The 139,767-nt window shown below is 38.3% G+C and overlaps 4 protein-coding genes across 4 annotated transcripts; 2 read left to right on the forward strand and 2 right to left on the reverse strand.

Annotated features, from left to right (window-relative positions):
- Positions 1–14,871: 14,871 nt before the first annotated feature.
- On the forward strand, positions 14,872–38,348 carry LOC102222518 (Krueppel-like factor 5). Its single transcript, XM_023342662.1, has 4 exons — positions 14,872–15,141; positions 26,815–27,736; positions 28,829–28,888; positions 37,479–38,348. Exons 1-4 carry the CDS (start codon positions 15,001–15,003, stop codon positions 37,655–37,657), a joined length of 1,302 nt encoding a protein of 433 aa, XP_023198430.1. The 5' UTR covers positions 14,872–15,000; the 3' UTR covers positions 37,658–38,348.
- Positions 38,349–46,448: 8,100 nt separating this feature from the next.
- LOC102218074 (Krueppel-like factor 8) lies at positions 46,449–119,170 on the reverse strand. The gene is made up of 7 exons (XM_023342014.1): positions 118,746–119,170; positions 79,715–80,032; positions 64,425–64,673; positions 64,107–64,341; positions 58,263–58,374; positions 54,492–54,631; positions 46,449–53,154 (listed from the first exon to the last, which is right to left on the reverse strand). The coding sequence occupies exons 1-7, from the start codon at positions 118,770–118,772 to the stop codon at positions 52,973–52,975; spliced, it is 1,263 nt and encodes a 420-aa protein (XP_023197782.1). The 5' UTR covers positions 118,773–119,170; the 3' UTR covers positions 46,449–52,972.
- Positions 119,171–120,633: 1,463 nt separating this feature from the next.
- On the forward strand, positions 120,634–128,647 carry rbm41 (RNA binding motif protein 41). The gene is given in 8 exon segments (XM_023342694.1): positions 120,634–120,686; positions 122,576–122,692; positions 123,591–123,795; positions 123,872–124,076; positions 126,471–126,925; positions 127,023–127,170; positions 128,281–128,434; positions 128,436–128,647. Coding segments are annotated over 8 exon segments (1,320 nt in total). The 5' UTR covers positions 120,634–120,678; the 3' UTR covers positions 128,464–128,647.
- A 2,406-nt stretch (positions 128,648–131,053) lies between these two features.
- LOC102216655 (claudin-9-like) lies at positions 131,054–137,523 on the reverse strand. The gene is made up of 3 exons (XM_023342695.1): positions 137,334–137,523; positions 135,376–135,675; positions 131,054–133,316 (listed from the first exon to the last, which is right to left on the reverse strand). The coding sequence occupies exon 3, from the start codon at positions 133,290–133,292 to the stop codon at positions 132,474–132,476; it is 819 nt and encodes a 272-aa protein (XP_023198463.1). The 5' UTR covers positions 133,293–133,316; positions 135,376–135,675; positions 137,334–137,523; the 3' UTR covers positions 131,054–132,473.
- Between the last annotated feature and the right edge of the window lie 2,244 nt (positions 137,524–139,767).

Raw genomic sequence — 139,767 nt, forward strand, 5'->3', positions numbered from 1 at the left:
TAAGTTTGTCAGGTGGTTTTGTGGGGGTAGTGTCCTTTCCAACAGTCAACCAGGCGTGACACATTAACTCACCCATTATTAATGAACCTAAATTAATCCTGTAACACCCCTGAGGATACTTAGCTTACTGACATTTGTTCCTCTGCCTTGAATTAACTCCGTCTATCCAAATGTGGCATTAAAGAACAATCAATATTGCAAATTTTAGATTTTGGGGTAGAGTTTCATAGATAATGGATTCTTTATTTCTATACCACAAGCCTGAATAGGTAACTTTGTGGTCTTTTGTGCTCCTGTTAGTGGTGCCATGATGAAGTGATGTTACACTGCACTACACAGTGATGTCTAAAATTTACCTATGAAGAGGAACTGATAGGTTTATTTTATGTCCTAACCTGCAAAGAATCAACCAGAGACAACTGTTACTTTTCTGCAGAAGAGGACAGTTAAAAGCAGACGCGAAAAATTGCTGTCATACACTGTCTGGAATCAACTCTGCCAGATCTTTCTTTGCATTCCTCTTTATTGTATAGAAAAAGGAGCTTCTTCACACAGTCAACAGAAAATTGACCAATGATCTTTATGTTCTGGAACCTTCTGTGGACATGCCCTTACAAGGGCATGTGGCTGACCACAACTAATCAGTTTCACATGGAGCTAATAACACATGAATGTTTTAACGTTTTTAGCTTCCAGGCAAACCTCCTAAACAAAGTTAATAATGTACTACAAAAGAGAGAAGTTAAGTAAACATAAAACAGAATAATAATATGAGAATAATAATATAAAAAGAATAATATGAAAACATAACTCGTAAAATAAACTCATAAGTAAATGAACCTGGAGAATAATTTTTCTAACAGGAACTTTGAGTAAAAAATGTTTCTGATGAAATGAGGGGTCTACATGATTGACCAGTTGTTTTATGCACACCAGTTTGACAGGCATCTCATAATTTGGTTAGTTTGGCTTATCATTTTTCACTTCATTGTGTCTACCGTTCTCTAACGCTTGGCCGACTGTGACTCAGTGGGAAGAATTGTTCTTTTGCAATCGAAACGTTGTGGGTTTGATTCCTGCTCACTTCTGTCACCAGGAGTTTAATCACACTCTGCTCACCAATCTGAGTATAAATGTGGGTCTGACTGAGTGAATGTAGTTCTAGTGTGCAGCGCTTTGCGTGACTGGTATGACTTAAAAAGCGTAACATAAGCTCCGGAGGTCAACAGTGTTTTAGGGACAAAACAAGACTACCTTTCCATTCAGTTGAAAAAAATTCTTATCCAGTGAATAATTTTAGACAGACTTAATGTGATTTTGACTCTGCATAATAATGCATATTAAGGTATATTTGAACTATTAAAATAGACAGTTGTAAGAATTTTTAGAGGGGCTCTTTATTTTAGTTATTAGTTATGTCTTAGTAATGTAATTTATATCACCCTGCCAGGAACTGTAGATAAAAATTGGCCTCTCTGGCTAAATCTGGTCTTTATCTGATGAGCTTATGTTAAATAATGTGCATTGTTCATATTTTATATTTTAAAAAAAGTAAAACAAGATAGAATCATCATCATCGTCATCACCCCCAAAAAAATTGTAACTATGGTTTCATGTACTCATAAAATTCAATCCAAATCAATAAAACATCTTAAAGTACATCCAAACATTTCAATATAAGTAGCAAAAGTAAATCCTGTTAAATGCTGAACTTCCTTCTGAGTTTATTGCTATGACCATGTGTAGCGCAATTCCACTGAATCACTGTTCAATGGTAATAAAAGGGATCTTGATTGGTGAATCTTATCATAATTGGATTGCTCAAGAAGATAAATGGGTTTTACAAGAAGCAACAACTCAGGGAAGCAAATAAAGAGACAAAGGTGACATTTTAGATTACTTTAAGGCTTAAAACTCATTTCAGGACATTTTACACTTTTTACACCCCAACAATGAAGAGCTAATAATAGCCCAGAACTCCACTTTCTGTCATTCCAACTAGCTGTTGTCTCTATCAGGCCCTTCCACCCCACAGTCCACCTTTGAAACAGGATGAGGGGTAACCTGATATAGTGAGAACGTTCTTTCCTCATAGGTTAATATCACCAATCACCCACTTAAAGGGTCAAATACCACAGCATAACATTTTGCAATAAATTCAAAAGTGTCAGTGGATGTGATAAAGGGCTTTGGAATGGATGATATATGGGTTTACCAGGCAAATCAGTCACATAATCAGCAGAGTAGAACATGTACGCTAGTTCAGAATTGCAGTGACTGGCAGCTTTCCAGCATCCTGGATCCATCATGGAACGTCCTGCATGGTGATCACTACTTACTCACACTCCACCTGAAGGAATTCCAGGACTTCCTGAAAGCCAAATATGGTCAAGCATCCGAAAGAGCAGTAAAAACATTTCCTGTTGCTACGGGTGAAAAGAACAAACCAGAGTTTATTTAAATGTGTTTACCTTAAGGGAAAATCAAATCTTTCATTTTGTGGTGGTATAGTTAACTTTTAGAGTAAAAAGAAAGTATGTTGTTGTGAACAAGGGCAAGCAATCTTTAAACCTTTAGCCTGTTGTGTAACTTACAACTGAGAATGTGTCTAGTTACACCAATTTCTGGCCATAAACCACTTGAGTTCCTGTCTGTCTTTATCAAAGAGTGCAACTAGTGTTTCTCCAGTAGCAGGTTTACAATTTGTGTGCTTAGAAATCATAAAAACAATGAACAAGAATATAGAAAATTGTCTTTTAGCAGCCAAATCTGACCTTTTCTGTGTAGAAGCCAATACAGAAAACAAAGGGAACTGAATGAGAGAGATTTCAGTCTCTTTGAAGTGTGTCTCTTTGTTGGTCACGTACATCCTTCCAAAGGTTTTTTAGTAATGACTAATGTGCAATTGCACTTTATAGCATTCAGTGTGGAATTTAGCTAGACTGGGTCAAAGCTATAAACAGCATGACTTGTCTAAAAACTGTCACGCAAAAGAGAGATAAGGGCTCTAAAAACAATGGTTTCACATCACAGGAAGTGAGGTTGAAAAGACATTTTATTTTGTTGTTTGATCTACGTAGTAAAAACTATTACATCAATGTTTAAATTAAATGTATTTTTTCTGGTTATTTAAATGAGCAATAAGTTCTGAAGACCAGTGCTGCTCTGATCCACTGTGGTGGCTGACTAAGAGAGGTTAAAAGGGTTATAGAAGCGTGGCTTTGCATTTACAGTTATAAATTCATCTGGGAAATTTGGGAGATGCAGCAAATTATGACGATGGGGAATAAAAATAATACATGAATTTCAGCATTTATCAATGTTCTTTCAAATAAATATCAAAAATGTTTGGTCTTAGACCTGTTACTTCCATAAACAGTGCAGTGCTTTCCTTGTTCTAGTGTGACTGCAGTTGCATTTAATTAGTAGAATGAACAAATATGCAAAAAAAATCAGAATTGAGCATGAAGACCTGCTGTCTGAACGTAGCCCAATTTGGACAAAGTCTGCACTTTGACTAGATCATTCTAACACATAACTATATTTTGATTTTAATCACTCCACTGTATCTGACTGCATGTTTATGGTCAAAGATGGTCCGATTTCTTTCAGAGATGATTTCTAAACTAAAACAGAGTTGGGAAATAAAGCTGACCGATAAACAGTGTTGTATAAAGTACTGAAATCTCAGAGTCAAGTAAAAGTATAGGTACCTCTCCAAAATATGACTTTGGTAAAAGTCCAAGTCACTGACTGAAATGTTACTTGAGTTAAAGTCTTAAAGTATCTGAAACTTCTTGTGCTTAAGTATGGAAATTACTGTAAAAATGGATGTACTCAAGTAATGTAATGAAAAGTACAAGTAAAAAGTGAAACAAGGCAAATGTAGTTTGAATGACTTTTTTTATATTTTGGTAAACTTGTCAAATACACTTAAAATAATGTACACAACCAAGTGCAGGCAAAATTAAACCTGCTAATAAATTATTCCAGTTTTAAAGAGTAGCACATGTTAATGGTTTGTGGTTTTGAACTTGCATGCCTTTCCTATATTCGTTAAATTTAGTCTAAATTGCTATCGCTATGGCTTCTGTCCCCCTTGAACAGAGGAGTCTAGGTAGCCTGCTACAGTCAACATTAAGCCTAAGCTAAATACACCACGTGTGGAACTGAAACAATGCCAAACAAAGTTCATTTATGGTCAACGTTTCACAATACAGTAGTGTCTAGTGACCAAGCTATAGTTACTGAAACAGGAGGATTATAACCATTTCATAAGACGTTACCTCGATGTGTTTCTTCAAGTTGGACGGGGAGTTTTTGTAAGATAGAATTTCCACATCTTCGGGCAGGAATAACATAAACTGCATGCGGTCCGACGAATCTTTAACACCCACGAAAGAGTATATTGTGTTTAAATAAGGCCAGGGGCTCTCATCACCAGCTGGTGGTTCCCCTGGAGCCGTGTCCGACGTAGTTGCAGTCGTTGTGGTCTCCGTCTCCTCCTCCATGTGGCTGCTGCTGATTGCGAGACTTGCTTTGTGTTTAACTGGAGAAACGAAACAGGTGTATCCTATTGGAGGTGATGAACAAGCCCAGGCAAGTAGGCTACCGACTTTGTTGTAGTCAATCAGTAGGTGGGGTCAAAACACTTTGTTTTTCTCTCTCGCTTTTTTGTAACGAGTAACTAAACCACACATTGAAAATGTATCGGAGTAAAAGTACGCAATTAAGTTTGGAAATATAGTGAAGTAAAAGTGAAAGTCATCAAAAATTTTCATACTCGAGGAAAGTATGAAGTACTCCAAAATATACTTAAGTAAAGTAGTGAAGTATTTTTACTTCGTTACTATACAACACTGCCGATAAACACTCATAATTTCATAATTACCACCTTTTTGGACATTTGGGTGGATGAATGCATCAGAGTTATTCCAGAGTTATTTGAAGGACTTTACCATTGACTAGTTGGATCATTTGGGGTTTGTGTGCAAAGACTCATCCTATGTGGAATCTGCTTTTTCTTTCTGAACAGTTGTCTTAGAAGTAAAATGGTGGAATATCGTTATGCAAGTGGATTGGAGCTTCTGCTCAATGGGTTCTGTTGCCACGTGGGTGTGCGCTCTGTCTTTTACCATGCTTAAGTGTGAGTGTCAAAGTAAGATCACATGAATAACAAGTCTGAGTTTCTACTTTCTATGAGAAAGTTGCACTCAATGAGAATTTATCTTCCATAGCCTCCTTTTGTATGAACTTCTCTTCCCACTGACTTGAACTTGAAAAGGTCTGACCTTTGTACACGCTGCTCATAACTGACATAATGAAGCACAGCAGCTCTGAGTTTACTCAGATCAATTCCTGAGCTCTTACCTTAAAGAAAAGCAAACACTCTTCTACTGGAGGCATCCTTTTTCAGAACAATCAGTCACTTGTTCCCAGGTTCCTCCTTCAGTCAATAGGAAGCCTCAAACATCCAATCAGATGCTTTGTTTCATCACACCCTTATTCACTGTGAGGGGTGAGGTAACTACTTACCTCACTGCTATCCCCATCAATGTTCGTCATCGTTGTCATAACAACGGGATTGTTGTTGCTCTTTTTTTCCCATTTTACACTTGAGGAAATGTACTGCTTAATAAAACATTTGCTAAACAATAAAAGAATTCATCAGAACCGGTTCAGAAAAAAAAACAAGTTCATGGTTTGTAATGTTAAAACTTTCGAACACAATTTCCTGACCAAAGTCAACATTAATTTTAACATAATCTAAATGTTTGGCACATGCTCTTGTTCACGTATTTACTCACTCACTAAATCATCTACACTCCAGGACAGGATAGGTGATAAAGTATAGAAGTAAATACGCCTCTAATCTGTGCTGAAGAAAGAAATGGTTTTTCAGTTTTTCAAGGAACCAATGTTGTAATTACAGTTCAGAACAACAAAAAAAAAACTATATGACACAAACAACAATTTCCCTGCCGCAGGGACTTTCCCTCTAACAGAGGTTCCTGGTAGTGCACTACAACCAAGCTGAGATTTTATCTTTAAGAGCACAAAATCTATAAATATTGCCCATCAAATGGTAGAATATATCTTGAATAACTGGTTTTGGAATTAACAAACTAACAAGAGCACAAACTGCTTATATACTGAGATGTCTGAGTAAAAACAAAAATTTTCAAGCTACAGATATTACAGTTAGCATGCTAACATTCACGCTGGAATGATATTAGTATGCTAATTTTAACCAATTACTGCTTTTTATTTGCCTTGGAAGTAGGACCTTGGAGCTGTGGATGACATCACAATCAGCTAAACAGTTTCAGTTAACATCTAAGAAAAGTTGAGATTCTAATATGGCAACACCTAAGCAGCCATTGTTCATAGTACCTCTGACGAGCATTGTTTAAGCTATAGCTACTTTCCATATTCGAACATCATTTTTTTTCCAGTTTAGAATTGTATGCACTACATGTAAAACTGATGTTAGTTACACTATATCCCATGTGTCTTGTAAAATAAACATGTTTTCAGAGTAGCTTAACATTGTTGGAGCTACCATATTGGATCATAAAGTCAGAAAAAAATGTAAAAATCTCAGATTTTCCAAGTGGTAAGTCTGACTTCGAGAGACTTTCAAGTTGATTTTTTCTACTCAGAAGTCAAGTAAGTTCTGACAACAAATAGCATGCAGCATTATTGCAAGGTTAGCCTTTGTATGCTAATATTAGCATTAGCATGCTAACAGAGCTCATGTCATGTTGTATTATATCAGCTTAAGGTTTGAATATTTATATTCCAGCAGTGAAAAACCGCTTTGACATACAACATTTTTATCACACAGCATTTTATGTGTTTCATGCACTGCAGTTAATCAGGTATAACATTATGACCACCTCAGTAATAGTGTGTTGACTGTTGTCAACTTTGAAATCTACTAACTCCATGTAGATTTCAAAGGGATTGAAACTAAACTCATGCAACACCTTTCAAATCCTGAATATCCAGTTTGAACTCCAATCTCACAAGATGGGAATCATAGACTTTTTTTAAAGGAAAACACATTGTATTTATGCATCATTTTAGCAGGTATAATTACACAGCATGAAGAACTGTAGTAATTGGCTCTTTATGTTAATAGTTACCAATTAAGGCATTTCCCTGCTCCAACCCTCAAGCATGGCTTGACTATACTAACCACTGTTTTTATTTTCATCTTAAACCCACTTTTACTGACATGCTTAGAGATACAATCCAGGGTTTTCCAACATGATGTATGACTCTCCCCTCAACTCCCCAGCTCTGTCATAATATATTTGGGATGGCAGTCATGAAGCTTTATGTGTCTACAGCACAATGGATTTATGGCTCAGTTTAAACCCTCTAGAAGGAAATATTCAGCCTATAAAAGCCAAATGTCATAAATTTCAAAAGAGCTCCAATTCAAAAAGTCCCATTTACATTCTTGCTCAAATGTCCAGTAATGCAGCAGGAACTACCAGGGACCTGTCAGTGAATGATGAATAGTAAATGTTTAACGTTGAGTGTGATGAGAGAAGCACTTAAGAGTCTACGAGAAGAAAACTTGAATTTCGCAACAAAGGAGTCGCCTTTTCCTCGAACAGAAAGACCGATCAAACAACAATCTTGTTTCTAGATTTAATTTTTTTTTATCTAGACGCAGTAGAAATGGTCGAATTGCACTACAATAATTGGTATCATGAAGTAAAATCTTTTGGAAAAAAACTTTTCAATTAATGCTTATTTGGTTCCCATTTCTTTACAGCCATCCTAAGTTTAAAACATTACTGAAATTTTTGTCCGTTCTTCATTGCAAAGTAACTCAAGAACAGTCAGATTGGCTGGAGACCATCTGTGAGCCCCAGTTTCCAGATTCTTAACTGAATTTAGATCTGTACTTTGAGTAGGACATTAATACACTAACATTATTTGATTTGAACCATTCCTTTTAGCTCTGGTTGTTTGTTTTGGATTGCTTCCCCGTTGGAAGGCAGACCACTTCCCCAGGTCAAGTCTTTTGGAACCTCACAGTTTTTTCTTCAAGTTTGTTCTATATTAATTTCCATCCTTACTCCCATCCAACTGTAACAAGCATCCGTCTCTCACTGTCCCATAGAATGATACTGCCACCGCCAAATGTCATGATGGGGAGTTTGAGTTTTCTGCCATATTGTGCTTTTCATTTAGGCCAAAAATCTTCATCTGGAGCATTTTCTTTGCACATTTCATTCAGCATTGTCAGAATAATTTGGGCTGAAAAACACACACACACACACACCACACTTTTAAGCTTTTTTTCCATTAGTTAAGAATTTTAAAGACATGCTATTTTCATTTCACTTCGCAATTATGAACTATCTTGTGTCCTTCTATCTTCAACACCACCCCTAAACATGCACACACACACTTAGAAACATTTTGTGAATACTGGTGCAAGGTATGTAGATAAAGAATCAATCTGTGAATTGTAAACTAAAATCCCAGAAAACCTCTCAAAATGGTCTAAAGGTATATCATATTTGTCTTATTTTCAACCTGTTCACTGCCAGAAATCCTGTTTTACTACATTTTAGTATTACGTTACTCCACAGGAAGGACTGGAATAAATCAACCAGAAATGAAAGCAGTGAAGGGTGGATGCCTGAGCTGTTGATTAATAAGTAAAGAAAATTGTGGATGATAATCACTGAGCCGTCAATCACAGAGAACCCATATTTAGATAAAGCTTGCAGAGTTCAACTGGAAGTTTTCAAGTTATGAATTAAGAGCACCGCACCTTTTCTTCCCTCAACCCTGAAAAAAAAAGAAAAAAGATTACGTTGTGTAAGAAGCTTGAGTCGTAGCCAACAGACAGCTGCCCACGCTATAGTTTGCACACAGTTAAGTTACACACAGAATTTCTTTTTAGCTTCCTCAGGTTTCAGCTTCATCTCTACGGGGAGACAGCAGAAAGTGACAGGCCAGCAGTTTCTGTTACTTTCTAAAATGTTTCAAAGCATCTGATTCCAGCGTGATCTAACAGGGAGAGAAATGCCCCCATTCATTTTTCTCTTTTTTTGTCACGAGGAACAACTTCCGTTCTTGTCAGTTAACATCTGAACAGAGCATTGCTGAAATTTTCCAACACTTTGCACAAATTCCTATCAGTCTACCTGCTTAAGCTTTGCTGTTATCCTTTGATAGTTTGGCAACAATTGTTAGTCCTCTTTTCTGAAAGATTTTCATTGTAAGTCATCCAAAACACAACCGACGGCTATATTTGTTGCAACATCTAAAGAAAATGTTTGAAAATGTGCATGAATCTGTTTGTTCAGACAGAGTTAAAGAGGGATGCTCCTGGATGCTCTTGACAGAACAGAAGATCAACAAGATCTCCGCTGGAGATTGAGAGACAAAGACTTTTGACTAAGACATCTAGCATGGAGCTCAACATTTCCCCTGAATCTACAGAGAAGCTTGCCGTGACTTGAAGCTTCTCTGCTTGAAGTTCATAATTGAACTTAAGTGTTAAATTACAGTCTCCCTTTGAAGGTAAATGGGAATTAACCAACAAGTGGATGCCGTGTCCTTTGGTGCCCTTAACCTGCTGCTAAAGACAGAAAAGAAACGAGAAGGAATGCGGCGCGTCCAGTTTCTTATAATTGAAGGAGGTGTCGTTAGCGATTAGGCCGGTGAAGCAACAAGTGAATATGTTTGGCATTAAATCTTTCTTTTTTTAATCCTCAACATGAATGGGTTTTCTCATTTAAAGTAACTGAAAGTAAAACATGACAGATTGATTTCATTTGAACCTTTGTTTAGTTTTTGATCTGCCTATTATTTTGCAGCTGCACAGCTGAATGATTACCCAACCTATCAACCCACTGTTAGCATCAATTCCATTAAAATACAAAGCAGATCTGAATAGTTTATTTTTTTAATGATTTTAAGTTTCAAGTGCATGTTTTACTTTAAAGCGATGCTACTTGCTCGATGTTGTGCAACAGTAAGCTTGGTTTGGCAGTAAATTTGATCATTCAGATCAAAACGACCAAAGAATTGACAAGTCGGTGAACCAACTGATTATTAGGAATTAATAGCCAAAACAGCTTGTCATTTTGCTGTTTTATGTAAACCTGCCTGGTGAGGTGTGGTAATATTGAATAACAAGTTGAACAAAAAGTTCAGTGCTTTTTGTTCCTCCCATTTTATTCTCCTTCTATTGTCTTTTACATTCAAAGAGTGATACAGAAATATAAAATGAATGCATTGAAAGGTTATGTCACAGGATTCATACTAAAAGAGGAATTTGGCAGTTTTTCTTTGGACTTCGGCTGCTAAGCTGTGTGGCTATAAGTTATAACACACACATTAGCACCGTCATGCTTCTCTTAGTCACAAAAGTAATATTTACAGACATTATTTTAGTTAAATCTAAGGGGGAAATAGCAAAGACAACAGCTTGACAGCCTAAGAATCAAAATGTCGTTATTTGCTGTGATAATGACCAACAAACAGTGCGGATTCTTCACCCATTTGAGGACGTGAAGAATCTGGAAACGGTGTGAAATTTCTCACGGGTTGCTGTCACCCAGGTGCCTGTAATTTAAGAGGCAATAAACCTGCACAATAAGATGTTAAAAGCAGTTATGTTATGTTTCGACAGGTAGCGCAAGAGAACATTCTAGTAACATTGCTGTGATGTGTCACAACAGCAGATTAGCTGGCTCATCACTTCTGAGGAACAACAACTTGTTTTATGTTCATTTGTGATGTGATTCAGCCTCAGAGTGTGACGCTTAGCTCCTCCTCTGATAAACTCTCTCTCTACCCAACCTTTAAGGATGGAAATCCATGTCTTTGTAGGTTTGTTGTTGTGAAATACTCTTTCTATTTTAGGATAATGGATTGATCAGAGCTCTGCAAAATGTTCCAAGTTTATTCTCACCCTGCTTTAAACTTCTCCTCAACTTCCTCCCTGACCGGTCTGCTGGGTTCCCTGGTCTTAATGCTGCACATGATGTTCTCTAATGAACCACTGAGGCTTTTGAGAAAACTGTATTGAGATGGACTCTGTTTACCAATTAAGGGACTTCTAAAAGCAAGTGATTGCATTTGATTTTTAAGGGCATCAGTCTACTACTTGTATGCAATTTTGTACAGTTTCTTTGTGTCATTTTTTGTGATTTTTTTTTAAGAGAAGAAGATGAAGATGAAGATGTAATCGGATCTCAGCAAATGCCAACAAGATTATCGTACACTTTACACAATTCATAAAAGCTAAGGATGATTCTTGCTACCCTTGCTAGCTGCCTTTTTTAGTTTGTATTATTTTGCAAACCCAAGAATCTTTTCAGATTTTGCCACTTTACCAAGACCAACTTCTATTTATTTTATTGGGATATTAGGTGATCAACAAAAAGTGATGCATAGAAGTGAAAAATAAAGAAAAAACAAAATAAGGTCAGTCAGATTGGACAGAGAGCATCTGTGATCTCCAATATTCAAGTTTTGCCACAAACTTTCAATTGGATTTAGGTCTGGACTTTGACTAGAAAATTACAAGTAATATAAAAATGTGTTGTTCTGAATTCTTCCATTGTAGTTCCAGCTTTAGTCTCACTCGACTAAAGCTTTTTTCCAGAATTCTGCAATTATTTTCAAAATTGCAAAAATCTGTGATTTTTATTGTAAGATATTTTTTTTCTTACAATAAAATCACAGATTTTGTTATGCTGCTTCTGAAACATTTGCGAGAAAATTTCCTCAGTGAGAAAAAAGAAAGTGAAAATGTGACAAGCAGGGAGATTATGTAAGGAAATTAAACAGATCAATTTCCATACTTGCCCTGCAGATTACAGAATATGACCTGACATCAATGAATGTTGAGGGAGAAGTGTAGCAGTAGTAAGAAACCTGCCACTGCAGGTGGGAGTTAGCAGTCTTAAACACAATATTTTTTTACCATCTGTATGGAAAATTTATAATAAACTTACAACTATGCTGAAATCTGTTGATTTTGCATAAACTTCCACAATCGCAGAATCACAAAACACTGGAGGGATTGTTATGTGTGGCCACTAATTGTAAAGCTACAAAATCTGTATTTGAGAGCGAAAATATGTAGACGCCATAATGACATCCAGGTAATCACAAAAAATGTTTCACATTGTTTTTTATTGCATTTTTTAGTCATGTGTTCTAGTTTAGGAATTTAAATAACTGGCTTAGGGCTGCAAGATATGAGAAAATCCTGCAATGGCGATATTATTGCTATATGTTTTGACGACGATATATAATTTATGATACATGCATATTTTCTTTGCAACATCATTTGTGTCAGGTGTGAACATCTGACACCTGACACAAATATGTCAGATCCTCACACCTGATCAAAAAAAAAAAAAATGCAAGTTTGTAACACTTGGAATATTTTAGCCGACAATTATGAGACTCCAACCAGGTATTTCTAATCGCTCGGCTTTTCCTTTCTCTCCCCTCTACGTCTCAACATTTGAACAAGTGTGAGAAGAAAAAAAAAACATTTTGAATATTGTCTGGTTATCACCGTAAGATTCCCAGGGACCCATGAATCAAAGCATCAACCACTTCAAAGTTCCCTCCGCATTCATGTGAATGCAGCTCTTCTCCGGGAAAACGTTCACTTTTTTCACCTGAGAACGCTGGACAAGTACTTCACATTGTTATCTGAAATAATGTGGCTCTTGAAGCTCCTTCATGTAAAAGAGGTTTTGATTTGATTTACTTTTCTGTGGCTACAGTATTGATTAAACAAGTCATAAAGGCAGAAACACGCCTATAAAGCTGTTGCATTTATGGTTCCCCTTTTGTTCTGCAGTGACGTCAAACCTCTGAAATTCAAGTCAAATCACAAAACTGGATTTTTAGCTTTTTAACTACACTTAAAAAAAAGTACATACATTTCAAGGTGTGACCTTCTATGAGTCAGAGGGTAAACACCAACAAACTGGGATTCTAAAGATGTAATTAAATAGTAAAATATCCAGTTTTGTCACTGTGACTGACGTCAATGCGATTTAAAATGGAAAAACTTAAACAGAAAGTCTTCTTTAGAATGCGCCTCTTTCGACATCTTGCCAAAGAAAATGAATGAGCAAAAATTGCAAAATAATGAAATAAAATTGAGCAAATAAAGATGTTTTGGGATTGGGATAGAAAAGATAGAACATATGAAACCAAATCTTCTCTTGTTTTAATTTTTTTTATGCATTCACACAGACTTAAAACTACTAGTTGCTACAACATGTGTGAAAGGTTGTGTTTGTAAACTGCTAAATGTCTTAGGAAATTTTAGCCTGTTGTAGTTTTTCAAAAGGACATAAAAATAGTTGAAACTGTTATCCGCTTGCTTCTTCTTACATATGACCTAGGATTAGCAATACTTTTAACTATATATCAAAATTAATTAAATATTTTATGATCAGTTTATTGTCCTGATGGAGTAAAAAAAATGTTTCCTTAGTAGTTCAGATAAAATCCAGTCTGCTACTGTCGCACAGTTAGCCCCTGCAAGATGTTTAATATTTTGCATATAATATCTCAAAGTTATATGTGAGATATTATATTATAACTTATTTTAAATAAGTTATATTTATAACTTTTTTTTTTTAGTGAAATAAGTTTTTGTTTATGCCTGTAAAGGACAGAAATTAAAGTAACAATTGAAAATGGATCTCAAGGTAGCTCTAGCGTCCTGCTAGCCGCCACACAGAGTGGTGGCTCGCTTCCTCATTCAGTTTTCATTCAGAAATTATACAACCATGCTAAATCCGGGGTGTCCAAACTTTTTTGTCATGTGCGCCAAAATTGTTAAGTCAAACGTTCTTGCGGGTCAAGAAAATAAAAAAGAAAAATTGAGCAAATAAAGATGTCTGATTTTTATTGCTGCACATGGTTGATCCAAAACCTGAAAGGATTCTGCAGTTTAGCTTTTCTAACAGAAAGACATCTAGTTTTCAAATTCTTTTGGACTTAACTGAATAAATGTATTTCCATTTGTAAAAACGGGATTTGGATCACTTTCTTTCTAAACGCTTCCTATATCCATTGTTAGATACATTTTTATAAAACTGATTTAGGTGCAGCAAAGTTGGCTTAGCAACTGGATAAAGATGGTTCTACTCATTATTACAGCTTTGTTATAAAAACATGAATACTTTGTGAGGTGCTTAAAATTTCATATTGTAAGAAAATGATGTCTGCAATAAATTGACCCTGATTTTAAAACAAAAACTCTCCATTAACATCAACTGCCTGTGCTGGGCAGGTCAAAGTTGTATTATTCTTGAACAGTCAGTCATGCCCTCCAGGTTGGGGAGTCACAGAAAATCAGTACAAGGGCCACAAATGGCCCCTGGGCTGCACTTTTAACTCCCATGGGTTAAATAAATTTTAATTTCTGAGGAAGAAATGTGTGGTTAATAAAGATTTCTTAAAATATTTTTGGCAGTGTGCATCTGCTGATTGCAATTTCCAGCTTAGCCCTGTAAATTTGATCTAGCAGCAAAATTTCACTGCTAGCTGCAATGGAATTTATTCAAAGTAATGATACATTTTGCACAATTTAGAGGAAAACCCCTCTATCAACATATTTATTTGGAAACCTTTATCCAGACAAGTTAAATTAATTTAGGAGACTCTTTCTCTCTCTCTCTCTCTCTCTCTCTTCCTTTCTCTCCATCTCTCTCTTTCTCCCTCCTACAGTGCCTCAGGTGAACCCCACCTTCTTCCGTTAAGCCAGCCCTACTCTGATTGGCTGAAATTTGTGTCAGTCATGCCCTCCAGGTCTATACTTGAGCTCAGGTAAAGGCTACCTGAGACCTCACAATTATCAGGAGGACTGTGGATTACACCGTCTGTCTTCAGCCTCACAGCAGCGCAGTTAAAGCCAGTAATCATAAAGGCCCTGGCGCGTACAAAACCCCAGTTTGTTAATACGAAGAGGTTCCTGTTTTTATGGCAGCGGGAGTAGAACTGGCCATGAATCCGCCGCATTTGACAGAGGAAAGGGCGGTTTTCACGCAGCTGAAGCCCGTGAGGATGTCGGGAGCGGACGGCGCTGAGGACACGTCCGTGTTTGAGGACGTCAAACCGCCGGTGAGAATCTCTGCCGACCCGCTGAACTCCAGTCTCGGCCTTTCTGGGTTTTTAATACCTTCTCCTTATATTCTCGGGTCTTATAAACAGTCGGTGATGCTGTAAGCTGGTTCAAGCTTCGATTCCTGTTAAATTACCTTTTGTTTAACGGGCTGCACAAAACGCGGCTCACCTGTAAAGGCAGGTTAAGTCTTAAAGCTGACACCTGACAGGGTAGAAACGCTCTAATAAACCTCAGCTATACGCAACACGAATTATTTGACAATTCCACTGTTTTGGAGATAGGTAGAGTTCTTTTAAACTTCATTTGCAAAAATGTAGATTACAAAAAAGCCATGCTAAACACCACATGTAAAACAACTCTCAGGACTCATAGAGGACCTTTTATGATAAACAGGGTTTTTAGAAGTGTGATTATGTTAAAGTTGTTTCAACTTAAATATTTTGCAAACTATATACAAAGATTGGTCAGAGAGAAGCTGTTTGCACACCTTCAGGCCTGGTTTCCTCAAGTTCTCCTCACCAGAAGAATCCCTTCATCCAGGAGGATGTTTGAGCTCATCCTGAGAGCAGCTTCAGTTGAGCTACTATTTTTGTCCCGTCCTATAAAGTAATCTCATGCTCTCATGCAGCGTGACATGTGTTCCTGAACATTTCAGGAAGTAAGTCATGGCTTATTGCTCACAGCCCATCACAGTGAGAGTCAGAAGCCCCTTTTGGCCTGCGTCGTAAACACGGACAGCCGGTGACAGCACCAACATGCAGCTGCATTAAAGTTACATGGCTGTACAAAGGCCCTGCGATCGCAACACGGCGCAAACTGAAACCGAACCCCTTTTGTTGTGCTCCAGAGTTTGGTCACCTGCCATTGGTTTTTGGTAAGCAGGTGGCGAATCCGAACACCTAAGGCTAAAAAAACCCAAAAAAAACACTTCCCATGTGGGCAGCAGTACACAACTGGTGGTTGGCGATTACGTTTGCAAAATGTAACATCCAGAGTGCATCTAGTACCTGCCAGGTGTGTAAATCCTCAATTTCACATTATTTCTTTTACTTGCATGCAACACGTTCAGGTCTTAAGTATCATAGGCAGAATGACCTGGATGTTTTTTTTATTGTAAACTGGGAACACGAGAAGCTGAACGCTGTGGTTGTTTATAAAAAGCAAGAGAGGATTTCCTGTCATTTTGTTTTCTGTCACCGATAACCCAACAAACATTTCATCTAAAACACTTGAGTGTCTCTAGGTATGTGGTTGTCTTCTTTAGGACAGCTCTCTATCTTTTTGCAGATTACTGTGGGACTCTATGGGAGCCATAAACATGAACCACTTTACAGCCCTGACCTGTTTGTGTGCTCATAGGATTCCATGAATCATAATGTTCTACTGCTGAATACCTGAACCTTAGTGGGCCAATGCAGCATTTTTCCTGTTAATAATTGACTCAATTATCATAAGACATCATTTTGACTTGAACGGTTTAACAGGTTGTTGGCGCTACACAGCAGGTTGCAGTAAATAGTGTCTTTTGTTCCTTTTGGGGTCACTGTGGAGCGTGTGCTTGGGGTGAAATAGCTTGGATACGTGTTTCTCTTTTCTTGTTTCATTGCTAGAACCTACGACGGGCTTTATGCAAAAACATTACGTCAAGTACTCAGAGGTCTGGCTAGGTGAAATTGTAACCCCTCAGGCAAATTTTTGCAGGCGGCTGCTTTGAAGAGGTTTACCTTATGTGCTCTTTGTTCACCAGAGGTTTATCCGGTTTGTTTCTCAAATTGGTCGCTTTCTGTAAGAGTTTTTTTTTTTTTTAAAAAAAAAAAGCTCTTCCTTCCGTTTGTTTTGCTCATTTGACTCAAACGGTATAACAGTTGAGTTAATGGAGGGGGGCGGGGGAAAAAATGTCAAAATCCCTCCTTTGTCTTGTTTTTCGACTTTCTTTATTCTGTTCTCAGACAGGTCTTTGTGTAATTGTGTCGGTATTTTTTTTAAACAGCGCTTAAGTCGACTGTGTCGTGACAGCCGTATGTTGCTCAACCTGTCTGTGCAGCGCCCGCATCTCCGCCGTCCTCCCTGAGGCCAGAGAGAGCACGAGGCAGGCCGACCTCATGAGAAAGTCACAGCCGTGATGAGACCCTCATGAGTCCAATTCCTGTCACAAACAGCACTTTGATTAGCTGCCAGGGTATCGTCTTCACAACTCCAGTGAAATATTAAGGTCATAGTCGGGGTCCTTTTGCCCAAGTATTTATTATGTTTTGTTTAAATTCTTTATATATTTTTATTTTAGTGTGCAGAAAGGAATCAAAAAATGAACATTTCTAAAAAAACATTTTTTAAAATTGGCCATAATAAACAGTTGATTGAATTTTTTTGCTCAGTGTAGCATTATTCCATGCTGAAAAGCAAGGGAAATCATTAGCATGGTCCAAAGGAAACCCAACTCCTTCCTTTGTGTGACCTCCCTCAATTACTGAAGCAAATATTTAGTTATGGCTAATTAGTGTCCAACATTAGCCAGCAGCTTGTCATCAACCTCAACATCAGAATACCCTCAGATTCACATGCAAACACCAGCAGAACCAGCTGGGAGCAATGGAAAATACAAAATGAAAGAGTTTAGGTTTTGTTCTGGTTCACCGCAACATGTCAGAGCTTGACACAGTTTTGCACCCGACATATATAATTCTTGCTAATCATTGACATCTCGAGCAACCTGTAAAGAAATATGAAGACAAACAAAATTCCAGTTATGATTGAAATATGTCAGATTCTGTCATTTGCTTTAGCTTTGGAGAAGCAAAGAGGGAAGTAAAAAGTTCCAACAGTTTTGTCACATCGCTATGAGCAATTTTGGATTTAGACATAATGGGAGTTGAGGGATTTTGCTGGATGTAAACCCATAAGTTGGCAGGTGTATTGTCAGTATCACTATAAACATATATTTTTACAGCTTTACCACTCTCTTAATTGACTAAACCTGGAAAGAGAGACAAAGTCCAATATTTATGACTCATTCTCCTTTCAATGACTAAAAAAATATGTTTTTTTATATAAGTTTTTCAAGGTTATAAGTGTAACAGTAGCTTTGTCTTGTCTTGTAATTTTGGAGTGTGGCTTGAAATAAAAAAATAACTTGTAATACACACAACTCTTTGTACTAATGTAAATATAAATCTCTTTCTCAAAGAAGCAGATAGCTTCTTTTAAAACATTTGAGGCATTAGAAGAATGCAGAAAGTAAAAGAATAACAACCCACAATGTTCTGTTATTTACATCATTTTTACCTTGAGGCATTGTAAGTAATTTTCTCTCTAGAGAAATATTCTGCTACACCGGTTCTGTTAAGGTCTGCTTGGATTGGTAAGAAATCCACTGTCTGACGCTTGAGAACATCAGAGCATACATTTAAGTCAAACTCGAGAAATCAAGTCAAATTTATTTCGGAAGCATGTTTGAAATGTAAAGTAAACCAGACAACATGATCAAATAAAACAGTTTTGCATAAAAAAAAGAGAAAAACCTGAGGATGAATTAATAAAAATGATTTTCTAAAACATACATCAAACCTTTTTTAAGGACCCTTGATTTGTTGCCACTTAATAGAGGGACGTGTTTGAAACCTCTCAGTCCTTTGTCTTTTATGTGATATATTAGCACATTAGCAAATGTGTTAAGAAACTTTCTGTTTCTACTGTCTACTTAACCAAGCGGATTGTTGTTTTTTTTTCTGTTGAGTCTTAAGTTGTTCAAACTTTGGTTTAACATGATCAAAATGGGGGTGGGTTTAAAGATTGCAGTATTTCTGTTTCTACTTAACAGAAAGTTACATAAACAACAATTGCAATATTAGTTTTTATAAACAGCTAAAAAAATGTCAGGTCTCAAACCCATCAGTATTATATAGTAATTCTGAAACCTGGTCTCCTTTTTTTCCAGCTATTTATGTTCTTTGTACAAATTAGCGTTAGCAACACAAACTGTTCTTGGTCGCTGTGGATGTTTTATTTTTTTATCTCTCTGCAGGTGTAGAAGCAGATTTCTAGGTTGTTTTCTTTTTATCCTTCTACCTCTCCTCTTTTCTTAACTCTTTTCCCTCTTAACCTTTTGCCCCACCGTTCTCCATTCTCTTTTTCTCTTTCTTTTCCATCTCTGTGTCCATTGTATTTGAAATGACCCCAAAGCAATCTCTACTACAGTTTTATGTCAAGTGGGGCATTATAGCGAAAGATTTTCTTACTAGTGAAAGTAAATCTGTTGGGCTTGTCTAAGGCACTCAGACAGCAATTTTGATTGCTACACTGCTGGACGGGATGTAAAAATAAAGAAAAACACAAAACTGAAAAAAAGGTAGCACTTAAAATTTCCATGAGTTGTTGCTTCAAAAATGAATGATATTCTTGTATTGCTAACACAGAGAAGGACAGAGTATAAAAGATATACACCGCTAAAATCAAATCTCTTCCTTTTCTGTTTCATCTGTTCATTTACACACCAGCATTAGCTTTGCAGCTAAGCTAGTTGATAAGAAAAAACAAAAAGTAAAATGTTTTTGGTTTTATTTATCAATAAATCTTTGGATTGTTTGCCTTATAAGTTGAAATCAAATCATTAGTTGCCTCTGCTTTGGATCAAGCAATTGCTAGTGTAGCACAGCTACTGTAGCTTGAACAAGTAGTTTGAAAGTAGCAAATTAAAAAGAGTCATAAACCATGGGTTTCAAAATGTCAGTTTTGTTCTTTGCATATTTAATGATAACCTCATCATATGGATAATTACATTGTTGTCTTTACTCAGAAGTCAGAAACTGGATCTGAGAATGATGTCGTAGCCAGTTTAGCTAGTTGTACGTCGGAAAACTTGAAGGGTTGCTAAGTAAATACTGCTTCTGACTTTGAACTCAGATATTCAAACAAATATAATGGCTTTAATGTTGCCGAAAAACAATATCATCCTAACATAGATAAGGAACTACTGTGTTACTATCATTGAATTAGAACCTAAGTTTCCAAATTATCTGCACTCCACACTGGAAAACTTGTCCTAACACTTTTTCTATTTAAAGTAAAACAAATCCACCATGCACAAATACTTTCATTATATTAGTATAAGACATTGATATGAAAAAGCCAGTAAAGATAAATTGAAAATTCTTTTATATGTTTCTGCACATAATATATAATGGCTGCCTTTTTTCGGAAGAAGGCAATTTTCTGCTTTTGTGTGTGTTTTGTTTTGAAAGGCTGCAAAGATTGCGTTCATGATGAGATTTACACGTTGCAGAAAAAAGTCTGAGTTAAAAGTCACGTCCAAATTACGCCTACCTAGTAGATTTGATGTTTACAGTCATTATCCACTTTCTTCAGAGCGTGGTGCTTTAACCTCCCGTATTAGAAGCTCTTTACAGTCAGATCAGTCCATTATTCTGATCTGGATTATGGGAAATAAGTGAAGGGAATGAAACTTCTTCCTAGATTCTTGTGTCATTATGTCACCTGTGAGTTTCCTGTAAGACTGACTGCAGACGACAGGATAAGTTACAGAGTAACTTCATGGAGCACAGATCAAGAGCGTGCTGCCAGTCACGCCCACTGATTCCTGAAGATCAATACTTCAGATAACATCCAAATGTACTCCAGGGATTTTATTTATTTATTTTTTATTACCCTGGATTTTTACCGGAAGTTTCTTTTGGTTCTGTCCTCCAAGGCCCGTCCGTCTGTGTGTTATCAGACTGAACAGCCTGGTTTTCCACGCGACTTACTGCCAACAGACGTTCTCCATGCAGCCGAGGTTTGACATGGTTGTGGTTTGACTAATGATTTGACTTTCAGGACAACACATGCAGGTGATTTGAATACAAGTGAGAGCCTCTGCCGTGTGCGTGTTGCAGCTCGTTGGTATCCTCGCAGCAGTGGGTGAGGTGGAAGCGTGTCTGAGGAAACATTTGTATTTTTTTTTCAGTCATCTAGGTAGATTTAATTTTTTCCCTTTCCATTTTTACTTGGATATAAGGTCTTTTCTGTAGATCTTGGTATCGTCATGATCATCTCAACCAAACAGCAGACCTGTTTTAAAAATGTGAAATCTTACTTTCATTTCCCAGAAACACAAACGTGAGTTATCTCTAATCCCTTGGCACAGTTTGTTCCCTCCACATGTTTCACTCATGTGATTCATAGTGTGTTCAGTAATCTGTGTCCGTCCTGCCCAGCCACGTCTCCCTCCGTCTTCAAACAGTCATATTTCTGTTTTCTATTGGCTCGTCAAGAAAAGCTGTTGCTCTAAGGGCTGCAAACAAAAGGTGAAATAAGTCTTGAAAGTCTGAACTTGTTATTGTATACGGATCCCTTCAGTTTCCTCAAACAGTAACAACCACTGCCAGCCTAAAGGAAGGGGAACTTAATTATTTTTGTTTTCATTTAGAACAAAAACAGAAGAGACACAATAAAGTATAGTTTAAATATTCAAAAGTGAGTAAATATATGCAATGATGGCAAAAAAGAGGAGTGCTTTCTAGGTACTTGAATGTAATTCCCCAAATAACACAATTAAAAACATTAAATAGAAATTATTTAATAAATAGAAAACACAAAGAAACAAATTATAAAAGGAAAAAGGATTAAATGTTACATTAATTATGACAAGAGAACAAATTGGGATGAAACAAAAATAAAATAATTTGAGGCAGAAATAATGAAAGATGAAGGTAAATCTATAATAATAAAAGGAAGAAAATAATTATCGTCCAAAAATGAGTGCAAATAATGCAATAAAATAATAATAATAATACAATGCTACAATAAGCAGCACTATAGATGCTACACTCAGCATATAAATCTTCCGGCTGTAGGTCAAGACAGTACCATGATAATAAAATGTACCAGATGGCGTTTGCAGGGTCAGCAGGGGTTTGAGTGATCATCAAACGTTTCATGAATCATGATGGTTTATTGTTGCTCTGGTGTGTCAAAGTGGTGGTAGAGCGATGTGCTAACACGGTGCTATCCTGTTAGCATGTGGCTGCATCCTGTTTAAAGAGGGAACAGGAGATGGAAGGATCGTCACGGGAACAGGTTGGTCACACAGAGCTTTATAGTGATTGGAAAAAGAACATAAACTCTCTTCAGTCTCTGTTAACTGTCAGGCTTGTTTTTTTTATGTAGTAAAATTATTTTTACTTTCGTTGAAAGCTAAACAGATTTCTCCTAATTTTCTTTCCTATCAGAAACCATAAACCCACATCACAGCCTCAAAGGTTTGATTTTTAGCTCCAATGACCTCAACAAAGGTTCTCCTCTTAACAGGCCTGCTGGCCCCGGTGCAAATATATATATTTTTTTCTTTTTCTGTTTTTATGACAATCCAAAGGCAAATAACCTTTTGCATTCCTGAAAGCCATAAAGCAGAAGTGGTGTGCAGCCAGTCATTCTGCAGTTTGCTTTACCCGGGGGCGCTTTTGGTAAATGGACAGAAAGTTGATTTTGGAATTTTCAAACGATATCAGGTGCATCCACCGACAGTAAGAAATCCACAACTAAATAAAGAAAAAAAAAAGTATTTTCTGTGATTGGCTATTCAGCAGAAAGCCTTAATGGAGACAGATGTTCTGTCTGCAACAGAGCAAATCTAAAACTTCTGGAATGATCTTTCTGCTGCACTTGGAGCTGAATTCTGCAAAACCTCTTTAAGGATGGAGGTAAAGGTGGGTGGAAGTGGGAAACTCCCACTCCGTCCCATAAAGCAGCTGATAAGAGACTGTTGTTATCAGGCTGAAAGATTCATAGCGCGGCTGTTATACATTTCTCTAATTATTAACTGACTCACCGCCTAAAAATATTCTCCATGTTTAACGCATGAAACAATAGAGACACATTCTGAGCTGAAGTCCATCGACTAGTCCTGCTTCAGGCGTTCCTTTAGCTTAATGAATCGAAGACTTAAACCAAACAGCATGACCTCGGCTTGCAGCAGAGAAATCTGGAGAAGTTTGTTAGCTTTGGGAAAAGTTATAGCGATCAAAAACTAACCAAGACCAAGGTCACCTTAGGGTCACCGCTGCCAGCATCCACTGTAACAGAACCTGGTTCTGTCCAGTTCTGAGAAGGACACAAGCTCTCTCTCTTTTTGGAAAGAAACAAAGCGACTGTTTTTGTTTTCCACTTTTTTCCCACTCAGAAAATACAGAAGTCTTTTCTTCTCGGCGGCTTTCTCAGATTGCACTGATCACACAGCGGAGGGAGTTCAGCTGTGACTAATGATGGACATCTGACCTGACCCTGCAGGGAAAAGGCTGCAGGATTCATGCATAGATGCATGTAAAAACAAGAAAACATGCAAACGGCAACGTGTAGAGAAGAGTTCAGGATGGGTGGATTTCTTTATTTGGGAAAACCAAGAACTTTCCATGATTTAGCAGCTTTTAGGGTAAATCTGACATTGTTCTGGAAAGATGCTTTAGTTCGTTTCCAGAGTTTAATTTCTGCATTTAAGTTGGGTTAAGCTCTGGACTTTGACTAGGTCATTTGCAATACATTGAGTGCGTTCTTTTTCAGCCATTTTTATGGCTGTTGTAGCTTTGAGACTGATTGTTCTGTTGGTAAACTAGTTTGGGCGTAGATTCAGCAGCTTTCACATTTGACTTGGTAAATAGTTTGGAACCAAGACGTCCAGGTCCTCTGGCTGCAGAACAAGCCCACATCATGACTTCTCCACCACTGTGCTTGACTGTTGTTCTTCATTTCATCTGTCCTGTTTGACCGTTTTGCTGCATTCAGATGCAACTTTGCAAGCCATTGCCAAAAATCATGCAACCATTTTGTTTTAGAGAGAACCAGTGGTCATACTTTTCAAACAAGCCAGACTTTGTCTGTTATTGTCTCCTGTCACAAACTTTAATATTTAGTGTGCGACCTGAGGACTGAAGAGTCTGATGTTGTTCTCTGCCGGGCCGTTGATCCTGGGGAAAATTGCCAACTTTCTTAAATGTTTCCACTGCAAATAGCTTTTCTTTTTGCAGAGTGTCAGATCTATGTGGTTTACACATGGCTTTACAACCCTTCTCAGATTGATGGGTGGCATCTGTTGCTCCTCTGCTGCTTGCTGATCTCTCTCCACCCCAGTCCGTTATACTCTTTCAGTTGGAATAAATGTAAATAGGACTTGGTAAAGATTATATTGTCTTTTTATATCCTGAAACTTCAGAGTGATGATCAACTGAAGTGTTTAATTTTCTTTAACGTCTCTTTAGACAGATAAGTACGACAGTGTATTAGGGCTATTATTGTTAGAAAGTTTCCCCTCTATTTTTTTCTGCCAAAAAACAAACTTTTGACTTTTCAAGCTCAGAAATGTCCAACAGACAGTCGAGTGCTTGTGCGTTTAGTGCAGATGTTTTCCTTGACCTCCATCAGCGTCTCATTACCGTCATTTGCTCCAGACGGCTCTTGTACAAATGAAAGACGAGTTCATTAAGTTGATTTTCTCACTGATCAACGTTCTGCTTTGCAGAACTCAAATATGTGAAGTAATTGCGTATCCAAGAGCAACAGTTAGTTTGCGGTTTAAAGCTCTAATCTTCATATTTCTAATCAGCGGGTTTCTCCCATCACTTTCAGTTTATGCTGATGTCCCTGGCAGATTAGTTGTCCTCCTTTGTGCATCACACATTTCTCTTGCTTATTTTAGCTCTCTGGTTCTGTCCGTTGTGTGTCTCACTGGCGTGTTTTTGCATGCTGAGCCCAGTCGTCCTCCTCCCCTCGTCTTCTGTAAGGATCGGATTTGTCTGGCAGGTTTATTTTTACCCCTCAGTGTTTAGGTTTTGCACCGTCTTTCTCATGCGTTCAGCCTTTGTTTTGGTTTGTCTGAGAGCTTTTTTTTTTTCTTTCTTTTACTGATTGTCTCCTTCATGCATCAACCCCCAGGCCACGCCCAGGGAGGGATCTCACTGAGGGATCTCACCCGTCTGAGTGTGCAGGTGTAACGCGTGTGAACAGTCAGGACCTCTTAGAATCTGTGCATATTTTTAAACTTTGTGCACATGGGTGCGTGCACGTGTGTGTGTGGTCTGTGCTGCAAAGACTCTTTACTCAACAGCTCGTGCACTGCCTGCTTCATGGACTCTGAATGATACACACCAGTTAATTAGGGATGAAGATCAGATAATGGCTCCCAGTCAAACACAGGAAAATACCTGTCGTTTATTTTACTCAGCGCTGAGCATGTCCAGTCCTGCTGCGCAGAAAAATGCCTCTGTGTTCGCCACAGATCCTCCAGCTTTAAGGCTGAAAGAAGAGACAAATAGACAAAAGCAACGTTTTGCAAAAGTCGTATAAAAAGCACAAATGTCAGTGTAGTTAATGTGGTGGGCATTCTTCCGCTAATGCATTGCACTAATAGCAGAGCTAGTTTTTCATTTAGCGCTGTAGGAATTTTGCTTACTTTGAAAACATTTACTGCACTCAGCTGGATGAATTTTTTAGATAAATTCTAAAGCTCTAATTTTACTCGCCTGTTTTGTAAACTTCCTGTGGAATAATGTTTGACATCTGTGTTAAAGTTGTTGACTGTTAGGAATTCAAGTAGTTATACGTTTATATCCATGCACTTATTTTGAAGTTCACCCAGCATTTCTGTTTCCCCAATGACTTGATTTCAAACAAGAAACACAGGAACAAAATAAAACACAGACAGTGGAGGACATGATAATAAACCTAAAAATAATATGACATAAAGGTTGTAATCATTCAAGGGTAGATATTGGAATTGAAGCTTTTTCTAAATACGGTGTTTGTATAGCTCTTTAGCATTTCACCACTAGCTACCATGGTGATATAGCACTTTAGCAAAACTTACATTTATGATTTGTGCTTTATGGTTAGCGCAGCTAACTTTCTAGGTAACGGTGCCCACCACTGTTAAGCTAACACAATGTTTTTAATGATTGTGAAGATTAAATGTATGAATAAAAGTACTAATGAAATCCATAGCAACCATTTACCATTAGAGGAACCTTAGTTAGCAGCAACCTGAAGACCAAGGAGCACAGCCAGGCAGTTCAGGGAGGAAGTAGTGGAGAAGTGTAAAGCAGAGTTAGGTTAAAAAACAATATGTCATGTGTTAGAATGGTGTAGTCAAAGTCCAGACATAAATCCAATTAAGAGTTTGTGACAAAACCTGAAAATTGCTGCTCACAGATTTCTCTGTCCAATCTGACTGACCTTATTCAATTTTATCTTTATTTTTCACAATGCAACCTAATCACAGCATACGGCTTCACCTAATATCCCAATAAAATACTGAAGTTTGTGTTGCTAAGGTGACAAAATGCAGAAAGGTTCTTGGGTTAAGGCAACAGTAATTTTCCTTAGTGTTTATAAGTCGTTTCATAAAGTGTATGATAATCTATTTGGCACTTGTTGTCGACTGATTGCATCTTTGTTTTCTTATCTTTAAAGAAACTGAATCTTAAAACATGTCACCTCCTGCCCTCCTGTGATTTATTTTTATTTTTTTCTGTTGTCCAAGGAAGCACAGTGAACATGCACAGGAAAATACTTGCAGATGCTAAGAGTGTTGCATCTCTTACAAAACAGAACACCTCCTGTTACAAAGCAATGATTTAAAAAGCTGAAAGTTGCTCCCTAAAGTTTAACTTCTGCTATTTTCATTTCAGATTCAGCTAGAACTGGATAAGTACCTTCCCCAGATCAACAGCCCCCTGCTGACCACCTCCACAGACATGGAAAAGAAGTACAGACGAGAGAGCGCGTCCGTGGTCGATGAGTACTTCTCAGAGGACAAAACTCCCACCCCTTATAGCCTCAACATCAACCTCATCCTCCCCAGCACCACCCACCTCCGCACAGGCCTCTACAGGCCCAGTAACCCCAAAACGCTGACGCCGCAGCAGATCAAGACAGAACCGGGCCTGGAGGTTCCCTGCTCCCTCCCTGCCACCACCCAGGCGCTGCCAGACTTCACCTCAGTCTTCAGCGTGCCGCCGGTGGTCAACAACGTTTTCATCAAGCCGGATATGAGCTCCACCGGTGGGGTGACGGTGTCCACTGCAGCTCAGCAGCAGCAGCAGCCGCATTTAGACGCAGAGCTGCAGATCGGGCCGCCGCCGCCGCAGCCGCAGGTCTACCACATGCCCATCGCCGGCTCAGACCTCAGCCTGCCACACAGCGGCGCGGCGGCGCAGGGCTCCGGCGGCGGCAGAACCATGCTGAACCTCGGCGCCGCCGCTTTGCCAACAAACAACGGCGGCTACATGATGCACGCCGAGCACCAGCTGCAGCAGCAGCAGCATCACGGCTACTACCAGGCATCAACCCAGCCCACGGCGCCCCACAGCCTGCCGCCCTCACCACCGAACTCACAGCCAGGCAGTCCGGACGGCCAGCCAGAGCTGCTCACCCTGGGGACGCAGCCGCCACCTCCGTACCAGCAGCGCCTGGGGGGCCTGAAGGTGACGGGACTCTCTGCCCACGCACTTCTAATGACGCACGGCCAGGGCGTTCTGACGGGGCCCAAATACAACCGACGGAACAATCCAGAACTGGAGAAGAGGCGAATCCACTTCTGTGACTATCAAGGTGTGTGTGTGTGTGTGTGTGTGTGTGCGTGTGTGTGTGTGTGTGTGTGTGTGTGTGTGTGTGTGTGTGTGTGTGTGTGTGTGGGCTAAACATAGACACAGCTGCATGATTGTGAAGTAGAATATCATCCATGATTTTTCTTTTATTTTTATTCTGGGCTCAATGGAAAAAAAACAACAAAATAAACAGATTTTGTCAATTCCCAGCAATAAAACCATTACCCAGGTCAGTGTTCGATTGAAACCACCTGCTGTATTTAGCCAAGTTTTAATGCAACAATTAAAAGCAGATTTGGATGAATCAAGGTGTAAATTAGAGTATAAGTCAATGAGTGTAGATGTGATTCTGTTTACCATGGAAAGCTGAAAGCTTTGTGTTGCATCTAACTTTTTACTATTAGATTTTAACTTAAAAGTCTTAGTTATTTTCTCATTCGTTTCATTTGTGTTTGCATTCTGGTCACAAAGCTGCTTGCAGGGCAGTTCTCCAGTCAGCATCCTGCATGCAACCAGATTTAACAGCTTGATAAACAAATTGTTAGCAACTGCAAGTTTCAGCACAACCACTCCAACAAGTTTGTCCGATTTGCAACCAGAGTCGCTGTTGTGTAAACAAACTGAAATCCAAAAGCAAAAGCGCACAAACACGCAAGATGGTTCAGGAAGGATTTTCCCATCGCCAGCATCCTATTAATAACGCAACAGAAAAAGGAAGCATGCACGCCAGCAGATTAGGGCTGATTTTAACTCAATAAGAAAAGTTTCCAGGCAGATTTGAAGACTTTAGTCTTGTTTGTCTGCACACATTTTTGCAACACTGTTTATTAGGGATCATATGGAACAATAAGTTTAAAATATACGGCAGCTTGTTTAACCTCCTGAACAGATTTTATCTTTTTGTTTTTCGCCTCATAAGAAACTGATAAAAATGAAGTTTCGCTGCAAGATTTTAGTTTTTCTGGATGTGGATCTTCTACTGTTTAAGCTTAGCGGATGCTGCAGTTCTTCAGGAATACTTGTTGTTGTGTGACGTTTGTTGAGGACGTCTCTGCTTCCTGCCTTGCTCATCAGCTTCTCCATCGTCTTTTCACAGGTTGTACCAAAGTTTACACAAAGAGTTCCCATCTGAAGGCTCACCAAAGGACACACACAGGTGAGAAAACTCTTCCCAACTGGCAGAGTTCGACTGACATGGCAGGAAATGGGTGTATTTGTTTGCCATTACTTCCTCATTTTCTGTCTGGTCACCGTCTGTTTATAGAGGAACCTTTCATTTGTTTATTTATTAATCCAGAGTTCTCACACAATCTGGAAAATTTTCGTTCCATCTTTACTTCCTTTCCTTCTCCTTTTGTTTCATTTTATCCTTTCTTCTCATCTTCTTTCCTGCCTTCTGTCCTTCTTCCCTCCATTTGTCCCTTCTTACTTGCCTTCTTTCCTTCTATCCTTCCTACCTCCTGTCTCCCCGTTCAGTTTCTTCTTCATCACTCTGTCTGCTTGCTATTCTCCTTCCTGCTTTCTGTGTTTCCTATTCAAACTATTTCTCCTTTTTTCATCAGTCTGTTTCAGTTTTTCATGGTTAAAATATCTTTGATGATGATTATAATAATAATACTTTGTATTTACTCTTAAATACCAAAAACTGACCAATAACCAAAAAAGAAAGAATGTATTTTGGTGATGAGAAATTTATAGGAACACTGAAAGTCACTTTAAAAATGTTATAAGAATGATTTGAGCAACTTCTCCATAAAGTGATATTTGATTGTATCTTACTAATCTTATCAGTGCAAATCCATGACTACACTGATGGCTGCTGTCCATCGCCATCTTCTTTCCTCATCAAAAGGTTTAGAATAAAATAAGTTTGGTTTGCATCCTTGTCTTTGTGCACCTTCTGACCATTTTTACAATGAATTCAACTAAGTAAAAGTCAAGCTAGCAACTGTTTGATTTTTGACAAGCTCTACAGGAGCTAACACGTGTTTAGCTTTTTAGGTTTTCTTGATGTCCATCATGGCGACTGGGCTGTTTTCTAAAGGCGCGTCATGTGCTGAGGGTCAACAGCGGAAGGGAAGTTTTAGGAGATGATAGGAAAACCTGCTGTGGTTTACAATTTGGAGATGGCAGCTCTGACACCAAGACCACTTTAAAAAAAATCCAAGAACCTCTGGCTGCTTGGAAATGGAACCATGAAGCCTGGTTCAGGAGTGATTTATGGGCTCAGCGGCTGCAGATCACTGGATTTTCTGGTTTTATCAGTCACAAGATGTCTCTCAAAGCTGCAAAACAACTTGAAGATGCGCTCCATGATAACGTTTTGAGACTCAACAATCTTGTTTTTGCATTATGCGTCAACTTTAAGCATGCAATGTCAGCTTTTTGTAGACCTGCTTGTTCTTCTGTCCCAACTTTTTCATGTCTAATTGCAAAACGGCAAACACCCACTCAGTCATACTGGAGCTATTGTCCTTCTGATGGAGCCACTTTAAGCTTATTTATTCAAATGTTGCACGTTTGTCCCTTCGCCAGTTTCGATACGCCCTCAAACAATAATAGAGGTGAAGAACAGGAGCGTAATTAAAATGAAAATGACGTTCAGGCGATTTTAGTGTTTGTTTTTTTGTTTTCGTTTTGTTTTTTGTCTTCAGCACATGTGTTCATGCTCATACTTGTCCGCTAAATTTCCCGAGAGAGGGAGAACAAAGAAGGGAGGGAGGAGATCAAAATGAAGAAAAGAGAATAAAAAAAGAGGGAAGACGTGCGATTAAATGAAGACCAAACCAGTTTGTCCTGCTTTTCGGCTCCTTTTCAGCGTAAGCAGATGTAGGAAGGTAAAAGGGGCTTTGCCTGCAGAATGGGGGCAGGCTGGTTTCGACGTTTCCTCTTGGTAAGGCGAAACCTGCCGATTCCCAGCGGCCTCGGCTCAACCTGTGTTTTAGAGATTTACTCATGCGATTAAAAAGCTGCGCGGCTCCTTCAGCGCAGAGGTTTGAACCCGCAGCGAATGCGGCGAGCAAACAGAAACAGACCATAAACGGATAAGATGAGACTTTATGGATGAGAGCGGGGAAGTTTGGCTGTTAAAGCAGCAGGACACGGCAGCACAGTGCAAACAGACTATATGTAATATAGTGATATGTAATGAGAATAGTAAACAAATAACAGACACATGTATAAAAAGATTGACCACTGTGTAGTTCAGGCGTCTGTAGCCTTTACAACCTAAATGAGACGTTTAGAGCCGCAAATGTTCGGAGCTTTTGAAATAAAAAAAGATGACTTACGATTGAAATTGGGATGTTGAAATTTATTTTAAAAATTAATATTTCCAACTTGATGGCAAACGTTATCACTGGTATTTTTAGTGTCATTCTCTCATGGAGGAATAACGTATTACATGGGAAAAAATGCTTGACCACCATTTGTTAATGGATTTATATCTTAAACAGTAGTTGATTCTTTATAGTTTAATGTCAGAGTTATTACAAACCTTTGCTGAAGGTCCAAAGAGCCACTTGTGGCTCTGAAGTTGCAGAACTGTGGCAGAGATAACAACAGAAATTATAGCTCCAATTTTGGTCAAAATATATGAAAATGTACTGAAAATGCCCTGTCTCTAGCAGCACTATTTCCATTTTTCTGACTTTTATCAAAATCTATAAAGTGACCTTAATCCACACTTATCCAGGTGTTTTGGATTATATGATCCAGCACCAGACTGTTTCACCTCTGACCTGTGAATTATTCACACATAAAAAGGCTTCTAAACTAAAACAATCCATTACTAAAATAAAAGCATAAATCATGTGTTTATGAATAATGTTGCTTTGTTTGTTTGTTGCTACCACTGATGATAATCAGTAATATCATCATTATTACTGATGATAATCCAGTACAATGATATGATGAATTAATATTTATGACCCCCGGTATTTACGCCCGTGGATCTTCTCATTACGTTTACATCTCATGTATTTCAGCTCTGATTCATCGTTCTTCCCCAGCCATAGTTGTTGTTTCAACTTTTTATCTCCAGATATTTTAACAAGATTTTTCTAGTTTTCCATACCTGTTTATGGTTCGTGGTCAAATATCGATCCACTTCCTGATGGGATCAGTTCTACTCTAAATGAGTTACTTGGAGTATAAAACTTGTGTGACGTTTACGACGATGCTTTGCGATTTTTCTTGGTACTTAATTGCGGCGATCAGCAACTTTCACATCTGACCCGTTTTCTAATCAGATTAGAAGATGATCTGATTCTTTTTATTGCAGCTCTTTTAAGTCTGTTTCAGATTCCTGGAAGAAAAAGTTGATTCTTCCTTCCAGAGTTGATTTTGTGAAGTGGTGTGCTTGTGCATGTGTGTTTATATGAAAACAATATTTTAATTTTCTTTCTCAAGTGCAATCCATTGCTTTCATGCTTGCTTGAGATTCTACAAACAAACCAGGCTGCATCACCTGCAGGTTACCAGCCTGTGGAGGACAGGAGCAGATTATCTTTGCTTGATATTTGTCTCGTTTTAGTCGTCGAGTAGATAAAGGCTCGTTGCTAAGGTTCACACCTGATGTAAGGCTACAGAGTGAAACTTCTTGATCTAGGCTTTTGTTAGAAGCTGAAAATCCTTTTTGTACTTTGTTTAGAAACTTCAGTGTATTATGTTGGATTGATTGAGATTAAAAACAGCGTTCAGCACTGAAAGTCGCCCCGTATTCAGTTGCTGTATTAATGATAGTAAGGTGGCCTGCATTAAAAATCCAGAAATCTGTCCGTTTGTTTTACATTTCTTTACCTCTAGAATTGAATATCATGCCACGTTATATCCTGTTACAAAGCTAGCAACTGCTAACCAATCACAGGGAAGAAGCAGAATTCATGGTGGTGAATGCAAGAAATGGTGATCTTATCATTATGCCTGAAAGAACATTTTAGATTTTTTTTTCTGCTAGAAATAACAAGAAAAGAAGTCAGTTGAGGTGATTCAGAGATCAGATCGGGATTCCTGCTGGACGTCTCTCTCAGAAGTCTTTTTACCCAGCATGCAACTGCTATGAAATATTTGTGTCTCTCTCCTCTCCTTAAGTAATAAACTGGTCCAGGTTTAAAAACACTTTGTTTTTAATGCTTTTGTTTTGACAGAATCATAGTTAATAATTACACCAGCAGCCATTTCACTCATGAGTTAACAGAATGTTAATCATATCTGCCGTCAAGCATCGGACTCAACAGTAAAAGTCTGTTTCTGTGGAAGTGAATCACCATCTACACCTTTATCGGAGAAATCGGCCCCTCCCAGGAGCTCCGAGAAGGGAGGGGGGGTTAAAGGGCCAACCTTGGCCATGGCCGCCTCAACTCTTCACTTTGACTTTAAGTTGTGTGTCGATACCTAAAGAATGCAATCAGCCCGATTAGGTAACCCTCCAGCCCTCTTCACAAACACTAACCAAGCTGATAAAACTTGAGTTTATGGGCGTCCTGAAGAGCCTGAAAGTGTTTGCTCTTTGACTCCGTTAAAAAAAAAACAAAAAAAAAACAGGCAGAGACGTTGTAAAAATAAATGATTATACTTCATTCATATTACACCAGTGTGTACAAGTCTTGTACGGCAAAAAACTGAAAGCCTGTAATCTTAAATTCAGCTACTGACGCATTGAAAAGCTGACGAAGTGCAAGGAATGGTAAAAATTTCATAATAGAAACATTGACAATAATTATTTCTAAATCTAAATGTAACTTTAGGCTTGAAATGTTTACAAAAACTCAAAGTTGTAGAATTTTTCAAAAGCTCTATGTTCTTCCTAAAGTCATTTCTGTAAAGTGCGTGACATTTGTGCGGAAATGTGTAACATTTTTAACTCCTAGTCTTGTTGTCATGGTAATCCATAAGGTCTAAGCTGGCCAGTTTGAAAACTGTTCAGCCGCTCATTTCAAATTTTCGCTTTCCCTGCCGACAATTTTCGTCCAATCAGAGATTTTGTGCAAGACATTGAGGATCACAAGCAGGTTTTTTTTTATTTTGCTACAGTTAAAAATGTGGGAAATAGTTTAAAAACTAATGAATGTCTCCTCTTTCTTAAAATTCTGCTCATTTTTTTTATATTTTCATCGGTGGGACCTTCATGTGGTAATTCCCTGACTGAGGTTGTAGCTCTGATATAGTAAGTGGTACTGCTTTAACAGTCTCACTGCCTCAGAGGACACATTTCTCTTTGGTTTGCTGTATAAGTTGTACACAAAGTCTGAGAAAGAAGACTTTATTTAGAAAGGTTTGGGTATGGTGAGAACTGGTTCACAACTTCAGGGAGGGACGAAAGCCCACAGACTTCTGTACTAAAATTGGTAAATTGCAGAAAAAAAAATACCTAAAACATAAACTGTGATTTTTAGTTCATAGTGCACAGCAAAACATATTTCTCACTTATTAATCTGGCTCTTATTAAAAAGCCGCAAACAATCATAAACTTTTATGTTGAAGCAGGTTTGGTGCCTCCGCCTGGTGAATAAAACCTCAAACACTTTAGAAGAAGAAGCGACCGATGTCCTGTTGTTGTTGCTTCTTAGCTTCTAGCCCAGAGTGACTTAACAAAAATCAACCTTAAAAACTACAAACTACAGTACATGCCTGTATTATAATAACACATTCATGAAAGATCTTTTTTATATTCTGAATCTACAGCTCAGAATAAATTTAAGCAAAGAAAATTCACACAATTATTGTTGTTTTGATCAAATCTTACATGTTTTGTTTACTATTTAGTAATAAATGATAAAAGTACAAGAGATGTATTTAAATAAAAAAAATGAGAAGAGCATTGTTTCTAATCCAAGTGCTTTCAACTAGTTTGGTTTAAAAAGAAAAGAGAGAAACGGAATCGCACGAATGGGAATTCACCTGACATATAAAGAGGAAGAAGCTGAGATATTCGTTCCCTTTTAAGATGTGAGACTTGAAGTTTCTCAGAGAGGAAATGTGTATCTTCCATATAAAGTCCCCGTCAGGCTGAATAAAAGCCTTTCTTTGTTCGGATTGATTGATGCACTCTCGCCGCTCGCGGTGTGTTTTGTTGTGATGGCGTGGGTGAGACTGTGCGTTCATCCATCATGGCTTATGATGTGGTCAGAGTTCGTGAACCCATTAACACACGCGTAAGCAATACTGTAGTTTGACCGTTTTTCTAATCGGCCACCTGATCAAACAGCTGCTGGCTTCCATTTACCAACGTCTGCAAAGGCCTTTTAAGAGCTGATTCCCTTTGTCTTTATCGCCAATTTTTATTTATTTATTTAATTTTTTTAGCTTGATGCAGTTTTCAGCTTTGAAACGTCGTATAAATTGTGTTGCTAATCTGCAGGATTTTTCTTGGGGTTGAAGACGAATGCAGGCGGCTGTAGATGGATGACTTTTCACCTGCCCTTTTGGCAGCTTGTTGAGGAACACATAGCAGTCAAGTATGTTTGTTCTGCGCTCCTATGTGTCGTATTTCACCGGCTCTCAGGGATAATAGTCTTAGAGAGCCGACTGTGCTTCTTTTGACCTCAACAGCACAGCGAAAGAGCAAAACCAAACACACCTGTGGCATTGAGGGGCCTGAGCTTTTCATATTTGTACTTAAAACTCCTCTTACATACACAGAGAGTTACAATGTTCTCCATATAAGGAAACCCTAGAGCCGTTCGAGAGTTTTGATGATATATTTTAGGGGATTTTGGGAAAAGACCAACATTGGTAAAACATGATTACACCAAAATTTTTAAAACCTTCTTTTGTTTTCCTCGCCGCCCACTGTTTGCTCTTTGGACTCATAATGGCTGCCACTACGTTATTGATGGAGGCTATCTAATCAGAGCTAACAGAGTCCATGCTAATAACGAGAACATAAGCGACCCACCAGACAAAACAGAGTCAACTCTTCACATTTTTTGATAGAATAGGAAAAGTCAGTTTTTGTAGAAACATTTAAAATGTTTTGCCTTCAGTAGACTTTTTGGGTTTGGTCATTTTAACTATGTTCTCTCTGATTTATTCCCAGACATTATTTTGCACCTCAGCTATGAACTGTTGCATTTTTTCCTCTCTGTCATGTACATACCAGCTTTTTTTTCTTCTTCTTCTCTTTGTTGATGATTAGCTCAGGTGTTTGGCTTTGGCACGTCGCGGCACAGCGGAGAAATGTCAGCCTTTGGGTGGGGTGGGATAACTGTCGAGTTAGATTTACTCGGCTTGTTTTTCCGCTCTGCTTTGAACCCATTTTTCACAGGTTCTTTGTCATCAAACCTCCTTACACATATTGGCCCTTTTATTGTAAAACCAGTGGAACGTGTCTTGTTTCATAGGATCAAGATTAAAGGTACAAAAAGATGTTGCAACAGTCGGATAAATATTGTTTCAAAGGATCTCTGTGCTGCACACTACACGTGATTTTTATTTTTATTTTTTCTTAAACGATTAGAAACTGTTTGCGGGATATTATTTATTATTTGCTGGATATTTGACCGTCTCTTGTGAAATTGCAGATTTTGTCAATTTTAAACAGGCTGAGGTTAATGTTAGCCTGCTTTATTTTCTTTAAACCCAGTTTGGATGTTATTGTCGTCATTTCTGGAAACTTCATTGAGTTTTTTTGGCCAAATTGACAAGAAGTATTTTGATAAAGAGTCGAGCTAAAACCATCAAGATGAAAATGTTACAGGTGTGTTGCACTAATTGTTCAATCTCACCTCACATAGATGGATAGGTGGAATTTAGACTCTACTTCAGGAAGCTGATCTCAAACACAAACCATAACGGTTTGCTTTTTTATGAATAAAACATTTTAAAATTGTGGATTGGTTTCAAGAACCCCAAACTCAAATAAAAAAATCTTTCAAATACGAACTACTTGGATATCTAAGTTTAAATGGGTTTTTTTTGGATAAAGAATAAAGTATACTCACAGTTTTACCAGCATTAAACACTGTGTTTTACTCTGGTAATTGCATTAAAACTGTGGATTTAATGTAAATAAATCTTGGTTTTCTAAATATCATTTCACTTATTCAAATACTAACATGAACAAGTGCTTTCTGTAATGATAAAATATGTAAGTGTAAATAAAGGAGTGACTACAACTTTACCCTTTAAAAACAAAAGTAAACTGTGCTTGCTCAAAAACACACATTCATTTTCAAGAAACCTAAATTCAAACTGAAAGACAACATTTATTTGGCTCATGTTTGTGTTATTTATTTTTATAAATACTTCAGCAGCATGTGATTAATGTGATCTCCTGATATTTGATTATCAAGCATCTCAGATTTTGAATATATTGATATAATCTAAAGGCATATTGCAGGTTATTGCTTACATACTGAAATTTTGTTCGTGAGAAAAACTATGGAGGGCAAAAAGACGATTTTTTACTTGCCATCCACAGCCATGCTGTGGAGAACAATTCTGTTAACCAAATGAAGGCAGGTGATGTTGGTGTGACTCATTTAGTGCAGTGTGCCACAGCAAAGGGAAATTGATGCAGTAAAACCATTAAATAAGACTCAAAACCACTCGTATTTTTCTTTTATCTCGCTCTCTGTGTCGGCTTTATGCAACACGAATGCCCGTGGGAATGGTCCGATATGGATATGGATATGAACTTTGGTTTATTTGTAGGTCTATCACTGGTCTGTACGAGGTGTAATCATGATGTCGAAGCATCCTGCAGTGTGCTAATGACAACGCGTTGTCCTTTTTTTCACTTCCAGGCGAGAAACCGTACCGCTGCACGTGGGAGAACTGCGACTGGCGCTTTGCCCGATCGGACGAGCTCACCCGGCACTACCGGAAGCACACCGGCGCCAAACCCTTCAAGTGCGTGGCCTGCAGCCGCTGCTTCTCCCGCTCGGACCACCTGGCTCTGCACATGAAACGCCACCAGAACTAGAACCTAGCTGCCTGTGGATCCAAACCAAAACAGTCAAATAAAGAGAGCAGTATCCACATATCGCAGCCACTTGTCTGGACTCTGGTACCTCTTGACTCAAACACTCCAAAGAAAACCTAGGGGTGCACTAAAGGACCTGATTTTAACATACAGGTTAATCATTTTGTAGATTGATCTTTCCTGAAGATCGCTTCCAGGTTTCAAGAATGGACTCCAAAACTCCTGATTGTCTTGGGAATCTTATTTTTCTTTCCCCTACAAAATGACTGTTTTTATCTTCCAGCTCTCTGAGGTATGAACTTTCAACGAGACATGTCCTGCCTGTGTACATACATGTGCATATGTCTGTGTGCGTGCGTGTGTCTGTGTTTTTGAGAATACAGCGAATGTATTGAGCATTATACTTGATGACTTTTCTTTTTCACTGAACGCGATCCTGAGTAATATTCTGTGTTTTGTGACTTCCTTGTGATAAAAATAAAAACCTCCAGCTGAGGGCCTGAATGGGGAAAAGAGGCAAAAAAAGAGAAAGAAAGAACCAGCAGATGAGATGACGCAGCCCTCCATGGAGGGGTTAATCATAAGCTCGTTAGGCCTGTTGCAGCTCAGGTAATTCCTGTCGAACCCACTGTTTGTATCCTTCATCCCTGTTGTCACGGCGACTGGAATATCACCAGATTTTCTTTTGCAATGTTTTTCTTTTTCTTTTTGCGCTGCAGTCTATTTATTTTTGTGTGTTTTGCTTCAATTCTCCTCATATTTGTTTAACGCTTTAGCTCTGAAAAGGCAGACGCGGGTGGGCAGAGCTTTTATGCAATCAGGTTTGTCCTCCTGGTTGTTTTAATGCATCACGTGGCAGAAAAATGACTCTCAGGCAGGTTAGCATTCACTGCGTTGTGTAAGTGACTGACTGATGAGGCCTGTGCAGCGTCAGGGCCACACTTCCTACGTGGCAGATTTGACTTTAGACTTCCGATGCTGTCTGGAGAAATATGGGAAAACCCGATTCCCCTAAGAGAAAAGTACTCAAAAGAAAAAAAATGTATACTATTCATTTCAAATTCAGTTGAAAAGTACTTAATTTATCCCAAATGAAAATTTGATGTTGCAGCTTATGTCTTCAAGTATCTCCAAAGACTTGTTTTGGGTTGTGAAGGATCTCCAGTAGCAGTCAGTCTTACAATGAATCTGAAGATGTCTCTGACTGAAGACTGGTGCTGTACGATGGCCTCATGACTGTCATTACAGCTCAACATCCGGGCAGCAGAGACAGTTTTCCACTGTAAGACGTCCTGGATGACATTTTGGCAAGCGCTGCTAATCCACTTCATTTGCTTTTGCCACACCTCTTTAAATCTCCGTCTGGTTGTTTGGTTAGAATTCGACCAGAGAGACGTTGGACTTAATCCTTGCCCGTTACACTGCAAAACCACAAAATCTTAACAAGTATTTCTGGTGTTTTTAATGCAAATATCTTAGAATACCTGAAGTAAGTCAAACTAACTTACAAGTAACTTTTCAGCAAGACATAGGAGCTTGTTTTAAATCCTTAGTTGATATTGATGAGAAAGTACTCATTCCATTGGTATATTATTACACTTCTAACCTTTTTCCCTTGTTTTAAGTGAAATAATCTTACTTGAGAACCAGTACTTTTGATTAATGTTAAGGAATTATTGACTCGAAACAAGATTTATATCTTGCTGAAAGTTACTCGTAAGTTCTGTCTTATTTCAAGTGTAGTAAAATATTTAAGATAAAAACACCTTCTCATAGTTTGTGTATGTAGTGCGTGATTGGTGGACGAGATCATTGTATCTCCATCCTTTTCTCTCTTGCTGTTTGGCTTCTGATCTTGGCCCAATTTAAATTAGTGGCTCAAAACCTGAGTAGTTCTAGAAATGTTTGCGATTGCCCTGACTGATCCCAATGAAAGATTTCACTCCATGGAGGCTGGCTGTCTGATTAATTGATTTAAGTGAAAACCTTCCTGTTATTTCAACAGTATGATTGTTCTACTTGTACTTGTTTTTTCTTATTTTGTCACCAAGGAAGAAAGTTCTCCTGTCTCTCTCTTTTAAAGAGACCAACCCACTGTGTACATAACTGCAGTCTTAACCAAAGTCTCTGTAAATATTTGTTTTATTTACTATTATAATATTAATATTTTTTTGTTTCCTTTTTTTTTTTAAAACTAATGGGATTTTAGATTGGTTGTTTGTGAGAGTTTGTTTAATTTTGTTTTGATACCTAATGTGTGTAAGAGAATTATCAAATTGTTGATGTACAAATTCTAAAGAACAATGGTTTGTGTGTCTTTCTGTTTGTGCAGCAGTGATGTTGCAACAGAATAATAAAAGATTTTTGGAAACTATTTCAAATTCTTAGTGTTGCTTATTTTGAACTGTGTTCAAAGGTTGATTGGTGGAGTAAAGTGAAAAAAAAAAAAAAAAAAAATTAAAATGTCCTCCCTGCCTCATGCACACACTCATACCTGAGTGCAGATTAGCGAGACTAGCTAACCGGACAGTCATGTCTTTAGGGATGAGATGGAGATTTCTGAGATGGCTGATTTTGTGTACTTTGAACCATTTCTGTATTGACTTGCCGACATGTTTTGAATCATCAGAAATCTAAAAATTCCATTGATGACCCGTTTCTTTTTTTTTAATAATTGCATTTTTATTTTACTTTCCACATCGTGTCAACCACATTGTCTTCACAGGAAGATGTAAGTTTGATTGTGAGTTAATTGCTCCGTTGTGTCAACTCCTCTGCTCCATTCCGGCTCTTCAAGTCGCAGAGACTTTTTTTTTTTTTTGCAACTCATGAAAGTTGATGCCGCTAGCAAAGCGGCGGTGCAAGATACAGAGGTGCATGATGTTCTGACGGAACAATTAAATACAAAGAGTAATTCAGTGCATGAAGACCCAAATGTACTCTGTCATTAGGTTTGTGCCAAGATGATTTCAGTCTGGAGCCTCAGAGACCAGACATCCAGATCATTTGGAATGTGTTCCTTATGCAGAGGAAACATATATTTACACACATGGAATAAAAAGACACAAGCTGATTTTTTTCTCACTGTCTGAAGTTAAATCACACCAAACGTTTCTAGTTTTAACTTTGTTAGAATTACTTAAAATTGTTCTACTTGGTAAATTAGAAAAACATTTTTCTGAAATTTTCTTTGAACTCAAAATTGACTTGTGACTCCAATTAACTCAAATATATCACTTAATCTGTCAGACCCAAACGTTTTGACCCAAGTCATGCATTTTAAAAAATCAGTCTTCCTTGATACTGGCTGACTGCATGTACGATTTGGAATTTGAGAAAGGTACAACGAAATGTCTAAAAATTGTTCTCGCCAATTTTTTGGACATTTTCCGAAATATAAATAATTTTGGTAATTCTAGCTGATCTAAAACAAGAAAAGTTTGGTACAATTTAACTTCAGACATTGAGGAAAACATTGTTTGTGTCCTTTTATTCAGTGTATGTAAATATCTGGTTTCAACTTTATATGTACAAGACAAAATGGAGGGAAACCAGAACTATATTCTGTATTTTTAAACCATAACTTTCATCCTGAGACTTCCTCAATCCTGCCTGCATTTGAATCTCCATCAAAAACCAAACATTCTTTCAACTCTTACTGTGGAAGGTAATTCTATTAACTCAGGGGGCGGCTGAACACAAATACACATCACACTTTTCAGATTTTCAGTGAAACATTAAAAAACAACATGTCTTTTATAGTCTGTAGACTTCCCTTACTTTGTGTTGGTCTGTGGTTTGCATCCAAAGTGCACAAAGGAGTGTCATCATAGATCCTTCCTCCTATAAACTGTCAGACTCCAAGAAACTCTTCAAGTGTTTTCATCCCTGCTGGTATTTCCACACTTTACTCATTTTAAATAATATTTATTGCTGGTATTTGCACATCTCGGTTTGCACAGTTCTACTGTCACTTATTGTCAATAGTCTGTTGTTTTTAAAACACAAATATGCACATTTTGTAAAAAAATTTATTTATCCTATTCAGTTGCACATTTCCTTGGAGCAGCTATTTTTTAATAACTGTGTGTTTTATGTTGTAATTTTGCTCTTGATGTACAATAGTATGCTATTGTTAATTCTATTTTAGATATTTTACTCGACAGGCTTTGACTGTTTGTCATTTTGTGGCTGTTGCACTGGAATTGCTCCACTGTGGGACACCAAAAGGCTTTTATCTTATTTCTTCCAAAGTATGATCAAATTTAAGGTTTATGAAGACTTTTTCAAACCATTGTACAGTTTTGACAGTGCTATCATTTAGTGTCATTAAATATTCTAGTTTCAGTAAATGTTGATTTTTTTGGTTTTGTTTTTTTTTTACTTTTTATTGCATATTTGCAAACCAGCAGATTGTTGTCGAGGACAGGCACCAGCAGAGCTTCGGCTACAGTCACACGGATGACTCACCTGTTTATCTACAACCATCAGTCGCTCTTCCATTTTCTGCTCAGCTACTTTTTTATTTTTATTTTTTTGTGGTGAAGCTGACAGCAGAGCACATGGCTCATTCCACAACAGGTTCCTGTTAAAACTTGTTCAACTGCTTGAACTTAACTGTCTCTCAGAGGAACAGAAAGTACAGAAAGGCTATAAATACATTTTTAAAAACATGTAGGATATTTCCCACAGGCATTCACTACCGCCATCAGTCTTTCATGTTGTTGCTTTGGTAATTTATTATTACTATATTTATTATTATTACTAAGATTTATTAAACTTGTCTATGTTATTTTGAAACATTATTTCTTCGGGTTTAATTAGTAGTGACAGACACACTAAATAGATAGGCTACTTAACAATCTATCTATCTGTAGCTAGCTGGTAGCTAGCAATTTGTTGAGCTATTTAGTGCTGTAAGGTTTTTACCAACTTCCCCCTAAAATTGATCTTAATTATTTTGTAAACATTCAGAAGTAAGTTGAAGTTTTGGTTATCGACTGTTAAGAACTCCTCAAGTACTTAGACGTTTATATTTAAGTTAGCAGTTTAGTATAGATTTGCTAAATACCCCATTAGTGTAGTGCTTAAACATTGGCTTAAGCAATGTTTGTGAGCAGTGCTTTAGGTTAGCTGCACTGCTAGCTCTCTTACAGTCAAGGTTCAGAAGTTTCCATCCATCCATCCATCCATCCATCCATCCATCCATCCATCCATCCATTTTCTAACACCCTTGTCCCTAGAGGGGTCAGGAGGGATGCTGGTGTCTATCTCCAACTAACGTTCCGGGCGAGAGGCAGGGTCACCCTGGACAGGTCGCCAGTCTGTCGCAGGGCAACACAGAAACAGACAGAACACACAACCATGCGCACATGGGCCTTGGAAAAAAGCCAGAGTACTTAATATTAAGTACTTAATACTTAATATTTGTTTCTTATTTTGATCAGCAATAAACAAAGAATCTCTTTCAAGTTCATAAGTTAATTTGACTTAATTATGTCCTAAAATGTAATGCAGTGGAAGTGTAGAACTGACAGGAGGTTTGATTAAACTTTTCCTCTCAGATTTTTTGCCACAATAATTGACAAAACACATCCGCTCAACAGTCCCTGACGCGAGTGACTTGTTCCAACAAAAGCCAGCACTCATCACTCAGGATGTTCACGGTGAAATTCCCTGAAATGCTTTATCAGAAATCTGAGAGACGCTTCTCCTCTCTTCTCAGAACACTTGAAATGTCAGAGATGCTGAAGTGGGACAACCCGGCAGGTGTCCCTGCCTGCCAAACCTTCAGGGTAGAGGATGCCTGAACGGCCTGAGCCTCTGTTGCACACAGGGACACAGCTCCTGCTTCTGCATGCCGCTGTTTGTTTTAAACACTCTGACACTGTTTCGTTTGGAAACTGCTCTCCGAGCCATGCCTGGATGACATGTGCGATGGTGGAAATAGGGAAGGCAGCCAAAAAAAAAAAAAAAAATATGTCAAAACAGCCCTCAGCGCCTGCAGACTGTGACTTCTCGCTCTGACACGCAGGGCTCAGCTGCATTGTTTGCCTAAATCCACCGTTTGGCAAAGAGCTGCCTTAACAAAAGATCCACCAAATCCACAGAGCGTTACGTGATGTAACGGACGACTAACTGGTCTGTTTGGCTGCGTTGCACCGACATGTTGCAGGACACCATCTATACGTTGGTTATGCTGCTGAGACAACAATCCATTCTCAGAAAGCTTCAGGAATCAGTTTGGACTGGTGGCCCATCGTGACAATGAGCTGTGGAAAAGCTGCTTCCAAGAAACCCTGTGATGCTCTGCTGTGGATGTAAGTTTTCAGGCCTGAGGGTGGCTGCAAGCAAAACGCCTGCTGCAGGAATATCTCTATCAGATATGGAAAACAGAAGGCCTATGAATAGCATCTTCTCATTAAGTTTGCTCTTATTTTGCTCAGGAAAGCATTCATCAGAGGATCCTAACCCGAACGTTTTCAGAAACATTAAAGTCCAATAGTCTCCAACACAGCTTCATTGTCTTCCAAAGGGACAGAAAGAGTCACAAAAAAAACTAAAAATCTGCTAAAACAATAAATAAATGTGTTACAAAAAGCATTTTACGCCTTGTTCAGGACTTATTGTTGAGGAGGTGTGATGCTGTGGGGTCCGAGGTACTTGTTATCTCATGAGCTCATTTTGGCACCAGGAGATTTGATTTTATTTATTCATTGATATTTTTTGTTGGAACTTTTTTGTTGGTTTACACAATTCAAAAGAAAACATAACCAGAGACAAGATTGAACACAAAATAAACTAACAAAGCAAAACAAAACAAAAAAACATGTTCTTCTCTTGGAGCCTCTTTCCAAAACGTTTTGGAAATACTTTCAAAATAAAGTATTTTTAAAGTATTTAAAAAGACTTTAAATGTTTTAAGTATTTTTTAAAATTTAAAAATACTTATACTTCAACTTAAACTAAAGTTGATAGTTTAAGTATCAACTGGATACTTAAACTATCCAGTTGATTTGTTTTTCTATCACATAAACCTGTTTTAGTCTGATCTAAATAATAAAAACCTGATGTACTTATTTTTTTCTGTTCTAATGTGGGAGTTTTGTTTTTTGATTAAAAGTGCTCCTCAGTCAGAGACACACTGGAGTGACCTGACATCGGAATGCATGTCAACAAGCCATCAAGCAGCAAAGATTTTTTTTTTATTGCATTTATATGGCCCATAAATGTCTCCATCTGCAAAAATCCAGTGAATGCCAGGGTGTGTGTGTGTGTGTGTGTGTGGGTGTGTGTGTGTGTGTGTGTGTGTGTGTGTGTGTGTGTGTGTGTGTGTGTGTGTGTGTGTGTGTGCGTGTGTGCGTGTGTGCGTGTGTGTGTGTGTGTTAATGATTGACCCGATCAGGACTGATTGGAGCCAATAAACTTGTTTGGGTTAAAAAGTAAAGTGAGGAGCCTCTTCACTTCTTTTAGACAACTTTCTGTTGTTGACATCCAGCATGTCTTTCTGAGAGTTTTCTATGAATTAGATTGGTGTGCTGGATATACTGTTTGTCCTGCTGCAAATGAACTAAATATATTGGTTTTCAATTCTTTAAGTAAAGGTCAGGATGTTTTTGAAAACACACATTATTTTTGTTGAACATCAATAACAAATCACAACAAATGAAAGATTTGAAGACAGACAAGTGTTTGGTTCTTGGCTTTTCCACTCTTATGTTTATACGTGGCGCCCTCTTGTGGACGCAATCTCAACATCTGATTATTTTTGTGTCTTTCATATTAAATGATCTCACATAACTAATGGTCTCGCACGCTAACATGGCAGGAATAACTGTCCTGCCAAATGCCAAATTTAAAATAAAATGAAATAAAATTCTGGGACTATGTACGAATTTAAATAACCCCAAATCTGATGCTTTTATTTGTTGGACTTTTTATACGTTGTCACATTTACATGTCACCTGGATACATTGTTCTGTACAAATACAAATCTGAAAAATGTTGTATTTTTATAACAAATTTGTAATAATATGAGCATAAAGTAGCAATAATACAAGAATAACATCATTATCAGGTGAGAATAAAGTCGCCATATTAGGTGAATCAATTAATGAAAAAAATAACTCCTACATTAAAAATAATGTAGGAGTTTGGGCATCTTGTCAAGTAATAATTTAGTATTGTTTTTTACAAATCAGAAAATACTTAATCCTTTATAATAAATCTGTATCAAATTTTGATCAGCAGGCAGAACCTGAAGCAATTGTGCAAACGATTGTGTTCATTACAAAGAAAGAACTGCATAGACCAGCCAATCTGGTCACATCAGACCTAAATATATCAAAGCTTTTTTTCAGTTATTTTCCCTCTTCTAGTAATGTTGCATCTTAATTCTGATAAAATTATGACTTTATTCTTGTAATATATTTAAGATATCCTCTTTGTCTGGCCCTAATGATTTGTTGTGGAATTGTATATTAGCAAGAAGTGCTTTTCTATTTCTTCAAAGTACCATACTGTACATTTAGAAATGTGGAGGAATAAATTAACACTGTGCAATCTTAAAATAACTTTAAAATTGTGCTTAGTAACAGTTCAAGGAAAACTTACTTCATGCATTGCCAGTACAACCTGAAGTACCAGTAACTGGTGTTACCCTCTCAGTTGCTGGTTTCGATAAAAATCCAGTAACTTAGGTAGTTGTTGTTTTGTTTTTCCACTTGATTTTGACTCGATTGTTTCTCACTGTGAATTTGCAATATGAGAAACAACACAGAGACAGCAGGCGTGAAATCGCACCAAAAAACATTTTTTTATTCTATAAAAGAAGAAGAAAGGGAAGAAAGGGGGTCAAAATAATCACAACTGTACAGGGAGAAAGCGACTTTTAAACACCATGAGTCACAGTATCAAAAAGCTCACGTTTTCCGCACTGATCTTTACACTTTTGTTCTGTACAAATAAAAATAGAAATCAAGAGAAACTAAGAGATAATTGTATTATTATGATAACTGCATTGCACTGAGTAAATACACTACTGGCCCATAAGTTACTGCATTCAAATAGAAAATACCTAAAAGTTCTGGGTTTTGCGGGAGAAATGATTCACGGTGGGTCGAGGCACACAGACGGACACGGGCGGTGACGTCTCAGCAGGGGTCAAACTCTAAAAATATGTTTCACAGATGAACATCCCCGGTTGTGTACATTAAAAAAAAAAAAGACAAAAACACCTCTGAAGGAATATTGACTAACAAAAGATTTGATAAAGAAAAAACAACCAGAACAGAAAAATGAAAAAGTATTTGCTCTCTTACATATTTATGTTGGTTTAGCTTTAAAGGTTTTATATCATTAAATGCATTTTAATATCCTGAAAGAAGTTGTTCCATACTTTTTGTAGCAAGATGATCAGTATTTTTTGGAAAGGTCCATTTAAATTTTGAATTTGATGTGATCAAATCAGACCTGGAGAATCAAGGAATTACCTCCAAAGAACCCGTCAGACAGCATGAAGTAGGCTAAACATTTTCAATAAGCAACACATCATGCTCTGAGTTATACTTAAAAGGACCACAATTCTTCCAAAGTCTCATAAAAGGCTCATTGCCAAGTACTGCAAATAATATAGAGACAATAATTTGACTTGGGGAGCAACTCCTTTTTCATACTGTGCCTATCTCAAATTAAATCATCTAAAAACAGCGTTTTATATTTTCTGTGGTCATTTTTGTCTGATAATTAAACTTGTTTGCTGATGTGAAATATTTAGTTTGCCAAAACCCGACAAAATTTGTGAGGAAGCAAATACTTTTTCACATTGTTTCACTCTGGACATTTAACCCTCCAAATCCCACAGTAACACATTTTGTCCGAGTCGTCATGACCAGGTGTTTACTGACTCTCCTCAGTGTGACTCTATAGGTGTAAAGTGTTTTTGCTCACAAAAGCTTCTGTGATTTCTTGTGCTTGTTAAGTATTTTCCCTAAAGTGCTACTCTCTAAAATGAAGGGACTTAAGATCTGGGGTGAAGGATAAAAACACAGCTTGCTTGTTTTCTAACAGAATTCAGTTCTAGTTTGCCATAAAGTTTTGTTTTATCCGACTCTGATACGTTTGCCTTAGCCAAAACATATTTGATTTAAAATGTTTCTACAAACATTTAATCTGGATGCTCCACGATACTGCTGAAATAATAATCACAATAGTTTCAAGTATTCATTTTGGGTGACTTTACTGAGTAATAAACCAGATTCGGTGGGGTCACAGCAGTGTAAAACACGTTGCTTCTTAGTGAAGAGTGTCTCTCACATTTAGATAATGGAATTTATATCTCCAACTGTAGCTAATAAATTGAAAAACTTCCAATAAAAAAGAAAATTAACATTTGATTTCTTACTCCATCATAAATGCTAGTAAATGCTTTAGTGAACTAAAGTTAGACAGCATGTGTGTAAACTAGCTTGCAGATAGATTTATTGGTCAGGGATTGTAATAGTTCTCCGACTTAAAACATAATTTATAATTTTAGAGCATTTGTATAGCTTAGCTTTAAAAAATTATGAATTGGTAAAGTACTGGAAATGTCAGCTTTTGTGCCTCTTTCTTCAATATTGAGCTTCTTTAGTTTGATTTTTCATTTTTTTATGCATTTCAGCATTGGGATCAACAACTGCATGAAGTTTGAGAAACACCTATTAAGCAAGAAAATTTGAATTTTTTTCTGGTCCACCTTTGATATTACCAACTAGTGTTGCATTTGAGTGAATTAGCTACCTATTTAGAGTTAGTAGAAGACGACTTGTAATCTCTTCAACGTCTCTAGATAAAACTATATGTTCAATGGTATTTTTAAACTAAAAGAAAACTAAAATGTAAAAAATGTGAAATTAAAAGCTGAAATGTTACAAGAATCACAAACTAGTATTGCTTCATTTGCCTCAACAGAATATTTAGCCATGTTATAATTGATATTTCTCGGAAGAATTTTGTCTTTTGATTGAGTTTTATGGCGACATTAATATCTAAAACTAGATTGAAAAAACATGTTCTAAAGAAAAATAGTTCACAATTGTTACTTCAACCCTCCTTAAACGCTAGTGAGCTAAGTTTATGTAGCATCTAAGTTAAAGATCATTTTGCTTCTATGGCTGAAATCTTTTTGTGGTAATGTATTTTGTTTGTATAACAACAATCTTTTATGTACTATTTGGGAACTTTTCAAACTTTCTACAGAAGTAAAACATGTGAAGCTAGCTTCTGATTTAACCCCCAGTAAGTCTGTTTCTTTTGACCACACCTGACCTCACCGACAACATCTGAGTGCTTTTTGTGTGACAGAATTCAAATCAGGTCCACTGATAAAATATTAAGCTCTCTTACTATTTAAAAATAAAAACCCTGTTCGTCTTTTTAAATAAAAAATCCTCACCCTGCCCAAACTGTCTCACACGCACTTACATGCTCACCAACGTCACTATAAGAAAAAACAAATCTATTCTCCATGCAACACAAGTGTGCACAACACAAGTGGGACCACTTTTTAAGAAACTACGAAACAAATGTATTAGATTTTGGGGGGACAACACACATGATGAAACACTGTCATCAAACCAACAAAGGAAGAAAAAGAAAAACTTTTTTTTTTTTCACATTATCTAGTCAGTGTTAAAAATAGAAATTCACCCATTACATTTACTCTGCACTTTCTGATTATATACAGTTATGTACATGGATTTCTTTTAATTATTTGTCCTTAATGTCTTATCAACAGTTTACAAAAGAAAGAAAATTGCAATCAAATGCATAAACTCTTCTAAAAAGATGTGCTTAGTAACTTTTTCTTTTTTTACTTGAAGCAAGGGGGGATAATAAGAAAACTGGGACTATTGTGTTGGTCTGCTCAAGTAAAAAGAACAATGTCCCTCCAAACCAGTGACTGAACTGAGTTAGGATTTTAAACATTTGTTTTTATGTGAAGAATTTTTCAGATTTCTTTTAACTGGCTTCCACTGATTTACAGCAAAACACGTTAAAATCCAGAATCAGATCCAGTGACTGTATTTGGATTGCTCTTCTTTTGCAGTTTGCAGATCAAGCAACAACCTGCCCTCGTCCCAGCATGCACTCAGCTCACAGGAAACCTGCATGTCCATTTCATTCACTAACTTTGCATTCTCACATTCGAATATTTTAAATGATGACAAAAATCTGTATGGTCTATAAACAGAATATCTTTTTCTTTTCTTTTTTTTTGCACATGAACAGACCAGAACTATAAAAGAGGTTTTTTTCAATCGCCAACGAAGCCTCCATAAAAACTTTGAATCTGTTGGCTTTGCTCAACAACACGGGCTCCTATCCTGACGTTCCCCCATTTTTAAGGTTCTTGTGAGTTCAAACTACCAAGCTAGTGCTCTACTTACTGAGTTGAACAGAACAGCGCATGGAGCGAGGTCTGCGTTTTGTTGCATAATCAAGTTCAGCCCAGGTCAGGGGTTGGAAACCAGCCTGTTTAAGACATGTACACAGGATCAGTTCTGCTCCAAAACACCAACAGTTTGATTTGTGTGCTGAACAGCACTGAAAAACAAAAACAAACAAACAAAAAACCCATTAAATCCAGATTTGCTCAGTATTTTGTGGAGCGTACTGTATATTTACTGAGAGGATTGACCTCCTTTGGGGTAGAAATGCTAGTGAGGAGAGCACTTTAGTTTCCCCGTGGTCTGAACCCAAAGGCGTGATGGACCCTGACAGCCCGGCACAGTGCCTGTAATTTCATTCAGAACCTCTGACAGACGACCTACAGCCAAAACCTGACGTACGCCACTGGATGTTTCAACAAATATGAACATGAGGCGCAAAATGGAGCGATTTCTGGTGCTACACATTCACAAAATGAATTTTGAAACTAATCTAGTGGAGATCCTCACATTTTCTTCCCTGTCTTTAAGGTCTTGAACACACGTAGCCGAGTCTTTATAAAAACAAGTATTTCTGCCACATCATTTGAAAAAAATAACATTGTGTCCACAGTATGTGTTTAAGAAAGGTCTTCATCAACACGAACCTGCTGAATTACACCACTCACCGTTGTTTCAAACATGCCAAACCCATAGGGGGCAGTGTAGGGCAAAGCTGAAATCTATGTCAGCCAATTACATCCTTCAAAACAACCACGACTTCCTGTAAGGAATAAAACATGGCATTAGGATTTGTGTGGACAGAGCGGTTGAGCTGCTTTAAGGATTAATAAACGAAAATAAATGTAACTTTATCTCATAAGCAGAGCCCTTTTTTATATTCTTTATTTTCATTGTAACAGACCCTTTATATGTATTTGATTTCTCTTGCACATTTAAGAAAATAGTAGTATTTGAACAAACTAAAAGGTGCACATTATTTCATTTTACTCATTTATGTATATATTGAACTTTTTTTTTGCTTAATTTATTTTATATGGTATATTTCTAGACATCAACAGCAATATTGCCGATGATTGTGGTTAATTTATATTATTTATACGTCATAATTCGTCTTTATTGTGTTGAAAATCTTTCGATGTAATGTATTTGGTTGGAATTAAAAATATTTTTTGAAAAAAAAAAAGAAAACAAAGGTTGAGCTACTTTTAGTAACCGTGCTAGAATACAGGGTCAATGAAACACAAATCGATTTTAATGATATTAAACTGAGTTTACGTGTGGATGACATCCGGCTACGTGTGGACCAGGCCTAAGAAAACCTCCTAAAGCTGCTGGATTTATGATTTATTTGATTTATTACGTCACGGTTTGGACTGCAAACTTCGTCTCAGTGGTTCTGGTTTCGCCCTTACAGATTGACTTCAGTTATTAAGGCTCAACGGGCAAGAGGTAAAAGAACGTTGACAAATGCCCGCAATAAACACTCGTAAAAATGTTCATTTCTGATTATTTCTAGTTTTTTTTTGTTTTTTTTTTCTCAAAACTCACCCACAGTCACACAAACGCAGGCAACTAACACACAATCTGAAAAGTCCCCCCTATTATATTTCCCTGCATGAAGAGTTTGTCTTATTAAACAACTTGTGTTGCTCCGTCTTTTTCACAGCCTCAGAAAATCAACAAAAAGGATCTGACTTATTTATTTTTTTTGTTGCCGTTACTGTTCAGATTGGCAAACCTGGAGGAAGAAGAAAACAAAGTGTTCACCGAAGATCTAGCTTTCCTTCTTTCTTTTTTTTGTGTAAAACACCAATAAGAATGCATATAAAGCAAATACTGTTGCCGAAGAAGGATTGGAAAAGTGTGTGTGCACGCCCGAGGGAGAGGTGAAGGGAGAACAAAAACAACGTGACTGATACACTGGAAAAAAGCAAAAAACAAATCAGTCTTTAAAAAGTTCACAGTCTTGCAGCTCCATGTACCGAGGAGAGGCGGGAAGGTGGGTTGGTTTGAGGACCAGGATGCCAGAGATGTCACTTCAGCTGCTGCAGGTGGGTTTGCAACATGGAGTCAGCAAAGTACTTTATCCATAAATATTTGAGGCTGCGTTTGCAAGGAACCCCAGGAGGTCAGTTAAATTTCCTCCTTTCATTAAAAATCTGGAGTAAACATTTACTATGATGTGACTTAAAAGATGAGATAAACCAGATCCACCAATGAAGGCGAGCTAAAGGTCATTTATAAACCACCTTCTGGTCGCCTATGTGCCACGCTGCATCGATGCAGTAATCCATGCAAAACGACTCCCGACCAACAACTCTATAGTGCGTACTTTTCAATACGTCAACATTCCTGAAAAGGTTCCTGGACTCTTTGAGGAGCGACTGAACAACTCTTCACCAACTCCAGACTTAAACTGAATTCAGAATGAAAAAAGAAAGAAAGAAAAGAGCAACTGAAGTGACATCCAAGTTACATTAGGTTTTAAAAAAACACTGAACAACCTCTTTGTATCCCCTACTCTTCCTCCTCTCCCTTGGATGGACTAATGGATGGATGGATGAATGAGTGAGTTTCAGTCCCGTCTTCTTTTTCCAATTCTTTCAAAAACTGAGTTCTGGATTGTAGAGATAGGACTGAACTGGGGTGCACAATGAAGATAATTAATAAATCCACCATGCATAAACACATATGCACAGACACTCTCCCAGTTGTCCTGTAATTTCAACATGGAGAGAAGGAGGAAGTGTTCTTGCTCCCCCTCTGCAAATTGTGTTTAGAAATCCTGGACGCAAAACGTGGAACAACGTGGAGGCTCTTGTCTAGACTCTGGGAACCCGAGAGGGTCAGAGGTCGGTTCAATGGGCTGGTTTTGGAGGGGAGTTCACATCATCACGTGGCGGCGGCGGTGAAGGGACAAATGGTCAGACCGGGAGAAAGAGCGGTCGCATTCCGTGCAGCGGAAAGGTTTGATTCCTGTGTGCTTGCGGAAGTGTCGGGTGAGCTCGTCGGAGCGGGCGAAGCGCCAGGTGCAGCCCTCCCAAGTACAGTGGTACGGCTTCTCTCCTAGAAATAAACACAAAAATCATTGTTACATAAGCAGGAGCATCAGGCATCTAAACTATATATAGTTCATACATGGACATCACACCCAAGAGGAATGTGGATGTCTTAGCACCTTCACTTTTCCTCCAGTTTTGCTCAAAAACCGACTCTGGGTGTGCAGTGAGACTGATGTGAGCACATACTGTGTATCTAACAATAATTAATGATGTGTGTGTTTAAATCACACAAACTCGACACGTATTCTGTCACAACTCTGATAAATCCTGGCTCCCTTGCTCCTCATGTATGGAAATCCAGGAGGGCCAAAAGACATGCAGCATTTTTAGTCTTTCACATGCAAAGTACGTTTTTTAACGTGCACAACTTAAAGGCAATAACAGACAGTTTTTGTCTAATAAGTGTATTTGTTTGATGGAAAAAAAAGAAATCACTACCAACAAATAAAAAAAAAAATACGCAGCAATTTTGTGGAATATGTACAGTGGCCGACAGGTGCAAATGCGCAGCAAAAGAGAAACATGCAAACAAAACAAAAAAAAACACGCACAAATTAAATGCGGCAAGCAAAAAGCGAATAAAATGCAGCAAACAAAAAGAGAGACGCAAACAAAAAAGAAGACACCCCCGAATGAAATGCAGCAAACAAAAAGTGAGACACAAACAAAAAAGAAGACACCCCCGAATGAAATGCAGCAAACAAAAAGTGTTAGGGGGGGAGTCAAAGAAAATAGTATTCATTTCTATGGGACCAGATGCAAGATTCAGAGAGATACCTTTACTTTCTTTCAAATTTCTTTCTCTGAATCTTGCATCTGGTCCCATAGAAATGAATACTATTTTCTTTGACTCCCCCTAGTGGTCTGGAGCACTTCCGTTTTCAACACTTTTTGTTTGCTGCATTTCATTCGGGGGTGTCTTCTTTTTTGTTTGCGTCTCACTTTTTGTTTGCTGCATTTCATTCGGGGGTGTCTTCTTTTTTGTTTGCTGCATTTTATTCGCTTTTTGCTTGCCGCATTTAATTTGTGCGCGTGTTTTTTTTTTGTTTGCATGTTTTCTCTTTTGCTGCACATTTGCACCTGTCGGCCACCGTAAATATGTGTTTAAGCATACAAATATGTTTACTTTTTGCATTTCCGGTAGTATTTCAACAAGTTACTATGTAACATATGAAAATATTTAATAGTTTTACATTTGATTTTTTTTTCAGATAAATCCAATCAAAGTAGCTCAACAACTTTTTCAGTCATTCACTTGCTTTAAATTGTTCACACAGAAGTCTGATTGTGTCGCATTTAATTATAAGTGAGAACGAGCATGCAAAAAAAAAAAAAATTTACCTGTGTGTATCCTCCTGTGGGCTTTGAGGTGAGAGCTCTTGGTATAAACTTTTTTACAACCTTCATAGTCACACATATGGATCCGCCGCCGCTTTAGGTCTAGTGTATCAGGATCAACAGGTTCCAAGTCTATAACTGACCTGGACAGAAAGATGCAAGTAGGAGTTAGTGATGCTGGACGGTGAAAATACAATACCATTTTTTTATTTCATGTCAGTTTGTGTAACCTGTTTTTAAAATAAAAAATCATATCAATGTATTAGAGAAGTCCTGGGTTTATGGAAGTCAAAACATCCCATAAACCCAGTCTTCTACCTTAGCAACACCACCACTTAGTGATTTTCTTCAAGTGAAGAAGAAAGCTAATCAAAACCGTCTGTGACTGGTTGACTTTGATAATGCCAGAAAGTGTATGGGAGGTAGGATATATTATTATTGTATTGGATTTTAGACCACAAATGAAAGGGAAAATCAATTTTAGCTCATTTCCAACCTTCATCTGTCTCTCACTGGAAAATGGCCAGGGTATCCTTGGCTCAGCATTTCCTTTGTGAGAGACTTATCAGTTTAAACATGTAGCTTATTCACTGGAAGAATGTTGGAGTACCAGCACACTGGGACCAGATGGCACAACAGAACAGGAAAGATTGAGTTTGTTTATGCTAACATCTATATTTATGTGCAAACACCACTGTATTTTATATATAAAGTTGCCTGTTGTGTTTTTCTCAGTTACACTTGCAGTGCTATTTCTGAAACAGTAAAGTTCTTCAGTGACAGCAGGTTCCAAAGTTAAAACTAGTTACAGTAATGGTTATAGAAGAAACTACTGCTACAGCTTTGCCTGTGAAACTATAACATGAGCTGGAGCATCATTAAACATGAACCTCTTCTGCTAATTGTGTAAGTAAGGGTCCTTTAAATAATGATAGCATATAAACTGTTGTTAGCATAAGAGATTTGGCTGGCATAAGCTAACACGTTAGTGTTAGCCAACATGTTAATGTTAGAGTGTTAGTTAATGGTAGCACGTGAACTGATTTGAACTTAACTAAATGTTAGCAACCATAATAGAGCTGCTCATTTTAGCATTTCAGCTAATTATAACATATAAGCTGCTGTTAGCATGGTAAACAGTTAGCTAACAGGCATTCAGTTCAATTCAAAAATATTCTAATAATCCAAAAATGAAATTGTATGTTGTTGTAACTCATATTATCCGAAGTTAAGCATAGGAAGCTGAGTTAAGCTGTCAAATATATAGTTTGACAACTAATCAATGTAGAGCAGGAAAGACTAAGGTAGACTAAGGTACATCTAGGCATAAGTGCATGAAAGTAATGAATTTATTAACTGTTAAAGGCCTGTGAGCACAAGGGGCCTAAGAACAGTGAAAGTACTACCCTTTGAATATCAATGGATTTCACTTTGACTTCATTCAGTTTTTCAGCCATCAGCTCTCATGTTAGTCTGCTGATCAGGTTCAGATATCAACTTCTTCAACAATTTTTGGCTTTAGCTCATGCTTTGATTGTTCAGTATATTTCTACGTATCTGTGAAGGTTTTTCTTTGAATATTTATGGTAGTTTTGTTTTCTAACAAAGCTACCATAAATGGATCTCCAAGTCCATTTTACACAGAGGTGTGATGGCAAACTGCATTACGTAACCCTTGAAGTTCTTTCTTCAGCTGAGGTCATCAGTTTGGCTTAGAGAACTCCCTTTGAGCTTTCTCCAAAAATGCTGATTTTTCTAGTTAAGAGGAAAGTCCTGAGAAGATTTTTGTTGTTGTTTTTCTAAAATATAACCAGGCATCAGTTCTGTGAATATGAATAATGTTGTAGTTTCATCTCTGCCCAGCAGGTGGCGTCACACATTCACTCTCCAACAGCTTCTCAAGACAACCTACTGTATTTTACCATTAACCTGTCTCTCTTCGTCATGTATTCAAATCATTCCGTTTATTCTTTTCTGTCTTCCTCAAATGAACAAGGCCGGTGCTGAAACAGAAACCATCTCTTCTTAATTTCACTCTGATCTACTTTTCTCTTTTCTGCTGAAGTATCTAATTTATAAAGCTTTCAGCCATTTAAAATGTCTCAGAAGATTTTTTGGGGGCGGTTAATGAATCACTGATCTCCAAGTCCATTTTACAAAAAGGTGCAACGGCAAACTGCTTACATAACCCTTGTTTACACCCCGGTTCTGGGACAGCCCTGCCCAGCAACACACAGTCGCACAAGCAATCCCTTTTTTTCCCTCTCACACAGACACACAAACGCACAACTGTCCAAATAATCTTCCTTATAAATATAAAATACCCCACAAATGTGCTGAGTTTCTACAAGGCAGTCTCTCCGTCATGCACACACATGTAGATTACAGAACTGAACAAACCATCAGCCACACCCTGGAAACACAGTTAAGTAACAGTGCCGCGCCCATGCGGGTGTGGCAGAAACCCTGTGCTGATCTTCTAATGAACCCACTGGACACTAACACACACACACACACACACACACACACACACACACACACACGCACACACACACACACGCACACACACACACACCCCAAGAAGTGTTTCTGCAACATCTCAGACTTCTTTGTATGAAGCATACAGACTGCACCTCCAGTCTCTCTGCACACTTTGTCTTCCTGTGTTGCAGCCTGGGCGTCTCCAGTGTGTTCAGCTGTATGGTGGGTTATATAAGGTTATATAAGCATCCAGTCATGGCTTCGCTGCAGTAATCTAATTAGTCAGGAGCCTGCAGGCGAAGGAGGTGACCCACGCAAAGACCGAATTTCTCATAAACCCTGCTGCACATTGCACTCTCTTTCTGACCCTGCTGACTTGTAGTATGGCTTCTAGAGTCAGCTGACGTCGCATTAATGGCATATCAACAGCTTCAGCGACTTACAAAGACATACTGCACCTTGCAGAGTTAATCATGTTTTAATGGTTAGCTTCCTCGCTGATAATTGGGGGAAAAAAATCATTAGTTGGTTAAGGTGTGCAGAAAAACTTACATTTGACCATTTGGTGTTTATTTCAGCAGAGAGAATCAGGTTTGTTAAAGAAGTTATTTTGAAAATCAAGATGAAAGCAAAAAAATAAAATGGGCTTAAAGATCCTTTTGAGATTGACTTGCAAAAAGACAGTATTGTGAAAACTTCCACTTCTCATTAATGTTGCGAAAAGGCATCATGAATATGTTAAGTGCAAAGTTAACCAGCAGGGAGCGACTCCAGTGGCTGCAAACATATGCTAATTAATAGACTTGGACTTTCTTTTTTTTTTTTTGTCTAAATCCTAATTAAACACATCCGTCAAGTGGGATGATCTGACATTTTTATCAGTATATGATGGTCAACAGTAGAGCTTATGGTAGGCCTATAGCATGACCCCTCCACCACCATTCTTGACAGAACGACATGTTTCTGCTGATGTGCTTTGTGTGTGTTTCTTCAGACAAGGAGCAGTACATTATGACCAGACATTTATGCTATGGGCTTATTTAGAAATGGAACTGGACACTGTTCCATAAGCCTCTTGTTTCATTTAAATGCAACTTTGCAAATCTTTTCAAACAATATAAAAACAGAGTTCTACCATCTTCTATTAATTGTAATGAACTTTAACATTTAACAGGACCTGTAGAGAGAGAGCTGTTGTTTTGCTTGCTATGTCTGATACTGAGGTAAATTTGTTGAGGGAGGGAGGGAGGGATGGACGGAGGGACGGACGGACGCGCTTACGGATGCCCTTACCCTGCGTCGATGCTCTGGGCGCTGAGGGAGGCCGATCCAGACTCTGTACCGCTCTCTGCGTCGCTGTCACTCTGATACTCCACTGGAGACGTCGAACCTGGCTTGATGCGAACTGCAGGAGAGGAGAGGATGACAGAAAACATAAATCAGTTGTTTAAACAGGTGAATGGAACCGTGGAGACGGTGGAAGGTGGAAAAGCGGTGGGGATGGGTGGAAAGCAGAGAATAGAACAGCAGGGGGTTAATTGGAGAATTACAATGTCAGGATTTAGGCAACTTGGCAAGACAAAGACTGTCTGAGTGTGTATCAGAGGGTGTGGTCTGCTAAGCTGTAGCATTAATGCAAAACCTCATATTGGGATTCCCTGTATCTTTATCCCTACATTTTACAGTTTATTTTCAAATGCATTAGAGTTAAAGGAAACTCTTCCTGAAGCATCCTCTTTACTCCCAGAAGCTAATTAGTAATTGAGTGAAAGATAAATCTCTGTGTTGGGTTTCCTGGAGCCTTGGCAAACTGCTAAACTCCTCACAGATGCCTGTTTATTGTGAAGTCAGGAGGCTGTTAGTTTTTCAGCTGTGATCTCCTGATAGTCCAGAGGCATGGCGAGACTTGTTCAGCTTCTCTGCATTCACAGAGATGAAAATTATGTCAGAATTGGTTCTTCTGCGTGAAAATAATGGCCTCTCATTTCTTAGGTTTTAAAGTCGCAGGTGATTTTTAAGAAAATAAGAAAGAAGTAAGAGGCTCCAACTGGTGATGAACCCACAGAACAGGGCTGCAAAGATTTGTAGATCTGAGCCAGATCTTTAAACTGACTTGCAGCTAGTCAGCTTGTTTCAGCTAAAGCTCTGTAAAACCACAGTATGCTGCTTGTTCAAAACCAAACAACATGAATGAGCAAATTATTTCATATTTAAATCTGAAATTTAGATTCCTAAGCTAACAAATGTACAGCTAGACCAGCCACAACCCATCATCACAATATGGCTGTAGTTATCCGTGTTGTGCACTCTTTTCTTCCACACTTTTTCCTTCCACTCAGCTTTCCATTTACATGCCTGGATACAGGAATCTATAATCAGCCAACGTCTTTAGCAACATCTAATGGGTGGGGCACAAAAATGTTAGTTCTGAATGTTAGTTCATAAACATTAGTTCTGCTAAAACTAGATAACTACAGCAATACTGTATTCATTGGAAGCAATGCTAAACTGCTAACTTCTATTTACTATAATTTGATCATATATTTACATCTTTTATAATACCCAAAGACACTTTATTTACATTTATGTCTTGATCTCTACTGTCCATGATTTCTTTTTTTTCCCTGTGTTTCTTGTTTTGAGAAAAAAAAGAGCGAGAACGCTGCGTAAACAGTCTTCACACACTTCAAAATAAGAGTGTGTGAAGAAATCTTAACAGTTGAAAAACACAGATGTTGAACTTCAATCGGCTGAAAGTTCACAAACAGCGAAGTAAATCAGTGCATTAGAATATATCTGAGAAATCTAATGTAGGCGACACTAACTGTGCTAAACATTTTCAACATTAGCAAAAGGGCTAAACAAAAAAATAGCTTGATAATTTAGCCACTAGAAATATTCTTTTGTGGCTTATTGACCTCGAAACAAATGTCCGTGATTGTCTGCTGGAAAACTTTCAAGTCAGCAGCCTTCATCATAATTGCGTAGGTTATAATTACTGTTTTAAAAATGCATTTTTGTAGTGTTTTTTGCAATATTAAAATTTTTTTAGTTTCCAAGTTTCACTTTTGAACACTGACAATAAATACTTTATGATATTTAATATGTATATATACGATAATATTGCCATTTACTGAGACATTCTTGTTTGTGGGTCAGGCGTTTTGTATGAGACTCCTTTCGAGGATCTAAAAACACCCAATCATCAGAAACAGTTGGACACATTGTTTGCAGGTTTCTGTCCAATCGCAATCAGTTCAAATTAAATAAAACATCTAGTACCCATTTAGGTCCCATTACTGCCCAGATTTGTCCTGAAATAATTATTTTTGAAATTACGCAACACAGAGACAATCCTATCTGGCACCCATATGTAAATGTTGGCTGGCTTCTTATCCATCACACAATACCTTCGTGTAGATGTCTTATATGACCATTTAGGAATGTGTTGGGTTTTTTTTACTTTTATGGATCTTGTTGTGCAGAATTATCTGATGTATTTAGCAGTTTTAAGAGCTGCATTGCTTTGCTTTGAATTATTTGTTTTATTCAGTCTTAATACTTTTGAAAAGATCAAGCAGCAATACCAGGAGTGAAGAAAGTAAACACTTTTTTTTTATACAAGATTGCCACTTTATAGTAATACAGTGAATGGAGACAGAAGTGACCTCCCCCTCGTCTGCTATCTGCAGGAATGTGGAACCCAACAGTTCAAATTCTACCAGCCTGAAGAGAGCAGTAAGGGGTGAGGAGGTCTGAGGGGTGATGCAAGGAATTTGGGTGGAGTATATGCATACGTGGGGAGGGTATGCATATACACACCAAGCAAAGACTTGCTTTTTGTCTCTTGAGATCATCAACCCCCCCAGTCCTCTGGTTGCTGCAGCTTTTCTTTTTCAAAGGCAGAGAAAGAAACAACCCATCTTGTCTCCTGTCCAGCCCCCTGAGCCGCTCCCCTCTCCTTCACATCCTTCCTGCCGGACCCTCCCAACTCATAGAGTCATGGAGCCCGCTTTCTCTCTGCGCCCTTCCAGCCGGCTTTAAATCTCGTTTGCCTCCCACACACCACCGCGGCGCACGAAGCGTCATCTGCCTCCAGCTTGCTCGCCTTGCAGTCACACAAGGCTGAACAAAACGTCAAAAAGTTTTATCTGTGCGCTGCACATTTTACTTCCAGTGCTGCCAGAAAATGTGGACAGAAATCTAAATATGCAACACAAGGTCTTCAGAATCCACCTGGCCTGATGAACCACACCGACACTGGAAAAATAAATAAATAAGTGGGGGACTTTCAAAATTCTTAAAATCTACCTAAATGTAGACATTCAATGACATGGAAAATTATAAAAAATGTATCTTGTGTTTGTCCTTACAGCAAAAACTGTAATTTTGAATAATGCTGCAAGTATCTGGAAAGGTGCTTTTGTAGAGCATTATCAGGTTTTCAAGCTGCTAATCTGATTTAATCTGGCACAAAGGGGATGAAGTAGACGTGAAAACAATATATACAATTTATGAAATTAAATGAAACACTACCCCACGGATGTTTATGCTGCCATCCATCCCTGGTAGATAGCATGTCCTAGGTGCTACCGTGCTAGCTCTGTAATTTTTGTTCAATGACTAACCTTTAGCACTTTCAATTTGAACCAGAGTGCATTGAAATAGAAGGCAAAGCAGAAATGACAAGAGGAAATGAAGATGAGGAGAATCAAATGGTTGACGAGGAGAGAGTTGGCTGAAAAAGCTGCTGTTTGTGCAGCTGCTGTTTGGAAATGTCAGCCGGAAAAAAGAGCATATGATTTAAAGAGCTCCAATTTCTAACTCAAACTGTTTACAGTTAGCATCGGGATGAAAACATTTCGTTCAATATATTAAAATGGTGTGTTACAATGGCTTTAAGATGCTTTATTGTCACTTATTGACTTATGTTACAGTTTGTTTTGGTTTTGCCTTAGCTTCCACTAATCGTGTTAGCTCCTGCTACTGGTGTTAGCTTCTACTGATGGTGTTAGCTCTAGCTAATATAGTAGTAGATCAAGCCGATAACGTTCATTAATTTCAACAGATTTCAGGTGTATAAAAGTTTATAGAGCGTAGTCTTCCAAAGCATGCCCACCTCATCATCACGGCATGCATTGCTCAGATGAAAACATCTCAATCTCCACAGGCAAAAATATAATAAAGTTGTACAGTTTTTGGGGGAGGTTTTTTAGAGTAACTATGAGTTTTTACATTTCACAAACAACTTTTAGCTGTTTAGTCTAATAGAAAAAGGACAACATGTTTAAGCCAATAAGTTCACATTGGCTTAAATATGGCTCTCATTAAAGACACCGTTTCCCCCTATCAGTCAACCTGATTGTCTTCACTCTGAAATGTTTCTTCTTCTTCTTTTTTTTAGCAGGTTAATTGATTAATTGTCAGAATTATAATAATTGATTACTAAAATAATCATTAGTTACAGCCTTACTTTTATATGAATGGTTCTGTATTAACAAGATTGCCTTCCCATATAAACAGTAAAGCTTCAAACAGAAGCTCTACTTTTCTCACAAGTGAAAAACAGTTTTAACCCCTTGAGAAATCCTGACCTGACATTTTTAAAAGTCGCTGCTGGGAACTGGGTGGAAGTAAGAGGGCTAGTTTGAGACATGGATGTAAAAAAAAAAAAATAGGAAGAAGGAAAAAAGATGATAAATTAGAACGCTGCAGCTACTGGCATGCACTGAACGTCACAGGCTGCTGAGGACAAACAGTCTGAGAGCATCTTCAGACCGGTCAGAGCGCCACAGAGTCTTGTGGAAATTTTCCAGAGTTACTGCCTCCGTCGTTTACATTCCTGAGTCGAGGCCATGCTGGTTTGAATTAGAAACCAAGGTGAAGCAAACAGGGACTTTAAAAAGTTAGTCAAAGAGGTGAAGGCAGGTCTACGCCCAGAGTTTACCCAAGGATGGGCGACACTTCATTCAACCTCATCCTCGCTCCAGTTTGATGAGATCAGCGGCACATCAGCAGTGTGCACACGTGACATCATTACAGTCTGACTCCTTTGAAAGTGGTTATATCTTGAATTTCAGGCAACAAAAGATTTGCAAAAAAAAAAAAACAACATAATATCCAAGATGTTTTCCTAAAACTATTAGTCTTCTGTTACCAACGAAGATCTTAACACCAGCTTTCAGGACAAGTAAGGGAGGGTGAAGAACTGTCTCTATATGCTTCATACAGCCAAAGACGTATTTAGTCGTTCATGCAACTTCTTCTGGTATCTCATTAAAACAACTTAAAGCATTGGAAAGGTAACAACACAACATTTTCAGCCCATAGCTAGTAAGCATTACTCCATCTTTGCAGCAGTAGTCCAGTCTTTAGGCACCTGGAGCAAGCACCTGTCTACTATCAAGGGGTGCATTCACACCAGTCATGTTTAATCTAGTCTAACTAAACTCTCATTCGTTTGCCTAGAAAGTCTGGTTCGTTTGGGGAGGTGTGAATGAGCAATCAAACTCTGATACGGACTAAAAACGCAAACTCTGGTCCACTGCCAGACCTAGGTCTCAGCTCGGTTGAATTGAACTCTGCTGTGGTTGGAATGCATATGAGAATACCAATTGCATCAGAGACCTTTCCAAAAGCAGGAAGTGGACCATAGCGCAGGGCATTCTGTAGTGCTAGTGGTAGAAATGGGCGTTTTTGCCAAAGGCAAAAGAGAAATCCTACAACCTCTAAAATCTGACACCATTCCATTTTTGTTTACGTTTCATGAAGAAGTGCCTTCTTCAGAGGTTTTTGTGTCGTTTCCTTCAGTGGTTTTCGGTGCAGTGCCACCACAGGCAGGAGGGGAACATGTTTTCAAAAAGTTTAGTTTGTTTGCAGTTTTGGTCCGCAATCAATTTGAGTCAATCAGGTGTGAAAACATCCTAAGTGCAAACAGCGTTTTATCAGCAGTTGCTAACAGTGTTTCATGCAGCCTTAGAAGAGTGAGATGAAGTCAAAACATCCCAGCTATTGCTACAAACCAGGACTCTGTAATGTATTTATCTTCATGGATTTGTGCGGTTTAACCCAACCTTAAGACCAAATTAAAACTTTGAGATTCGGGAGGATTCTCTAACAGTTCAACAACCCGCTCACCTGATCCTTCTGAGCGCCCGTCGCTGCCTATCAGTGGCACTGTGATGGCTGCCGTTGCGACGCCGTCTGTGGGCATGGTGGTGTAAACTACAGGAAGCGACTGCACCACCACAGGGATGGTCTGCAGTTGGCCCACCTTGCTCGGCATGCTGACCGACGGGATTGTATGGATGACGTGGAGAATCTGCTGTCCTCCGGCTCCTTGTGTTGCTAGGATAGAACCTGGAGAGAGGACCTGGCAGGAGAACATGATGGAGTCAGAAACCATGCTGTGTGTCTTATTATGAATAAACGGAGGAGGCAGGAGTTTGTGTTTACCATCGAGCCTATGGATTGTACCGTGGAGGGAACGGGCGTGGCTGAAAGGCCGGGCTGGGACATGATGCTGCTGGGCGCCGGGTTGACCGTGGAGCTCGTTGTGGAAGCAGAGCGAGGCTTGTTGAGCGACAGGTCGACGGGTTCGGTCTGGTCCTCAGCGGGACTCGAGTGAGGCGAAGACGGCTCCGCCTTGAACTCTGACTTCATCTTCAGGTCTGTGGGTTGGGAGCAGTCATCACCTACGTCCGCCTGTCAGGGGGAAAAAGGAGAGGAAGAGCTACGTTAGACTAAAACAAGACGTTGTTTACACATTAGACATATCATATGGCATACAGCATTAAATAATAGATTATATTACTAATGTGAATCACGACAAATCAATAATGACGACAGAAGTTTTCAAACAATCTTTTGTAGCTTTTTTCCCAAGAAAATGTGGGCTTTCTCTTACTATAAAAGGTTTATGTTCTTCTTTGTTTTAAAACCAGAAATGCTGAGAAACTAAAGCCTAGTTCTTAAATTTCCCATGAAATAATGACGTTTTGTACGGTAGGCATTTACCAAACATAAGTTTGTTAATCAGTGTCAAGTTCTGTCTTGATAAAAAGGCCTTTTACCTTAGAAAGTAATCTTAACAGAAAAAAGAAAGTCAAGTTTCAAGGTGCTTTATGTGATAAAAACATATCACATTGAACAAATAAACAAAACAAACAGTACAGTGGCAAAATAAGACAACTACATTTATAGTTCAGACTAGAATGTATATATTTTCCAATTATTAAAAATAAAAAAAATTCTAAACAATTTGGTTTTTAGTCTTGATTTATAGAACTCACTGTTTCAGCAGTTTTGCAGTTTTCTGAAAAGTTTGTTCCAGATTTGTGAAGCATAGAAGCTGAATGCTGCTTTTCAATGTCTGGGTCTGGTTCTGGGGATGCAGAGCAGAACCAGAACCAGAAGACCTGGGAGGTCTGGAAGGTTGATACAACAGCAGACTATTTCCACTGGCAGAGTATTTCACTCATAGCAAGACATTTCCCCCTGTTATCGTGAAAAATCTGCCAGGAGAGCTTGTACTTTTTATCAATATCCAATAATTATTTTGATGAAAAGTTTCTTGTTTTGTATCATTTCATTGCATAGATATTTAGACTAGACAAAAATATTTGGTAAGATTTTGTGTTTTTGCAGTGAAACAGAATGAGATTCAAAATAAAGGGAATTTTAGTAAGGCAGACTATTTAAACTGGAAAACGGTGCAGAAATGATGCCATCAGACAAGCGATATGCCTCTATAAACGTGTCATTTCATATTCAGTCTTTTTTCCCAAGCAGTGGAAGCGGGAATGCCGGCGTTGGGGATCCAATAAGCCCTCGTTCTCTGAGCCTCCTTAGAGGAATGGAGCACCGATTCTCCTCTCCAACCACCCAGGGCTCAGCTGCCATGCAGCCCCAAAGTACAGCGAACAATGGCTGCTGTGTGGAACGCTGGGAAGAGGGGGAGGTGGATGAGAAAGTGAGACGGACAGAGACAGAAGGCTGCATGGGTATGGAGAGAGACTGGTACAGGCTGAAAGAGAGAGAGCGAGAGAGAGAGAGAGAGAGAGGAGAAGTGGAAGAGGGAACAGCAGTGAGCCTCCAGTCCAGGAATTGGCCTCCATCCAATTGAGCTGAGCATAGTTTGGCTCTGGGCGAGGAGGAGAGGGTGGAGGCTCTGCTACACCCTTTTATCAGGTCATGCATTCAGCTGGAAGCTGGGTTTATAAAGGTGAACGGATTAACAAACATATAAACATCAGATATCCACCTGGATGTCTATGCAAATAACAAGATTGTAATAAGGAAACTATTTGTTCTGCATGTTTGGTTGAATTTGTTACAGATTAACTTCTTTTAAAGGGATGAGTCTGTCTTCTCTTCCAGCTCCAAAACTAAATTTGCGAACGGAGGTTTAAAAGTGTTAATGACTTGCTCTTTGTGTCGGATGTATTATCTGTTTTCTCTGCGGATGAACTGAGCAGGAGAGAACAAAAATGAACAGAGAAGAGGAAAGAAAAAGGAGCTCACAAGACAAGAGGAAGAGAAAAATAGACGTAAAAGAGGAAAGGAAAGGAAAGGAAAGGAAAGCAGAGGCCAACAGGTATATCTGAAGTGAATTCAAAATCTAAAATTGTTCAAAACTTGGCAAAGGTCTCCTGAACAGAATGGAGAAAAAGAAGAAAATAAGAAAAGGCCAAAGAAAAAGAAAAGCCGTAACGCGATTATAGTGAGACGGTCAAAGGGAAGGAAGAACGGAAACAAAATCCTGAAAAGAAAATCAAGTGTGAAAGAAGTGAGCGAGGCAGGGAAGAGAGAACGAAACAAGAGAAAGAAAGACAGAAAGGAAGGAAGGAAGACGGAGTGGGTGGGAAAGGCCCTGCCGTTTCCATGGAAACTGAGAGCCATCAGCTGACTCCATGTTTTCCGCTCGTTCCACCCACCACCAACTCCCTTCCTTCTCCCTCCCAGCCCGTTCACCTTTCCATCCTTCATCCCTCCATCTCACCCCCCCCTTCACTCTCTCTCTTTCAGGACCACACCTCTGACATCTTTCTCTCCCACACCTCCGCCTCTCCCTCCTCAGCATCCCTCACTCTTTACACCAACCACACCCTCGGTGCCTCACCCTCTCATCCCCACGGCAGCTTTCCTTTCTACCCACTTGCTCATGTACTTTTTTTCCTGTTTTTCCCCTCTCCTCACGGCTGCTCAGACGATTCTGAGCAAAAATCCACAAACAAAGACTCCGAAAGGATCCGTCTCGAACAAAGAGTAGAGGATCTTTTCTGGACTCGAGACGAGATAAAAATTAGAAAAAGAAAAAGATTTTGTAGCTTTTACACAGGTTAGTTCACGGAAATCATATGTGGAGATATAAACTGAGTTTGTGCAATTCAAATAAATTACATTGCCTTGAGAAAATATTTAAACAACTTAAACTTTTTCATATTTTGTTATTCAATTCAGTTCAAATTTTTTTTTTTTATCCTAAGATGGAAAGTAAACATAACTAATATCACCCAAGCATCTTCAAAGAGTTCCTGCTGTGGGCAGGAAGAATGTCCTGGAGCAGTCAGTCTTGCAACAATTCTGAAGAAGCCTCTGACTGAAGACTGTTTCTATGACAATATAGTTTGATTTCCAGAGACAATATTCCACAGAAAGCATGTTGCTGCTCCCTCCTGTGTTTATGCTGGCAGAAGCTGGAGCGTATTACTGACAGACATTCTTCTCTCAGCGCATCTATAAGCCGTTAGGTATGTTGCAAAAAGCGATAAGTCAATTAATTGCATGATAAATTTCTACCAAAAACTGGATGACGAATGTGTTCATTCTGGTGCTTTGGCCAATTTTGTGTACAGAGACTTCATAATTCATTTTATTTATTGTTTCATTTATTTATTTTGGATATTTCAAATGTCTTCCAGTTCCAGTGTTAAATGCTCATTAGAATTTAAAGTTTATTGATCTTTGAGAATGTGTTCTTGCCATTACCATTAGATCACTTGAATATTATTGTTTACTGCAATAACGTCTGGGACAATTTATTGTCCAGCAAAATGTGTTATTGCGAGAGGTCGATAAGTCATAAAGAAATGGAATTCTACCAGACAGCCTTTGGGCTTTTGACGGCAATTAAATAAACAAATTCAACTTTTGCTAAGAACTTTCCAAAGTCAAAGAGACTCGCATCAAACTGACTTTAAGTCACAATAAACTTCCCACATCGGGATGCTCTGAGCTGAAACCCTTGACTGAGTGTGATGTGTTGCTCCTCTTCATCCGCCTGCATTCCTCAGTTCAACAGCTCCGCCGTAAAATGGGTCACCCGGTCCTCATCTTGCAATTAATTCATGCGATCCCGAACTCTGCCTGATGCGGCCGGCAGCTGTGACTGCGGCGGCGGAAGAACGCGCTCCCTCGGCGTCCGCAGGACTTTAATCATCTTGTACTTTGGGCCACACGTTTGGTACCGGTAATGAGTGATTTACGGGTGGGCAATAAAGCTCAGCTGTCAGCTGGCCCACAGAGGACGGCTGACACATGTAAGACGTACGACTGCGTTTAATGCATGTGAACAAGGATGAGGTATTCAGAGCTGGCAGTGGCTTTAAATGACGTTTTAACCGTGTGTGTGTGTGTGTGTGTGTGTGTGTGTGTGTGTTTGGTATTAGTGATGGGACTGTAAGCATTTAACAGAGAGAAACTGGTCAGGTTAGAGGAGGTCAACTAAAGGATGGTGAACGGTTTGTGTAGCTTACTGGTATACGTGGGATTTTTAAGTGTCATCTTAAGGTAACAAATGAATACATGGTTATGTAATTTTGGAGCACTTGGGGAAATAGAAATAATTATTGAACCAACTGACCACAGAATGAATCCCACAAACCAGATGAAGGCAGCTTGATTATTTATACAACTAAACTTCTGATGCTGCTGTTGTTGTTGTGCTCTTTGTTAGACGACATGGAATCAAGATGATGGTCCAGCAGAGACACATTCATAATTACATCCATCCAAACAGGCCGGGTCAAGCGTCTATCCATCAATCAATCAATTTATCCATCTCTCCATCCGGCTGTCGCCCATTTTTCTAAGATCGTGTCTAGCAGGTAAACACCAGTGAGATCCCAACATCCTACTGTCCCAGTGAGACAGGGCAGAAAAACCTCAAACGGAGGCACTAAGGAGGAATCCTTAAGACAGATTCCTCCTGAATGCCTCCATTTGAAGGTGCACTGGTTTCTCTGCTGCTTTTACGTTTGATCATAAGGGCAGAGATGGACAGCACAATACAGACATGAAGAAGGAGAGAAAAGAAACGACAGCTGACAACACTCACACGGACGTAGCTCCATCCACTCCAACACCAATTAGCTACAACCAGTGTTTAGGTGAGAGCATTGTGCTCTCATTTCCTGCCCTGCTGGATCCACCTGTTCGCAGACTGATCCCAGCCACCAGGCCAGACTTTTTCCTGTTGCTCACTACACACCAAAACGCACCAAAAATGGAGGTTCGCTTCGGTCTGGAGTGATTTGACAGGAAAACTCTGGCAGTGGGCAGGAAAAGCTCGCTGCCAACGAATGGATTTTTAGACAGTTAACATAGTGTGGTAGACTCTGTTTGACTGGGAACCAAGATTACAACATTTGTTATATTTTCAGCCGCTGCGGTTCGCTGTACTGTGTCAAACAAACCAAACCCTTTGAAAAACCTGCTCCCCTCCTCACCTGTGGGGGCGCTGCACCAAGAACTACTGAAGAAACCGACATAAACATCCCAGAAGGAGACACTGAGCGCAAATTTCTTCTTCAGGAAATGTAAACAGAAATGGAGCGGGAGTGGTCTACATCAGAACTCCATTCACACCTGCCCAAATGAATCGGACTTTCTAGGCAAACTAATAGTTTGATGAAAGGGGAGTAAACCGGGCTGTGTGAAAATGTTTCAATAGAACAGTCTACTCAAAAGGCAGCAAAATGATGAACGTTTGCTGTTCGATGAGTCATTTTTTAATTTCTTAACATTTGCATAACTATATATAATTAGCATTGTGTAAAAGTTGTTCCTGAATTGTTCGAACAAGCTTGCCACACTATGACGGTGAAGAGGTCAGCAGTGAGGCCTCGCTCATCACTCGTCACTCCACTCCGTGTTTCACACCTCAGTGACAGTCAAAGTGTCACCAGAGGGTTTTTCAAGTTATAACTCACAGTCACAGCATACCCTCTTCTAAAACTGCAAATATATTCCCGTTCCCTTTCTTCCTTGTTCCGAGGTAACGACTTACAGGAAAGACGAGTTCTGGGAGACACGTAACATCCACCTACAGTAACAGACAGCAGAGCCACAGCAATCTGAGTTCAAACAGCAAACATGTAGATTCTGCACAGCTGGGGAAGCAGAAACTTGTCTTTTCACTCTGATAAAACCAAAAACAACACTGCAACAAGCGCTTTCACCCGTCTCCTGCGACGTATTCATCCCTTTCATAATTAAAATATCTTGATTGAATCATGGTGCACGGTAAATCTTTCAGCACTTCATTAGAGGAAGAGCTGGCAGAGACGAGTCCTCCGTTTAACCAGAGGAAACAGACTGTTTCTGTTGGATCACCACTGGTAGGTATTGTTCTCCTTCAGTTTATAGGCAAATATAGAAACAATAAAACTATAATCCTGGTTTTATGGCTGATCCTTGATGAAGACTCCACATCAGAGCAGCTTTTGTCCATCGCAGTACATCCCACTATAGATATATCTACAAAATAAACGCCTTATTAAAACATTAAGCCAAAAAGTGTGCCATGATTGTTTGTTGTGTTTGAGCTTAAAAAACATTTTTTGTTCCATGTTTCCAGAAACACTTTATGGGTCTATATATTTGCCTTCAAACTGTAGCTCAATTTAACTAAAGCAGAAAACTTTTCAAAATTAGTTCAATTTGGTAAATAGAGGAAAATACATATACGATTATAATATAATCATATTATATTATGATGTACTGTAGATTTCATTATTTAAATTTATCATACATTTTTTATTAAAAAAATACACACATTTTATAAATTTGTGCTGTTAATAGTTGAAATTATTTATTTTGTAATTTCTAGAAAAATTTATTAATCTACAATTTAATATTTTGTGTTGTTATAACAGAAAAGAAGAAAAAAATATCTTTCTTACGTCATTCATTTTCCTATTGTTCTTACTGTTTTTAATACTCAAAATATATTTTACAAACTTAAAATGACATATATTCAGCATGATGTTAACTTTTTTTACAAAATATTTTATACTGAAGGACATTTTTAAAAATCCTCCTAATTGTGCATTTTTGCCAATTTATTTGTTAAAAAATATATATATTTATATTAAATTATTGAATAAATAAATAAAACAAATATTTAAAGATAAATTCATTTAAATTTGTGCTCCTTAACAATACAAATAGATTAAAATTTTTTGATCAAAAATAAACATATTCTCCAGAAATCTCAGATTTTAAATTATATAGGTTCTTAGCAAAACAAAAATCTGCTAAAAATATTAAAATAAGCAGCAGAAATTGGTCTTTCTGTGCAAAAATGATATTAATAATTCATATTATAAAACTTTCAGTATAGAACATCTACATTTTCCCAACAGTTTAGGTAATAATTTCACCTTTTTTTTCTTATGTTCTGGATTTTACAAGCAATGCAAATACATGTAGCTTGAGTGGTTTGGTGCAACAAGCCCCACATTTATTGCGAGAGATATAAACCATTTTTGCCTCAAATTGCTTGAATTTCCTCAGCAGATGACAGTTGAAGCCGGCAGCTCAGTTCCCCACAGCTGTCTGCCGGGGCAATTAAAGCAGCAGGGTGTGTGTTTGTCGCTGCTGCCAAGGATCAAAGGCGAGCCGAGCATTTCTCAGCCTCTCCAGTTGTTCTGCACCGAAACCCTCGCATTTCAGAAACCAAAACAACACGTACAGTGCGCAAACTGCTTCCTGTCTCAATCAGGGCTGCTGCTTCTACTTCCTGGAAGCCTCGCGGGGTAGGAAAAGCGAGCTGCCAGCAATGACATCATCATCACCATCATCATCCTCATCATCCTGCAGCAGCAGCAGGAGAAAAGCTGCATCCATCCAGTATCTGCACTGCAAAGCCCCAACTCCCCTGAAACGTCGCTGCTCTATCAGAGTCTGGATGTGAAATCCTCTGAATGGGGTGAAAGCTCGGAAACAAACACACACTAACTAACTCATACAGGGTAAACGCTCAGCAAATAGACCTCGAAGCTCTCACACATGCAAACACACCCCCACACACACGCAGGCCTTCGCTGTTTACTTGTGTGTATTTGTGCTTATGAGAACCACAGATTAGATCCATTCACTGTTTGGCTGGCAGGTATTCACTGTGACTGTGTTTGAAAAAGAGAGAGAAAAGGTGGAGGAGGAAGAGGAGGAGTGATGGGGTGGGTTTGGGGGTGGGGATGTTGGTGGGATGAGGAGGGCTTGGGGGGGTCGGGCTATACAGTCTTTTGGCAACTCCCGCCAGAGCTGTGGTTGCCATGGTGACTGGGCGAGCGGAAGCAGAGCCTCCCCCGACATATCCTATTAGGGTGAGGTAGCGAGGCCGACCAAGAGAGAGAGAGGAGGAAAAAAAGGGGGGGGGAGAAGAGGAGGATTTATGTGAGAAAGTTTGTGAGAGAAAGTAGAACAAGAAGAAGAAGAAGAAGAAGAATGATGGAGGGAAAGGTGAAGGTGAGATAAAGGTGTGTCCAGATCATTTTCTCCCAAACTTTTCTTTTGCTGCTGCAGTACCACAGCTGATGAGCTGAACGACCCTTGACCCCGTTCCTTCGCACTGACGAACACTGATTAACCTGCATGAAGCAGACATGTTGTTTAATCATCAACGCTTTCTCTGCTGGTGACCCAACGTCACAATGTTTGTTTCATCAGCATATCAACCAGAAACACCTGTTATCAATTTATTATCTCTCCATCCATCCATTTGTGAATCCATCATTCATCCATCCCTCCCTCTATGAATCATCAACAAATCCACCTATCCCCTTTCCCTAAATACATTTTTCTAAAATTCTAAAGCGCTGACTTACTTGACTGAATGTAAACTTGCAGTTGAACAAAGTTTAGCATCTAACATTATTTCAAACAAGCAACACAGAGGAACAAAATAAAACAGGGACAGCAGGGAACCAGATAGAATCATCTACTAGTATTTCAAGTACAGATATAACTTCCATTAAAGTTAGCATTTTAGCATTAGCCTCAGCTAAATACCATGTTGGTGTAGTGCTTTAGCATTAGCGGAACAAATGTTTATAATTAGTGTTCTAGAGGTAGCACAGCACAGTTAGCTTTTTTCTTAGCAATGTCTACCGCTGCCTAATGCTGACCTGTGTTCAGATCTCTCCCATACAGCTACTAGTTGAGCCTCGCCTGAGCTAACAATGCTAATAGGTCGATCAGATGCCAAGTTTAGTGACATATTTTACTTAATTTCCTGATCATTTTTAAATAAAAGTTTGAAATTACTTGGAAAAAGTAACTGAGACATTCCCTTCATATATTTGAGAAATTTCTGCTGAATAAAGTTGACAATGTGTCAAAGCAGTCATTAAAACAGTTCAAAGTTCACCACAGCCAAGATGTTTTAGCTCTAATTTAGCTGCAAAATAAATATAAGCAGATAACAGTAGGTCCGCTGGATGCATGGCGGTTCTGGACGGCATTGTCTTTGAGTTAATGAATGTTGTTTTTATAACTTTATGGCATTTATAAATAAAATAATTAACCCAGTATTTTTTGTATAGTTGAATGGAGCTAATCATTAATCATTTTACAGCTTTTTGCCATTTCTCCGGTGAGATCAGGACCCAGAGAGGAGCTCTCAACGTCTCCTGCTGAGAAGCAAAGTGGGACGCTTATTGTTTGCATGCCTCTAACATGTGGGAAGCCACTGGTGCATGTAGCAGCTGTATGGTGGTGTTACTCATTTTTAAGCAGTTACACAAGGGCACAGACTTTCAGAGTAAACATATAACAGCGATAATAATGATGGTTCTGATGGTTTTGAGGTATTAAGTAGGATGTTTTAGGTTCTGAACTCCAGGAGGGTCCACTTCCTGGAGACTTTATCTGCGGACAGGAAAGTCCACTCCCCTGTGTTAGAGTCAGCCGCAGAGGTGTGGTCAACACACACACACACACACACACACACACACGCACTCTGCTTAATGATCCCTTACGCAATACTACTCCACCCAGCCCCCACCCATCACTAACCCAAACCACACCACAACACAAGGGGCTCCACCAGAACCCTCCCCCATTCCCCAACACTTTCAGCCTCATGTGAACAGAAATTGCTCAAAGTTTTTCTGATCAGAAATTTGCTTCCGATCCATCGGACCTTCTGTCGTTTCCGAATGTTGTTCTCGGTGGCCAGAAGATAACAGTTTGATCGAAAATTCATGTGGTCAAATTCTAAGTTTGGATGCAACTATTTTAAGTCCATCTGCAGCTACAGTAGAATTACAGAGTTCATGAATGAAGAACTCTGGTACTGTCGGCATGAACGTGGCATTTCATTGCTTGAAATCAGAGGATTTTGTGATAAACCGTCATGGTCTCAGTGTCTAGATATTAGGGTAACCCTACTAATACTAATAACAGGTTTGTTTAGGACACAAGTTACATAAAGTGGTGTGATTTTTATCATTAAACTGCAACTGGATTTACTAAAAATGTAGAATTTTATTGAAGTAGAGCGGAGAAAATATTAAAAGTAACAATTATGAGAAAAATCTGTATTTAGAGGGTTTTTAGACATCATTAATTCAAATTCTTATTATAATTATAGATTTTTCACAAGAAAAAATGAGACAATAAAAGTACAGGATGGGCTAGATCTCAGTCCAAGCTTGTTTTGCACCAACATTACTAGAAGACATCACAATCTCAAGGAGGAGCAGATTTATGACCTTCGTTTCGAACAGATCCTTGTCTATGATTAAGGGAAAACTGTCATAAATGCTGAGAACTCTGACCTATGATGCAGCTGATCCAGGTGTGACGTTGCTTTATGTTTCATCAAAATTACAGTGGTCAGTATCTGGTAACACATAAGAAAGCAACACCAGCACAAAATAATGTGGAATTAGAAAAAATCTATGTCTTTCAGACTAACATACACAAACTATCCCGAAATATTGAAATGCAAACTGTTGCAAATTTAATCCCCCTTTATTGCATTTGTTTTTTTGTTTTTTTAATAAAATGGCTGCTAAAACAAATCCTTTAAAAACCCCAGCTTTGCATCAGATGGAACATGCTGAAGGCATTTAAATACTTGAAATTTTCTGCATTTAGCAAATGTGCAGCACAAGGTCTCTATGTGTCGGCTTGAGTCTGGTCAGTTAATACATTCATGTTTTTTCAGCTCAGGCTAAACGAAGACCAGCCATGACATTTACAGGAGCAGTGTAACCAAACAGGAAATGATGCGTCCCTGAAACTTTTTAGTAATTTGTTTATTTTATGGTTAGTTTATTTTAGGGTTAGTTTATTTTAGGGTTAGTTAAAGCTCATTCACCTCCAAAATTTGCGATTTTTGAACAAAGCTGCTAGATTTATACACATAATTTTAAGGGTCATCCTGCAGACCATTACAACGGCAAGACCGAAAGACAAACACCAATGTACTCTAGAGTCAAACAATCATCTCAAACAAAGCAGCACATCTGCAACAGAATTTCCCAGGAAGAAAAGAGAACCGTCTTTCCATAATGCTGGAAAAAAACTGGAAGAAGCTTCAAAAACAGAAAAGCTGAGCAACTTTTTATCAATAGGAACTTTTAAAGACGCTGTCTGAAACGTGCACATGCTTCAATTAAGATATATAATGTCATTTTTATCCTGTGTCTTTGTCTCAGTATTGTTTATACTGTTTTATGACCTCAACTACAGTATGTTGTTAATGTTTGTTGTTTACTGGAAAAATGTGCAGTTTGATCTTCCAACATGTTCTTCCCTCCCTGCCAGGTGGTTAGTGTAAATAAGAATTTGTTCTTAATCACTCAACTGGTTTAAAAAAAAAGTTAAATAAGTGGAAAAAAATGACTGGTGTAGTCAAAGTCCAGACTTTCTTAAACTACTGAGTTATTGACACATACACTGCCTCAACATTCAGGCTTTATTTTGATTAACAAAAGTAACAAAAGTGTTACTTATTACTACAGTAGGTCAATATGACAAGGTTTTCCAAAAATTATTGCGATATTTTCAACAAATATAACAGTAATAGTGACATACCAATGAAAGTATGCAAACTCAAAGATTGATTAAAAAAATATTAATCATTTAGATTAGACAGAGAGACAAAGGCAAATGTGAAAGTTAGTGCAAACCAAAAATGTTTGCAGCATTTTTCAATGATATTCAAGGGGAACATCTCTTTAATGATTATTGTCCAATGGGAAATTATCAAGCTCATTTTAATTTATCATGCAGTAAACTGATTTATATTATATATTGTGCATTATACAACAGTAAGCATCTCTGGTGGATTCTCTTTTAAAAACAAAGCGTCTTCATCTTGCAACATGGAGGACAAAATGGACAGCAGTCTGCTCTTATCTGACTGTCCACACCCTCTCCACCTCCACCCTATCCCCTCCCTCCATCTGAAACCTATCCCTGTCTGCCTCCTACTGCTCTTTTCCACTTCCTCCAACATATTCTGCGCTCATCCAGCCTTTCTCTGGACGGCGGGGCTGAGGTAATGGCTGCTGTTGCGTGCCTGCGACCGACAAACATCGCCTTATCATTAATCCTCACGCCCTGCATCATATATGCTCTGATAATAACAGGTTATGGTCCTAAAGCCTATCAACTTCAATATGCAGTTAGAAACGTTAATGTGCAGCGACTTGCCTGCGCCAGCTAAAAAGCGTTCTCATGCAGGGTGATGTACAGACAGTACTTATGATTATATTTAATTAGCACACATCAATAATGAGGGTGCAAGATGTTAACAGGCGAGCAGATAGAATGATAACAAGAAGGGGGAATTTTAAGATGGTGTAAGAAATAAAGTGTTTATGAGCTATCCACTTTGATTCCTTTGGTACAACTCAAATGTCTTTTAAAGGTGACGTATTTTGCTTCCTTCAACAGGGAGGGTAGGTCTCGGGGCTACACAAAACATTGTTGGTTACATTTTTTTGCGCAAAATCAATCTTAGCTGATGAGATTTTAGTCTGATCAGTTCTGCCGATTCTGACCTCCTTTCAGATCGAGCTGTTTTAGGGCCTCTTGTCACTTTAAATCCAAATAAGCTGCAGCTGGCCAACTCAACATTTACACTCGCACGTCAAAACGGATGCAAACAGATGCACAATTATACAACCGTACAAGTTTGAAAAGGAGAAGTAGAGCCTCCTGCACAACGAAGAAGAATGCAGAAAGTAGTTTCTGGATGGTAAGTGAACAACAAAACACTTGTCTTTTTCAGCAGCCATTGTACAGCGCATACAGCAGTAAAACTAGCTGATTAAACACGCTGGAGTTCAGCTTGGGTTGCTAAGTAACGGGTTGGGCATCACTGCTAATTTGTGAAGTTCTTTTCCTTAAGTTTTTGAAATGGTTCATTTTCCAGACACCAAAAAAAAACTTATTTCCAAAAAATGTTTAAGTGTTTTTTTAAGAACTTGTGCTGGTTTTAGAAGCAGTAGAATCCAAATAGAAGTACAAATTAAAATGCAAAATCAAACAGTTTGTTTTATGTTTTCTTGTTTTCAATGTTCTGATCGAGGCTGAATGTTCCAGGTGGTTCAAACTCAAGCTAAAGGGGGAAAAACAGGTTGCCAGGGTGTTTTAAAACTTGTTGTGACCTTAATAAGCTCATGAACGTATTTGGGTCAATTTCTTTAGAGGTTTTGTAGGGTTTTAAGTGGGACTTTACAGAACATCTTCACCTTGTTTGCCTCTCTGAGGGCAGAAAGCAGTTTGAAACTCAGCATAGTCTGTAGAGCTCTCACCACAGTTTACAGTGTTGAACTCTATCAAGTGTCTACTTAAAGTAAAAAAAAAATTGACTCAAATTTTAAACTTTGCAAACAAATGATGTGGTTAGGGTGTGTTTCTTTCACATATGGCTCCTGGCCAAAGCCAAAATGTTTTTAAACTATAACGATCTTGTAAAGGCTGTCCACACTTTTATAACTTTGAGACTGGGCTTAACACAATACCCTTTATTTTGGCATACACTAGTCTCTACTAAGTCACCTCCAAAACATACAGAATGCTGCTAACAAACTCTAAGAAGCACAATCAGTTTAGGATTGATGTTAAACTTTAGACTCTGGAATAAACTTCCGCTAGAAATAAGAATGACCTCTGACCTAGAACTCTTCAAGACTCTGACATTTTTTATTATTCGACTGTCACTTCTGTTTTATTTTATTGTACTCATTGCAAAGCAGTGTTTAACTTAGTGGTTATTGTAAAGAGCAATACAAATCAAAGCAATATTATTATTATTATTATTATTGTTGTTATGCATAAAATAGCAGCATCTCTATGACTTAGTTGCGATTCAGTATTTGCAGATATTTCTGTGGACGGTATCTCCAGATAATTTGTGAGAAATTTGCCTGTTCACAGATTTTCTTTAAATTGAGTATATATAAAATATTCAAAAGGAAAAAAATCCTTCACTACTGTGAATACTAAATGTCTACTGTATTGATTTTTCGAGTTCATTTTTATCCTAAAATAGCATCTCAATGCTAAACATGATGCACCAGCACAGACGTCCTCAATGCTAAAAATGATCAGGGGTTCCTGAAACACAGGAAAGCTGAATGGGCATAATAGGAGTTTGCACCAATCTGATAGAGGAATAACCTAAATAACATTAAAAGCAATAAATATCTTTGATGTTGAGCTCATTTGTCTATTTATTCAATAATTTAGCAGCAAAATGGGTTTTTAAATTGAAATTGTTGCTCATTCTGTCAAAAAATTAATTACAGACTCAGCAATTAACTCGATTTAGAATCTTAATGCCATCCCACCACTAATAATTATCACACCAAACGTATGCCCTACCATCATCTTGATAATGACACCCTTCAGTGCGGAAGTATGTAGTGCAGCAAGCAGACTCAAAAGAAGCAGATGTAAGAGTAAAACTCTAAAAGCTTCGACAGAACAGAATAAAGGAGAATCTGGTCCATGATGAGAACTCACTATGTTGAATTTATGAATAAATGGTTGAAAATCAACTGGGAGAAAATGGGGTACTGTCTCTCTGAACCTTCTGGTTTCGTATAAAAGCTATTCATGGAATAAACTTTCTGAATGTTTTGCTAATTTAAATTTAGACAAAAAAGTAAACCTAACTGCTTTCACTCAGAGTCTTGTAGATCTGATGGATCTGTACACCTTCTGTTTGGATTTTTTTTTTTTTGACTGATTTCTAAAGTCAGGAACTTCCAAAGATATATTTTAAAAAAATCACAAAATATTGTTAAACTGAGAGCAATAAACCAGAATCTTATCTGAAATCCTGTGAGGACTCAACAGGTTCCAACGCGTCAGAACCTGCAGCCACACCCGCTGACGCCTACCTACACCCAACTGATTCCCCTCCATCACTTCTTCTATCCACCAATCATCTCCATCCAAAACCCCACCTCTCCTTCCTCCCTCCTCCTCCTCTTCCTCACCGTGCACTCCATCTCCTCTGGCTCTGGTTTGATCTGTACTGAGGGCATGTCTCTCCGGCCTTGGGCCTCCTTCTCCTCTTCCGTTTCCTCCTGCTTCACCCTGACGGTGAGCGTCCCCACCTCCTTCGGCTTCTCCTCTTCCTCGTGTGGCGGCCGAGGCCCAGTCGCCAGCTCCTCCTCCTCCTCCTGCTCTCGTCGGGCGGCGGGGGGCGGAGGTGAGGACGGCGGCTGCCGGGTCACGGCGCTCTGCTTGGCCGGGCTCCTCTGCTTCTTTCGGGCACCAGCGGCACTCTTCTTCTGCTTTGGAGTCGACTGGCACTGAGGAAGAGGAGGAGAGGCAGACAATTAGTTAGGAAGATACAAATCATGCAGAAGATGCAGAGGACAGGAAGGTGGAGAGAGGAGAGGAGAGGGGAGGAGGTGATAAGGAGGAGAGGAAGGGGGGAGGGGTCGGAAGAAGGTAAAGAAAAAAGTTTGAAGCCAGAGAAAGGGGGTGAAAAATGGGAGAAAACCAAGAAAAAAGGAAAAGGTAGAAAGGAATCTGTAAGCTGGAGTTTAAAGGCAAAAGAGCTGATAACAAGCTTTACCTCCTCTCTAAAAATCAGCCAGAAGAGGGCTCACACACACACACAGTTTAAAAAGAGAGGGGAAATTTAAAGCTAGAGTAAGAGAAGAGAGCAGAGAAGAAGAGGCAGAGAAACAAAGGCCTAAATCCTGAGGCTGACACTGAGGGAATGAGAACGAAAGAGAAATAACAGACAGAGCAGGGAGGAGTAGCCGTGAACTGACCCCTCCCTCCCTTTCAGTGGCAGGCAGGCAGACACACCCTTTTCTGGAAGCCGAGCTGCAACACACACACACACACACACACCCCTTCAGAGAGCGACTGGGGAGTGCCAAGGCAAAGGGACGCAAGCACACACACACACATTCAGGAGGAGAAGCAACACACCCCAGCTCCTCTAGCTTACTCTGCTGTCCATTTGCTCTTCCTTTATAAATTAAACTACCAGAAAATCATCAGCTCTCCCACAAATTATCAGGGAACAGAAACTTTTGACGAGTAAAGCCCAAAAAGATCAACTTCAAGGGTTTTGAGATGAATATGTCTACAGGTTTAGGAAATAGTTGGAGTTTAAACAGTTTGCTTTTACTTCTACTTCAACAAAGCAAGGTTTCCACTTTTATTCTGTATTTCTCAACTATATCACATGAATACAGGAAGAGATACAGATAGTTAAAGTTTCTCCTGAGCAGGCTGGGAAAAACGCAGCACAGAAAGGGGAAAAGGAAAGAACAAAAAAACATGAGCAATCTTTTAACATCAGAAGACAATTTATGCCAAAAAAAACTGTGTCCTGAAAGAGTATTCATACCCTTTAAACTTTCTATAATACATCTAAAATCTTGTTGAAAGAAAGTCATAGGAAGTCCTGTTTGCCACAAGCTACAAAGGAGGAACAGCAAAATTGTTAAAGGAGGACTTTTGATCAGATAAGAACAGAATGAAGCTTTTTGGGGGTCTACAAAATGCAGGCAAACTAACATTTCATCTGCTTTAATCTAACTCCAGTTCATTTGTCTAGGAAGTCTGATTCGTTTGGGGAGGTGCGAATTCGTAATTGAACTCTGATGAGGACCAAAAAAGCGAAAGCAAGTCTTGATTCAGTTAAAGTGAACTCTAGTGCGGTTTGAATCAAAATGTGAACTCCAGGTGGACTGGAGAGCGCTCCAAAAACAGGAAAAGGACTAAAGCACAGGGCATTCTGGGTAAATAAAACCACAACAAACACACAAATTTGGCACTAACAGAAGAAATGGCGTTATACTAGAAACTATTTATTATAACCAATAAATTCTGACGCTACTCCACTTTTCTTTACATTTCGTGAAGGAGGAAGTTTTTATGTCGTCTCCTTGAGTGATTCTTGGTACAGCGCTTGGTACAGGGCGGAACAGGTTTCTCAAAGGGTTTGGTTCGTTTGACACAGTGTAGTGTGAAAGCAGCAGCCAAAAATATAACAAATGTTGCAATTTTGGTCCCCAATCGTACACTGGACATCATCACAGAAAAACACAATGCCGGCAGCATCATGCTGTGGGGATGCTTTAGAGGGGCTGCAAAAGACTTGAAACCCTAAACATACAGCTGGAGATCTAAAGTGATGTCTCTACAGCAAAAGGCGATTCTATAAATTATTGACTCAGGTGAGCGAAATACAAAAGCACACCACACTTTTCAGAATTGTAATCATTTAACAAATATAAACCAAATCAATCTTTTCCTTCCATTTCACAGATACTTTGTGCTGATTAATCAAATAAAAAGTCCAAGCAGTGTGAATACTAAACATACTGTAACAACATCCCCTAGAATTGCTCACAGATTTAATCAGTATAGTAAAAACATTGCGCCATTTTAGTTGGTGCTGCAGGTCACGACCCCTGCTTGGACTTTTAAAACATGCTGACTTGCCTACTTTCTGTTTCCCTTCCCTATAATTTCAGCTGATGCTGGTGTGAATACAGGCCTGGTTTCTGAGCATTAAATGAATAATCTAATATTGTAAGGTCAGCACGTTCACACACATACGCTTTATACAAAAAACATTGCGTTGGTGCAATCAGACCATCTGTACTATAAAGCATCTTATGTTTAAGCACAATCATCTAAAGCAAAAATGTTCAATCTGAGTGATTTGTAAAAGCCTCCTTACTGTATATATAGATGCTTATTTGTCAACTAACTTTTCTGGTTGACCAGTTTGCTGTGTTTTGTCTTGTTCCTGTGAGCCTGAACCATGGTGCTGAGTTTTATGCTGGTATGCTACCCAGCCCCAGCAGATTCCACAGTGGGGTGGGGCCTTAAGTTAATCAGGTCGGGTGTGGCTGTAAGCACCGCCCCTCTCACTCTCATGCAGAGGACACACACACAAGTACCCCTCCCCAGGTCCATTGTGGCCAGACAGAGCCCCCTCTGTGTCTCTAAACAAAGGTAAATGCAGCTTGATGCATTTACCTTCCCCCCAAACCAACAACACAACCCACAAACTGACTATGTCTGATATTTCACTGGACTCCCATAGATGAAAGCATATTTTTGGTGTGAAAAACAAATGACTTCTGGGGCAAAATGTGTTGGCATTTTGTCCTACAATTAAATGTGACACAGAAAAAGTTATTTCTAAGGTAGTAAAGCATGCTTCTACAGTAACACAGCCATAATGTACATATCACTGCACCACAATGACATGACTTCATCTATACTGGTATGTGTTTCAGTTCTGCTTCCAGGAAGTTTGAACACGAAGGCAAAAAAGGCTTCGACTATTTGTGATCACCTTTTTTTTTACCCTTTGCAATTTGTTTGGAGCGTTTGAACCAATATTTTCTCAAAAATGACAAGACTTCCATTGTAATTTTTTAGTGACTCGTGACATCTCATCTACCACTCATCGTGCTCCAGTATGTCCAGTCCTACCAATGGCAGATGACAAGATAAAGCTCTAGCTAGATAATCAAACTAGGCTCTATGAGAGAAGATCATTTGCAGGTTGAAAAGTAAACTGTCTACTGCATTAAAACTACAGTAGACACTACAGTAAAAAAACACTAAAACTACAGTATGTGAACTCTTTCCAGGCTAAACTGGATTTTTTTTAAGCAGAAAATGCATTTTAAAAAACTCTTCAATGTACTTTTAGTAAAGCAGCACCAGTTACCTGTAAAGGCTCAGTATTTAGGTAAATATGACTTTTGTTTTAAGAGAGGATAAAACTTGTATCAGCAATTTTACGCTATCTACTTTTAATGTTAAAATCTCATTATATTACCCTCATTTCATCCCGGTGAACTTATGGACTGTAGAATCCAGCAGGATTGTTTCTTCAGCTGTAACTCCATAAACTAAAAGTATTTATCTCATGCTAATGCCTCCTGTCTAAACTAATGTTAAACTGCTAATGCTATAATATAGCATTAGCTAATATAGCATTAGCTAATATAGCTAATTCCAATTAGCTATATTAGCTATATTAGCTAGCTAGCTATATTAGCACTAACTATATTAGACATTAAAGTAGAAGACATTAAAGCTAATGTCTTCTACTGACCACTGCCAATAACTGTTAGACAAATGCTAATATGATCTGCTATTGTTCCAACTCTAGCTAAATTGTCTATCCAGTAAAAGCTAATACCATCTGTGTGACTAAAACTAATATCTAACTAAAGGTAATGCTAATCCTATACGTTTACCGAATCTAATAGTATCCAACTTGCTAAAGCTAATGCTGTTTTTTCCAACTAATGCTAATGCTAACTGAATCTTATGTGATCTTGCTAACTAAAAATAATGCTGTGTTAAGATATCCATACTGCTAAAGACAATACTATTTTTCTAATTTTTGACAATGCTATATGTCTAACTTACATTCATTTTATTCATAAAATTGAAGCTAATAACAGTCTTGCTAAACGTAGAATACAGCTATCTGTGTAGCTAAAGCTTAAACTATCTGTGAAACTAGAGCCATTATCTTTTGAACTAATGCTAAGGGTATGTATTTAATGCTATCCCTTAAAATGATGCAAAAATGATCTGCCTGACATCAAAAATTGAAGAAAATATTGTAACTTGTCGAGTTTATTTTTGGATTCAAAAGGTTAGATTAGACATATTGAAGTCATTACTGGTTATATCACTTGCTGTGAAAGCTGTGTTGGTGAATATTAATCTACAAGAGGCCATTGCTCTATTTGGTGCTGTTTTGTTACATTTAATTTCAATATGATTAAAAACATACTCTATAAAAATTAAATAGTGAAGTAGCAATTTTACAAAACATAAAAAAGCACACAAAGTAATGGAAGAGTAGAATGTGTGTATTTTGATTTTCATCACACTGTCAGTTTGCTTTGTTAACAAGCAAATCTGTTTATTTGTTTTGTTCCCCCTCCTCTCCATCCACCCTCACACACACACACACACACACACGCACACACACACGCACACACACACACACACACACACACACACACACACACCTGCACACAACTGAGCCTGCTTTGGCAAATAAAATTTAAAGACAGTCTGGAGACTTGGATTGAGGTTTATCTGCTGTCATTTACAAGACACTGAGGGCGACATACAAGTGTCACTACTCATGTGTAATGAAAACAGTTTAGAGCTGATCAGGGCAACCCATACACAATAAAAAGGAACAATTGAAAAGAAGCAAGAGCACCTCTGAATATTAGTCCCTTCAAAAATGTTTTGGATTTAAAATCTGCATAGTGTAAACATAACACTAATTTGCTAATAATAGCAAATAATTCTTGAGTGTTTAACTTAAGTCTGTCTGGCTTTCTAGATGGATGGGGTTAAGTGTTTAATGTGAACATTAAAAGAAGAGATTTCAAGTCAGCTGGATGGCGTTTCAGCTTGCAGATCACACGCATGTTCTCACTGCAAACAGATCGAAGCAAACACTGGGAATCTTCAGCAAATCCAACTTGATCCACATCTGCCCTCCGACAAGGCAGTAGAGGGGAAGGAGCGCACCGAGGGGGGCCAAGAGCTAGATGGGTGTGTGTGTGGGTGTGTGCGCGTGTGTGTGTGAAGAGCAGCACTAACGAGTAGCGATAGTGAGAGTCTGTAGTAAGCCTATGCGCATGTTGTGTGCATAAATGAGAACTGACAAGATGCTTGTGTGTGAAACCCCCACCCAGGAGAAGGGGGTCCCACTGTGGAGTTCCAGGAATAAAAAAGGGTGGGGTGGGTGTGACCCTGTCAGCCTCTGATCCCACCACAGGAAGTTGGGGTGGGGGTAGCTGGGATGAGGAGGATTGCAAGAGAAAAATAGAGAAGGCTGCAGAGTTTCTTCACTTCTTTATCGGCCACTTCTTGGGTAAAAAGGTTTTTGCCCACTTACAACTATCTTCTCGCTGCATGAAAAGAGGGATTTTCGACAGCTATTGACACCTAGAGCTGCCATGCGCTTAGAGATTGAGGGCTATCGGCAAGAGTTTTTTTTTTTTTTTTGTCAGAATGGGAAATTGTAGGGAACTGCAAAGAATTGTCAAAAACTGTGTGCGTCTGTGTTGCCCTATCACCCCCTCCACTTGGGTCTAGGTGAGGCTTTCATATTCAAAAGAAGTTGCTGGGACCAATGCAAATGCCAATCAACTTTTGAGCACCTGCCTTTCTGACTGCAGTTTCTGTTGTAGTTCACCCATTTTACCTTCTGTGCACCACCCAGGTGTGTTTATCAGTATCAGTTCCAGGATCCGGAACTGTTTAATAAAACCCCTCAGTGTTATTACCTTGAGAAATAATGAGATTTGTTTAAATATAAAACAGGCATTAATGCCGAAAATGTTCTAATGTTACAAGTCATATAAATGAAACAAATACAGAGTGACATTCACCAGCGCTTGGCCACACTTAGCTCACTTTAGGGATGTAACCAAGTGTGCATCGCTAAGTACAATTTTCAGGGTAAATCTGATTATGCATTGTCAACATTGCATGTCTGCCAAGCTCATCCAAGATTGTGTGGTGGAATGCAGACAGAGCCACCAGTGTACACATTTCCAAGAGAAGTGTTTCTGCCGACGTGACAAGATTTCGGCCTTGTTTCGAATAAAAGAATGCTTTTAATCGCAAAGTAACGACTCTCCTCCACATGAACACAAGCGTCTTATTTGTTTCTTACAGAAAGCGGTCTGCCTTCTCCATAATGCCAAAACATGTGTAGGATGAGATTTCTTATTATATTTTTATTACATCTGATGTTATAAACTATTAAAAATACTCGCATCTTCTTTTATTTTTTCAGACGTGAAAAATGGCCCAGCCTTAACAGCCAGGCCTCAGACCTCGCTGCCGAGGCACTCTTCCGGAGTCCACCAGGACGAAGTGAAATCCTGTGAATTATGATTTCACGTTTAGTGGTGAGCACTCAGACATTTGTAAGTAAAACTGATCTCCCGGTTATTATCTTGTGTCTTCTGTTAGAACCCAGTACAGCAAGCCAGAGTGTGGTAAACACAAGAAATCGACAACATGGCGGACGTGATCTTCAATATGAGGACGGAGGGACGAGATGAAGTCGGTATGCATTATGTTCATTCACTGCGTTTATTCCCGATTGCTCAATGGCTGGTTATCTTATGCACTGAGTGAAAGAGAATAACTTGAATGTATTTATTTGTATATATTTTTTATTTTTAATTAATTTATTTATCTCCACAGACACTTCACAGTATGGGGGTCACATGGCTGTTGATCAGAACTCTTCAGGCACGTTCTGATGTCTGTGATGAGGACAGAGATGTAACTGTGTGTGAGTATCTAATATTTTCAAATGTTTGTGATATTTATTGCTTCAATATTGTTTATGTAAATATTTTGATTTTCCTATTTATTTATAATGCACAAAAATGTTTTCCAGCTGCGTCCAGGACCTGCTGCCCGTCACCCAGATGTTGGTCAAGAAAGAAGCAGGTAAAATTTATTACTAATCTAGAGATGTCACAATTCCCTGAATGATTCAAGTACCGTAAATACAAGTAAAATTTTATTGAGGCAAATTATCTGCCTCAAAGCTTCATTGAATTATGTTTTACTATTTATAGCACTATGTTTCAGATGGGTGATTATTTATTTTGCATAATGTTCTCAATTCCGTATACGAGTTGATGACAAATGCTAAGATTAGCAGCATAACCTCCAATTTTCAAATTCGGTCCGGGGCGTCCGGGTAGATTTCATTGCTTGATGTCTGGGTTTTTATTGTTTTTCGGGTTGTTATGTCTGGTGCGATGCCTGGAATACAACAGCTCTTCTCCTGCTGGAGCTGCTGCCTTGTGGCTGGATCAGACAGAACACAGTGGGCTGCGAGTTAGCGTAGCTAGACAAACTGGAAATAAATTTCCTATCATTCTTGTCACCACAAACAGGTGGTGTTGCGCATCATGGCAGTACATATGTGTTTCTGTCTGTGACGAAGGAGCCACATCCTGTCACTAACTTGGGACACAAAAGTTAAAAATAGCCGGACAAAGTGAGAGTTCATCTATTAGAGTGACTGAAGATGAATACATAAACTAAAACAGGAGTATAGACATTCTTTTTATAAGCGTCTTTGTAGACCCACTGCTTTATTATTAAATTGAATATAATTTCAGATTTATTTTTTTTTTTTTCCAGGTTGATGTAAAAAGTGAGCTATTATTGTTACTGGTTAGTCACAAGTACAGAAAAGTAAATGTTAGGGAAGCACAAATTTGAAAATTTGGGCCGATATTAATATATAGTATTAATACTTCTGTATTAACCAATATTTTGTCAATTTAATAAAGCAAGACACTTATAAAACAATTCCATAGTCCTGTTTTAAATTAATATTGTCTTATTCAGTCAACTTAACAGATCAACTCTCACTTTGCCCAGCCCTTCGTAACTTTTTTGTCCATGTGAGCGACAGGATTTGGCTCCTACTTCATACATAGAAACACATCTGCCAGCCATGTACAGTACATGCCGGTCTGTTGTGAGCAGAATGGTAGTAAATTTATTTTCCAGATTATCCATAAAGTTACCTTTACGCACAGCAGTCCGCTGTGCTCTGTCTATCCGCTCCACCTGTGTAAGTACAGATGGAGCCACGCACTTTGCCGCTATTTGCTCAGTAGCTCAGGGAGGAAAACGTTGTCGTGCTCTTTGCATCGCACATTTTTTAATCATTCATTTTAATAATGCCTATTGGTCCCCTTGGAAATAATAAAAAGTTGGACATCAATCAATAAAATCACCCCGGATATTTTTCTTCTGAGGATTTTTTAAAATACCAAGTAATTTTAATTAATTTTTTTTTCTGTTTCTGAGTGTTTTCTATTTTTTTCCATTAAAGTTGTTTTATGTTCTGTAAGAATGCATTAATAGGATGTTTTTTGTAGCTTTCAATGTTTTGTGTGTGCAGTCTAAGCTGGAAGTTGCCACAAATGTTTTTTGTGGCAGTGTTTTTTTTAATTTGTCATTAAATTTTTTTTTTTTAATGACAACAAAGATGCTTGCAGCTCATAATGGTTGTTCTGTGTTCACAGGTGATGGAGGAAGGCAGAGAGTACTGGCAGCAGAGGAGGTGGCATTCTGGGATGATGGCACCTATGAGGGGAGGTCAGGATGGACTGTGGTGAGGTGGAGACCCCAAGTTCCCCCAGCCAGGAGCTCAGTGACCTCAGGTCTACACTACAGGAGAGACATCAGGCCTTTCCTGAACGCAGCACAATGTTGGACATGTTTGGACAAAAAAAACACCACCAGATGGTCCAGAAGTGGACAAGCATTTATGTCTTATTTTGTGTGGAAACAGTGAAAAAAGTAAATGAAATAAAAATGTGTCTCATTGATGTTCCTCATATATGAACACATTGCATATAATATATTATTTCAAATGAATTAAGATATTTGCACGAGAAACTAGACCAAACATTTGGTACAATTGTGCATTTTTGCAAGGAAGAAATTAATTAAAGAGCAATTAAAGATTTAAATGAATTAATAATTTAGTTCACAATATTCTCACTAAACAAATATACGGCATTATACCCACAAGTGTGTGGGTATAGGTTTTTATGCCACCTATTGTGACATAAAAACAATCCAGGTGCAGTTTGCTCGTAGTAAAACTGTTTCTAATGGGATAAATTGTTGAATATGGCCACAGAGTTTTAGATTACAGTATCTCAAAAGCAAGTCAGAGACGGTTAATAACAAAAACATGTTCATTTAGTATTAAACATTTGCAGATGTCAACTAGATCCTGCATCTTGGATATGTCAAGAGACAAGCCTAATCCAGAGAGGCTCCTCACCGCGGACTTAAAGAGTCCTGACAACGTCCTGGTGCCAGACACCACAGGACTTCCCCCGAGGTCCCAACTCCATGCCCCAATGCATCAGGGCTGATTTGGCAGCACAACGGGGGCACATATGTTAAAGACAATGCATGTTGACTCTGATCTTTGCAGGCTCAAGCAAATGCTGCTTTCTCATCCAGTTTTATGAATGGAGACTGATGCAAGAAAGGCAAAAGCCAAAAACAAAATAACCACTCAAAACTTTGGGGATTGAATTTTGTCCATGAAGTGGGGAATATAAACGGTTTAAAACCCTCCTGGTTTGATAATATAACACTACAACTCACACAGACAGGTTGTTATTAACCAGTACCAGTCCAGGGAGCTTTATTTCCCTTTAAGGAAAGTAAATGCTCTGTCAGAGCTGTGGTCTGTGGCTCAGTGACTGCTTGCTCAACGGTAACATTAAGTACGAACAGAGAAAACCAACAGCTGGCCACTTTTTTTCATTTGCTATCGAGAATCGTTAGAGAATCTACATGTAATGAGACTCAAGTCTCAGACCTCAAGTAGAAATTAAGTCTGGAGTCTTTAGAGTGTAAGGCAACTACAAAGTCTTTGTGACTTAAGTGTGTCTCAAGTTTACAACTAACGGTAGATTGGCAAAGCAGATTGAATGTGTGAGTAACATACAGACATTTTTGGTATGTGATACATTTTTCACATCAGTCTGAACGGCCAACTTCTAAACTTTTCACTCACCCATAATTCTGATTTCCCATATGTGGTGCTAAACCAAATACATATCCAATAGTTTGTAAAGGTCATGTCACATCCAACGTTTTTGTTATTGACATGAGACATGTTTCGTAATTCTGCTCCGCAAGAACCCAGACGCAGTAAACTGGGAAGTAAACAATGGCTGAACATTATAATTAGGAAAATTATGAAAGAAGCCTGTGTCAATGAAGCGAATCACATCACAATCCCACCACTCTTGGTTCCGACTACGCATCCAAACAGACTTCTCTACAGAACTTGCATTATTAGCTTCGTTTGTCTTGTCATCATCTTGTGACAATAATGTTGACTCCTTTCCTGAACAGCTTTAAAAATCAATCCACAGTCGGCGGCATCCATTGTTACTTCTGAAAGCAATGCACTGCTGTGTGGCGTCTACGGAATTAAGCATTAAGACTTGTTGTGTGAACCTTAGACTGAGTCCCAAACTCTGGTCTTGCATACATTTTTTCGGATAAATAACTTCCTCTCATGGACAGTGTAAATATCACATATTGTATGGGGGATGAGTGTTTTAGTGCTTTCAGGTTGACATTAAACCTTTAAGTCCTAAAAGGTGTGCTGGCAATCCAGCCAAATTAGCAGCACCGTAATTCCGCTATCTGAAAATTTCATAGTTTTTGAAAAGGGAGACGTTGTGCTTTCCAGTCAATATCGGGTTATCACGGTAATTTCACCCCTGGCGAAAGGCGTAGCAGGGAGTGAAATTAATCTGAGGGGCATTCTTTTAATAGATGGTAAATTGCAAAAATAATTTGCAAGATATTGAAAGTTCCAGTTGTTACGGACAAATGGGCAAATACATTTACTCACAGGACAATTAAAGAACGGCATACAATTAAAACAAGCAAAAATATAAAATTTACGACATAAAGGGTTAAATTAGCATGTTTAATATGAATGAAAACTGCAAAAAACATTTTTTCTAGAAATAGCTCCTCCTGGTGGAAACCAAAATCACTACAACTTTTACATTTTAAGTCAACTCATATTTATTTAAAGGTATTCATCTGTTTTTCTTTTTTTTTCTGTAGTAACAAAATCAAACTTAATAGGGAGGAAGTTACACTGACCCAGCAACTGCAATAGCACAACCAAAATGGGCAAAACTAGCAGTTGTAAAATAAACTACATGCAATAATCATAGCAAATAATGAAGTGATTATAATAAACTACTCTTTAGCAACTAATTTTAGCTGTCACAAATCAACGAAAGTCGACAGTGTGTCAAAAATAACATGCAGAACTGGCTGTGTCTGGGCTTCATAACAGGCCAATCTCCACATTTTTTAAAACCTATTTTTATCCTCTGAAGGCTGGCTGAGCGTGAACTGAACGCTCTGCTTCATCCTCATACGATCCCACACATTCACACCCGCTCAGAACAACCAGTCTGTTGCTGCAAAGCTGCAAAGATCTGATGAGAGCCCAGAGTCATGCTGTAAGTTTGTGACAGAAGTTTTTTCCATTTCCGCTCTGTGCTCTATAGTCTGGGTTTCAACCCCTTGTTCAACTCTGTTCTCGTGAATAATTTTTGGCATCATGCAGAGCAGTTGGTATTGAAATTAACTGAATGTTTAGGCCTCATTTGATGAATTTTGCAGATGAAGAGGAAGGATACTAGTGCAAAAAGACTTTTTTTTTTTTTTTGCAGTGCGCGAGCCAGAGAGGGTGGGACTGTGAGACTATCTGGGTCAGCTCTCCCTTCGTGTCGCTGCTGCCTCTCCACAAACCCCCTCTGGCTTTGTGTGTGTGTGAGTGCATGCACGTGTGGGTTGGGAGGGGGGAGGGTGGGACTACCCCAGTCAGCCGCTGCGTTCATGCCCTCACTTCGTTCCCATGCATGCTCGCATATGCGCACATCTTTCACTTGTGGTCATGGGTTTCTTGAAAAAGTTCTCAAGAAGAAACACATTCACAGGCACCTGGACACAACATCTGCACAGAAAATAATTAGGTTTCCATTTTTCTTCCCGTGTTCAACTGCTGCTGGGGATTCCTGTCATTTTACGATACTAAAAGAGGAAAATGAATAACCAAACGAGGTGAAAAGATTTGCCCACCTAATAACGGCTTTTTTTCATTCCACTGGCGGTTCAATCTAAGTTCACAGCACTGCTAAACATCCTGCAATACAAAATGCAATTCACAGATGAAACAATGCCACAGTTTATCATCAACCTAAACGTTTATGCAGCCAAATCTCATAGTCGGTTAGATTTTATCATCCTCGGGTTTGCTTATCTACAAATCAAAAGAGGCAGAAGTGAACAGGTGCAACTAGAGTTCCAGGTTGATTATTCATTGACTAGTAATGGGGAGTGTTGGCGTAAAAAGTGCTTCTCTTTCACAAACACCGTTTGCTGTTTTGGTTGGCTTATATTTTTGTTCACGGTGCTCCAAGATAGCGTGACTTTAATTTGAATGAAAAGCTTCAAAGCTTCAGCACCTCTCGGTTTAAGAACCAAATTCAAACTGGAGACGTTGAAGCTGGCAATGTTGAAAGAGATGCTGGATTTCTTCAAGCTATTGGAGGTATGTTTGCTAGAAAATAATAAATAGGTCAGGTCTGGGCTATGACGACAAGAAATTAAGTAAAAACTTGCAAAAACATAACAAAAAACTATAGCGTGCTCGAATCCAGCTATTGACTATCCAGTCTGCAATTTTGTGGTGTTTATTAAAATTTCATTCTTCAAAAACTGTCCTGTGGTACAACAGGTCATTGTATCTGTAACTTTAACATTACAATAACACCAACATAAAAAAAAAAAAAAATCAGACTGAGATTTTTGGAACAACATTACTGCAACTACGTTCTTGAACTCAGAGCCAATCGACATGTTTCAGTTAAAATCCAATCATTTTATGCTAATTGTTATTTTCTCCCCACACTTGTTAAAAAACTGCAGCAGGTGTTCTCCCGGCATCTCAGTTGTTAGAAAACAATTTTTGGATACATTAATGTTGGCATCCTAGAGCTAACTTCAGTTTTAGTAACGCTAAAGTTAGCATGCTAACAGCAACAAAATGTTGTTGTTGCTAACACTGAAAGACCTAGCAACAACAATTTCATATTTCGTACAGTCCAAACTTCCATAAAAAATATAACCAGTCAGGTCTCATATCAGTCATAACTCATAAACAGTCAAAAACACCTTCAGGTGGTGATAATTGTATTCTAGGTAGTCCACATGTCAAACTGAACCAGATTTGTTCAGAATTTCCGATAAAAGTGATTGTCTGGAAACAACATGGCCCTCCAGATATTTGGGACTAAATACTAATATGTTGTTTGAACCTTATTTAAATTAAATAAAGTGTCGCATTTAAAGGATTGTTTCATTTGTTTATTCTTTAAAGTCACTATATAATTGTTGAGCTGTAACAACAAGGTTCAGTTTTCTGAACGGGCCGTACTTTGGATAGAAGAGGACGTGCACCAGATTAGTCTGCTGGGAGGACAGGGAGGTCAGTTTCCATTGGTTTCCAGCTGAGGGTCCAAACATTGCACAACTCCTGTAACTGGAGTCCCTAACACCCACACACACACACACACACACACACCCAAATCACACACATCCATGCCCCTCCCTGCGTGGCCTCAGCCCTGAGACGCAAAAGGACAAACTTCTTCATACAAGACCAAGGGTGTGAAGAAAAATCTAGCGAAACTCACAGCCTGTGCTAGCTATCATGGTCATAAGGTTTTGGCTTGAGAGTCCTTCAACTCAAAAAGTTAACATACAAATTTACAGAAGGTCATTACTTTAGCTCAGCAAATCCTTCCCCTCCCCGTCTCAATTTTCTTCCTCCTCTCGCCCTCCCTCACTTTGTGCTGTGTGTGTGTTTGCAAGGGTGGGGTTTGGTTAATAAGTGACATGGATGAGATGGGCAGATGGGTGGTGGCTGGTTGGCTGCAAGAGTACAAAAAATACCAAAACCTCAATGTAGTCCCAAATATTTAATCTTTTTGGAAGTTAAGTCTCTTGGAATTTCCAAAAGGTCCTGAAGACTTCATCTAGATTTATGTTGTTCTGTCAGGTATTCAAGGAAAAATCGCAAGCATTTCGGCCTCTAACTCACACACTGAAGGTTGTTCATTACATGTGAGACGACTGGATACAGCAATCAAAGTAAATGAAGAATATAACCTGTAGGTAAAATATGCTCAGGAATTATATGCTTAAGGAATATGCAAGGACTAAAAAATTATTTTTGCAACATTAACATTAACCAGTGCTTCCCCAGCCAGCTTTGTCTCCATGTGCAGTAGTTCCTCTTTTGGTACAAGCCACACCTATCCAGGTATTGCACACAAGGGATTTGACTTGACAACAGACTGCATTCGTCAATTGGCAGATAGACTGTATGAGCGAAGGCAATACTTTTAAACTCCTCAAAAACATCTCAACCACCATTTTCAACCCAGATGAGGACATAGTATGAGATGCAAATAGATTAATTCCACAGTTAACTTTTAATTTATCAATTGTGGCAGAAGAGAGCATGCAGCATCAACTGGATGGGGCAGCCCGCATCCAACAAGAGAAACTGGCTGCTGAAGGGGACACGCAAAATTACATCATCGGAGAATCAACCACAGTTCCTGCACGCTCATGGTCCACCCAAGGTCCCACATTCCCACCAACATAGTGAGGAACACACTGCCAACAGAGACACACCCTACTCAGCTACAACCAAACCAGACATTAACCGGCTAGAGTGAGACGTGACAATGGAGAAGGGGCTTTGAAAAGTATGTGTATGCCGACCTCACAAGAGTTTGTTGGGGTTGAAATCGGAACAATAGGCAGGTTGGGCATGGAATTGGTGTAGGTTTTTTTTAGAAAAGCTTTAAAAAAAAAAAAAAGAACTACAGGCACATTGTTCTATCCTGTCCTCTCCCAAACTCTGGAGGTAGTCTCTTTTGAACCCTGCTTGGTGTTCAAAACGATGGTGAGCATCGTCATCCTCCAAGATAGAGATTGGTCCCGAGTGGAGGGATGGAATTTCCACTGGTTGTTGGAGCTAATCTTGATTGGCCGATAGAGGACGTTGTGAATTTTTCATGCTGCTACTCAACACAAAAATACATTTTCCTTATGAATGCCCACAAACCATCACTGTATAATTGCAGGGTTGCAGAGGGTACTGGTCCCTATCTCCAGCGATCATTGGGCAAGAGACGAGGTACACCATGGACAGATTGCCAGGGTGTCTATGTGTTGTAACAGGACAACACAAAGACACAAACAAGACAAACAACCGGACACACACTCATACATAAGTGAATGTAGAGACTAGTTAACTTAATCAAGTTTTTAGCTGTGGGAGGAAGCCAGAATACCTGGAGAGAACCCAAGCGCGCACATGGGGAACAAACAAACTATATGCCGTACAAATGTGACATCATTTAAAGTTTCTAAGTAGATGCTAATGCCACGCCCAAAAAAGCTGGTTGAAGAATGGGATGAAGAGTGTGTGACCAGGCAAAGGAAAGAAGAAGCCAGGCTGTTGAACCTGTGGACAGTACTCCACCTTTTGAGGACCCTGTTTGTTGAATGAATTAACTGTTGAATCACCAAAATATGTTGTTTCTCCAATCATAAAAATCCAATCCAATAAACAAGATAAAACAAGAGTCAATAGTGAAATAAGTTGCGGTAAAGGCACATTGCAACTGAAAAATGCGTCCTTATGGTCTTTCACACTGGTTACGTTTTGATGCTGCTATCGTCAAAACACCAAAATATGGGATAGGTCATATGCCAGTTGGCTTTCACTTTCAGAATTTTAATAATGTGAAGCAGCAAGAATGTCTACAGAAACTACAACCAGTTTTGGTTTTCTTTTCAAGTGAAGTTTGCTTTCAGACACACACCTACAATAATCCAGAGATGAACAGGAAGGAAGTGGTTCCTTAACAATGCTTTATATCTAAGAAAGGCTTCAGACCAAACTATTGTCTTGTATTTTTATGCTCTTAATCTAATGCATATTCCACATTTCTGTTGTAGAAAACTCTTATTGACAAGTTCTGAACAACATTGCTTCTATATTTTTTTTTAATATGATTTCTATTTTCATGTGGGTATCAGATCTTTCTGTATTTTTGCACAGAATACAGAAATAAAAAATAAACATGCCTAAGTAAGTATTGTTCTGTTTATTAAACATTTATTCTTACATTTTATTTATTATGCATTTCTACTCGCACATTGCTTTGCTTCTTATACTCAGAAACTTCACTCCAAAGGGACAAATAAATGAATATTATATTTAATTCTGATCTGAACACATCATGATTAATCTTTTTTTCATAAGATTCTTGCAATTATGAAGTATTTTTAAAGTATAAGATTTTTGTGCTAGGTTTATTTATTTACCGTACTTATTTATTCATATCACCAAAGGATTTAAAATTTAGAAAAATAGAGTTAAGAGATGTTGTTTGTCTTGTAATTGAGCACTCTTAATTTAAGTCAACGCTGGTGTGAGACTAACAAATTCTGTAAATCTTTTGAACTTGATCTGCTATAAATGGGCTAGTTGTTATGCATGATGAATGTGAATTGATTTGGATTCCATTTCTTCAGTAGCACACATGATTTTTATTTGGGGGCACCTGCTACTGAAACTTTATCAATGTCTCTACTGCTGGAGTATAAATGGAAAAACCTCTATGCAACTTTTTTGATTATGATATTTTCTGCATAACTTCATACTTCATTCAGATGATAAACAATTTCTAACATCAGCTCCTGCAATTCGCAACAGAAAAAAGGTGAGCAGACACTCAATCCGGTTACATCACATCAGCCTTGTGGCTGATAAAGTCCCAAATAGCACAGGAACTACAACAGGGCTACTTCTGCTTCACATCGAGCCACACAGAACCAACTTATCTCGGTTCTTCAGCCACTCCCTGACAATTTTACTCCCTCCACCCCTGCATCAGCTGAGAACAGCGTGACAACGCCCCTTAAAGGGCCACGGCCCCCTTTGGAGAGGGCTTTCCCAGGAAGTGGAAAGTTTGAGGTGAGCCAATGGTCTGAGAGGAAACAAGATACTTCTCTGTACCATGAGCATAAGGTGTTGAAACATCAAGAAAATTTCCTTCATGGATTCACATGCAGCAGTACTTTGAGGTTAAAACTGTGTAAATAAGTGAGATTTGCATCTGGCATAATTAAAAAGATGTCAGAAAGCGTGTGTATTTATTTTTGCCTTCAAAGTAGTCAGCTGTTCTTGTAATTCTTTAAATCATCTTAGTCAAAAATTCTCCAAGCTTTCTGAATGTTTTTCAGTGTTTTTCATTTGGATTTCAGCTGTGGTTTGTTTTGCTACCAAACTCTGACAACAAACTATTTGTCAGACAGAAAATGGTATTTTAGCAACAACAAAGTGTCACACCTTTAGAGACACTTTTTTAATCCCTGTTTCCTACAATGACTTTAAAGTACTCTCTGTCAGCTTAAGGGTGTTTTTTTTTTGTCATAAGAGATGTTTCTTCCTTTGTTTGCCATATGTCCCATTTTCTCTTTTCTAATCAAAGTCTATTGTGAGAATATTCTATCATGGTCAGGAACACAGACTCACAATAAGACAAGTAAAGGTTGATAGATAAATGACTGCCTTGAAGGAAAATCTCTATAAATAAGGAGTAGCTTAAGACTTACACAGTCAGGTAAAACACAAGCTTTTAACTAACAGAATAAAAATGAAGACAGATTGATGGCTAACTAAATATGTATAGGTAGCTAGCTGCATATTGCTAACTAGCTAGCTGAATGTATGTAGCTACCTAGAAAGCTAGATAGAGAGCATTATTATTTAATGTTTCCTCTCTGAGACTAACATAATAAAAATTGTTGGAAAACACAGCAACATCCTAGAGCTAGAACCACTCTGTCAGGAGGAAATTTCTTAAAGTTCAAAGACCGACCAGTATGGTGGTGAGAGTTTCATGCTCTTAGTAGAAAAATCTAGTTGGGATGTTTATCATATAAAGCTTAAGAAAAAATATTCAATCTGTAAATGTTGAGGAAAAGGCTCAAAATATATATATTTTTAAATATGTTCATTAAAACATTATCTTTTTATTTTGGGACTATCTATATAATTTATAAATTTCCTTCTAGCGTTGAACATAATGAAGTGCTCATTTGCAGCGGAAACCAAATCACCAGCTGTCAGGCATTCACAGATCTATCCGCTGATTACATGATACCTCTGACTAAGATGTGTTTGACATTCCTCGGCAAGAACTGTCATGCATGTTCCTCGACGTCCTATAGGACAAAGAAAACATGCTTCAAGGGAAATTTCTCTGCAGTTGGGAATCTGACGAAAACAAGGTCAGAGTCACCAAGGAATCTTCACATGCAGACATGTAGGAACTGACAGCGACATTTAACCGGAAAGGACGCAGAGATAACATCACTAAATGCAAACAAGAGGGCACAGGGGCGTCACTTATTTTAGGTGTTTTTTGAATTAGTGGCCAGAGGCAGTCTGAAATAGAGTATTTGTCTCCCTGTAATGTGCAGCCCAAGTTTTATTGAAGGTTAATTGAAACAACTTAAAGATTTCCGTCTGTTTATATATATATATGTGTGTGTGTGTGTGTGTGTGTGTGTGTGTGTGTGTAAACAGATTCCATATATATATAAAAATGTGTGGAAACGTTTAGAAAAATATGGAACTTAAATTTTTTTCAATCTTTCCTTCCATTAACCTATCAGTCCATTTATCTGTCCATTTCCTTCTTTCCATACATCCAACTATCACCTTCTATCAATCTATCCATCCATCCATCCATTACCTTCTGTCTATCTACGTATCCATCCATTTCTATCCAGCCATCATTACTATCCATCCAACCAATACCTTCTTTCCATCTGTTTGTCTGTCCATCAATACATCCATACATACATACATCAAAATTAATATCAAGATATTTTAAAGAGGAACATAATCACAGCTGAAGTCGTACAGATGATAGTCATGTGTTACCTTGTTTGATCTGACTCTGTAAAAAACAAAAAAAAGACAATAAAACACCAGATTGCAGCTTGTAAATGATCTAAGGGACAACGAAATTTTACAGCATGTTATTTGTTCAATATCATAAGCTAGAAAAACTCCACCCTATGGCTTAGCAACTTGTAAAACCACCTTCAGTAGTGGTTGTCTGCATGACTATCTGTCTAGCACATCACTGTCGAAAGCTTTTGGCCCTCTCTTTTTCTACAACATTGCTTCAGTTGACTGAGATTTTGCAATGCCTTGGAGAACTGCAGGGGTTCACCTCAAGATGAACCTGCTGAGACATCGACACCTGGGAGGAATTCTCTCTGTAAATTTACAGACTTGCAACACTTCTCTGTTTGACAAGAAGCAACTGTTGCTTCCATAGGATCATTTCCTAATGACTTGTCTACTCGCAGGCGATCAGTTCATCAATACACTTGATCAGCACCTACTGCTACTTACCCTCTTAATTCTCCTCCATCAGTAAGGATGTGTTTTGATTTTCACGCACAGTGCTGATGACTTTGTCCTCAGTCTTTCTTAAAAAGACTGCTTGGTGTGTTTTTCTCCCTGAGACATACATCCGTTCTACATTTAATACTAGGCTTAAAGTGACTGTGGCTTAGCTGCTATAGGCATAGTCTGCTTAAAGACTAATAACCTAATACTACCACTTTCCCATTTTTACCATAATCTCAATTTACGCATTATTTGCAATCATTGTAGGGACAAAATAAATAGTGTTGTATTCTGCTGAGGTTTCTATTGTTTAAGGTGAGTAGATCCTTTCTACTCTCACCAAATGCTTGCTCAGAACGAGGGTTTGGTTCAATCCCTCGTTCATATTTCATATGAAATTTTTCATATTTTGCAATAAATTGTCAACTGAATTTCCTCAATTTAATTTAAAGTTGAAATTAATTTGGCTCAGAATCTGACTGATGACTGGTCTGTACTGCTAAAAATTACAGCTAAATATTCAATTGATTTCAACTGAATTTAATTCCTGGATATGCATCCAATGATCATTAAGATATTTCTGTTATTGAAGCTCAGATTATTTGGTCTCTTACGGATTTTTTGCTTCACTGATTGCTTTTATTTTTTTTTATGATCAACAGATGCTGTAAACTGGAATTGAGCCAAACACGGCCCGTCTCCAGGGACCTCTCATCCTTTAAGTTTGTTTCTACAATTCAGTCGCCAGAAAAACAAAAGCTGCGCCACAGAGTAACATATTCTTGCCTTGCGGTCGCCTGAATGTTGGGTCAGACATAATAATAAAAAACAACAGCAGAACCACAAACACAGACGGTGAATGTGAGGAGCTAAACTGGGTGTGTCTCCATCTGGCAGGCAAAAAGCTCTCAGAGAGAGAGAGAGAGAGAAGCTGTCTGTTATCACACCACACCCTGCTGACGCAAAGCCGGCCACCAGTTCCCTACACACCCTCTTCCCTTTACACACTCACACACACACATATAGTCAACAAAAAGTTAGTTCACATTTTTCCTGTCCAAGCGTCAAGGCTGTGTGGTCAAAGCACCTCTCCAAATCTCACACCTAATTCAGAAAGACCAGCGGACACAACTCAGTGTGTTCTCACAAACATACTTATTCCAATCCGTAAAACACTATCTACATTTGTAGCGCATGTTTCAATTCAAACACAAAGTGATTTACGTCTCCTGAAACCAGGAGACAATGGGAGGAGAAAAAGAGAGGAAAAGAAGTAAAACTAAATACTAATCAATAACTATTGATATCGACTGAAATGAAACACTTATATCGTGACACATCTTTCAGCCATATTGTCCAGTTTTTGCAGTCATTATACCCAGACCTCTTGACCATAGATGAGAGTAGGAACGATAGCTTAACCAGCAAATTGAGAACTTCGCCTTTTGACTCAGCTCTCTCCTCACTACAACAGATTGGTACAGCGCCCGCATCACTGCGGACGCACCACCAGTCTACCTATTAATCTCCCACTCCACTTGTCCCTCCTTTGTGAGGAAGACTCCAAGTTGCTTAAACTCCTCCACTTGGGCAGGAGAAGGTACAAGACTCTTTTTTGGTTCAGGACCATGGTGTCAGATTTAGAGGCATTTAAAGGAAGAAAAAGAACACAAGAATGGATTTGGTTTTCTATAGCCAGAGAGCCAGATTGGAGTCATCTCAATATGTCGCTAAAAACGATGTCATCAAGTAAATATTTAATCGTCCCCATGTTGTATTCTGATTTTCTGTTGAGGATTATGTGTGCATTACATATACAGTAATCATACATTGGGATATCTGATCTTTTTGTTCATCTTACATAAACACTGATGCAGATAGGAGTTTTCTATTCCATTTCAACCTGATTTATAAGGGTAAGACCGCACAGTTAAAACCATATATTAGTTCAGCTGTTTTGGTGCACTGACGTAGACTTAAAGGGAAGCTTTAAACATCTTCATCTAGCAATGGTCTCCAAGATGCCCAAATGTTGGTGCAAAGGTTTAGCACAGAAACCAATACCTTGGGAAACCCTCACTAATCATTGTGGTTGAAGTATTCCAAAACAATAAATAAAGAAATTGCTTCTGATGAGCTTCTACATAAACAAAAGCAATGTCAAAAAGCCAATATTTACAGTTTAAAATTAGTTGTATCACCTGCAATAGATTGGAAAACCACAGCCCCAGGTGTGAACATGCTAAACATTGTGATAAGGCTACGCTACAGTAGAAATGAGAAAAAAGGAAAGCTTGTTGCATGTAAGGTATGTGTCTCTGCAGGTACGTAACTTTTATGCCCTTTGGTAACTTAGATTATACCAGCTAGTTCTTGAGGCCATTAGTTCACCCATCTTATCTAGCATTGTCATCTCAGTGAGGCTAAAAAGGGAAAGGTGGCATTTTTTTAGAATAGCCCAGCAGGTGACACGTCTTCCTCTTTTTGCTTTTCACTAACCTACTTCTCAGGTAGTAGAAGTACTTCTACCTGAGTACTTTGAAAGGTGGCAGTATGTGTGTATGAGAAACATTTCAATTTCTTATTTCAACAGCTGATTTCCCCCCAGCAGGTACACAATGTGGTAAATTAATCATGGTTCAGTTTCACATTTGAAGTGCTCCATTAGGTTGATGCAAACCTCTCTTTCCTGATACTTTGCTTGTAGTTGTGACACACATTGAGAGCTCTACATCTGTTCTTTGACAGTCACTGAAGGAAAAATTGTCAATAAAGTCTAATTCAGTTTCACACCAACAGCTTGTTTGCCTTCTCCCAGTGCTCCCAGAGCAACCTAGGAGGCAGATCTTAGTGCTGTCAACCAACCTCCATGTGGAACTGCTCCTTCCTCCCTCCCCTTTTCTCTGCTATGCTCAAGCATAGCCTGTTGTGAATGCTAGGCTAGTTAGCATTGCCACCAATGATGACAGATAAACAGTTTTCCTGTAAGGGTAAGTTGCAACAGACTGGAAAACCACAACCTCAGGTGTGAACATGAAGATGATTGACAGCGCTAAGACACTCCTCCTGACTCTGATTGGATGTTTTTGGTCAGGAACGGTGCGTTTCTTCAGACGACAGTAGTAGCTCAGGGAGAAGGTGGAGGAGATCAATCTTTTCACAGATTTTCTGTCTCAAATTACACTGTCATAACGTAGTGGCAGTTTAACAAATATGTTAAAAAAAACATTTTTTTTATGAGTGACCATGCAGATTTAAAGTATTCATTTTTCACATTTCTTTTTGAAGTACTCTTGATAAATAGTCATCAAGGCTTTCCAAAGGTATTCAAAGAGCTTTTCTATAGACTTTCGATGCTCTTTTTTCTCATAGGGATCAAAACCGCGTGAAAAGATTACAAGAAAGTGTCTGCTTGGGATGAAGAAATGCTTCATCTTAAAACTCTCACCGTTCTCCGTTCAAATCCAAGCTGTTGTCAGTGAGGGAGAGAGAGAGTGTGCTCCTGTTTTATGAATCTTTTACTTACAGGAATCCAACAGTGAAACAGACTTCAGAGTTTTATCAAGTCAAGTGGAGTAACGGTTTCAGACAACCACCAGCTGAGACTCCAGTTCAAAAGCCCGACCTCACAACGATGAAGTCACAGGGAAAAGGGTGAGGGAAAACCATGGAGAACAGATGACCTCAGTCTTATTTGGTTTCATTTCTATTTTCAGCTGAAGCCCTTATCATTTTTATGAGAAACCCTGCAAGTGTGTAGCCTTTACCCTGAAAAAGAAAAAAAAGAAACAGATTATCTTCCTCCTCTCTCGGAACTGACACACCCACCACCCTCTCTCCTCTTCCTCTCGCCCCTTTCTTTCCCCTCTTTTCACTTTTGCTTTGTGGCCGCCTTGGCAGCGCCGCCGCGGTTGCCACAGAGACGGGATTCTTCACCCCCCCGGTGAATGACTGTGCCGCGGTTGGTGGGCACGGGGGGAGTCGCTCTGCTCCACCACCAACATCATCACCATCACCAGCCCCGCATCCAGGCTTAATCTAAGGTGACACGGCCACTGTCCTCACGCAAACACACGAGGCACAGCACGCCCACACACACACACACACACACACACACACACACACACACGAGCGTGTCAACACCGGCATGCAGCAAACACTCGCAGCGAGAGGAAAGTGTGTCCCGTACACTTAACAAACCCCTTCTGTCCGCCACTACCGCACGCTCATTCACGTAATTTACATCACACGTCTCCACTGGACGCGCACATTCAGACCTACTCAGGCCTCCGTAGTGAACACGCCTACACACTTCCTTTCCTTTGAACATCCAGTGCCAACGTGTCTCCGCTCCCTTTTCAAAATCAAACTTAAAAGTCAGAGCTCGAAATCCTTGTTCTCTTCAACTGTAAATCAGAAGTTATGTTTACTGATAGGCTCATCATTTCATTAAATAAAATTAAAGAAGACAGTTAGGTCATTAGAGGGGAAAAAAAAGAGATTAGGTAAAGAAGCAAAATTGTTTAGAACAAAGACCTTAGTGTGAAACCTGTAGTCTTAACAATTTAATCAGAATTTATTTTTATTATTTCATTCATTTGAGGATTGGCTGCTGTGTTTTGGATCACTACTCTGCTGTGAATCAGTTCAGGCCAAGTTTCATGCATCAGATTCGATAGAGGAGTCAACTAACAGAGCTGCCATCGATGTTTTTAATGTGCATTTTGAAGAATCACATTAGAAAAGGTTGATGGAAGACAAAACATTTGAAATAAATTATTTAATTTTGTAAAAAAATAAATAAATAAATAAATTTTAAAAAAGGCTTTGGCTCTCACTTGAGGTAGTTTTGGACTTGTTAATCATTTTCTGGTCTGGTCATGACCTTAAGAAGTTACCATGAAAACCGAAAGCTGTAGAGTCTGAGACGGAGCCCTTGTTTTGTTTTAAGGTAAATTTCCTGGGAAGTCCACTTTTGAGAATAGACAGTTTTTTAAAAATATTTTTGACCTGCAAGAAAGCAACTTAGTTTTCACACATAGTTTTTGCTTTGTTTTTCTTTAATACATAATTATGTTTTGAAATATTTAGTGGTCAATTTAAGATTTCATGGAATGCTAAGTGTTGTACTGCAACCAAAATCTAGACATCTACATTTAGAGCAGCTTCATTACAAATAAGCAAATTAAAAGTCAAATCTTCTTTTATGATATTTTTGAACATAACACTGATTGGATTTTACGGCCACACATTTTGAGACAGCCTCATTCCCACAGAATGATTTCCAACTCATCTTTACGCTGATATCATCTCCAGAGTCAGGATGTGAACGTATGTGTGTTTACACACAAGTAACTGCCTCTGAGTCCTCTGGAAGTACAACATGCTGGTAGTAAACCTCCAGCTTACTGGCATGCTTTCACTTGCACTAAGTGGCATTTATGATGAAAATATCCTGTGTTTAGAGTTTATGATTTCAACTGGAAGGCAAAACAGAACAAGATGTAATCAAAGAAGAAAACGATGTGCTGCAATATTTTTAGCCAGACATTATACACTAAAGGATATAAATCACTAAAATACTTGAATGATGGCTTATTAATTTGACCCCCAATGACACAGTGAACAGCAGCAAATAAAACGATGGATAAAAAACTCATAAAAAAAAAACAAGATAAGCGCGGAAAATAAAAAGTAGACCAATTCAAACATGAATAGGTGTGTTATTACAGCCACAGCCCTGACAAAGCTGAGCGCTCAGGAGCAGAAGCCCACATGACAAATCCTGTTGACCTTTCATGAACTTCACATGAACTTCAACTCTGCTTCCTGCGATTTGCTGACATCAGAAGAGACTGGGCGTGTTTTCCAAACGGCCACCACCACGCCTGCGTACACGAACAACGCTGACAGATGCCTCCATCAGGCACATGGGAAAAGTTTTCCAAGAGGTGCTGTGGGCAAATTCAGATCTGATCTTCTCTCTAAATAGACCTGGTGTAAAAACATCCTTACACAAAGCCTGTAGCTAGCCAAGTAGAAAGCTATTGTCGTACTTCTTCATGTGCTTGACATGCTGTAGCATTTTTATTACTGTGGTTATTAGAAAAATTCAAGTTACAGCATAGATTTTACAACCTGCATACAGAAGACAAACACACAAACTACAACAGTTATCTCTCTAAATGATTGGTAAATGGCAAAAAAATGTCCATGTTTGAAGATTCACTTCATGGCAGTTTGAACTCGTGCATTTCAAACTTCCTGTACTGCAATGCAAACACTGGTTTGGACATGAACAGGAACATTAGAGATTTGGCTTCAACTATTATTGTTATTCCTTCTTTATAACAAAAAAAGCCAAATGGATCCAAAAGGATCTCAAAAATAAATAAAAATTTTTTAAAAAGAACGGTTTCTACAAGTTTTGAACTGTTACTTTTTGAAATTCTTGTAGTAGCGCTGTAGTCCTAACGTTATAGCTTGGTAGCATGTCTTTTTGGAGGTGTCTTCTTTATTACTGAAAAAAGACATAGATCATTAAGTAATGTTTGGGAAATAACTCATTGGAGCTTTAAACTAATGCTGTTGTAACTTTGAGTAGCAGGAGTGCTTACATTAGCTTTGAAATAAAACAAGAGATTTAGTTTCAAATGAGATTGATGTTATTTGGGGCTTTCATTAATAGCAAAAAATCAACAAATGAATAATTATATAACTTTTTAAATAATGCCTTACCAAAGCTTTGAACTGATACTTGTCTGCGTATAGCAGCTAGCTACGCTGCAGTGCTAATGTTGACTTGTTCAAAAATAAATTTGGTTAGTTTGGACATTTTGGACATCTGTGATTCTCTATTACGGCACTTTAAAAGCTGAGGCTTTTGTTCACAAGATACAATAATCACTATACCAATAATCAATGGCAAGTTAGTAAGCTAACGACAAAAAAGATCTCCTACAAAATTTCTACATTTTGTAAAGAGGAACTTCACGAGAGTGAAAACTCTGTCTTTTTCCATCGCCAGAGCTTAAAGAGAAAAGAACTTTTCACCGTTTTTAAATGTCAGAAAGTCCAATAATCTTCACTTAAGCTCTTAATGTAGGCAAAACAGAAGACAGAGTTTAATCAAATCCTGTAAAAGATTTTTTTCTTTTCAAACCACTACAAAAGATTTTATAAAATAAGGATTTAAATGACAGTTAAAGGAAAACTTGAAGTGTCATTTTGTCCACATCATCTCATGAGACAATGAACAATAACCTAGATAGACTTTCTGTCATCTCATCGTCTGGCTAATACTTCTTTCACAACCACAATTGCTTTGTTTTTTTTTTTTTATTGCTACCAGCATGGATGTCAGTAACTTTAATTAAATATCATTGTCTGCTTCTATTTTGTCTAAAAGAGCTTTTTCAAAATAAAACGTAACAGCTGTTTGTCGTTTAACAGTCTGTGTCAAACCAGTGTAGACATTAACAACATGCAGTATATGAAATAATATTTACCAAAGCCAGTCTATATTTTAGAAATATTATTTGATATTCAAAAGACAGAGGGTCAGAGGTCAGTCTCGGATAACTTTTCAGCTCCAGTTAGGCTGCAACGATGAAGCTTTTGAAAGCCATACTTTTACATTTTGATTAGAGAGGGGAAAGAAACAATTGCATTTCCTTTTTGTTTTCATGTTCAAGACTAACTCCTTCTAAAGTCTGATTTCCTGCACAACATACAACAATAATCACTTCTTTAAAGCACATAAATGTTCATATTTTAAACTAATGTCATCTTTTGAACATAACGAATTAAAGGAAGCTGAGAACAGGACTGGACTGATGGTTTCCATTATGACTACTGTAAACCAAGACCCTCTAAAATTTTCAGACTGAAGCTTTTAATGATTGTTTGACCTTTTTTGGCTGTTTTAAATCATTGTATGTTTTATCAAAGCATTATAACTGATTTACAGATATAACTGTTGACATTTTGTATTTATATGCACGCTCGTATTGATTTTTTGAAACCTCATAAACGTAACTTTTTATTTCTGTGTTTAACATGCATAGGACGGATGGAATGGCACATAGTTCAGATTGTTTCGCAATATTTGCCCTCAGGATATAAAGCTGCTGCAACGCAACCAATTCCAGGGAATAAATTGTCTCGGTAGTTTCTGCAGAAGCCTGTTAAAAGCCTATAAAAGTTTAAACTAAGTGCTGGTTTTACTGCCAGGTACCACAACAAAAAAAAAAAAAACGTATATTCATGATGAAACCAATTTTTATGTGATATGATTTATAGTGCGACTCTAGTGGAGTCTTAAGATCTTGTTTGCGTTTTTGTTTTGTTTTTTTCCTGCTGGATGAAGAGTGGCTTTGTGGACTACTCATTCCCACCAGAAACCCAGAAATGGAGGGAATCGCTATAGCAACCACTAATGCAACATCTTTTACGTCTGTAGCTTGTACGAAGCCCGCTTGGTATTTGTTTCTTACACTAAACTGTCATCAGGTAAGTTCTAACTTCTTTAAAAGGGCGAACTGAAGGAATATCCAAAATGTTTTTCCAAATAACACTTTAAAAATGTGACACCACCTATTATTTTCTATGCATTTTTTATGTAAATACACATTATAAGACTATCGCTCCACTGGGAAGTTTGCATCTTTTCTTTAGAATCAACAGACTGTAAATGTTATGATGCCAAAATCATAAAATATACAAGGATGATTAGCACATCAAGGCAGACTGAGTTAAACTGTCACTTAAACATGCAGTCAACACAGATGGCCACTGGGCAGGCCAAGCTGTTCCCAGGGAAATTGGTTAGGTGTGTGTTAGTCTGTGTATGGGTCCTTACACACACACTCTTCACTCTCATTTCTATTCCTCCAATTCTCCAGATTTCTACCATCTACTACTTCTTGAATTGTTTATTGTGGACAGAGCAGTTAAAGATGAACAAAAGAAAGGAAAGTTTTTGACTCAACATCTGTGAAAATTTATCACCAAGATAGAACAGACTTATTATAGAGATGAAATCGGAGGATGTTGGGGGGTTTTCAGCTAATGGCCATTTTTAGAGTTTGTAACTATTAGTCGATTACTAAATTAGCTGATGAGTATTTTCAATCTAATCATCACGATTAATCATTTCAGCCCTAATCACAAGAATCTATAATTTCCACAAACTCAGATAAGACGGATGGCTGAAGGTTTACTCACACTTTGGTTTAATTATGTACAGATCATATGAGATTTTATATGATCGTATAATCAAACTATTTTGTCTTGTAAAGTACTTTGGAAGTACCTTTAAATCAAATGGGGGGTGTCATGCTTTGACCTGACAATGAAGACTTCAAGAAGTCATTTTCTACCATTACTTGCCAAGGTCACTTTGACAATTACGTAACAGATTTATTCCAAAGTCAGAGTGATACAAAAATGAACCGAGTGTTAAATCAGCCATTCTGCAACAACTACCTAACTACTCCAACACCTAAGATGTTTTTTTTGTTTTTTTCTCTGCAGGATATTTTGGCTAACATTGTATTCTTTTGTACCTTGATTAATGATTAGTCAACCAATGAAAGCACGCTTGCATTTAGTGGAAATTCGATTCATCTCAGTGTCACCTCCAGATGGTGTGAATGTGTAGAATGTACTAGTGGTAGAAAACATGGAGGAGGAGGAGGAGGAGGAGGAAGAGGTGAAGGAAGAACAAGAGGAGGAATGACAGAGCTGCAGTAAGCTCCTCATCCTTGTACTGCGGCAGCCTGAGCTTCCTGTATCAGAGTCAGATCACGACATAAAGGGGAGTCCCTGATCCATTCATAACTGGTTACAAGTCCAACCAGTGTGAAACCAGTTTCTCTCCCAGATCATAACTTTAAATCTACCTTTAAGTCTCCCTTCCACTCTCCATCCCAGGCTCAAACTACTTTAAGTTGGTAAAGAGTTTGGGAATCTCTGCAGATCAGCAGCTGTGTGTGATTCTTGGATCTACAGCAGCTCTGCTGGTGTCTCAAACATTTCAATTCTGAGCCTGGATCTGGTGGGTGAGCTTCAATTTTTGGTATCATGACGAGAGAATTGGCCTCCTCTGCTCTGCTCTGCCTTCGTCATATAAACAGAGATGTGTCTCTATAAATAGAGCTAAAGCCCCGAAGCAGTCCGGCCCGAGCAAGACAACCCAGTGAACAGAGGGGAAAAAAAGCAATAGAGAGAAACCAACAACTCTACTTCCTTTACCGACTGAGTCTAAGGCAAAAAAAGGTAAAGTTTCTACTTGAGTTCTGCATGTTTTGACATTTTTTTCTTTATCATATAGAGAAACCCCTTCTACCTTTCTCAGGAACTCACACAAGAAACCACAATCACACCAGTCTGTTCCTAATCCGAAGGCCACCAAATCGGATCCCCTCAACACCTTGGCTGCGCCTAGAAATTCGGTCCATGAAAGTGATGAACAGAATCGGTGACAAACGGCAGCCCTGGCGGAGTTCAACTCTCACCTGAAATAAGCCCGACTTACTGCCGGCAATGCGGACCAGACTCTGACACCGGTCATACAGGGACCTGACAGCCCGTATCAAAGGGCCCGGTACCCCATACTCCACCCATCAATAGCTACTATTCTTCATTTTTTAAATGCATTCTTGCTCTAACACACCTGAATTACCTCTTCAGCATGCCATCAAACTCTGCAGAGGCTTCGTAATGAGCCATTCATTTAATTCAGGTGTGTTGGAGAAGGAATGCATCCAACTCTACTTTCAGACATCTGATCTTGATGCTCAATTACAATTTTCAGTCTTTTTTGATTTAAAGTAGTGACATGTTGGGTAATGAGGGATTTTAATGCATCTCCATCCAGTTTCGTTTATCCCTGCTGACATTTCCTGTATTTCCTCCTCAGACCTGCTCTGCATCATTTCTGTGATTCAGCCACCAAACGGCAAAAACAACAACATCTACCGAGGCGATTGCTCAGATGCAAACACTCTGCTTCCCACATCATTTTTCTCGTTTTTTAACCCACTCTCATTTATCTCTTCTGACTCCCAAACACAACCAGACAAGCAGCCAGCTGGCCAACAGACCAGTCATCCACTCACTCAGCTGGGTTGGTTCACCATCAGATGTGATTCAAGCAAGGAAACAAGTCTGTGCACGAGGACGCTGAGCAGGAACCGGAGAGAACTTGAAGCACATTCCTGCGAACTGCTGCTGATGCTGATGATCGAGGAACTGAAGCTGGCTGTACACGACAGCACGACTGGAAATAGAAAAATCCAACAAGCCCAAATATTTCCTCACCACCTGGAGAACATATCAGTTTTTTTTTAGGGAACTCCGACATCCTGCATTCATTCAGATTAAAATGTGAATCATCAAGCGTCACTTCAAGTAACGCCACCTTTAAAAGTACTTAAAAATTCACTAACCAAACCAGTTAAGCATGCCAGTTTGGCTGCAATTTGATCCAAATGCAGACCAGCAGTGGCTCCATCCAGGATTTGATCAATTACATCAAAGACCTGGCATGCCTAGAGTAGCTGCAGCATCTGACAGGCAGTCAAAACAAGACACAGAAAAAAATATCAGCAGATTTATAAGCACCACCAGCAACAGTGTTTAAAAGCTGAAAATAGCAACTTTGAACACAGCCATGAGCTACATTTGCTACATGATGAGCAGAAACAACAAAACCTTAGTAAAAATAATTTAAAAAAAAGTTAGTGATAACCTTTATATTAATTGAAAACTCTTTTGAAAAAGCATTTTGCCGTATATTGAGGAGAATAAAAGCAAAATCATGCAAGGTTTTCCTCCCATTTTGGCCAAAAGTATTTCTTCCCTCTCCCAAGCAAAGAGGTGGCACCAAAATGAACATTTTGTTTTGAAGCGCGATCTTTGACAGTTTAACCAGAAACAACAGAGTTCCTATCTGACTCCAGATGGAGGCGCTTGCACTGCAGACGTCGCTGCAATGTTTGGAAACAGCAGACAAGTTTATGGATTTGAAGTTAAAATACATTAAAACTAACTCAATCTGTGTATGAGGGACAAAAGTTTTGATATCTCAGAGATCAATTTTTGCTCAGCAGGTTAGTGAATCATTACCTACTGTGCAGCATCGCTTCCCTCCCATTCGCACATAGCTGGACTTTGCACCACTGCGACCTTTGCTGTGGATGTCCTGCTGATGTCGTACGACTGACCCCGTTTGCGCATCAACGTCTCAGCTGATCCACTGAATGTAAGACCATGCTTAGATAGGCCTTACTGGCAGATGGACTGAACTTATATAGCACTTTTCCAATCATTTTGACCACTCAAAGCACTTTACACTACAGTCGCATTTTTACACTACAGGATTACTAGAGGAAACTGGAATCGAACCTACAACCTTCTGATCACAGGACGACTACTCTACCACAGAGCCACAGTCACCTCACTGGTGCTAAAACACAGCTATGTTATCAGTTACCTGCTGTGGTGGGCACTCTTCCCCTAATCTAATTTTTTTGATTAGCGCTTTTGCTAACTTTCAAAGACCTTAGCATACTCAGCTCTGTGTTGCCCTGCGACAGACTGGCGACCTCTCCAGGGCGTTCTCCGCCTCTCGCCCGGAACATTAGCTGGAGAATGGTACCAGCACCCCTCCTGACCCCAGTAGGGACAAGAGTGTTAGAAAATGGAGGGATGGATAGCATACTTAGCTTCCCTTAAGTTAATTTTTACGGATAAATTCTAAATTGCTAATTTACTTGGCTATTTTGTAATCAGATGCTGAATAAAGTTTGACATCTGTGTAGAAGTTTTAATTATCGACTGTTAAGAATTCTTCAATAACAAATTTGACCCTGTTGAAGAAATGGTAGATATTAACATGGTTGTATTTAGCGCTTTAGCATTAGCTGTTACTAAATACAATGTTGGGATAGTGCTTCAGCATTAGCTCCCACTAACTCATGTTGGCTTAGCTCTTTAGCGTCAACAGAATGACTGATAATTACTAGTGCTTTATGGTTAGCACAGCTAGCTTTTCAGTTAACGGTGCCCGTCCAAAGTTATCGGCACCAAAAGTGTCAAAAACTGTCATCAAGGTAGATAGCGGTGGAAACGTGAAGAGACGGTAAGAGTGAAGTTAGAGCTGAGGTCCACATTATTATTTTGATTTAGTTGTATCCCCTCTAAGTGCAAAACAAGAATTTGGAAGACAATATTTCATCATAAAGAAATGTTTGAAGTGGGTTTTCTCTAAAATTAAATAAAAAGACTCAACAAAACCATTCTTACAAACCAAACTGGCATTTCTGACAAACTATTTTCACTGAGTGGTTGTGACAGAGCAGCCATTAGGGACACAGGAAAGAATATATGAGGCCTACTTTTGTCCAAAAGCTACTGGTATGATTGTCACTGTTAATTAGGCGCCACTGATACCAAAATGTAAAAACTTTGTGTAAAAAAACTTAAGACACACTTGCTGCTTCCCTGGGCAGGTGCTGCTGATCAGATGCACTTGATTAATTGATCATCAATGTGGCCACCTCCATGAAAGCAGGAGTTTTCATAGTCTGATGCTCTGCAGCATACATGCCAAGACAGAAAGACATCAGCCGTAATCGATGTGGTAGAGAAGCTACAGTTGCTGCACCTCAATCTGGAAAAAGCAAACATTCTGAAGAGAATGATAAAATCGTACAGAAATGGCTCCTAAAAGTTATTGCATGTTCGAGAAACAATGAGTGATCTGATGCCCTTCTGCAAAGTTAATTTAGAAAATCTGGCAAAAAACAGATCATTTTCGTTTGTCCCAACATATAAAACCAGGGCACAGGAATCAAAAGTTGATGCAATTTCACTTGCATATTTCAACCAACAACTATGTAAACAAGTGGCTGCGTTGCTGCTAAGTGACAGGTGTCTTCCAGTGCAACTACAGTTCACAACAGCCTGAACCGCAGCAGCTGTACTTCTGCAGCGCTCAATAAGAGGAAACCATCTGCCACGCAGGATGTGGGGCATTATTTATTTTTTGCGGTTTGTTCAGAAAAAAAAAGTGACAAGCCTACAATAAGCATTCTGTCAGACCAAGAAGACCTTTGTGTTACAAAGCAACAAAAGGGGTAACGTCATAGGGCACATGAGTAAAACAGCTGCAGTTACGCTGCATTTTTACTCTCAGTGGACAATTTAAAAATGCACAAAAAAAGCTGCTGATGCAGGTTCAACAGCAGTTATTGTAAATAAAGCAGATTTACAATATTTGCATGCATGTCCACAGGCTGAGCTTATGTGCAAATAATAAAAGTCGGGTTAATTTCTATAAAGCAGAATTAACTTTGGTTTTCGCAGGTTCAGTTTCAGCCTTGTGATCTTCAATCACCAGGCTGCAGGCAGATCTATCGGTTTCCACTTTGTGCTACAAAACTTTCATTCACCGAAGCAGTCTCATGTTTACCCCGGAGTCCAGAGCTTCTTTGACAATTCACACAGATTTTACATAAAAGAAACTCGAGCCACATTTAATCTGACACAGAGAATGCTAAAACGTTCAAAAGCAGTCATTTGTCATGGAAAAAAAAATTACTTTAACAAGAGTCTGGATGAGAAGAAATAAGAAATTTATTAAAACCTTGCAAGGTGAGAACAGAAATACAGAGTCAAAGGAGTCTGTCAAGTCTGCTCTGACCAACAGTGGATTCTGGCTTCCTTTTATATGTGCTGGTCAGCAGATCATATAGCAGGAGGGTGTCACCGTCTCTGGGTGTTTCCCAACAGAGAGAAGAGAGACCTGATTGGATTATAGGTGTGAATCCTTGATTGTTATGCACCAAGGATTCTGTGGAGCCCAACACCAATGGTCTTGCTAAGGAAAGGATGGTTTTGCTATTGTTAAGGAAAGGGGGGTTGTTACTTAATGCATAAAATGCAGCCTAAGTTCTGGGTTGGAGAAGTAACACCTAGATAGTCTCCTGGATCACAGACATCCCCTGCTGTTATATGACACTGTAGAAATCTATAGGAGAGCAGCTTAAACCAATCTCTTTTTAAGATCATGCAGACACAATCTAAAGCACAAGAGGGGTGAGGGGCACATTGTAAAATTTTCCATTACATATTGCTTAAAAAAAAGTTGATATTTTATCATTGAAAAGTGTTGCTATTTAAAGAAATGTGGCAGACACTGAAACTTCCTTTCTCTCCCCCCCACCACTTATGTTTTCAGCCAACAGAGAGCAACACTGCTGGGAATATTTCAACTCTGACTCGCAGAAATGTTTGTAAAACTACACTTCCCCCTAGCTGCCTCATCCCTCTCAGCCCAGCAGCTTTTTTTACAGGCTTCAGCCCAGCAGATGAAAGGTCTGAGAGATCAGAATATCAGTCAGATCAATGACATTATGACCAATATGCAGTCATGGGATGGTACTTGAACTGTGCTGAGGAAGTTAAATGGGAATTTGACATGAAGTAACAGCGATTCTACCTAATGTGCAGGTTTGATTTTAAAATAATTAACTTAAATGAAAAAAAAATTAAGACTATGCTCCATAATGCATGATTTAAATAATTTTGCAAAGATAATTTGTAAAATGTGTCATACACTTATGTTGCCCTGATAACCCGAAATTAAATCCAGTGCAACTGTGTGCATTCATGAACCCACCTGTGGGTAATTTTACCTCATCATGAACGCAGCTGTTCCATAAAAGCATCAGAAGTTTGTTAGAGAGCAATAGTGAACAAACAGCATCCCGGTGACCACAGCGGAGAGGTCAGAAGGAAAAACGAGAAGTTTATCAAACAACGCGCCAAGCTTTGAACGCTCACAGAGCCATCCGTCATCTGAAAGTGGAAAGACGTTGAAGCTTAGTCTGCAAATTATTCCAGGAGTAAAGTGCCCAAAAACTACAATGAACCGGATATGAAGTAAAACTGTAAAAGATTATTTTAGTTATCGATTTTTCTGAAGAGTAATCAATTTGAATACAAAAATTGGGATGTTCTGTTCAGCTTACTTTATACAATATTAACAATATGTAAAAAAAAAAAAAAAAAAAAAATTTCACTGCCTAAAAGTCAAAAACAGAATTATTTTAGAGCACGCTTGATCATTGGTGGCAAAGTCTGAAAAAACTCTAAATAAATGCTTAAATAAGCACTTTCTCCACTACACATCAATACAGTGTCAGGCTGATCTGTTGACTCTTTCAATTAATAATTGGGTAGGAAAAGTGCTTAGAAATTAAAGGGGGGTTGTTGGTTTGTTTACAGAATTCGAACCAGGTGATCCTAAATCCGTAATACTTGAGTTCTGGGTTGAACAAATTCATAGACAAAAAAGTTTTTTGTTTTTTTTTTTATCTTAATGTATATATTGTGGTATAGTTTTGGTTTAGTCACTGCTCTGACTGTATTGTTTTTTTCTGAAAGTTGTATGTTTTACTTTGTATACTTCAGTTAATTATTAATCAGTCACTAAATTAGTTGGCGATTATTTCAATAATCGATTTGTCGTAATGATCCGATTAAATGTTTCAACCCAGTATGAATAAAAAAATAAATCAATTAATTAAAAAAAGACAAAAGGCCTGTATGGGAACTCAGAGAGCCACAATCAGGTGGAGAGAATCTGCTGTGAGGACATCCACTTGTCTTGCACTACACTAATCTGGCTTTTATAACAAAACAAATAGCAAGAAGAAGACTAAGAAAGAAAAAAGTCCTGAGGAGACAGGTTTGTAACTTCACACAAGCCACATTGACAACACTGGAAGCATGTAGAAGAACGTCCTCTACTCAGATGACTACAAAACAGACTTTTTTGGCCTACATGCAAAAACATCACCAAAAAAACACCATCTTTAAAGTAAAAATCAGTGGCAGCATCATGCAGTGGGGCAGTTTTCTACAGCGGGATATCTAAAAGCAATTTAGAGAGACCAACTAACCCAGGGGTGGGCAATCCTGGTCCTCGAGGGCCGGTGTCCTGCAACTCTTAGACGTCTCCCTGATCCAACACACTTGAATCCAATAGTTGAATCACCTCCTAAGTGCAGTCAAGTTCTCCAGAGTCCTGCTAATGACCTCATTATTTGACTCAGGTGTGTTGAAGTAGAGACACATCTAAAAGTTGCAGGAGACCGGCCCTCCAGGCCTGGAGTTGCCCACCCCTGAACTAACCTAACATGACAACAATACTGCTTCACCGTGCAGCCTTCTCGCTGGTCTAATGCATGTAAATCAAACAAACAACTCATTAGCAGTATACTAATTCAACCATCTGAATCAGCTGTGTTGGAGGAAAAAAAAATTATCTGTAAACATAAGTGTCTACTCCACTCCTCGAACTACAGTGTCCTAAAATCTTAGATGCTTTATAGAGTCTCTGCTTCAACACAAAATCAAAGCATATTTACATTTTAGAACGGCCCAGTCAACGTGCAGAGCCAAATCCAGTTGCGGTGAGGTCGGAAAGCTGATGTTACCCATCCAATCTGACTGAGATAGAGTTATGTTGCAAAGGAGAACGGACAAAAAAGTGCAATAATGCACTAATTTCTGACATACATTCCTAATATTACCCTTTCAGAAAATTTTATCAAGAAATCAATTAACTGAGTTTTTGGCTATTGATAACTTAATTTTTTGGAAAATCTGGATTTTCTTTTTCACCAATGTTTTCATAGAGCGATGTCAGCGCCCGAGAGCGGCCATCTTGTTTGATAAGCGTGTTTTGCAGCTTCTATTTATCTGGACTTTAAATGTTAAGACCAGGTTACAATTTCTTTTAATTACAAGAATGAGAATAAAGTTGTTATGTTAGGGGACTAAAGTAGTAATGTTATGAGAACTCCAACATGAAAAATAACAAATAAATTTAAAGTTATACTTTGGTATAGGTTTTACATATAATGAAATGCTTCATATTTTAAAACATCAGCATTAAATTATTATTAGTAGCAGGACTTTGAAACGATTGAGTTAAGGATTAAGTCTATTTTAAAGAAAGAGTCACACAGACTGACCTGGCCACATCAGTTGTAGCGGGTTTTTTTTAATTAAAATTACCTTTTCTCTTAATTTCAAGATGTTCTTCTGGTAAAGTTGCATCTTTATTATGACTATATTGTTGTAATAAAAAAAATATATGATGAACATAGCCTACTTATAATAATCTGTTGAACAAATCACAGAATGGATGACTGGAATGAAATCCACTTTTTGAAAACATGTACTGTCATTTGTCTTTTTTTTTTAGAATTAAAAAAAATTATCGGATATGGTATGAAAAAAAATCTAAGATGTTATTTTTAAGCAATGTCGCCCAGCCCTACTTTTTAGCAAGGTGCTACAAAACTGATGGTACAGAGAGTACCTGGAGGCAGTGCACCTGGCTGCTTCCCATGGACGTTTGCAGAAGAGGCTGCTGGCCCTTTAAAAGCTAAGATGGTGTCCTGCAAGCTGCAGAAGCTGCGTTCCGTTTCCTTCCTGCTTCCCTGGGATCTCGGAGCATTTAAAATCGAACCTGAACTACCACCACACACACATACAGAGAGAGAGACACACACACACACAGAGAGAGAGAGGGGCGCAGAAGCTTCCGTGTTTTAGCGTGGAAATGACAGGACTCCCCTGTATGATGCACTTGCAAATGCAATGAGGTTACAAAAGTCCTCCGCTGATTGCAGAATAAAAAGGATGCGCGTGGCTGCAGCAGACACAGCTTACTGACATTTAAATGATCAGACACATGTTAGGCTGACATGTCAACTCTGCTTGTGTACAGGCAGATCATCCACAAAGGCAGATGTCACTGTTTGTTCCTCTGACCAGGAATAAGGTGCACTTACTTTCTTGTTACGGGTCTCCGTGTGCATCTCGGTTGCCGGAGCGGTGCAGCGGCGGAGGGGTGGAGCAGCAGGAGCAGGAGGGGGTCGATCGGGGCTTTGGGTGTAGCACTATCTGAACAAGAAGTGTCAGAGGGGAGACAGGAGGCTCGCTCTTTTTGGGGGGCGGTGCTATTTTTTTTCCACCTTTACAGTGAATGTTCGGGATATATAGGAACACCGATCCCCGCCTCTTCCAGTGTGTCTTTTCAGTTCATGTCCGCAGCAGCGTCGACGGCTCCCTGAGCTTCATCCCCCCCAAAACAAATCAGAAATACGGCCGGTGCTTTCTGCGTCTCTCCCTCTCTCTGAGTCGGCTTGTTGTTGCCGTGTATTCAAGGGCTGGGCTCTCTCTCTCTGCCTTTTCCTCCTCCGCCTCTCCCTGCGTGTGACCCCACCCTGCGTCCCCACCCCTCATCTCTCTGTCAGTCAGCAGAGCTGCAGCCCTGCAGAGGAGCGGAGCGGAGCCCGACCGAGCCGGACCGGGCGGACCAGGGCCCGCTGCACAATCCTCTTCAAATGCGAAGAGAGAAGGGGGATAATGCATGCAATGTGCAGCTCATGCAGCGCCTTAATAGCGTGCAGCGCCCATGTCACCTTACTGACGTCATGCCGAGAGCTAATTGAGGCCGCTCGTGGGTGCGGAGGGTGTGGACACATCCGACAAAAGCTTCACCTTTGACAGATAAAACACTCATATAGACGATAGAATGGTCACAAGAGGCAAATATTCTTAAATATAAAAGTTATGAGATGAATATTTACATAAATAAAATGATCAAATTGGAAATACATTAGTCACATTATGTATCTGTTTAAAAATTTTGATTGCGATTATTTTGCATATTTTGATTCTGTGTGTAAATGTATATAGGATAACTAATTAATGTCATTATTGTTCAAAGTTATGATAAAATTAATATGACATTTAGGAAAAAATAGAAAACATTTATATACAAATATATATATATATATATATATATATATATATATATTTACATAGACAGATAGATAGATAGTTCTATGTATAAATAAATATACATAGATAGATAGATGTATCTATATAGTTATATACAAATTATTAATGAATTCAGTATACACACACATATACATACATAAAAAATAGGACCATTCTTTAAAATAATTCAATGTATTGTTTAAAAAGTATAAAGAAAATAAGTAATTATTTAAACTTGAATTATTTTTAAACTACCTTCTGTCAAATAATTGAGTTCCACTATAATTGAATGATGCCTGTATTATCAAGATGTTTATGTGTATTTGCTAAGCCAAACAGTTTAAATAGTTTTATGATAGAGTGTAAATAATTAGCCAAAACCTATATGGCATTATTAAAAATATAAATAATATTTTGGACATTGAATATCTTGTTACATTTTTGTCACATTTTGTATTCAATGTTTTTGAAGCAGTGATGTTTAACGGGTTATACTTAGTCGTTAATAATTAAATCTAATAATAATTAGTCGTTATTTTAAGCCTTTTGGTCCTCGAAAGAAAATAGGTTTATAGGCACACCCCTAGCAAGGTGTGGCGCCTGGATTTTATCGTCTTTATTTCCTCGTACATATTTTGTCGCAACAGAAAAGAAAATAGACAGGCTTGTCAGGACTTATTTTGATTTCTAGGCGAAAAGTCATTGGAAACGATAGAGCTTTTTAAGAAATTCAATTTAACTTTTGTCATGTATTATTCATTTTTTTTAAAAACACCCTGTTTCATTTTGTCTTCTCAATCCCTCTCACCTAAGTTATCTATATATTAATTTTTCCACTACTGTAAAGATAAAACCAACCTTATGCGTTGAACACGTCGAAATTCAACTGCATTTCCCATAATTCATTGTTTCCGGATTCGGAAATCTGAAACGGGAAACATGCGAAGGTAAACAACACTTTCTGTGTGAGATACAGTTGCATTTTTTAAAGTATTTCCTTTAGCTTGACTAAAAACATTTGGCTTTAGTCTCACTTTAGTTTCGAAATTGTGTGAAAATGCAGACCCAGAGCTGTTGTTTTAGCTTTTGCGTCGCTTATTTCGTCATGTTCCTCTTGTTGTCATGGAGATAGCGCCACCGTTCCAAGCTAGCAGTTATGTGTTTAAGTGTTTATAACAGTTTTATTTGAACATACGTTAAGTTTTATCGTGTACTGTTGTGTTTAGTGCCCACACAGACCTTCTTCTGCACAGCTCGTTTCTATCCATACTCCGGAGGTTGTTTATTTCGCATAAAATGGGAAACGTAACAGAAAATGAAGCCGAAGTCGCCATCTGTCCACCACTGTGCTTCACTGTTAGGAGGTTTTACACATCCACATTTTTGGGCTAATATCTCCAAAAGGTCATTCTTTCAGAAGCCTGCTGGGTGCTTTTCAGTCTCCTAGGAACTGAAATTCCATTGTGAATAAGTTTTCTAACTGTAGAATGAATGAAAAATGTTGTAACTCTTCCCAGATTTTTCCACCGTTGCTTTTCAATGGCAGTTGGTGGTCTCTCTTTGTCCCGGAATTTCAACACAGTTGCTCCAGACTAGCAAACTGACTAAGTCCCTGTTTTTGTAGAGATAGTCAAACTTCCTGTTTATCAATGGCATTTCATTAGCATCACCTGACTGCTCCTTTCCCCAATGGTTGTTTCCCCAAGGTCATCTGTGTTGTCTTTTTTTCTTTCCCCTGTTAAATACTAACAAGCTACTTTGGTTTTTCCAAAGCTGCACTTACATTGAAACCAACATAGTTGGAGCAGCTCTGTTTCTTTAGTTCTGATTTGTAAGATTTTATTCATAATTTTATTTGTTTGAATTATTGTTTCTTTGGATAATTTTTCCCTCTGGTTTTGGATGGTATTCAGCTGAGGAGACTTTTTCCTCTTACTAGGACATTTGTTAGGTTGCATAACAGTGGTGACAAGGTGTGTTATTTACAATTTTTTACATTGAAGTAAACAATTCAAAAGAATATTTGCTTCCTGGATTTTTAACTTTAATGATAATCATGTCATATACTCAGGACACTTTTATGGGCAGTAGGAAAAAATTGTATCATAATAGTTTGTGGTATTTGTCCTAGCAAAGATATTAGAGGTGATGCAATAGCTGGCACAATTTTTATGACTTTAAATCAGATATAAAACACAAATATAATAAACCTACCCATTTTAATAGCAAGTTTAATTTATGTTACCCATTTAAGAAATAAGAAAACTGTTAAAAAACATATTTATAATAATTTCAGAGTCCTCCATGTTACTCAAGTGTCTGATTGCAGAAAGAAATGCATACTAATGTTTCTACAAATGGTTCCAGATGTAAATATATTATATTTTATCACTGTCTTCATGATGGAGATAAACATATAAACACACGCATCAATACGTGTCTGAGTGGCATCAAACCTCAAAGGGTCAACCAGTGTTGTGCTGTTTCACCTTTATTTCTGATGGTTTTGTAGCAATTCAGAAATTATGAAACCTAAAGAGTGTTTTTTTTTTACTGAAAAAAAGAATTTGGGCATCTCCTTATATATTTAACAAATCAGTTTGAACAATTTACACTTTGCTCAGGAAGTAATGCTTCTTGCTCATGAAAGATTCCTTTCTCTAATATATAAAACACTTGTAACCGAAACAAAGTCCACTCTTAATGCTCTTCTTCTAAGTCTTGTGTTGTTGCACAATTTCCAGCCACGTGTGACGTGAGAGACGATTGCAACACCATTGTGTTATGATTGAGTGCCAGTGTCATCAGAGCCCTCAGTATTGACGTGTCTCCTCAGAGTGAGCCGGAGAGCCTGCGAAGAGGGCCCCCTGCTGGAGGAGCAGGAGACAGAGGGCCAGAGGCAGCTGCACAGCCTGCTGCTGCAGCAGCTCCACACCGGCGTCGACGTTGACCGGTCAGAAACTGCCTGTTTGTGTTTGTTTGCTAAAAAAATTTGGATCAAGGCTGTAGGTTAGCGGAGGCTTTCCCTTTACTGCACAATTTATTAATAAGTCATATTTTCCCCCTAGTTTACACGTTGATGGGTTGTTCTTAAATAAGGCAAGCTTTTGCCTTATTTAAGAACCTCACAGAAACATTAAAGAGAAGGAGAGTTCTGATTGATATAGTTGCAGTTCTATCCATGTCTTAATGTCGCAGAGCTCTGTCTCTTTGCAAATAGTTGAAACTTTAAGCTGGTATTGTTGTACATCTTTTATCTGGTCATTCTGTGGAAGATTTAACAACTAAAATTGCACAGAACAAGAATATTTTTGTCCTCTCTGATTGGCTGCTGTTAGCCATACTAATTTTAACTTGAATGTTCATTTGTTGCATTTTTTGTAGACGCCTGTAAAAAATAATTTCTATTCACATGGCTTGTTTGTTCTCTGGGAAATTATTTTTGATGATAAATACAGAAACAACCATAAAAATCAAAACATCAACAATAGTGATAGTAATATTAATAATACAATAATATTCAGTGCAAAGTAGCCAGCAAATTCTTTGATGGGGGCGGTAAGGGACCTGGATAATGGACAGGGGGCGCTGGCCCAAAAAAGATTGAGAAACACTGATTTAGACACACATTTGGATAAACACTCCAATCAGACGCTCTGCTATGTGTCCCACAGAGCAACATGGAGAACCTAATTACTTTTAGCCTTCAGGGCTACAGGATCTTACAGAGTTATCTCTCCTTGTAAAACATCTGAGGCACACATTCAGACCGTTCAGCTGTGAAGCCAAATGTCTTTGAGTTTCCCTGCAGCTGCAGGTAACGTCACTTTGAAACCAGCTTCTTCTTCCAGATGTGTAGCAAAGAGGCAGTGCTTCGCCCCGGCGTCGTTCTACCGGCCGTTTGGGGAGCAGGCAGCAGGAGTGAGGAGCCTCTCCCAGTTTCAGGCTCTGCAGGATGGGGAGAAGGAACTGGTCGGCCTGCAGGAACTGGGACTCACTGACGCTGAGATCCAGCTGTGGCAGAACAGAGAGGGACCAGACATGTCAGGAGACAAGGTTGCCGCTCAGAAATTGAAAAACTTTCAGGTAACTTTCAGAGACCAAGCCAGCTGAACCTCGTCATGTCTCACAGTCCAACGGTGTGTGTGCTGCTCCGGACGCAAGGCGGCAGCGTCTGCAAGCGATCAGGGACAAGATCGAAGCTAGAGCGGAGCTGCTGTCCCGACCGCAGCGCTTCTCCGCCAGCCGACCGCTCTCACGCCGGGAGATGGAGATCGAACAAGCGCTGTTCCAGGGGAACGACCGGCTGGGTTTCCTCACAGCTCTCTACCACCGAGGTATTGTTCAGCAATATAAATCAATTAATCGCAAGATAAACTGAAATAAGTACGATCATTTTCACTTCAAAGAGATGCTTCCCTTTAATATAGTTGGAAACCACCATTTTGAGAAACGCTGCAAATATTTGGCACCAAGTATGAAGTGGTTAGTTTGCGCTACCTGCCACTTTTGCCTGTTTTCTCTGTCTAAGCTGAATAATTATTGTTTTTTATTTGCAGTTTTGTTTAGAGAGACTTCATAATCCATTTTTATTATTGTTGTTTTGGTTTATTGTTGGTAGGCCTGTCACAATAAGCAATAAATCAATTAATCACATTAGAAATTAAAGCAAGCGTAATAATTTCTTTTGGCATGATTTATCATTTTTCTTGTGTTTCTCTCTCTCTCTTTCTATCAATAACTGGATGACAAAATTCTTCTGTCTGGTGCTTTTGGTCTCAACCAGCCCTTTTTTTGAAGGGCAGTTTTGTTGACAGACTTCAGAATTCATTTTATTTGTTGTTTTTCTTGTTTTATTTATTTATTTTGGATGTTTAAAACATCTTGTTACAGTGAAAAATGTTTATTACAACTTAAAATATTCTAATATTTCAGAATGTGTTAATTCTTTAATATGTCATCACCATTACATTACTAAATGGTCTCAAAAAAACAATGTTATTGTTGATCGCAATAACTTCTGGGAATTTATTGTCCAACAAAATTTGTTATCATGACAGATCTATTTGTTTGCTTATTTTGGATATTTAAAATGCAAGTATTCTTTAGAAATTAAAGTTTTTTCTATATTGATCATTTGAAAATTTGTCATTGTGACAGGCCTAAGTAAATGTCAACCGAGCCGTCAGAGAAGACAGGTGAAATTACCGTAGATTTCACAAAAGAACTTTTGTCCCAAACGAAGCTCAAACAATAACGTTGAATTCTTGATATTCTGCTTTAAAATGAAGTTTCTGAAAAGGTGGAATTACGTTTTCTCCCTTCCAGGCTTTAAATTACACCCTTCACACATCTTCAGTGCATTTATAGAAGTCACATGCAGAGATTTTCTTTGTCTAACTTCCTGCTGGGAACTGCTCTTTGTTTCCCTGCCAATTCCCTTCAATCTTCAGCTTTTTCAGTTATTCTGCAGATCTGGTTATCCTAAAATAGACTCCATAGTGTTTTAGATACAAGTTAAGTGAAGAAAAAGAAGAAAACTAGATGATATGTTCTCTTTTACATTAACACAACTAACATCGGGGTATTGTATTAGGATGTTAAGTGATAGGCCAACAACAAGTGACAGGGGGACTATAAATGGTCCTAATTATTATTTTTTTTTTTTAAACTGAAACAATGAGGTTTGCATTTGTATTTGGTCTCATTGAGTGAAGACAGTTGAACTATCACTTAAATGTCACAGTAATAAGAAAATATGTCAGAGATTTATTTATCATTGCCTTAAAAATCAGACGTTTATATAAAGAATTGACTAATGTCTCTTTAAGCAATGAGGTAAAGCTCTGATGATGATGTCATGGCTTTGGAAACCTATAATACGCCGGTTCTGACTGGAGAAACGGGCCAGAACTCCAGAAAACTATTGTGAGAAGCATGAGCGAAACCCAAAACACTTGACCCAATCATACAGTTCACACACACTGCTACCAAATACTGAGGAAATGTACGTAAACTTCTGATTTAGAAGATGTTAATAAATAAGTCGTTCTAACATATTATCTTTGCTCATTATTGTGGCATTTAGCAACTAGAACTTTTGTTACAAGAAAAGATGGGGCAAATTGATTAGATTCCTTGAGAACAATTAGTGTAGTATGAATCATAGACTTTAGAAAATGACGCTAATACTCATACTTGTAACTTTTTCTACCTTTATAATGGAATGTGAATTTCCACACATATTTCCATTGTTCTGCTTGATAAATGGAAAGCAGTCAATAAAGACTGAATTTAAAAAAATAAATAAATAAACAAAGTCATTTTGGTAATTCTAACCTAAAGCAAGAAAAGTTTGGTCTGATTTGACTTCAGAGAGGAAAATTAATCCATCTTCCAATCCACTCTGACCCCAGTACCTCAGCGGGGAAACGTCTTAATAGCAAAATGCTGCCAACACCGTGCTTTTCTACAGGAATGGAGTGTTCAGGGTAATGTCCATTGTTATTTTCCCTCAGCCAAAGCATTCTATTACATCTCGTTGCTTGTACTTGTGACAGTGCAATGACAATAAAGTTGAATTCTATTCTATTCTATTTTGAAGAATGTTTTGGCTTCTTCTGAAGGGTTTTGGTGGCACAGGGGTTTATTTTGAGATATTCTGTATTATCCAGTAGTTTGTGGTTGTAAAGTGACAGAACTGTCTTTAATGTGTGTTGCTTCCAACCCAGACGGCAACACAGAGGAGAGCCAGCAGGGGGCATCATCCTCTGACCCAATGGACTCGCTCTACAGAGATGTTCTGAGGTGTCAGAAACACATTTCACCAGAGGACTCTGAGGGTCAACAAGCAGTGGGGTCAACATCTGGTGGTACATCTGACCAATCGCGAAGCTCTCAGAGCCATTCACCTCGCCACGGGTCAGATCTGCAGAGCGAAGACGCATCAGAGCATCAGCAGGACAGAGCAGACACAAAACCGCGAGCTCCTCCTGAACGGATAGATCTCAGCCAGCCAATCGGCAGACTCAGCGGCGCATCGGGAGCGAAGTCAGGAAAACTGTTAACCGTCAGCGGGGAGATCAAGACACTTCCAGACGAAGAAATCCTGAACAACCGTGAATCTGTTGAGGGGATCCGGAACATGGCACGGTTCCAAAACTACCAGCCGGGAAAACCTTCCAAGGCACTTTAACCCTCGTCTTATATGAAATGTTTAGAGAAATTTCCTGAATAACATGCTCATCAACTCCTGTAACCCTGCATGTTTTGTCTCGCTGTAGGTTCTGTGTGTGAAGAACCTGAGTGCGCAGGCATCCATCGCACAGCTGGTGGCGCTGTTCTCCAGATTTGAGCAGAAGGACGGGCCTCCAGTTGTTTACCGACTGCTGACAGGAAGGATGAAGGGTCAGGCCTTCATCACGCTGCCAGGTGAGAACCTGCTTTACTTCCACAGAGGTGGGATCGATGGAGTGTTCACATGTTGAACACTGAGGTACCAAAGTCCACAAAAATCCTGAAAAAGTAGAGTTTGTGGCCAAATCTTAAATGATATCAGAATACATGTCTCAAACTAACTGAGCCAAAACAGGAAATGTTTAGTCAGATGTGAGGAAAACTAAAATGTTTCATCTTTTTTCACAGTACATTTAACAGAATATAAGTCGCATTACTCTACATGTAATAGAACAGGGTCCTACAGAAGATAGTAAGGGGAGCTGACTGGAATTAAATAAAATGTGGTTCAGGGGTGTGCAAACCTATGCCATCAGGTGACTGATTTTGTTTTTTGCATTTCCTCCTAAGAAATTTGTTAGCATAAGTAGATAAACTCAGTTTAAGGTACCTTGTAAAATAATGTCTCTTATTTATGGTAAAATACCAGCAGCTGTAATCCTGGCAACCACAACATTTTACAGTGTAAATATAGATTCTACCATATTTATATGATAAAATTCTGGCAACCACAGCTGACGTTTTTTTTTTAAGGTGTATCTAAAGGTTAATAAAGTGGGACCAAGGACTCAACTTTGTGGAACCTCAGAGTGAAAAATCTGATGATGCATTTTAAAATTTTTCAACAACTAAAGACTTGTTTTAATTTGTATATTGCTTATTGATTATCACCCCCATTTTCTACTGAAGTCATTATTGGACATTTCCTCAATGGATGTTTTCCTTTGACACCAGAAATTTATCAATACTATCTTTGAAATGATTGATTTTGATGTTGCTTGTATCAATGTGGACTGACAACTCCCAACAATAATCCTGTTATTTGTTCATTAGCAACTTTATTACTAGGTTTTGGTAGAAGAAAATAGGTTGGAAATGTCATTTAGATTCAAATATTAGGCTTCAGTATTTTAATGTTAGCCTGTTATGCATTCCAAAGACATAATAAACCAACAATACTAGTTATGATTGATGGATGAATGGTTAGTTAGTTAGTTAGTTAGTTAGTTAGTTAGTTAGTAAATGAATAACCCTGTGTATATTCTTTTATGGATGTTTCCTTGTGTGTCTATTTTTCTGTGCCAGACACTGAAACGGCCCAAAATGCCCTGCGGTTGGTCCATGGATACCGGTTGCTCGGGAAACCCTTGGTGGTTGAGTTTGGCCGCGAGCGGCAGGAAGAAGAGAAACAGATGGAGCAGGAAGGAGAGAAGGAGATGAAAATAAAAGAGCAAAGAAACAACAGAAATCCATCAGACTTGTAAATAAGCCTGTGAAACTGCACAACATGATATTTATGTCTCCCTGGAAAAAAACAGAGTGTTGTATGTTGTATTAATAAATCTTTGTTTTTTTTAACCCATTGCCTCCTTTTATTCATGGAGCATTTTCTTGGCTATAATGTTTATAGAATTATTTTATTGTCTTATGTAAATGTGACTAATACAAATAAACTGAAATTATTAATTAGTGCAGAAAAGTTGATTTCTGATTCATTCCATATAAATTTTATTCAAACAATTGTAGAAGATATTTTGCTTTGTTTCCTAGTGCCATTTTAGTTATTCCATTTATATATTTTCATTTCTATTTTTCAGTCTTTTTAGTAGCTTTGTTATAAGACAAATAATATTTTTAAATCCAAGAGAGTTTTTAAGGCCTTCTTGACCTCTGGGTCTCATAAAAAGAAACTTTTTATGCAATTAGCTTAAAGAATATTACAATTCAGCAGTTTATTGATGTTGATTCTCTTGCTATAAGTGGTGTAAAAATGCATCATTTCTCAGATTTATAATTCTCATTTGCAACTCTGCAGATATGTGACCAATGTGTGCTCACAAGCCTCTGTGAAGAGTTTTCAGGTGGAGTTTATCTTTCCCACAGTTGCATATGAACATAGTCCACTGATGTTCTGTCTGTTAGTTTCTGCTGAATGGGAGGGGGGCCGGGGGGACTGGCTGCATTCAGGGCTCAGAATCAGGCTGGTTCATTCCTCCCATCGATCAAATTGTCCATTGAGAATAAACTGAATCCTTGTGTAATGGAAGATTTGCAGACTGGAGTTTCAGAAATGTCTTCACAAATGTTCCTTGTAGAGAAAAATGTAGCCAGTTTTCTCTAAATGAAGTAGAGTCTACACCACAAATGATCATCTAAAGTGCCAGAAAATAAACTGTATTTTTTAAGAACAGCCTTTAAAATTAAATTTTTGAAGTATTGTGGCTAAATTGAATTCATAACCTGTTTGGCGAACTGAAACTACTCATTGATTGGAGTGAAGCGCGTCCTTTGTTTGTTTAAGTCTGTTTGTGTCTGTGTGCCGTTTGCCTTCAGTTCAGGGTTGTGATCTTTTTCTCATTCCACTCAAAAGAAAACATCAGTCGAAACTCACCTGCAAACACAAAAACTCGATGTTCAAACAAGATCGTCACACCAACCGCTCAAGAAACAATTTTCAGCTAAAACACGTCTTTTAAATTTCTTCTTTTTTTTCCAGTATGAAAAATAAAATATTTAATTCAATTATGTGCCTTCTGAATGAACGAAAATCCCATTTTTGAGTTTGATGATTTGAAAATGAATCACTGAACTGAGATTTCTGTACGTCTCGTACAATTAAAACTTAATCGATTGCCATCTGGCCCAGTTTGGATTCTCTTAATATTTGCTTTTTCAGATTTTATTTAGGAATTGTATGTTTGAATCAAGTAATTTAATCTTGTTTTAATTGATTTCACTTTGGAAAACCGTTAAAACAGTTTTAATGGGTCTGTTTGCAATTACAAATAAGGTTGTAGGTGTTCTGTAGGGATTTTTTTGTTGTTTTGGAGATTTGAGTGTTTATTATGGTATACAACCGTTTCCACAAAACACCTAAAAATAAATACATTTTTCATTGCTGTAGCGTAATGTGACCCGCCCCAGAATTTTATACATTTTGGTTTTCGGTTCAGTTTCAAAACTTTCTCCAGCTGAACAGAAGAAGAAAAAACTGAAGTCGTTATTTTTGGACTTAAAGAGGAGCGATCAGGAGTCAGTTCAGTTATTACAGCTGGGAACTCAGACCTGCACCTTCAGAGACACGTAAAGATAATTACAAAGATGGCCTTTTATTTTGTAAAGCACTTTGAACTGCCTTGTTGCTGAAATGTGATGTAGAAATAAACTTGACATAGTATTTTGTCTGGATATGAGCATGTTGGCAATTCCTCTAATTGGCTTCCACTTTTATGCTTTTATCTACAGGTAGGCTGCAAGAACCTTCCTTTTGAAGGCCTCAGCTCTGTGTTAGGTAAGTTGTAAGTTATAATAACTGCAGCTGTGGCTGTATGTGCAAATATGAGAGAAAAAGTAAAGCAAGAATGTAAGAAAGATGTTGAATGCAAGTTACCTTTATTTGCAAATAAAAAAGACATGAATATATAATATATTTGTCACATGTGTAAATTTGGCAAAGTGAATATAGTGAAAAGAGGAAAATGTAATTTACAATGCACATATTCCCTAAAACGTTATACCGGTACTTAAAAAAACAAGCACTTTTACACATTTTCTTTTCCATTAAGGCCCACTAATATTTTGGCATTTTCCCTGATTTCATATCAAAATGACTCCTAACTGTGACTGAGGACTAAAGGGAAAGATTTTAAGGAGTTGAGATTAGTCGAGGTTCTGAAAACCCATAAAAATCATAATTACAGCAAACATAAAATACTCATCAGCACTCATTTGGTGGTTGTTTGGTATCAGCATCCGCAAACTGGACCCAGACTCTTCACTTATAACTTGTTCTTGTGAAGAATTTATATATAAATGTGATATATTTTTATTTTGGCTTACTTTACTTCTTAAACTGCTCTAGCTAGCATTTTTTTTTTTTTGAAAAGCAAGGCAAGATAAGACTTTACTTTAATCTATTACCAAGAAATGTACAGGAAAATATTCAAGCTTCGTGAGGGAGGAATCACTTGAGGGGCAGGTTCAATTGAACAGTATTACCAGCACATACAACAAGGTGCAGCTGAAGCAGTGTGATAGCTTAAAACTGTTCAAATTACACGTGGATGTTTTTTGTTTAGTATAGGAGTGAGGACAAGAATTGAATGTTAAATAGAATTATTGTATTACAATTTTATTTGTAATGTAATTCATTAGTTGTTTATTGTTATTGTTTTCACTGATGTTAAGTAGAGGAAAGATATTTAAAGACAAAGTGGGTGGGATTATTTAAGTATTTACTTCTATCTACAATTTTTTCAACAAGAAACTGATGAATAAGGATAAACGACTTATCATATCATTTATCATTTATTGTGAATAGCTTCTTATAAGAATTTTTTTGATTTATCATTGTCTCAATAAATTTCAATTAACGAGAAATAAAAAACAACGCTAACAGTATTACTGGAAATTTTATTTTTACTGTTTTCTCTATAGTTTGTTCCACAAGGCCACTGATGTCAGTAAATTCTGCTGCTGTGTGCAGTTATGTGATATAAATCACAATTTCCATATTTCAAATGGGAATGTTTTTTTAAGATCAGTATTTGTGTTGAATTCTCAATGCAGTTACCTAAAAAATGTAGTTAGTGGAAATTTTATAGCATACATTTTAATGTTATCACAATAATACCACAAATTTCTGAGATAAAAATTCTAAGTCCACATCGCCCACCCCTACTGATGAATCACAGGCAGAGGGGAAGCCTGGAACATTTATTAATCTGCTATTTATTTTTTGCTGACTCTGCTTCGTTGTCTTTCCATCTGATTGCTTTGTTCTTCTAGAAGGTCTGAAATAAACATTAAAAAAACACCTTGGAGGTTTTGACAATATGAAATATTCCCAATCATCCAGGAAGTCTGACTTAAATCCAACTGATTTGGAAACAGAAGTTTTGTTCTACGGTGGCCCTGAAGTGCAAACCACTTCAGCAAATCTACAAATTTAAAAACACAACTTTAACTATATACAACAATAATATATATATATATATTTTAAAAACACAGCAATAACTCAGCACAATTACAAATTAGAAAACACAATGACTTTAACAAAACAGAAGCGGTAGGTCTGAGTGATTTGTCGATGAGGTTTGAACTTCAGGGCCACTGTGCTTCTCCTTTAAAGAAACCACTTTCATCACAATGAAAATAACTTCATGGATACAATGGAAATAGCTTCAAAAGTCCACTAAACTGCTCCCTCCATATTCAATATACCTTTACATAATCTGAAGTTGTGTTTGGCATTTAGTTCACGGAGTATTGGAACCGTATCACACATATCCTGTGATGTCATATCCTGCTGCAGTGGGCTTCTTAGCTCCTGGGGCTCCCTGAGCGCTGGACTCTGAGGTACTAGTACTTCGGACCATTGTCTGCCCCCTGCTGGCTGTGTTGACGGCCCCCATTTGCAGGGTGGGGTGGCGGTAGGTCTGTGAAGTTGTCCGAGCGCCTGTGCCAGACATCCCAACTCCTACTGGGTACGGATATCCTAACCCATGCCGCCTCCCCCTGCCGCCCTCCTCCTCCACACAGCAGGAGACGCTCAGCAGTCCGCCACCCAGCATGGAGATGAGCGCGGAGGCCAGGCCGAGGTACAGGCACTCGCCGAGCTCGTACTTCATGCCGGCCGGTATGTTTGGGCTGTAGAAGCTCTGGACGACCTCATGTGTGGTCCATGACACAGGTACCAGAGACAGGAAACCTGCAGCGAGAAACAAAACCCCACCAGCTCCAGCCACACGACTCTTAACCGTCCCCGCATTCTCCAAGCAAAGAGTGCACTGCATCCCTAGAGACGCCATGCCAATCGCAAGGACGGACAACACGACAGAGATGACCATGAGGGCGCGGGAAGCCTGGAGGTCTGCCGGCAGAGCCAGCATGGAGTTGTAGGTCTCACACTGGAAGGCCCCTGTGCTCTGATAGACGCACTCCATCCACAGGCCCCTCATGTTTGCCACAACCGTGACGATGTTAGAGCCGATGTGAGCAGAAATTTGCCAGTAGGGCAGCACCGTGGCGACCAGGGTTCCCAGCATGCCCAGGAGGCCCAAGAAGAAGCCCATCAGCTCCAGAGCTAGTGATGCCATGTCAACAGCAGCAAAGACGGAGATCTGACAGGAAGCACATAGAAGAAGTTCAAGTAGATTAAACCAAAACAAAATATGTCTCAATAGTACAAGTTCTTTACTAGAACAAGTTGTAAGTTACAAGTTTGTGGATGCTGACACCCAAAAACCACCAAATGAATATTGATGAGTTCTTTATGTTTGCTGTCATTAGGATTTTTCATGGTAGCTTTGGTAGCATTGAGTTCTGTAAACTGATTTGCCAAACTCTGTTTTGTGAAAACAGAGAAGTTGACAAAATATCCTTATTGCAGACATTGTGCAACAGTCCTTAATTTTTGAGTATCTGTGCCTTTGGGAATATGTGCATTGCAAATGACTTCTTTCCACTTTTCATGAATTTCACTTTGCCAAATATACACGTACGACAAAAATATTTATGTCTTTTTTATTTAAAAATAAAGGTGACGTACATCCAACATCCTTCTTATGTTCTTGCTTTACTTTTCCTCTGATATTTTGTTTTGTACATTCAGTTACAGGAAAAACTTACTGATGCAGCTATAAAATAAGTAATTCCTTCTTTTAGAAAGCAATGCCTAACAGAGCTGTCTGAGGCTTTCAAAAAAAGATTGTTGTGACCTTTGTTCAGATAAAAGTCTAAAAGTGGCTTAGCAAACCCTTAAGTCAAGTTTATTTGTATAGCACATTTCAGCAACAAGGAATGTCAAAGTGCATTACATCATAAAAACATCATAAAGTCACCGATTAAGAAACCCAGCAATAAACATTATGTTTTATCAAATGCCACCATCAACATCATTGATACTCATCAAATATAATGATCAATATTCCAGTTAGTAATCAAAAGCAACTGTAAACAGGTGGGGTTTTAGCCTTGATTTAAAGGAACTCAGTGTTTCGACTGTCTTGCAGTTTTCTGGAAGTTTGTCCAGATTTGTGCACTGCGCAGAAACTATTTTAGGAAAAACATAAACATGTTTTCTTTATTTCAGGATACAACTAATCAGGTCCTAAGCACATTCATGACTTTGTTTTTGTTTTTATTTCATTGCATTATTGTCTTATTGTGCACGGCTTTGTGATAAATAAATGCAAACAGCTTGTGAAGTACAGCTTCAGATGGCAAGAAAGTCGATATGCTGTTTAGGTTATGTATACAGTTAAGCTGAAAAGCATTTAAACCTCTGCCACGTTTGGATTTAAAATTGTTTTCATTCACTGGAGAAGTTTGTCAAATAAAATATTCCAGTTTTATTTACATTTTAATAAAAAAAGATAGACATGTCAGAAATTATCTATTACCTTCATAAAATAATCTTTATTGCCATAAGGTAATTAATTATGTAATAATTATAGATAAATATTCATGACTAACATCAGAATGGAAACAAATACATTTTATAAAGAAGGATTTGTATGTGTCAAGAATTACTTCCATCCCTCCATGTTTTGTCCCACCCACTAACTTAAATGCTTGAGGCAAATGTAAAAGGAAATGAATTAATGATATCTTGCAGCACACCATTTTTAAATAAAGTATATTCTCTTAGAAATTAATACATCTTTTTTTAAAGTAATAACATACAGTAGTTAATTCTATTTTTATTGATATTTGTTTCAATCATGGATAATTTATGACACATTACATTTGTATTAAATGATTGAAGTATTCTAATACTGTGGCACTGTTAGACCTCCGTATACTTAAATCTGTGACCGTTACTTTTTTATGGCAGACTATGTTTGTAGACGTCTAAACTTTTTGCCAAATCATCTTTTTGTTCCTTCTGAGCAGCATGCAGCTCATGAATGCCGATATGCTGACGTCCAAATCTTATTTCAAAGTTCAAAGTCCTGTGATATATATATATATATATATATATATATATATATATATATATATATATATATATATATATATATATATATATATATATATATATATATATATATATATATATATATATATATATATATATATATATATATATATATATATTGTTTCATTCAGGAGTTAAAACACTGTTTCGCCTGAAAATAGACCAATATGTTCCACAATCATCCATTTTTCATGCATTACCTGAGATTTCTGCAGGTTAGGGGAGAGCCGGACTCTGAATTTGTTGAAGATTTAATAGTGCTCCTTTGCTGCAGGTGGTGAAGTTGCAGCTGCAGACGATGAGGAGGCAGAAGGAAACGATGTAGCCTGCAGCCAGTGCAGATTGTGTCCACCACTGGTATTTCTGTGTAACCTGCTGCTACTGCTACTCCAGTTGTGAAATATATTTTCTGCTTGCTGGATCAGACTCTGACTGCTTCCTCAGTCCTTAACATAGTGGCAGCTGTCGTGTTGCAGATGAATGGCACAGCCTGGATCAGACTAACGGAGTCAGAAAAAACGCTTTTAGGACTAACTCTGTTGAAGAATGTATCCAAAGCTCTGCATTTTACAAATGGTCCTCTTAAGAAAACAAGAAAGTGGGACAAGAAATCTTCCACATTGTTCTGTTGCTGTCTCTCATCTCTGTGTTGGTCAGATGCTCTGGTGTCTTTATTTAAAATTTGGGTCAGTGTCCCTCATTTAGACCTTCACCTAATGTCATGTACACACACACACTGAAACTGTTGGATCTGATAGCGACTTGCATTCCTGCTGGCAGTCGGTTTAATCATTTTCTCATTTGTCATCTCTCCAAAACAAACCTTTGTTACAACATCAGCAGTAATTTTGAACGAAAGCAAAAGCCTCAGCAACTTCCTGGGGGGGGGGGGATGACAATTATAGTTCATTAGTGATATTGCTAATAACTCGTCATATTTTAACTTTACCAGAAAAATATATACATATATATGTGCATTATGTAAAAACATTTGGGTAAATTTGAAATATGCTAACAGTATTAGCTAAATATTACAAGAAATGTGTTTTTGCTAGATTATCCTCACTTGCAGCATGGCCAAACCTAAACAGGATATAGTTAGTTTGCCAGTTATATGCTTGAGTAACTTATTGAAACAGGTGCTGTGATAAAAACACCTACGCTAGCAATAACTGAATACACCTTACAATAAAAACAAATAAACTTTATTTTTACTTCCTAGCTCAAATTTTATTTTAATGGTAATTTATTGTTTTCCCAAGTATAGCTTTATGTCTAGCAATACCCCTGATGTTTTGTTAGTTTTAAAGGTGATAACTAAAATTCTTTGACTTTATTGGAGGCTAAAAAGAGCATAATAACCAATAATGCCCTTATTAAAGGGTTTATAATAAATTAAACAGGAATGTTTTAAATAGTCATATCCTAAATTTGACTGTTTTAGTTAAATTTAGGAAAATTAATTAAGTTACTGTACAACTGGCATCATTTATTTTTAACAGAATATTGAAGAGTTAACAAATATTAAATATTAATAAATCATTTTATCTCCTTCTCTTACTTATTTCTTTCACTTATTAGTTTTTTATGAAGATATATGTATACATAAAACTACCAGAGTTATGTCAAAATTATTTATTGTAATGATGCACATTGACCATAAATATGTATAGTATTGTAAACATACTAAAGCAATTTAGTCTCTTTCATTGTTTTTTTGTTTATTTAGTAATTAAACTGTTAATAAGAGAAATAAATTAAATCTGAAGTAAAAATTCTACAGGTCAGTATCATCTACTAAAAATTCAAAAACAAACTTGAAAAACACAAAAGTAAGTCAAATTAAACATTACATTTCTCCAGAAACACTGAGGATAATTAAGATCTCATGAATGTAAAATAGTTCTTCTTTTGTATATTTTGTAAACGTTTCATTTTTCAGCTGAAATGTAACTGCTGATTTCTCTTTTTTGGCACATTCAACATTCCATACCCAAACTGCTCGCAGGCTGCAATAATAAGATGTGAATTTACAGCTCAGGCTGACGACAAGCTTGGCAGCCGCCTGTACCTAATCAATTAAAATATGTTTGTTGGCTTGTCGGTTTCTAGAGGATAATAAAGTTGGAGAGAAATTCCATAAATAAACATTACATACCATGCTGGTGTATCCCAAGATGAGAGCAAGTGAAACTTCTCAGTTTTTTTTTTGTTTGTTTTTTTTATTTAAGCTTTTTCTATTCACAAATTCATTATTGGTCACTGGGTTTGCTTCTGATTAAGTTCCCAAACTTGAGTCTTCAGTTTCTGATCCTTCCATCCAGGCCTCACATGGCCACATCATCATAATGGGATTAGGTTGTAATCCAGCCACTTCCCGTACAAAGCAGACTGAGAGGCCAACGTCCACACTCTCTGAAACACTAAGCCATTATTATGAACCACAGAGAGGCATTATATAGACACACTGCATATCAATGAGCCTGCTCAGGTCAGCTTGTGACCCTTTGTTATTATGTTGAAGCTGGCTGCTGGTCAGTTGCTGTAAATCAGAGAAACAAACATACATTTTTAATTTGTTTGGTCTTGCACAAATAGTCTACAACATCATTGGCAAGAAGCTTGATGACATGAAGCTTGGTCCAGTTGTAATGTAAATATACTGTTTATGTGTAGTTTAATTGAGTGAGGTCACTAATCAATTTTTATTCTTTTAGCGACTAGATCTAATAGTCATTTGATTTTCTGCTAACTTCCGATATAAATGTTGTGATTCTAACGTGAAAGATATTTTATAATCCATTCTTTCCTTTCTTTCTGTGATGTTTGCAATTATTGTTCCCTGACAAGTAGAAATAATTTTCAGAACTGATTTGAGACTGGTCAGAAGATGGCATATTTTATTTAATACGAGTTACAAGATTTTTCATACATAAACTTTAGCAGCTTATGAACTGCTATAGTAAACACCTGATGGACACTGCCTTAGAATAGAATAGAATAGAATAGAATAGAATAGAATAGAATAGAATAGAAGTACTTTATTCATCGCAGCAGGGAAATTACTTCGCAGTTACAGCATAGAGACAAGACACAACAACAACCACCACTGAGTAGCAGTTGTAGACAAAATAAAAATAAAATAAAATATAAAATGCTGTTAATATAAAAAGCAACTTAGAGCAGACCTAGCAGAGATTCAAAAAAATGCAGATACAGAATGCATATGTAAATATATGTACAGCAAGTGTGCCACAGTGCAGTTGTGCAAAATTGGACTGATTAGTGCAGAACAATGATTTAGCTCTTATTGTACAGTGAGATAGCATGTGGCAGGAAGGATTTCCTGTATCTGTCCCTACGACAGCAGAGCTGGAGCAGCCTATGTGAGAAGGTGCTCCGCTGTCTGTCCACTATGTGGTGGAGAGGGTGCTGATTATTGTCCATAATAGACAGAACCTTCTTCAGTGTCCTCCTCTCCACCACAGTTTCCAGGGACTCCAGCCTTAGTCCCAGTACAGAGCCAGCTTTCCTGATGATTTGTCTAGTCTATTAGAGTCGCTGGCCCTGATGCTGCTTCCCCAACACACAGCAGCAAAGAAGATGGCACCGGCAACAACACTGTGATAAAAGGTCTCCAACATCTTGCTGCACACATTAAAGGATCTCAGCTTCCTGAAAAAATAGAGTCTGCTCATCCCCTTCCTGCACACAGCGTCAGTGTTAGATGCCCAGTCCAGTCTGTTGCCGATTACAACTCCCAGGTATTTGTAGTCCTCCACCTCCTCCATCACTTCCCCTTTGATCTTTAGTGGCCGTGAAGGTAAGAAAGGTAGGGTGCAAAATGTGTAATATTTACACCATAGATTTTGTGCACCCAAAATATACATACTCCAAAGTACCTGGAGTGCTATCCAAAGCCATACTAAAAAGCATTTGGCCCAATAAAGGTTCAGTATCTCTGGCTATTCACGTTCAGCTTTGGTGTCCCAAATACAAGTTGAATGTATTTAGTCTTTAACTGGTCTTTAGTTCCCTCTAGTGGCCATAATAAACCTTACAGCCTAAAATTTCTTGAGAGGAAAACCATACTTTTCACTTTGCACAATTTGTTTGTTTTGAAGGAAAGTGGCTGATTTGTGGCTTTTTTGGAAGACAATGCAGTGATTAGCAGATATAGTCTCTAAACTAGTACTTTTAAACAAATTTTCTTTCGGAATGGTTTATTGATACTTAAACATTTAAAACATGGCATTGCGAGATCATACAGAAATTCTTTTCTTTTCTCATTTTCACTTTTTTCCTAATAAACACAATAAAAACAAATTGTCAGCTAAATTAAACTAAAGATAAGAGAAGGCCATTTAAAAAGTTTCTGTATGGTTAAAAGTTATTTTAGACAATACTTCTTTCTAATATTATGCTGCAAAAGACTCAAAGTGATTTGACTCGGTTTACTGAATATTTACACCAATTTCTAACTTGGAATAAGCAAGTAAGTACAACTTTATTTATATCCCATTGTCATGCAAAAAATAGAAATGACAAAGTGCTTATTTGTGCTACTAATGCTTGAGAGTATCAACCCAGAC

The sequence above is a fragment of the Xiphophorus maculatus genome, chromosome 11 (assembly GCF_002775205.1).
Source record: "Xiphophorus maculatus strain JP 163 A chromosome 11, X_maculatus-5.0-male, whole genome shotgun sequence".
In the NCBI taxonomy this organism is placed as follows: Eukaryota; Metazoa; Chordata; class Actinopteri; order Cyprinodontiformes; family Poeciliidae; genus Xiphophorus; species Xiphophorus maculatus.

Excerpts from the sequence above, each read along its gene's own strand:
- LOC102216655 (XM_023342695.1), bottom strand. The coding sequence starts at position 133,292 with ATGGCATCACTAGCTCTGGAGCTGATGGGCTTCTTCTTGGGCCTCCTG.
- LOC102222518 (XM_023342662.1), top strand. The coding sequence starts at position 15,001 with ATGGCAGCGGGAGTAGAACTGGCCATGAATCCGCCGCATTTGACAGAG. Across the intron at positions 15,142-26,814 it reads TTGAGGACGTCAAACCGCCG|ATTCAGCTAGAACTGGATAA; the intron begins GTGAGAATCTCT and ends TTTTCATTTCAG. Across the intron at positions 27,737-28,828 it reads CCACTTCTGTGACTATCAAG|GTTGTACCAAAGTTTACACA; the intron begins GTGTGTGTGTGT and ends GTCTTTTCACAG.
- LOC102218074 (XM_023342014.1), bottom strand. The coding sequence starts at position 118,772 with ATGCACACGGAGACCCGTAACAAGAAA. Across the intron at positions 64,342-64,424 it reads TACAATCCATAGGCTCGATG|GTCCTCTCTCCAGGTTCTAT; the intron begins GTAAACACAAAC and ends TTCTCCTGCCAG. Across the intron at positions 53,155-54,491 it reads CCACAGGAGGATACACACAG|GAGAGAAGCCGTACCACTGT; the intron begins GTAAATTTTTTT and ends GTTTATTTCTAG.